Source organism: Lygodium microphyllum, chromosome 19, assembly GCF_053477565.2.
Source record: "Lygodium microphyllum isolate KBCC chromosome 19, Lygodium_microphyllum_v1.1.10, whole genome shotgun sequence".
Taxonomy (NCBI): domain Eukaryota; kingdom Viridiplantae; phylum Streptophyta; class Polypodiopsida; order Schizaeales; family Lygodiaceae; genus Lygodium; species Lygodium microphyllum.
Window position 1 is genome coordinate 29,675,580 of NC_141153.1, and position 144,179 is coordinate 29,819,758.

The 144,179-nt window shown below is 41.9% G+C and overlaps 2 protein-coding genes across 2 annotated transcripts; both read right to left on the reverse strand.

Annotated features, from left to right (window-relative positions):
* Window positions 1–2,251: 2,251 nt before the first annotated feature.
* LOC148019697 (DNA repair REX1-B protein) lies at window positions 2,252–26,268 on the reverse strand. The gene is made up of 4 exons (XM_087699835.1): window positions 26,095–26,268; window positions 7,190–7,283; window positions 2,990–3,094; window positions 2,252–2,872 (listed from the first exon to the last, which is right to left on the reverse strand). Exons 1-4 carry the CDS (start codon window positions 26,211–26,213, stop codon window positions 2,597–2,599), a joined length of 594 nt encoding a protein of 197 aa, XP_087555961.1. The 5' UTR covers window positions 26,214–26,268; the 3' UTR covers window positions 2,252–2,596.
* Window positions 26,269–68,587: 42,319 nt separating this feature from the next.
* On the reverse strand, window positions 68,588–113,862 carry LOC148019698 (uncharacterized). The gene is made up of 5 exons (XM_087699836.1): window positions 113,302–113,862; window positions 113,142–113,205; window positions 69,372–69,536; window positions 69,156–69,236; window positions 68,588–69,069 (listed from the first exon to the last, which is right to left on the reverse strand). The coding sequence occupies exons 1-5, from the start codon at window positions 113,673–113,675 to the stop codon at window positions 68,824–68,826; spliced, it is 930 nt and encodes a 309-aa protein (XP_087555962.1). The 5' UTR covers window positions 113,676–113,862; the 3' UTR covers window positions 68,588–68,823.
* Window positions 113,863–144,179: the final 30,317 nt, after the last annotated feature.

Consider the following 144,179-nt stretch of genomic DNA (forward strand, 5'->3'; position numbering starts at 1 on the left):
TTGGTGCGAAGAGGATGTAGGCGCGTATGGCTCATCACCTCCTGTGGGCGGAGGGGGGGTGGGTCTGAGGGGGATCGCCTGAACCAGGTGTGGATCATGGGGGGTGCTCAGTACGGGAAATGGTGGGGGGGGAGGATGATCAAGGGATGGTGGGATGGATGGATGTACATGGCAGGTGTGGAGGGGGGCTGGTGGTCCTGGAAGTGGGAGGCTGTGGGCCACGGTCAGTTGGGGGGGGGGGGGAGGGGAGGGGCATGGGATGTGGAGGGCGATGGGTGTGGGGCCTGTGGGGACTCAGGAGAGGTAGTCTGTGGCGCGGGTGGTGGATGTGGGGGGCTGTGGTCTTGCCGGGTGGGGCGGGCGGGGGGGCTGTGGAGTGCTCTGCCGAGGGGGCGTCACACGCCCTCCTACTCACTACCAAGGCTGGGTCTGAGATGCTGGCTGCGCCCCCCCTACCGTCTCCCTCTTTGTCGTCTCTGGAGCCGTGTAAAGCCATCAGTGTCCACCTGCGGACCTGTCGGCGGAGCCACCTTGGCTCCGAAACGCGTGCAACCTGCTGCCTAATGCCCAAAGTCGTGGTAGCGCAAGCACTGCCCTGGCTGCCCCATCACAATGACTTGCTACCTAAAGAAGTGCCCACCCGCCTCAATCTCTAGAAACTGTGGGATATTCTTGACCTCTTTTGCTGCCACCCGTACCTTTGGGACTCCTGTCGCTGTCACTGCATCCGCAAAGGACACGCGAAGGATAGTGCCGAAGAGCCAACCAAAGTCTTCCACCAACTGGCAATACTCTATCGCTAGGCCGGGGAAAAGAAGGGTGACGGTGTGCCGGAGAAACCTGTTGTGGAGTGCAAACGCCTCCACAGTAAAGCCGTTGTACCAAGGGACCATGTATATGACCCCCTTCGTGGACGCATATGGTGAACTGGCGAGTAACTCACTAGCTGCGTCCGCTGAACTGAACCGGACCATGAAGATCCCTTGGCCCATTAGGACCGCCTCCACGATCTACGCTATGCTGATGCGCAGCGTGGAGTGAAGCGAGTCCCGAAGCTGGGCCCTAGCTGGGGAATGTCCTACTACTTGACCATAAATCGTTGTTTCCTTTAGCTCCAACTCCTTAGCTCAGACGGCTGAGAGCTGCTCCTCAGAGAGGACGACACGCAAGGTGTTTGACTGGAGGGCACTCGCTGAGTGCGCCTGCGTCTAACCAGAGGTTTCCATTGCGCGTACCTTCTGCGAGGACTACCAATCACGTCGCGGTGCTACCTGAGGGGGGGGGAAGTTGCTGCAGATCGAGGGAGCAACTTGGAGGGTGGGGGATCAATGGCGAGGGGGGGAGACCGCTTCTGTTTTGACGCACCGCGAACAGATTCAGGGTTGCAGACGGAGGCAGCGCGCCGAGGGGGGGGGGGGGGGGGGCCGGCCCAGTGGTGAACAGGCTGCCAGGCAGTGGAAGGACAGTACGTCGGTAGGGGCCTAGTGACGGACAGACGGAAGGGGGGGGGGGGAGGCGCAGAGGTGGCCAAGCGGTGGGAGGGTGGCATAGTGGCAGCCAGGGAGGGGCACGCGATGGCGGTCAGAGAAGGGGGGAGGCGCTATGGCGGCAGGAGAGATGGGGGAGGCGCGATGGTGGCACGCAGCGACCTGACGGGTACCTACTCCATTAGATACCTTCCATACACATTGAATTGGATGGATCATAGCTTTCAAACCTTTCAAATCAGCCTTTTCCTTAATCCTGAGTAAGTAGGCTATTGACCATTGACGATAAGCCTCACTGCACATATACAGACACACACAAAGTTTCCCTCTAATACTTTCTAGTATTGCATGGAAAAACCCACAAGGGGTGCAAACCAACCACGAATGACCAAGGTGGAAAAGCTATCATGAAAGAGTACAAAGCTATATTCTAAAGGGAATTCCTAACAGCTGAAACATTAGAGCGGGTACTAACAAACTATCCTCAAACACAGTTAAAATTTTAACCCATGCTCTCAGCATATACACAGTCATAACTTCACCCATGATATACAAAGAAATTTCCACTGTTGAGCCTCTTGAAGTGCATTGAGAATGAGCCTTCTCTGCAACTCTCAATGGCAGATGACTGCAGAAGTTGAGATTTGCTGCACTACCTGCTTGAAGAGAATCCACAAAACATCAAACTAAAAACATGAGGGCGCATACGAGAAGCCCATTAGTTTCCACTTCATTCTCACATTGCCTTTACAGCTTTAGAAGTCTGAGATACATCTGGTACCATGTGGTCTATTACATTTTTTAAAGAAAACATTTGAGATCATCTATTTCAGTATTCAAACAGCTGCTCTGACTAATTATCAGCTATAATACAGAAGTTCTAATGAAACAGTATGCATAGATGAAAGTTAAGTCTTATAAATACAATGCGAAAGCGCCACCAAAGCATTCTTGTTGATGTGGAGACACTAATATAAGATTGGGCCAACTTGCCCAGCCCTGAATACACATCATAGGAAAAACAAGGACTGATGCATCACTTGGATCTGATCTATACATAAGAATACAGTTCTTATAGCAGAATATCATGCAAAAATTGCTCGCTGATTTTAATCACCTCCTTCAAGCACCGCAATCTCACATTTCACCTCATCTACATAATCATTGATGGCTGTAACAGCATCCTGCACACCTTTTATGGCCTCGTTTAACGCAGCATTATATGCAGACTCAGCTTCCGCATCCTCTAAACCATCAGCAACTGAGATTTCATGAACATGAATGCAGCGGTGCTCTGACGGTTTATCCTGGAAGAGGCATCGGTCATGAGTGACCACCCGCTCAGAAGGCCTCCCTGCTTTCTTCAAGACCTGAAGCTGTGCTGTCTAACAAAATAGAGCGCACAAAGAAAGAGCCTACTTATCAGTACCTAATGCACAAAACAGGGTGATATATAAACTCAAGAATTTCAATCAAGCTTATGTCAAATCTCCATTAGTTACCATGTGCAACTTTTGTTTCTCTCGAAGCTGAACACAGTGCAAAACTTCCGCCATATCTTCTCTGTCATGTCTGGGGCTCTTAAGGGTTTCTTCTATCATGATAACCTGGGGAGGGAAACAGAACTTAATCAAGTACACATGAAGGAGATGTTAATCAGTGGACCTCACCTCAATGAATGTTGTAGGGAAGGAGTGGTCTAGCAGGAATATTGAAGTGAGAAAGCAGTAGAGTGAATCCAAGACTCTATTTTGCATGTAACAGCCATTTCCAGCAGCAAATAACTACACTTAAAATTTGGGGTAAAGTTTCAAACTTGTTCCAAAACAAAGTCTAGTTAGAATAAGCACTTCCAATATATAGTAGCCAGCATTAAATATTAATGTAGACAATAACTTGGAAATGATTAAGGCCCTTTAAACTTGCAAATGGAGAATCACTCCATGAGTCATTTGAATGTGTGTGCATGCATGTGCAAGTGGGCTACCTTTGTAAGTATAGATATGTGCCATAGAGCTATTCTTTTTCTTTATTTTATGTTTGTACAATAGAAATATAGTTATGTATATAAATGCTTACAAAAACGGACACATGCATTTGTCCATGTCAATACAGGACAAATAGCAATCTTTCTTCTAAAATGAAAACTAGACACAGACATCAAACCAACCAAGTTGTGATAATACCATAGACTTGATTGGGGAGATCCATGTGTCAGTACAGCAGCAGAGAAAAACATGAACAAGAGACAAGAACAGTGAAGAGCAAGAAGAAGCCAATGAAGAACTTAATTGAAGAAGGTAGATCCAAGTAATTAATGCTGGCCACAGCTCCTAATGTCCCTCACTGCCTCAGTGTAGGGCTCACAACCAAGAGATGACCATGATTGCCAACACCCCCTCTCAGATCCCAGGTGTGCATGAACTCTCAAGGAGCCACAAAGGAAGAAGCATGAAGATGTCTGCCATTTGTCCTCCATAGGACAGTACACCAACTCTGGCTCTTCATCTTGGACCCACTACCAAACACAGTGATTTTGAATCTGAATGAGCTTGGGACAAGCATGAAATACAGGATACTTGGCTGTGGCAAAGAAGCCAGAGTTATCACAACTGATAATTGTTGGCTGTCGCTGTGAAAAACTGACCTCGGCCAACATCCACATCAACCATACAGGATCCTAAGCAGCTGCACAAGTGACTCAATACTTTGCATCTGTAGAAGAAAGAGCAGAATTGACAGTCTCTTGCTGCTCCAATCAATAGCACCAGATCCTAGGGTAAAACAAGAAAACCTATAGCACCCATGATAGTAGACAAATAGACAATCAAAAGAGGCAAATTCAAACCTTCTAGATCTTCTGAAGTCTTGAAGGTGGTGAGAAGGTTCCACCTATTTTGGCTACAAAGGATAAAACCTTGGAGGCACATAAGTAGATTGAAGTAAGGACTAAGTGTACAAAAAAGTAAAGCAAGCTCTTTAAAGGTCATAGGAAAAGCATAAAGGGGCAGCAGACTGTCACAGAAAACATGTAGAGTTTGCCGAGGGTGATTGGTTTCTCTTGCACTTCGGAAAAACGAGCCTTAACAAGTTAAATGGACCTTAATAAAAGTTACATTTTAATCTATGTAATTTGGGTGTGGGCCAAAGTTTCAATCCGAGACACTTAAATTTGATATATATGTGGCTGAACATTAACTTTTAACTGAATTAAATCTTGCAAGTCAAAAGCTGACAGAACGCAAGAAAAGCTTGAAAGCGCGATGAAAGGCATGAAATGCTGATTGCTCATGCAGTTTCTATTGTTGATCATGTTGTTTCCTCAGCTATCCAAGACAGGGCAAAGATGTTCCAAGGCAAGGCAAAGCTGTTCCAAGGTAGGGAAGAGGTTTCCAAAGCCTACTGAAGCTGTTCCAAGGTAGGGCGGAGGTTTCCTGAGCCTACCGCAGCTGTTCCAAGGCAAGCACAGCTGCTAGGGTCTGCTTTCTAGATAGAACTGTCCAAAGCTGGGTGTCAACTGTTCAAAGCAAGGCAAGGACCAACTTCATGGCGATGCTGTTCCAAGGCAAGCAATGCTGTTTTGGGACCATATAAGTGGTTTCGAAGCTGTTTTGTGCTTATCTACACTGATTTGAGACTCTCTAGAGAGATCTATTGTGACATTTGTCTAGTAGGGTTTTTCTGGCCAGATCCGGTGTCAAGCTGATTGGTCTTCTTATAGTCATGGAATTGTTGTTGTTTTACTTAGATTTGGTGTTCTTGGTCTTGGCTAGTGAGAGTAGCTGGAGATAAGTACTTCAGCACTACAAATCCATTTTTAGTTGCACTAGATTGGCCTACTAAGGGTTGAGTTTGAAAAGCCGTTGACCAAGGCTTTAAGCAATAATAGTTATGCGGGCAATTTAGTAATGATAAAGAAACACTGCAAGACCACCAGGATTTGGGGCCGATCTTTATTAGTGTCCAGGCACATGAGCATTCCAGCTCCACTGTTTGATTTGTTTTCTATTGCTGAATTTCTGTTTTCCAGATTGAGTACTTGCAAGTTGAAGTTCACTACTCTTAAGTTCACCAAAGGCCAGTTTCATATTCAGCTGCACCAAGGGGAAATGCAATAAAATTGGATACCAAGGATGGCATGAGTTCAAGCATAGGGCTAGTGCAAGAACCTCCATAGCTGGCAAGGTGATCTGTGCTCTCTATCACAAGGTTATGGCAATGATATTACAAGCCAGGATAGCAACAGAAGAGAAAAGCATGAACAGGAGTTGAGAACACTGAAGAGCAAGGTGAAGGCAATGAGAACTGATGCATAAGAAGGCTGGTATAAGAACATCCCCTACATGTGCTACAATGCATAGCTGCAATGGGGATGTTGGGAGAATGAAGGCAGGAGCAGAAGAGGTCTAATGCCTGATGAATGTCGACCAACTATCAGGGAAGCCTATAAATAGGCAGCATTCAGCAAGAGCTGCTAAAAAATCTGAAACCCATCAGGTGGCCAAAAATAGGGACACTAACCAAAAATACACCAACAATGACCAAAGTGACCAACACTGGACAAAGCTCCTAATTTCCCTCATTGACTTACTGTAGGTCTCACAATCAAGAGATGACCATGAGTGCTAACAACTAACCACAACTAACTAAAATGACCAAACAGCCAATAAATGGTGAACTCAAGTGTCAGAGCTCTATAATATCCCCCATTGTCTTAATAAAGCTTATAACCAAGAGACAACAGCCCCTCTCAAATCCAAGATGGGGCACTGAACATGCAGATCCTCTTGAGCACAAGCTGGGAACACCATCTCTATTGTAAGGAAGATGGTTGATGATAATTTGTAACTTGGGTTCTTCATTGTATTTCTCCTTGCAAAAGTGAAAATTCTGTTCACATCACATTTTATCTTCTAACTTTCCTTAGTCCAGAAGCTGTTGTAACCATAGGGGCTGCTCCTCTGCTGATTGGAGCTATCGTCGTATCAAACCAACTTCTCTCTGAGAGATTAATAAAAGCAGGAAAGTGACACTCTTTGCTTTGTGCACACAAGAGTATCCTTATTCATATCGTTTCAATTTCTTCCACTTACTGTGTGAATCTGGGTCAGGGAGTTCTTTTAAGGCCATGCGAGTGCTTGTAAAGCCATTCAGCTAGAGTGCAGTGTGAACAGTAATTTCTTTTGAATGATCACAAAACACAATGAGACCAAGTCAAACTATATTTTTCAAAGAGTCACAAGTTCTATTCAAAAACTGCACCCTGAAAATGAAAGAGCTTCAGACCGTAAAAGCTTATTTGATTTAACATCATCTGTCCTAAAATATGATAATATTCTTGCAATGCCTTCTTCTGGGATAATGCAGATATATTTGCTTTATAATATGCTTTATGGATGTCTTGACAAAAGCAGGCATACCTATGGGGTCAGCCGGCAGCTTTAACCAGCACTTTCAATTCCTGCTTCAGTTGTCAATTAATCTTGGTTAAGAAAGAAACTTCTTCTGAGCCATATCATCTCTTCAGCATCGTATATACTTACACTTAACACATACTTAGACTTGGCACATGCGTGCACTTTTAAAAAAATTTAAAAGTGAATACTTAAGCAAACATTAATGTTTTTAGAACTCAACTCACGGTGCAGCAAGCTCAATCAAGCTACCTAAGCCACATGAAAAGGCCACACCAATCAATATACCTGCTTTGAGCAGTCAGTGAACTCAGATGTAATCTCGTTGCAAGCTTGTTGAAATGCAAACTCTGTCCTCGTCTCTAAATAATCAGAAAATGCTCTAGCAAGAAACAGAGAATCAGCCTTATTCCTCCCTTCAGATATACACACATTTGAAATTCTGATATTAGTTTATATTTTGTGTGGGAAACCCAGAGAGGGGTGTACAAAATCTAAGTGCACCGACCCTCCCAATGGTCAGAAGTGAAAAGGAGAAACAAAATCTGATTACTGAAGAGAGTTAGAAACGGTCTGAAAACACATCTACGTCCTGAAGAGAGAGATTTCTTAGATGATATGCATCTGCAGGTTGACCTGATGACTTCATCAAGCAGTTATCAACACACACAAACAAGCTCTTTTTTTCATGACACCATCATTCATTGGTTCATTAATGTACAATGGCAACAGACTTCATAACAGTCCTTTTTTCTCAAATAATCAGTCATGAGTCTAGCAATCAAAACACACAAAGTTACTGAACTTAATGCTCTCAAGAAAGAGACATGAAATATCCAACATCATTTTAAGTGGATTGTTCTCATCTCCATAGTGGATTTTTATAGAATATGTATTTGAACAATCATTTGTTGTTCCTTTGTTGTGCCTATTTTGAACAAGCACAAATGCCAGGTCATCTAGCATGTTCAATTTGATGATGGGGAATGTTCAGAACTTGTCTCTTACATATCTGGAAGCTCTCCAAAAGCAGGAAAAGCTGAAGGGCTTTCATATTATTAAGTTGTGCAAACATATAGTATTAATTATCAATGTACACAGTGCTGAGCTTTCCTACATGAGTGCAGCCAAGGAAGCTTTTGCAAAAACACTCTTCAAAAGATCATGCTAAGATCTATCCGATCTTCGAGTGACAAGGCATTCAGGAGAGATTAACACAAAGATATTCGGAACCATACCCATTAAAAACACCCATTAAAAACAATGGCCTCAAAGGTAGCCAAGTTGGAATTCATATTATTTTAGATGCACATCAACGTAAAGGAAGTAGCATACAACTTCAATCTGACCAAGAAAAACCAAAAGGTCAAGCAACTTCCCAAAAGCCCAAAAATAGAAAATGAATTTTGAGAGAAGACACCCAATGAGTAAGCTCTAAGTCCTCTCAATTGACACTTTTTTTTTTGTAAAACCAGTTAATTTACGAAGGGTGATGCTACCAAGGAGGTCAGATTCTTAGGTCACCTCAAAATATGGATTTGAGAGGCCTAACTCTCAAAGAATTAGTGAAGGACTTAAAGGACACAGTAAAACCAAACGAAATTGTAGAGACCTGTGATATTGTGGTCATCAGTCGAAAAGGTTATCCGGCTATCTCAAGATTATGGTTTAAAAATCTAAAATGTAATAGAATAAATGCATTTGGGTTACCTCGAGCCCTAAGAGTATCGGTTCCAATTAATTGGGGAAATACATCTATGAAGCTATCAACACCACCAATGAAGTGCAATCATAGAGTGGTGGTTGTAAGCAGAACAAGAAAAAGGGAGAGAGGGGCTGAAAAGATGAAGACCTGAAAGAGGCATAGTTGCATATGGTCCAAAAGCCCAAAATATGGTCCATGCAAAGAAGTGAGAAAACTTAGAGTGAAAGCAGGAAATCTACCATGGTATTAAGCAAACAAAAGCATTTGCCAAAATTTATGTTAGAAAATCACATTTTCGTTGTACAGTCCAATGACTAAGTGATGGCCATGGATTATAAAGCTTCAAATGAGATGAGAGATGCTTTCATAAGCTATCCACATGTGACATTAAGGTAAATCAAGGGGAACATGCACGAGGATGACCGTCCGGGCTCTTGGGCGCCCGAACGGGGTTTAGGGGAGCCTAGAACCAAAGAGAGTGTCCAAGAATAGTAGGACTCACCAAGGTTTTACGGCTAGCAATCGGATCACGATGGGTCTGGCCAACAATAAACTAGGCAAGGCTGGGAGGTGAAAGGATCGCTCGTGCTCATTTCTTCTGACTGCTTTTCCTCTGGCTTTTATGGTCTTCTCACAGCCGTCTGACATTGGTATCAGAGCCTATGGTTCAACGGACATGACCCGTCATTCGCCAGGTTGTCTGTCATTCGCCAGGTCGCCAGTCGATTAAGGTTGCGCGTCACCTGTTAGTACTGGCCGAAAAGGGACGCCGTGAAAGCGTGACGGGCTGTGAACCATGAAAGCGTGACGGGCCGTGAAGGAAGGTGAAAGGCGTGAGACATGCCACGTCACGTAAGTGTGACACGTTGCGGGCAGAACGTTGCGGGCAAAGGAAAAGCGTGAGGCGAAACGTGATCTGACGGTGGTCAACTGAGGCGAAACGTTTAAAAAAAAAGGCGCCAAAAATGTGAGGCGATTGCTGTGAGATGATTTCTGTGCGCGAGGTGACTGCTGTGGGACGGACAGAAAAACGTCATGGGACGGACGGAAAAACGTCAGATGATATACGACTGAAGTCAGGAAACTTCATTTTCAGCATGACTGCTTCACTGTTCTAGTCCGGGAAGGCAAAATTTGTTCCTTACTCTTCGGGTTTATTTACGAAACCAGCAACAGTTACCTGCCATTATAATCAGGGAAGTACTTTACTTTGTATGCAAATTTCTTATCTTTGCTTTCCAATTCCAGTGTATTAATGGCAGAAAAAGGGAAAGAGAGAGTAATGGAAGGTTCTAGTTCTGGGGACCACCCTATGGTAGATCCCCATGAATCAGAGATGTAAGAAGAACAGTGGGAAGAATTTTTTGCTACACGAGAACAATTTGATGATCTTACTGCTTGTGTACAGGCTCAGGGGGTTCAAATGGAATTTTTAACTCAAACACTCACTGAAATAAAATCTCAATTAACTTTATTATTAGAAAGAGATAAAAATAAGATAGAAACCTCGGATGTTCCATCTTCATCGAAAGATTTAGATGTGACTATGCGAGATCCTAAGGAACCCCACCATAAGTTGAGGGATAATCCAGTTTTAAAGGACATGAAACCCCCTCAGTTTCACGGGGAGGAAAAAGATAAAAATAAAGATAGAATCTTTAATTTCCTCCAAAAATGGGAAGATTTACATAAACTTAAAAATACTCCACCACATCTCCAAGCACTGGAGGCTAGTTTAACTTTGGGGCCCAAAGCATATAAGTGGTGGCGAACTTTAAAGAAGGCAAATAAAATACCTGAAACTCGGGCTCAATTTGAATCCGTCTTTTTGAAAGAATTCCTTCCTGAAAATGAAATGGAAAGAAATTGGGAAGATTGGGATTATGTCAGACAAAAGGGAAGACCCCTGCTGACATATCTGGAGGAATATCATGAGATAATCCTCAAATTGGAAGGAATAGATGAATTTCAAAAAACAAGAGGATTCATTAGGGGACTAGATAAAGCCTGTAAAAAGGAAGTAAAAAGGAGTTCACCTAAGACGCTGGAAGAGGCAATTAAATTTGCATTGATCAATGAAGATAGTATGCGTCCAGGTACACTCACTAGTCTCACTGATACGGAGCCCAAGTCTAAGGAATTGGAAACCTCAAAATTTGTGGGCAAATTTAAAAGGAAAATGCCATTTTTTAAGGGTAAAAAACAACCTTTTGAAAAGAAACAATACATGAGGCCAAAGTTAAGTCCTGATGACTTTGATAAAGTCAAAAAAGAAAAGTTGTGTTTCAACTGCCTATCCCCTAACCATGCTGCTTGGAATTGCCCTCAAAAGAAAAAGGGGGAAGACAAAGGAAAGGATAAGGACAAGGGCAAGGGAAAAGAAAAACAAATCCATGTAGTGCAGACCTTAGAATTAAACGGGTATGAAAGGTATAAATCTTTAGAGGTCTTGCACATGGATGTACAACACAAGTGTTGTATGTCAACTTCTATGTGGCAGCCTACTTTTGGGCCACATGATTTAGTTAGAGTACATGGATTGATAGCTGGAAAGAGAGTTAGAGTCATGATTGATGACTCTGCTACACATAATTTTATAAACTATGCACTTGTCAAAAAATTGAAACTTCCCCAACAAAAGAGTGAGCATCAATATGTTGTTCGTATGATACAAGGCCAAGACGATAAAATATGGGATACAATGGTATCCAATTTGGAAATTGAGATTCAAGGATATAAAGATAAACTTGATTTCCAAATTATGAACATGAAAAGAGCTGATATTGCTCTAGGGAGGGAGTGGCTATGGGGATTGGAACCATCCTTAAAACGTAGTTACCATCATAATACACTGGAATTTGAAAGGGATGGTAAGACTTTTGTCATTCAAGGTGAACATGAAGTATCTGATAATCCTTTGCTGTGTTCTACTGAAGTTCAGAAGCTAATAAAGAAGGAAGTTTGTGAGGTATATATGTTATGGTCTCTTCCTGTACAGAACACTTTCACTTTCTGTAATATAAAGCAACAATTTTCTTATGTTTGTGAGTTGAATATAAATAATGAATTAAGTAATTTGTTAGATGATTTTAAAGATGTGTTTCCTTCTGATTTACCAAGTGGCCTTCCACCAGATAGGGGTGATATAAATCACCCAATTGACACAAATAAGGATACACACCCTATTTCTAAACCACCGTATAGGTTAAGTGAAACACAACATCAAGAAGTTGAAAGACAAATTAAGGATTATCTTGATAAAGGATTTATACAACCCAGTAATTCACCTTGGGCTTCACCAATTTTATTAGTAAAGAAAAAAGATGATTCTATGCAACTTTGTGTTGACTATAGAACACTTAATAAAATAATGGTGAAGAATAAATTTTCTATGCCCAGAATGGAAGATCTTTTTGATCAATTACAAGGGGCAAAATTCTTCACAAAGATAGATTTAAGATCACGTTATCACCAAGTAAGAATTAAGGCACAAGATGTTCCCAAGACAACATTTCGTACTAGATACGGGCATTATGATTTTTTGGTGATGCCTTTTGGCCTCACTAATGCACCAGCTACCTTTATGAAGCTGATGAATAGTGTTTTACGGCCCTATCTAGGACATTTTGTAGTAGTCTTCTTGGATGATATCTTGATCTTTAGTAAATCAAGAGAAGAACATTTGAAACACTTACAATTAGTATTCCAACTGTTAAGAACACATTTCCTTTATGCGAAGAAAACTAAATGTGAATTCTTTGCACAAGAGGTCAAATATTTGGGGTATATTATCTCGAAAGAGGGAATCAACATGGATCCAGAAAAAGTAAGGACAATTATTGAATGGCCATCTTCAAGGAACCTGGAAAAGCTGCAGATCTTTCTAGGTTTATCTGGATTTTATCGTAGATTCATTCGAGATTATGCCAAAATAGCTGTTCCAATGACAGACCAACTTAAAGGGAAAGGAAAGAGCTTCAATTGGGGAACAGACCAAAATGAAAGTTTTCAAAAACTTAAGGTAGCTATTGCTACAGCTCCAGTATTATTAATAGTGGATCCCAATAAACCATTCATGGTTGAAGCTGATGCCAGTGATAAGGCGATAGGCGTGGTCTTATTACAAGAAGGTCGACCAGTTGCTTTTGAAAGCAAGAAATTAGACCGTGCAAAACAGAATTATTCTGTTTATGAAAGGGAGCTATATGCAATAGTACATGCAATGAAGAAATGAAGGCACTATCTGTACGGTGCCAAACTTTTGATTTTATTGGATCATGAAAGCATTAAGTGACTTAATGATCAACCGGATTTACACGGGCGTAAAGCCAGATGGGCCAAACTCCTCCAAGAGTTCGACTATAAGATAAGATATAGAAAAGAAAAGTATAATATAGTAGCTGATGCACTCAGTAGAATGCCCATCATTAATGAATTGAGTTTTACTCAGTTCACTTCCAACTTGCTTGAATCTTTAAAAGGAAAATGCCAAGTTGATCCGGCATATTCCAACATATGGGAAGCAATAAAAAATGGGGATCCAAATGAAAATGCTTCTACTGAGGAAGAAATATCTGAGGATGTTCAACAAGGAAATGGAGCATCAGGGGTTGCTCAAACTGGATTCAAGTGGAAAAATTTTACCATTGATAATGGTTATTTACTCTACAAGGGTAGGGTATGTGTCCCGAAAGATATAGAAATAAGGCGCCAGATACTCTTTGAGTGTCATGATACCCCTAGCGTGGGACATCCAGGAGTTAATAAGACTTATAGTCTTATTAAAAGGCAGTTCTATTGGCCTGGAATGAATAAGGACGTCCTTGACTATGTGGTCAAATGTAATAAATGCCAGGTTAATAAAGCTGAAAGATTGAAAATGGAAGGACTTCTCCATCCACTAGAGATTCCTTCGGGAAAATGGGAGAGTATCTCCATGGATTTTATTGTTGCTCTACCAAGAACACAGAGGGGGCACGACTCTGTGTGAGTGATTGTGGATAGGTTAACCAAAATGGCTAGATTCATTCCAACTTCAATTGATGTTAAAACACCAAAATTGGCTAGATTGCTCGTAGAGAACATATACCGATTGTATGGCCTTCCGGCAAATATAGTTTCTGATCGGGATAGAAAATTTAATAGCCAATTTTGGCGTGCGGTATTTAGGAAATTGGATACTAAACTTAGCATGAGTACGGCGGATCACCTGCAAACAGATGGGCAAACTGAAAGGGTTAACCAAATTCTTGAAGATATGCTTAGGGCATATGTAAATAAAAGGCAAACTAATTGGGAAGAGGATCTACCGATAGCAGAGTTTGCATATAATAGTGCCAAGCACTCTTCCACTGGATATAGTCCATTTATGTTAATGTATGGGTTTCAACCCAGAGCTCCTTTTGCAGTAGGACTGCATAAGGAAAAGGTTCAGGCAGCCAAAGACTTTTTGGAGGATATGAATAGTATGTTAAAATTTGCTCAAGAAAATATTAAAAAGGCTCAAAATCGAGCTAGAGCATATGCAGATCCTCACCGAAGAGACATCTCCTTTGAAGAAGGAGAATTGGTCTATCTTAAGGTGCCTGAACAAACTAAAACTATGAAAAAGAGACAATGTCCAAAGCTTTCACCAAGGTATTGTGGTCCTTTCATAATACTTAAAAAGGTGGGAGAATTGGCTTATAAGCTCCAACTACCTGCTGGTAGTAAAATACATCCAGTTTTTCATGTAAGTAAATTAAGGAAGAAGCTGGGTGATTTGGATAATCTAATCTTAAATGATGATATTGAGGAGCTATTAAATGACCAATCTAATCCACATGAACCAGAAAGAATATTAAATGTTCGTAATAGACGAACAAGGAATACTATTTATTAAGAATGTTTGGTTAAGTGGAAAGATTGTTCAGAAGAAAGCTCAACATGGGAGCGAGTAAGTACTTTAAAGAAAAGGTTTCCCAATTTACAGTTAGACCTTCCAAGTATCGTTTTCAAGGACGAAACCGATTCTTAAGGGGAAGGAAATGTGACATTAAAGTGACATTTAATGTGACATTAAGGTCACAAACATTAATGTGACATTAAAGTGACATTTAATGTGACATTAAGGTAAATCAAGGGGAACATGCATGAGGATGACCGTCCGGGCTCTTGGGCGCCCGAACGGGGTTTAGGGGAGCCTAGAACCAAAGAGAGTCCAAGAATAGTAGGACTCACCAAGGTTTGACGGCTGGCAATCGGATCACGATGGGTCTGGCCAGCAATAAACTAGGCAAGGCTGGGAGGTGAAAGGATCGCTCGTGCTCATTTCTTCTGACTGCTTTTCCTCTGGCTTTTATGGTCTTCTCAGAGCCAGCTGACACCACATATCCAAGTTGTTTTCTTATTCAGATACCATAATTTGTTGACATATCATGAACCCAAGGTGGCACAAGCAGGTCTTTAACATCCTTTTGCTGAAATATAATGCAAAGGATCATAGGTATTAAGTGGGACTATTGTTGAATCTTGTAATTTGTGGCATGAATTAAGCAAAGGCCACTAGCTCCAAAGACATTATTAGTTCCCTCACCTTCCTCCAAATATGCCTCTAATGCATCCTACACAAGTTTCCACATGTCTGAGAAGTAATGGCATATGCCTATCAATGTCATTCTCATAATTGCCTTTATGCATGCCATGCCAAGTGATAAAGGCCTACAAGGCTTAGTTTCAACCAGAGGTTGCTGAAACAACCTGCTCCATTCTCATAGAGTTGCCTTGTGCATCTACGCTTCCAGACCAAGTAACATCAGCATATATTATTGGCCAATCTTGAATAAGTCTAGTATCATATAGACATCCTATTAATCATGGCAAAATTTGGTCAAAATTATCCTAAAGTATTGGCCAATTGATTCATCTCTCGTATAGCTTCGAAAAAGAAATTCAATTAAATTCAGATTAAAGTGAAAACAAAGACTCAAGACTGTTTTGTAGAACAATTTTCTTGAAAAGTTCTATAAAAAGGGGACCAATGGAATAAGCCACTTTTGCTACTCTTTTCTATCCCAGCCATCATTCCTGCTGCCAAATGTCTCCACCTGCCCATACTGATGCCCTGCACCCAACTGTATGTATTGGCTGCTGTTGAAGTGCTCCAGATTGCCATGTTGCTGCCAGGTCATCAAAATACTGCTGTTGAACCTGTCCTGCTGCAAAACAAAGCTGATGTAAAGAAATGATATGGCAAACACAGAGAAAAGACAAAGTGTATGACAACAAATAGAACACTAGTGGTAGATTGCTGAATGAAAATGAACGAATGAGAATACGGATGATAAAGTCAGGGCCCTCCAACCTCCATACCTCAAAAAGACCAGGGCAGATGTGTTTGAGACTGGTGTCAGAGTGTTTTGTAATCAAGATGGATCCCAAAATGCAGTAGCAGCATTCCACCAGGCTGAGATGAAGATGTCAATATAGTAGAGGGAGTAGTGTGCAATCCTCCACAATCTCTAACAAACTCAGATGATGGTGGCAGCAGAAACACAGGTCTCCAGAGGTGAAATGCAGCTAGGACGTGTAAGAGTGCGCAACAAAAGTGTTAAATACACCTTGTATTTTCCTCTATGCCATTTCGGGGTGAACACACCCTATCCACAGGCACTTCTTACCCTCTTGTGTGTGTGTGTGTGTGTGGTGGGGGGGGTTGTTTCCCGTGTGAACACACTTCAGTGTGTAGGTCTATATAACCTTAGGGTTGTACCTTCTACTCTCATTCTTGTGATTCATTTTAGTGAAGGTACTCTTGCACGCTTCTTTGTGTGTCTACTCTCTACTCCACTTCTTGTCTATCCAGCTGTCCATTCAATCCAATAGTAGTATTAGAGCCATTGTGCCGCCAGCATTGCTGCATCGGTTCTATCACCAGCTTCGACATGTGGAGTCTCTCACGGCATTGATGCCTGCAGCCGCTGTCACCTCAGCCACAACATTTTCTGCTGTGTTTTCTCTCTACCCAGACTGCATGCAATTTCACACAGTTTTGCATGCAGTTCTGCACACAGTCCTTGCGTGCAACCTCTCTCAGCCCAGCCTGCCATCTTCTACAGATCTGGAAAAAAAAAACTCAAAAACCCTAATTTTCAAATTTGGGGATTTTCTGCTTATGGTGCATTGTCGCACACCATGGTTCACTCTCACACAAGGATTTCCATCTTCTACCCCACATCTCTATCCCTCCTCCATGGGCTACTCATGCAGTCACCATGCCCATGTCTAGTCAATCCATTCCCAATTTTGGATCCATTGTGCACACTTCACGCATGCACGGTGAGCGCTCTAGGATTAATTCCCAAGTGTACTCCACTCCCCCACTCTACCCACCTTACTCATCTTATAGCACTACCACTCCTATTGCTATGGACAAGAATGCTTTTACGGATAAGACTCATTTTAACAATAGAATTTCACCACACGGTCAAACTTCATTGTAATGTCCCCCCAAGATCCAATTTGCACACAAGAAGACACAATGAAAGCCAAACTCGCCATAAAAGGGACTAGATGTCGAACTCGTCTCCCAACCATAGAGCCAAACGGGCTCACCCCTGAGCCTAGGAGTTAGCAACACTCTGGGCACAACCACATCCCAAGGGTTGGCTTCCCATGCCACCAACCCACACTATCTCAGTATTCAAATGCATTGGTCAACAAGCTAAGAGTCTAAGAGTAGTGATCACACAATCAATATGCACAATAGGGCCTTGAGTCCTATAAATAGGACTCGAGTGTGGTGCCCTAACCCCGAAGTGTCCTTAGTGCATTCACACTAAGTCACTTCATGACCACAGAACAATGCTACTAGCGCCCATCCAAATGTCCAAGGACATAACACTCTCCCCCTTATGAATGATCGTTGTCCTTAGCAATATCCTCAGGGATGAAGTGAGGAAAACGACTCTTCAATGAACGTACTGATTCCCAAGTAGCCTCCGCCTCTAGGTGGTTTTTCCACTTGACCAAATACTCAAGATAAACAGTCCAATGAAAATATTTAGTCCTAAGGTCAAGAATCGATTCGGGTTCAAGTGGAATCTAACAAGTAGTATCCTCAAGTTGTGAGACTTCCTCAATTGGGACAATTTGCTCGCCTTGTCCCAGTCGTTTTTCCAAACGACTCATGTGAAACATAGGGTAAACTCCGATTTCCAAAGGTAAGTCTAACTCATAAGATACGTTGCTTATCTTCTTGGTAATCTAGAAAGGACCATGATACCTCGAAGACAATTTATAGCACTTGCTCGTAGTCATTGAATTGAAGTCCTTTGGGACTTTTGAGGTAAACCCACATGCCTTCCTAGAGCTCCCTAGGAGTATGATGTTGGTTAGCATAAAATGTGACATGATCTTGGGCCATTTCACAATCATCAATATCTCTTGCATATCATGCAAAAAGTCAACTATGGACTGCATTTTCACGCCCCTGAGCTCTATGGCAATTGCTGGTTTTGGCTTATAATCGTACATAAGCATAAATGGGCTATAACTAGTAGCTGAATGCTTAGCACAGTTATAAGCAAACTCAATCTGAGGAAGATAATGCTCCCAATCAAATTACCTACCGGGGACATATACAAGAAGCATATCCTCCATGGTTTGATTCATCTATTCAATCTGCCCATTGGTTTTTGGATGTTCATAGACAATCGAGTTTCTAGCTTTTGGAAAACCGTTTGCCAAAAATGGCTAGGAAACTTAGGATCCCGATCACTGACTATTTCATCAAACAAACCATAAAGTCCATAAAGGTGCTCGACAAAGAGACCATTCAACTCATGGCTTTTCACGATCATCTTTGTAGGAATGAATCAAGCCATTTTCATCAATTGGTCAACCACAACCCACATTGTGTTATGACCTCGATTTTGTACGGGAAAATCCTATTACAAAATCCATAGAAATGCTAGTCCATTTCCTATAAGGGGTTTGTAAAGAATGGAACATCCCTACTTATCTATGCCATTCAACTTTGTTAAGCTGACACTACAAGCACTCACACACATAAGACTCAACCATAGTCTTAATATACTGCCAATAAAAATAACAAGTGCCCAAGGCCAAAGTCCAGTATATGTCGTGGTGTCCATTGCTCCGCGCATCATGATACTCATACAAAATTTTCTTGCAAACATCCTGATCATCGAGCACACACACTTTGCCTTGTTTAAAAAGTAATACATTATGAATGGAATACTTTTCTACCACCTCTCTCTCAATAGCTAGCTTTCGGGCATTTGAACTACCAAAGCTTTCTCGGCTACTAAGTCTCTCTTCAGCTAGTTGCCAAATCTTACCAAAGTGAAGATTGTTTTGGCAATGCGCTTTGAGAGAAAGATAGAAATCAGTCAACATTTTGAAGAAGGATAAGGCATTGACTTCAATATTCAAGAGCATTGACAACCATATTAGTTGCGCCTTTCTTGTAGCAAATTTCAAAGTCAAACTCTTGGAAAAGCTCCATCCATCTCACTTTGCGGCCACAAAGATCAGACTGATCATATAGGTATTTCAATGAGTGGTGATTCTTCCAAATAATAAACCGAGTGCCATACAAATAATGACATCATACTTAAGCACGTGGATGACCACCAATAATTCCTTCTCTTGGGTAGTATAGCATGTTTCGGCATCAACAAGCTTATGACTCTTGAAGGCAATAAATAGGCCATTCTCATAAAGGACAAAACCTAAAGCATAATCACTCACATTCATATTGTAAACGCCCCGAACAACATAGTATGCTTAACAATTATGATATTCGCTTGTTTTCTAGATTCAATATAAAAGAGAATGAACACTTAAAGCTGAAAATGAAAATTACTCACAAAATTACAGCCATGAAAATGTAAAAGTAATGGAGACAAGATTGAGGGTTGAAGATGGGCAAGCCCCCCCCCCCTCCCAAAGGAATGTATTTCTGCTCAACCCAAGTCCCTTAGGGAAGAGCTCAGTTACAATCAACCTGAGAGTGAGGAGAAGTAATTCTCACTCTCACAAGATCATGCAAAGATGTACAAACACACATGCATTATCTATTATGCAATGATAAGAACTGATTTCTTTACAATATGAGAGAACAAAGAGGGGAAATCAGCCTTTCTCCATCGTTGATCAGCAGTACATGGATAGGGCTTGCTTCTTGTTGCTAAAATGGAAGAAAGAGCTCAAGAAGGAGGTGCTGTAATGAATTTACAGGCTTGATGTCCTGTAAAACAGCAGTGATAGAAGAGGGAATATGGAGAAATTTGATAATGGAGAAGTGGGGGATGATGATGGGGATGGATGGGGCCAGTTTCTGGCTATCTGTGGGTGTTGTACATGAGTTTACAGCGAAGAAAAATGATGCTGAATGAAGAAAAACGAGCTCTTATTTATAGGAGAGGGAAGAGCTAGTACAAAAGGGGAAAGTGGAGTAGCACAAGACAAGTGTCCAGCCACATGTCATGAGATGTGACAAGTGGTGGGACACTTGGAAACTTGTATGGCAAGTGTCTTGACACTTGTCTCTTCTCTATGGCCTTCCTTTTTGGACTAAATACTGTCAAGAATAGAAACAACCAAATTTAGTAAGCACAGTCAGAGTACAAAATTTACTATTTTTAGAATGACATCCCGATTTTTTAGGACTAGCATTTTTAGGCTAATTCGAGGCTCCTAAAATTTAGGGACCCCCCAATATGGGTATCATATGAAAGCTTTTTCCGTGTACATCGCAAAAACGGTATCAGAATCTTCATGTGACTTTCCTATGCAAAGAAATGTGCATTTCAAGCTTTCAGCCCACACATGCACATTGTACAAGCATTTCATGATCATGCCATCTTGTTGATTGTAACTGTCTGTTCTAGCGGATCTAGCCCACGCTTCAAGGCATCAATCCTTTCTGTGTGCGAGTCTAACCCTGATATGTGTGAGTTCTGGTCACAGGCGCCCAATCGGGCCAAATAGGTGGAAGTGTGAACTATCTTTTCTCTAACCCGCCGCGTGGGTCCACCATAACCTGTGACCACTCATCAGTGGCCAGCTCCAATGCACTTTTCCTTATATCTAATTAGTGCAAAGGAAACAAATTTAATAAATCATTATATAGACAAATTAATGAAAAAGGATACAAATTCTGTTTCTATAGAGTTGTGACACATATGAACCTCAATAGGTTTATTTGGATCAATAATTTGCAATATCTTGCAATAGTAACAAGCCGTTTCAATGTTTGAAAACATTGATCGAGTTTACTAGTCAAAACAACTGGCGAACTAACATACTTTTTCTTGCTTTAAATACCCTTAAGCAAACATATCAAGGGTTCAACAATATGAGCATAGTCCTTAATGAATTTTTGAGAAAACCTAATAAAATTTGAAAAATATTTTTCTTGCCTTATGGTCCTCGAAATAGGCCAATCGAGCACTACTCGTATCTTTTCAGGATCAATTTGAATGCCATCAATTGACATGATATGACCAAGGTATAAGAGCTCCATACGAAAGAATTCGCACTTGGATAGTTTGGCAAACAATTTCTCTAATCTTAAGAGATGTAGAACGATACACGAGCGTTTGGCGTATTTCTCCAACAACTTACTATAAATAAGAATGTCATAAAGAAAAACAGCTACCTACTTTCCAAGGTATGGACAAAACAAATCGTTCGTCATTTGTTGAAAAGTTGCAAGAGCATTGGTTAATCTAAAAAGTAGGACAAAAAATTAATAATATCCATACCGCATTCGAAACGCAATCTTTGGAACATTCTTCGAAGCTACCCATATTTGATGGTATCCCGATCTTACATTGATTTTGGTAAAATACAGCACACCATAAAGTCAATCTACAAGGTTATCCATCCTCAGCAATAAATATTGATTCTTAATGGTCACCTTATTGAGACCTTTCTAATCGATGCAAAAGTGCATCATGTCATTTTTCTTTTCAGCGAGAAGGACAAGCACGTCACATGGGGACTTACTTAGCTCAATAAACCCCTTAGCTAAAAAGACTTAAAGTTACCTAGCTATCTCATTGTTCTCTTTCAGGCAAAACTTGTAAGGTTATTGAGAGATGGATTGGTTAGCAAACAATGTTTCAATCCTATGATCTAAGGTTTTGTGAGATGGTGTGAGTCCATCAAGTAGCTCGAACAGAAAGACGTCAACATACTCATGTAATATCGGATTCAAATACTCGCTTACATTTGAATTCATTCTAAAATTATTATTTTAAAAAATTGAATTACATTGACAATCAAACAATTCAACTTTTTCAACGAAACAAATGTAAATAGTGACACTTGGATTTAAAAAACATTGAGTAAACTCCATTGCTGAAATCATATGTACATTATTTTTTGTAACCCCAGAGGGTAAACAGCCCTCAATCATATGGAAATGATTTCAAGCTCAAAAGAGTGCACGATTTTAATAATCAATATACAAGGAGTATTTTTCAAAGAACCATGCATGCCAAGAATGACATCGACATGGTCAAGGCTCATAAGTTGGAAATTTAGGCATCCCAAAGTTCCACTATAGGGCCCTCACATACTAGATACAATAAATTCCATAGCAAATACCAGCTAAAAACAGTTTTACTAACGGGACTACTATTATTGTTGCTAGGGTTCAGGACATGCATCCTCCGTGTATTGAGGTCCAATGGGAACCGGCACATCAAAGGGAGATACTCCATGAGAAGATATGATATTGTTAAGAAAAGAGGTTTTGAAGAAATAGAGGGAAATTATAATTTTGAAGCTTAAGGGATACGAGAGAGAAGAGTAGGAGAAGTAGAAACAATTTGAACTTAAGTATATCCTCCATAGTTTGATTTGTTCGTTCGGTCTATCCGTCGGTTTCAGGATGTTTCGAGGCTAACATAGACAATCAAGTTTCAAGTTTTTGGAAGACTGTTTGCCAAAAATGGCCAGTGAACTTAGAATCCCAGTCATTAACAATTTGACAAAGAGACCAGCACTGCACAGCCCCTACATGCAGCCTCCCTCCACCTTGCATGCAACCTCTCTCAGCTCTCTTGTCATTTTCTATACATATGGGAAAAAAAAACTCAAAAAGCCTAATTTTCGAATTTAGAGGTTTTCTGCTTATGGTGCATCATCACACACCAAGGGTCACTCCCACACAAGGATTTCCATCTTCTACCCCATGTGTCCCTATCCCTTCTCCATGGGCTAGTCAAGTAGTCACCATACCCATGCCTAGTTAGTCAATGCCCAATTTTGCACCCATTGTGCACACTTCACGCATGCATGGTGGGTGCTCTTGGATTAATTCTCAAGTGTACTCCACTCCCCAACTCTACCCACCCTACTTACCTTTCCCATCCTACAGCAATACCATTAATGTTGCTCCGGCAAAGAATGCTTTCACGGATAAGACTTGTTTCAACGGGTCAATTTCGCCACATGGTCAAACTTCATGCAACAAGTGCTTGAATCTCAAGGTCTCTCACACCTAGTCATTGGTCTAGATATTATGCCGAGGGCCCACCTTGATCACATCCATCAATGGAGAGTCTGTAATGCCACAGCCAATGTTGAACTAATGTAGGATTTGCTTCCCACGTTCCACTCTTTGTTACAACATTTTCCCCTCATATCTGACCATTGAGGTCATCACATTGACCGTTATGTAGTGCAAGATCGCACTCGATGTACCAATCTCAACTTTGCACTTTAGGAGTTTCCTGTTAAGAAAGGGGATGACTAAAAGTCAAGTTGGTCGAATATCGTCAATTACTCTCTAAGTTTGCCACTTTTGGCTCACCGAAGTCAAATGACGATCAAGTTACAATCTTTTTGAACAAGCTTCCTAAAAAATATTTCCATTTCATCTAGCACATCATCTTGTTGCCCCAATTGCCAACCTTCTATGAGTTCGAATGTTAGTTCTTGCGTTACACAAGACTACATAATTAAGTCCACAAGAAGTCCTCCCCACGTTCTTACTCAGACAGGGGTCTAGTTGCCTCTTCTTCGCAAGGGAAAAATCAGAGGTGACAAGAAGTCACGAGATGCAAAGGCAATTCAAAACAAGGATGACAACCCTTCCTCAAATGGAACCAAAGAAACTAAACCCATGTAGCAAAAACTCCCTAAAAGAATAAGTTTTGCACATACTACTAGAGATTGAGCCACGTGGACAAGGAGTGTCATACCAAGGCCTAGGGTCTCCCACCTAAGAAAGCACAACAGACCACTACAACTACCTCCAATCCTTCTAGATAGTCTAGTTAGGTCATGCCTTCCAGTGCTACCCCATTTGCTCCTGGCACAATTGCCGCTAGACATATGGCATATGGACAGCCCCAGTAGCCTATATCTTTCACTACCCTTGAAAATTTAGCTAACTAGTTTGCTAGCCCTTCGGATAGCATTGCGAAACCTTTTCATAAACTCATACAAGAGGCCCATGGTAGCTCCTTCACTATCACACAATCGCAACACTGATACTACAGGAAGTAGTGCATATTGGAGTCCATTTGCATCTCTCTGAAACTCAATGTTATAGATGGTGTGCATAATATTTAGGGCATCTGGAATAGAGCATTCTAACCAATCCAACCATTCCTGATCCACTACCATACACCTCAATGCATCCTAACTTGAGATTAACCATGTATTTATTAAGGGAATATGGCATAAGTTATAGTTGTAAGTTATAAATCATGATTGCAATTTGTAATAAGAATAAGACACATAATCCAATTTGTAACTTACATACCTGCACAAAACTAGAAAATTGTAGCAAAATCTTGTTTTGGCCAGTCTTACAAGCTCCCATTGGCAATGATGCCTAAATAGGCTATGAACAAAGGACTTTCAAAGAACAAAGTTGATCAGCCCTAAAGCTTTCTCCACAATAGATCCAACCTATGAAATCAATCCAATGTCCTCCATCATCAAGTCAATGGAGTGGGCTATGCATGAAGTCCATCCAATATGTGGGTATTGGGCCTCCAAAAGCTTTCCCATACTTCTACAATTGCTTGCATTATCTATTACAACCTTTACAACATGGTCCAACCCAACCTCCTAGATTGCTTCATTGATATGATTAAATATTACCTCTCCTATTACATTATACATGGAGTTGTTAAGCTAAATACAAAATTAGCAAAAACTAAAAGTATATTTACAAGTTGGAACTTGAAGATACCTGTGATCTACATACCACAGCCTGATAGATCTATAGATCTTAGAAATTGTGTTCCAATACAAGAAGATACCAAGATATTCATTAAGTGGCACTTGCAAGTATCTTTCCATCCATCTGAGATAATTGTGCATCCGTATTTCTTCCATGATGCTCTATGAACCTCCAAGTTCGTGTGAATCAGATCAACCTCACGGTTCAATCTAGTGGTCCTTAGAGCCTCCAAACCAGCAAGAGTGATAGGTGCTATTGCAGCAGCCGCAGCTGAAGCAGCATTGATTAATCTCTTATAAATACATGTGCGAGCCACATGAAATGCCGTGTTACACTGATTAAAAAAATCCCTCTTTCCCTATTTCAGCTTTCTTTTTCAAGCCAGATGCCCAACTTTGTTGCAACGTATTTGCGCGCAATGATACACGTGCCCACTTACTAAAAGGGCCTTGTCCTATAGGCATTGGAGGTGCTCCAAGAATAGCACGTGTTAGTAAGTGATGGTCCTCTAGTACTATTACATGAAGTATCAGCCCCAACAACTGATGACACACCCATAATGCTAGGAGAGCCAGGCTCATGAGCCGATGTAGCTACCATCTCACCACTTTCTTGTGTTTGAGTTTGAGAAGCTTGGCCTCTCACTATTGCATTCTCTCTCTCTCTACTATCATGTTGAACATGTCATGATCAATTGAACCTTTTAGCTCTCCCAAAATACTCAACCACCTTGATTGAACTCTACCATAGGCCAAAAATATGGATTTAGAGACCCCTGTGCATCCACTTATTCCCTCACCACTTACCCATGTAAAACGGGCCTTTGTTTGAGTGACACTACCTACTACAAGTACCTCTCCGCAACCAAGGTTTGCATAGAAGCATTGCAGAGCTTGAATAAACATATTTATTGAGGGTCTAAGCAACCTCTGCTGTGTTTTTGTTTAAGAGATGTGACTTCTGCTAGTGTTTTGCTAGGTTGATAATAAGGAACGCAAAGAAGCCCCGCAGCAGGCTTGGAACTAGAACTAGTAAAAAAAAAACAAAGAATAGCTCAGAATCTAAGCAACATCTGCTAGTTTTTGGTTAAATTGGTGACAATGTCTGCCAATTTTCTTGTTGAGTTGATTATAAAGAAATGCGAACAGGCTGCAGCACGTGTATGGAGTCAGTAATTCAGAATTCAAGCAGCCGCTGCCAGTTGTTTTCGGTTAAGTCTATGATAAAGGAATGCAATGTCTGCGAGTTTTTTGTTAATTTTTGTGATGAAAGCCTTACTGGTGGAGCCTGTTGTAGATGGCGACGCGGCGATGCTGGACGGACAGGAAGCGCCGCAGCAGCTGCAGCACCCCCGAATCGTCGAGCGCCTCGAGCGCCCCATCCCCCTCCGACCCCATAGCCAGGTTCAGTTGTTGGTACGATAATAATGGACTAATAATGATCGTTGTTTAAAGAAAACGCTACCGTAAATTGTAGCAATAGGGTAATAATGTACTAATTGTTTCTGTTTAAGACAACGTCTCTACTTAGTACTTGCGGAAGGGCACGCTAGGTCACTTCGCAATATCCTATATGCTTTTTTAAGACATATGTAGCAATTTCACCTCCCTCTCTCTAATTTTTTGTATTCTCTCTCTCTCTCTCTCTCTCTCTCTCTCTCTATATAGACGAGCTAGCTTGGCCAAATATAAAACAAATAGCACACTACACACATTATGGACTCTTGGCTTATGGCTCTCACACTTCTCTCCTTGAGCCGGTCGTCTACGCGTATGGCTTCCTACTCAAATACCTAGCTAGCATGTCTCTTTGCAAGTTCGATTTGGCTACCAAGGCTTTGTAGAGCTCTTCACTCCTAATTCTGCTTATGAATATGGTAAAGACCGCTGGCTCACTTTGCAGCAGCAGCTGGGATTCTCTTAAAGAGACTTCGTACGTGGGTGATATAATCTCTAATATCCTCCTTGTCCTTTTGACTGACATTCATGGGTCAAACAATAAGGTTATCCGAGTACCTCACCTCAGAGAATCTCTTGATGAAGAGACCCTTGAGGGTATTAAAGTTGTTGCATTCGGCGTCATCTAGACTAGTATACCACAATCGTCCTTTATCTTCAAGACAAAGACCGAAAGCTTGCACATGTTGAACAGTGTCTATTAGATCGTTCGCCTCACACACCTCCTCGAACTGCTCTATGAAGCTATATGGCTTGTTGTTGGTATTTGGTCGAGTTGCTTGGCAACCATGGGTATCTTTGATTGGCTCTTCAAATTTGGGGTGATTCCCAATCCTGCAAGCAACGACGTTGCTAGGGTTGCTCTGCTCTGCTCTGCAGTCGTATTGTCTATGAGTCACTTAGTAAGAAGCTCGCTTAATGTGAGATCGGCTTCTAGCGCTCTTTCCCTCTTCGCATTGGGTCCTGTCCTATTCCAGTTGGAAAGTGTTGAGACTTATTGGACCTCTCACACTTCTATTTCCTACCTCAGCCTTTGAGCTCACTGCTACTGGTTGTAAGTAGTTCTACCCTGCAACACCTTCTTGGCTAATCTTCACTCTTTCTCAAGGTCAACTATGATATCCTCAGCCGCAGCCTACCATGATACTCCATCTTGGTTTGTAAATCGTATCGATTGATCATTTATTGGATATTAGTTGGGAATTCTCAAAAGTCGAGCTGGTCATTCTAACAGGTTTTGTTGGGTTCTTTAAGGTGTTTTGGATGAGCGGTCAGAGGGGCTTTGTTCAAGGTTGCTTCTTAAGCGACTAAGCCGCAATCTTGAAGTTTGGAGACTCTATGAGCCGTCCAACATGCCTGGATGCCTACAGGGGTGTTGACTTGCTTCAAGTTGAGCTCTACCTGGCTTGGGATGTGATAGATTGGTCAATTTTCAAGTTTTTGTTAGTGTGTCAAATTATCAAATGCTCAATTTTCAGAATCAAACTGTTTGATTTTGGGCCTCTTTGAGTGAGAAAATCAGATGATCCGAGTTCGAGTCTCGTGTTCAAGGTGATTGTGCAAATCAGACAACTCGATTCGCGAACGCCTATCCTTGATCGGGTGGAGTCTGAGTCTGGTTGTCCGATTTCGAGCGTGTCTGACTCAAACTAGTTGGCACTGTTCGATCAGACGAAATACTGCAAGTGTCGGGGTGGACCGAATCGGACTATCCGAGTTCGAGTGTCTAATTTTGGGAATCAGACCTCGCGACAAGTGTTTGATTTCAGCGCAGCGCAAATGGCCCACGAGACCAAGTTTCGATTCGTCTGATCCTCATAGTTAATGCTGAGTCTTAGGCACTTCCAAAATCAACGATCAAGAGCTAAGGAAGGTTTGTATGTACCTAGAGTAGTTGAAAACCTCTGATTTGGTGCACTCGATCTTGTCTTTGCCCTGGAGCTCACACACACACACACACACACACACACACTCTCTCTCTCTCTCTCTCTCTCTCTCTCTCTCTCTCTCTCTCTCTCTCTCTCTCTCTCTCTCTCTCTCTCTCTCTCTCTCAAAGCCCTGAAACTGAAAATGAGCTCTCTTCTCCCTTTCTCGGGATTTTAGACCCCCTCTCCAACACTCCTTGGATGCCTTTTCCTCTTCTTTCCCAGATTTCCACCCCGTCTCCCTTTGATTTAGGCCTACTGTTGCGCAAAAACCTATTGTGGTTTTCTTCCCTTTCCCTTATTTTTTTCTACCTAAATGCCTACAAATCCCTACAAATCACAAGCAAATGCTAATCCTAATCAAGCCAACTTATCCAAACTTCAGAAATCCAAGACACTTACTTGCAATGAAGATCAAACATCCTTTCTTCCTATCTATCTACCTCAAGCACCGGTTTTGGGAAAACCCTCCAATACTCGATTCAAAGTGTGCAAGCACTCAAGGCTCGAATCTATTGGTCCTACGTCAATGGAACCAAAATATGAGAGCTTTCACTCAACCGCCAAGAACCACAGACCGCTTATTGCTCAAGCATTTCAAGCCGAATGCTAATGGCTACCTCTCACATAGTCGTACGTGCTCTAAAGCCTAAAAGTGTAGTGAGCTTACCTTAATGTTAGATCGAGTACCCTCCTCTTTCAATCAAGCACACTAGTAACTCCACGATCTGAGATATGAGCTCAAGCAAACTCAATCCTTCACCTTCACGCTCCATGCTCCATAGCCGCGCGTGTAAGACAAGAGAAGAGAAGAGAGGAGAAAAGGAGAGGAGAGGAGAAGATGAAGAGCTTCTCCACTACGGTTCTCCACCCTCACACTCTCACACTCTCTCTCTCAAGCACAAGCACAAGCAAGTAGAAAAAGAAGGGAATAAGGAGAGAAGAAGAAGAAGAAGAAGAAGAGACCCACTTATGCCACACACCAAGAATAAGCTTCTCTATTCACTTTTTGGCTTTTATACATGCCCTCATCCCTTTGGACACCCATCCCCTTTTTTATATGAGTGATCATCTTGCCAATGTCCTCTTTTTCCATTCCCCTCTATTTACATTATGCCTTCACCTATGCATGTCTACTCTTTACAACTTGCACAGGAGAGAGCCTGGAGCTCTATAAAAATTTGGGGGCACCTTTATATTTTAAAATGCGCCTTTGCATTTGCCTCGACTTTTAAGGTTGCTCTTGCTCTTTTGGCCTTTTCCCCTCTTATCCTTTTGTCGGGCCGCATTTCTCGAATTTTCTTTGCTTCCTTTTTCTGTGTCTTACACTAGGGTTAACAATGTATGTTCTTTGAAAGAATATGCATGGGTTAAAATTGGTGGTCTCTCTAGCCTCTAGAGCCTCAGAGAGAGCTACCACTACTAGCAAGAGATCTAGTCGTAGTAACCAAGAGAAAGGAAACAGTGTTGACTCAATTGGCGGACGTAAAGCTAGAGTTGGCCAAGCTCCAAGAAATGATTAGAAGACCCTTGTGACCTCACATGCAATGTGTCCATTGTGGAGGGAACCACCTCTCAACTAAGTGCACGGATCCTAGATCCAGACCTTGTGCTAACTGCGGTAGGCTTGTTCATGATGCTATGTGTTGCCGATTGCCAAGGTGATTGCCATATCCGTAACTTTACAACCAGCCATACTATTTGGGGAATAGACCACCACAATTCAGAAAGGGGGGTTCCACTAGCTCTCTCAACACCTAATAATGCCAAGCCAGTGGTCCCCAGAATGGACATCAACCCTAGAGGCATACCTAGACCACCTAGATCCTTTGTGACCCATCCACCAAGTAACGTTCCAATACATTACGTGGAGGAGCCGAATGTGGACGAGACATATGTAAACCCTTATGTCTCATATGACGATGAGGAAAATCCCATCTTAATGGACTTCAGACTAATATTGATGATGGCGTTAGGTCGGGGAAGGGGTATAGGCCTAGGAGGGCAAAGCCAAGACCCAATCTCATGCTTGGACTTGCAGCCACCCAGGGCATATCTCATCTTGTTGCCCCAAATGAGAACAAGCTAATTGAGAAAAGCCCGATTTGAGATGCCCCAAGTGTGGAATCACTCACTTATATGCTAAATGTCCCAGGCAAAAACCGTCTACTAGCTCAACCATCGTACATTCTATACCTTTGGGGCTATTTGGAGTCAAAACATTTGATGGTGAGGCCACTCCCATCTCGTTGAACATCATGACTAGAGCACAAATGAAGCAGACCGACATTTCATTGCCAAGACCTAGCAACCTAGATGCAACCTCGATACAAAAGAAGACTCGTCGAAGAAAGTAAAGGAGGGTTGATGCAAAGGTGACGCTAAAAACACAAGCTGCTCAAGACCAATGGCAAAATTGTGTAGGTCAAGATGAAAGGCAAGTGGCTAATGGCTTGTGGCATTGCTATCAGCTCTTATAATGTTGCCAATGGGGGATTTGCTTAGGCAAAGCCTTTCATTATGAAGAGAATTGAAGCAATGGATAGAGGGATCTAATGAGCTAGGAATAGCCAACTTACATGGAAATGATGTAGCCACATAGATACCCAGTCTCACATTAAACTCAGTGCCTAAGTCCTTGTATGTAAATGCTTTCTAGGAAGGCACGAAGATGCATGCGGTCCTACCAGTGGCAGCACTAGGAGATGTCACGAGAAAGGGAATTGTAGACATGGGAGTGGGAGTTAGTGTGCTTAGCCATGTATTTTTGTAGGCTTGGGGTAACCCGCCAGTGGAGACCACAATGTTTAATGTCATGCTAGCTAATGGCATGAAAGTTAAGCCATTTGAAGTGTTGAAAGACTAGCCCTTGAAGATAGTAGGTTTTTAGTTCTTGGTGAACTTCATTGTTATGAAGGGAGTTGACTACGACATCTTGCTAGGCCGACCATGGATGAGGAATGCGCAAGTAATCGAGGATTGGGGCAATGGCCTCATATTCCTAGGTAACAGATTGGAGGCAGTAAGAGTTGAGATGGACACATGGACAACCATGTAGGTCGACTTAGATACCGTCTCCTCTATCTTGAAAGGAAACACCTAAGCCAGGAATTCGTGTGGACCATTGACAAAGTACATTCCCTCCCCCAAAGATGAGCAGGATTGGATGCACATGCTAGCCACTATCGACCTGCCATTTTTGGATGAGGAGGAAGATTATAAGCAAGGTGCAAGGTTAGTCAGTGAGTCCCACAAAGCCATCACATCTCAGTTTTCAAGGGGTAAGACCCTACCATCAGTGCCACTCTGTATGATGGCCCAAAACCCTAGTAGGCAACAAATACCCACCCCTTTCAATGTCTTGTCTGACAAACTTGAGCTCTAAGGGATTCTTGAGTATCTAACAAGGGAGCTATTTGGTCACCCAGCCGCTAATCTCAAGCCACTCCAAGATCTCATGGATGAACTAAAATGGTGATGGACCAAAGTGCACGACCTAAATCTTAGGTACAATTGGGCATTGATCATAGATGAAAAGAGAGTCAAGAATAGAGACCTAGATGATGACGAGTCACAGAAGGTAGCAATTCATACAATGAGTACGAGAATTGCTATCCCTCAAATGGAAGCAATGAAGAAGAGGCCGAGATGATAGAGTATGACACTGATGACGACCGAGTGATCGAACAAATAAAAGTAGACTCCAAGCCACAAAAGAGCCAATGCCTTTAGAATCAAAAGTGGAGTCTTCAAAACTGAATGTGATAGCACTTGGCTAGATCACTTAGGTATGATGGACTATGAGCAAGCAGGGCTAGTCTAGCCAAGTTCGACGCACCTCTCTTTAAGCACAGAGTCAACCTCAGAGTTGCGACCACTAAGGGAAACTTCCTTCTCTAGTGAGGGTTGTGAGTTTAACTCAGAGTCGGACGTGAGCTTTGAGAGCGACCTAGAAGAGATACCCCAACCACCTAAAACCAGATGCACCAAAGGGGAGTTACCGATCCACTTAAGGCACAGACGGTTGAAGGAGGCAAATGGAGGGTTAGAAGTCGAACAACAAAAGAAACCCTAAGACCTACCAAAGTGCTTCACTAAATTCAAGAAAGGGGCTAGGATAGGGATCTTGTTGGGCACAAAGAGACAAGGACATGCAAATGAACCAATAGAAGGACCTACCAAATTCAAGGAAGTCGACTTAGCAAGGGAAGGGGAGAAGCCTCGACTCGTGTCTATAGCTAGCGACCTGACCAAGCAAGAGGAGGCTGATCTTATTACTAAATTGGAAGTTAAAAGAGAAGCATTGGTAGCCTTCCAGTTGGAAAGGACTTGCCAAGTAGTAGGATACCAACAAGAAATTTACGAGCTGAAGGAAGAGCTCAAGGCTAAGGATAAGGAAGAAGATAATTGGCAAGAAAGGCTCGAAGAAGAATGACAATAACTGATAGGCTTACAAAGGGAGCACAAGCTCATCCTTGTGTAACATGAAGAATTGAGAGAGTAGTTGAAGAAGATAGAAGAGACAACATATAAACTTGAGGCAACGGATGCAGAAAAAGCTCAGAAAGAGGAAGAGCATCGAAGAGACATGGAGGTAATGGAGAATAGGCTACTAATGGAGCTGGAAGACCAAGGAAGGCTAGAAAGGGAAATTGAGCACTTGGAGAAGGGGAAAGAAGAAGAAATCCAAAGGTGGAAAGAGTAGAGCCGAGAATGGTGGCCCTAGCACAAAGGCAAAATGAAATCCTAGAGGAAATGAAGTGAAAGGCAGAGGAATGGGTGACCAAAAGCGAGGGAAGAGTGAAAGAACTAGCAAGGCATCTAGTCCATGATGCTGAAGGCAACAGAGTGTTAGCAAAGAGCAGAGTAGAGACCATAAAGACGAGCATGGAAGCTTAGCAATGTGCCTTCCTCACCACTATTTTAGATGTCATGCATTCAGAAGAGGAGGAGGCCACTGAAACCTTAAAGAAGAATCTAGAGATTACCCACAGGGCCATAAGTCACGACCTGTATGTCCAAGCGCACGAAGCAGAAACAAACCTAAGCCAATGAGAGCAAAGGGAGTACGTGCTAAGGGTAGGGCTAACAGTTCGAGAGATGGAATGGCTGGGGTATACGGATGAGCAGGGACCACAAGAGCCAGTGAGAGAAGAAGAGCAACAGATACCACTCCCTGAAGTGGGGCAGGATTTCAAGGTGAGGCAACAAGACCAGGAACAAGTCCCTCAATCACCCTCTCTAAGACCAGAAGTTGAGCAGGAAAAACCACCGAAGGATGCAACTGCAGGAAATAAAAGTGGAGGTCACGAAAAGAAGGAGGAATATGTTGGAACAAGCATGAAGAAGACTAAGGGCTTGACCCCTAGCAATTCTGAAAGCTCCCATCCCACAAAAAAAAGAATGCTTTCCTATCAACCAGAACATGGAACTCGCAGTGTGCGAACACTGGGAAAACAAGTGCAGGCCTTTCGAATTTACCTTTTGATACCCACCCACATTGAGTTGAGTATTAACCCCCAAAGTGGTAGAGGAGGTGATAAGCATGGGCAGAAGTCTTGGAGATCAATGGAATGCAAAAAGAGAGAAGAATCCAACACTATGGGGGATGAAGGCACATGACTATTGGGAAGACAAAGTTATGGAGGTGCCCAAGATCATGAAGGGGTACGAGTCACAGCCAAAGTGGAGGAGATGAATCTGGGACGAGAACATGGATGCATGGATGTCATTTTGTAGCACCCTACCCTATGAGAGAAATGGCCCAGTATACATGTCGTATCCAAGAAGGGTAGGGGTGGACTTTAACTCTGACATCCATGGTCATTATACAATTTCCCTAAAATCTATAATGTAAATGCTACTAAGCCGGAGGAAGCCCTTATATTCTCCGAATATGACCTAGGATCCTCCATCTCTTTTTTCCTTAGAAAATTATTTTCTTGCCCTAATCCTACTTTCATCACAACCTGTAACTACCATAGGCTACTTAGAGTTTTTCTTAAGCAAGAGCATACCTCTCACGAATATCACCTATCGCCCTTGTTTTTTGATTGGAATGCCAGCATAGATAGCTCCGCGATGTGCCAGGCTCATGATGAGAGCCACCCTCCTTCCATCCTTTTGCACAGCCCTACTAGAGGACATGAATGACAACTGATTTACTAGGTATAGTCATGCATTTTTCTCAACAACCCCTATGAATGTATGTATGAATCTAAAGGAGTATATACAAAGTAGGAACTTCCTTAGTAAGTCCCTTAAGCCCTTAGCCTCTTCCTCTCACAACCATGAACACGAGGTCTAGTTCCTTGTGTACATTAAAAAAGAAGAAGAGAAAAGTCGAAAAAAGAAAGAAAAAGGAAACAAGAAAAAGAAAAAAAGAAAGAGAATAGAAAAAAGGAAAGACAAGAGCAAGGAAAGAAAAGAAAAGCAAGTAGAAAGTGGGAAAGCACGCCTCATTGGGGTCATCAAGTTAGGCATGTCCAGTGGCCTTCATCGATCGGCTCCATCCCTAACCCCCTAACCCTTTTGCCCCCACTTCCCTCTTAGGGTGCATCAAAGGGTAGGACACACCTAGGGAGGTCACACTTGCCTATGGTTGCCTATGGTTAGACCTACCTCCCTAAGCTACACCCACTGCACTTTCCCTATACATAAATTGGGTCCTCAAGTGTGGGACAACACCCCATGCTTTCTTGTGGTTCGTCGACCTAGCTCCTAGTTCCACTGGCAAGGACACATTGCATTGTACGGTGAGGTAGGCACACCCCCAGGTAGTGCGCTTTCTTTTCTTTTTCAAGTGAATCTGACACCCCGTGTCTAACCATCGATTCGGAGGTCTCCATCACCCACTCAATACACCCTCGATCTCCACAACCTCAACCATTTTGACATGCTTCTCTCCCATGTCTAATCCCCACAAAAGCCCGATCATCAACTTACATGACCACCCTTCAATCATCCTAGCCCTCATCAACAAAGTCCTGCAAGGAGTACCTTGGGACTGGTACTCGAGTAGGAGGGGGGTAATGTTAATCCCAATGCAAGATAGAGAAAAAGAAAGCAATGAAAATTTGAGAAAGGCGGCCCAATAGAAGGATAAGAGGAGAAAATGCCAAAAGAGCAAGAGCAACCTTAAAAGTCAAGGCAAAGGCAAAGGCACATTTTAAAATGTAAAGGCGCCCCCAAATTTTTGTAAAAGAGTGCTAGGCTCCCTCTTGTGCAAGTTGTAAAGAGTAGACAGAGGCATAGGTAAAGGCATAATATAAATAGAGGGGAATGGGAAAAGAGGACCTTGGCAAGATGGCCGATCATGTAAAGCCCAAAGGGATGAGGGCATGTATAAAAGCCAAAAAGTGAATAGAGAAGCTCATTCTTGGTGTGTGGCAAAAGTGACTCTCTTCTTCTTCTCTCCTTCTTCCCTTCTTCTTCTTACTTGCTTATGCTTGTGCTTGAGAGAGGGAGTGTGAGAGTGTGAGGGAGTAAGTGTGTGAGGGTTGGGGACCATGGTGGAGAAGCTCTTCATCTTCTCCTCTCTTCTCTTCTCTTATCTTGTGTGCACGGCTATGGAGCATAGAGCTTGAAGGTAAAGGATTGAGTTTGCTTGAGCTCGTATCTTGGATCGTGAAGTTACCGATGTGCTTGAAAGAGGAGGGTACTCAATCAGGCATTAAGGTAAGCTCACTACACTCATAGGCTTTAGAGCACGTACGGCTATTTGAGAGGTAGCCATTACCATTCGGCTTGAAATGCTTGAGCAATAAGTAGTCCATGGGTCTTGGTGGTTGAGTGAAAGATCCCACATACATTAACTGAGTACTATATGAAACCTAGCCGAGGATATAATCTACATTGTGTAGGAAGCCACATAGAGTTGAGAACAAACACTTTCACCATCTTCTTGTTGGACCAAAAAACCTCCTTTAGATCTAACATAAGCGCGCGCGCGCGCACACACACACACACACACACACACACACACACACACACACACACACACACACACACACACACACACACACACACACACACACACACACACACACACACACACACAAGCGCACACGATCCCCATGCTATCATTTCCTTAATAAAAGGATGGTGAAATTATTGCCATATGCTATTCTTAGAATACCAACCTTTACCATACCCCTTCCTTTTGCACACATATTTTTTTCTCTGTATATATGCACCTTTTGAAAATGAGTTTTATACATCTCAACAACTTGCATGTCATGATCATATAGTAGTTAGATAAACTCATGGGGAGTCACACCCAACACACTAATGTAATGTGTCTATTGAGGAGTTTATGTGCATAGTAGAAAAAAATAGAAATGTTAGTAAAGAGATGGATGGTGATTGCCTCTATGTGTGTGTATGATCAAGGGATAAGGCAACCTTTGGGTTGGAGGAGGGGAAGATGTTGATGTGAGACATGATCTCTGAGGTGCCTAGTAGCTTCTAATATGATATGACCCTTTGCAACTCTTTGAACATGCTCAACCTTTAGGTTAATGACTCCTTTCAATGCCCTAGATGGCACACCAACCTAGCTCTATCACACTTGACCATTGTTGATCCTCCACTCCCTCATATATTTTTGTTTGTTTGTTTTTTTTTTTTTGAGAGAGAGAGAGAGGGAGAGATTCTCTCTCTCTCTCTCTCTCTCTCTCTCTAGATGTTTATGTATGTAGCTACTATAGTAGCATATGTTCTTGGAAACACCATAACCAAACTACTTCAATAATAGCTATACCAACATAACGATAGTGTAATCATGTCCAAACATCACTGCCACACGGTAGAGTGCGGTCGTAGAGCTGACACATGTGGACATCGACATCGTACTCTACAATCAGTGTTCAGAGTATTAAGACTAACATCATCAAAACAAATGTAGACAAAGATGAAGTATGCAAACAAAACTACTAAGTGTATATTGATATATGGAACCAATACAATAGTCTCGACAGAGATGGAAATGATAGTAATTAGATACACAAGGACAATCACTGGAGGAAAAACATCATCTCATAGACTCAAAGGCAAACAATAATATAAAAGAAGATGGTAGTACTACTCCCAATACTCTCATCACAGGACATACAAAAGGGAAACAACATTGTTACTGTTGTAGCAGTCATGATGCTAGTTAAAGAATTGGTCAAGAGACCCAATAGACACATGATAAATACACATATTAACCCAAAAAGACAAATGAATAGTTGAACCCCTTGCTTGGGTCGACTTCTCCCTTATATAGCATATTGTCAGCTATGATGTTCTCTCCATCCATGTGCCATACCGATGGTCATAACTCATGCTACACCTATCTACTCATTAATATGCCACTCGCCACATTGCTTTAAATGCCACTAACTGCCACCACCCTTAACACTGGTATGCACAGTGGACTTTGACCCATAGAGTTATTCGTTGATGTTGTCTTCATTCTCAGTGGCAGATGCATCATCTTGCTAGATTTGGTCTTGGTGCAAATGTGGAGCAATGAGTGTCGGATCCAAAGGAGGGATGGGAGGAAGTAAGGGATGGGGTGGGTTGGGGTTTGGTGGAGGCTAGAGGTGGGGTGTTGTTGGATCGGGTGGGTGGGGTCACAACAAAGGGAGCAAGTTGTACTACATGTGGTGTTGTTGTAGCCAAATATCCATGCACATCCTATAGGGGAGGTTGCGACACATGGTGGAAAATGAGCTCTGCGGTGAGCTTTTCCAAAGAGATTGCTCCCAACTAGATTTGATGTTGGAGTCGGTTATGCTCGAATATAATTCTAGTGAGATGGGGCTACAAGCAATCCAATTCATGTTTATGCATGCACTCGGCACCTAAGAGTGCATGGATGCATTGCCAACACTTCAGGGATAGGGCTTCAGACTTAGCTAGGTAGGCCTGAAGCTAGTTAATATTGGCAAGCTTCATGATATCTTGAGTGGGAGCAGAGGGGTCTTTAGAGAGTGAGTCATTAGGGCTAGGATCTTCTCCTCCTTGATCCTTGCTTGTATCATTAGGAATTGGGGATCTTTGCCCTGATTTGGGTGCTTCTTTCTTAACTTTGGCTCCGGAGTGCTTTGGTGGATTTTTCGTGGAGGGGATGGGTCTAATGAATCTTGATCTGGATGTGGAATGCCAACCTTCTTCATTTCCCAGACCACTTTGGCCACTGTTCCTCTGGAATGTGCTACCAAAGAAGGCTAAACTCTACCTTCCAGTCCCAGTTCAGGTCTGGTAGTACCTATTGTAGGACTTGAATCTACTTCTTGACCTCATCATTTCAATGCTTCTCATATTGGCAGTGCTCTACCATCATCTACTACTTTAGATCTGCAGACTCGTGCTAGTGGTGGATAAGTCAAATAAGTTAATGAAAGGGAGCGACGGATCAAAGGTTGGACACGAGAGCTATGGCGGGAGAGCAAGAGCAAGAAAGGGAGAGACTAGAAATGGGAACTCCAACAGTCACAATGTGTGATCGAGCCTTCCTTTATTCAAACTGTCACTAAAAGAATAAAGAGTAAAGTGACGGTGACGGGTGCTCGCCACCTGCAGTGGGCAGTGGCGGTGATTGTCAGTGTAGTAATAAACGGGCGGCTAGGCAGAGGCGCCTTTACCCCCAATAGTTAAAAGGCCATTGAGTTACTACAAATGTTGAAAGGTGAGAAGGATCAAAGCTTGCACTCGAGAGCTATGGCGGGAGAGCAAGAGTAAGAAAGAGAGAGATAAGAAATGGGAACTCCAACAGTCACAATGTGTGACCGGGCCTTCCTTTATTCAAACTGCCACTAAAAGAATAAAGAATAAAGTGACGGTGCTGACGGGCGTCCGCCACCTGCAGTGTGCAGTGGCGGTGAATATCAATGTAGTAATACATGGGTGGCTAGGCAGAGGCACCTTTACCCCCAACAACCTCCCACTTAAAGGCGAATCTGCCCTAGTTAGGAGTGAAAAGAAAAAGAAAAAAAAGACAGTACAACATGTACACATGTACAACAGGATGAGGAAAGATGTCATCTCATCCCACGCCTATCAACCTCTTGAGGAAGGCAAAGCGCTCTGTAGAGAGGCTTTTCGAGAGCAAATCTGCAGGATTCTGGTCAGTCAATATCTTGACAAGATCAATAGACTTGTCCTCAACGACCCTACGTATGAAGTGATACCTCACCTCAATGTGTCTCGTCTTCGCATGGAAGACCGGATTCTTGGCTAACTGAATAGCACTCATAGAATCCGAATGCAGTGTAGGGATAGCATCAATACCAAGGTCAGCAACTAAATGATCCAACCAAATGGCCTCCTTGCAAGCCTCAGTGGCTGCAACATACTCGGCCTTTGTGGTAGAAAGGGCCATGCATTTCTGCAACTTGGACATCCAAGAAACAGCACCTCTAGCATAGGTGAATACATAACCGGAAGTGGACTTCCTACTATCTGCATGTCTTGCATAATCAGAGTGAGTGTACCCCACGACTCCTGTATCCTGGCTACCATAGCATATGCACATATCTGCAGTGCCCTTTAGGTACCTCATGATACCCTTCACGGCATCCCAATGCTTCTTGCTAGGTGTAGCCATATAGCTTGCCACAACACCAACTGCAAAGGCAATATCTGGACGAGTGGCTACCATGGCATACATAAGACTGCCCACTGCGGATGCATAGGGAATCTTGGCCATCTCGGCCTTCTGCTCTTCTGTCTGCGGACAATCAGCCTGTGATACCTTCACATAAGAAGGCAATGGACTTTATGAATGTACTCCCTCTGTGACAAGTAGAGGAGTCCTTGATGCCTGTTGCGTGTAATGTGCATACCAAGTATGTGAGCGGCCTGTCCCAGATCTTTCATCTCAAAGCTCTTCTTGAGCTAAGCCTTAAGAGCATCTAACTCATCATGAGCTTTCCCTGCTATCAGCATATCATCTACATAGAGTACCAAAATCAATAAAGAACCATCACGAGCTTTCTTCGTGTAAAGACACGAATCCATAGCACTCCGATTGTAGCCTTGTGACTGCATAAAGGCATTAAACTTATGATACCACTCCCTAGGTGCCTGTTTCAAGCCATAAAGACTTTTCTTCAATTTGCACACTAGGTGCTTCCTGCCAGGTTCTGCAAAGCCCTTAGGCTACTCCATATAAATCTCATCATGCAAGTCCCCATGTAAGAAAGCTGTCTTGAGATCCATCTGGTATAAATCCAAGTCAAGCTGAGCAACCAAAGCCAAGACTAAGCGCAGGGTGGTCATCTTAACCACAGGAGAAAAGACCTCATCAAAGTCCACACCATGCTCCTACTTAAAACCCTTTGCTACCAATCTAGCCTTGTATGCTGGCTTGGGGTGTCCAAGGGTACTTTTTAGCTTGTATACCCACTTGCATGGCAAAGCCTTCTTACCCGTAGGCAAGGAAACCAAATCCCAAGTGTCATTCTTATGCAGGGAGTCTATCTCAGACTACATAGCCCTCTCCCAAGAGTGACTGTCACCCCTACGCATAGCCTCATCATAAGTGAAAGGCTCTTCTGCATTTGTAACCAAGACATAATGCATCGAGGGCTGAAATCTATCTGGTGGACGTCTGTCTCTAGTAGATCGTCTCATGGTAGGCTCTGCTGCCTACCCAGCTGCCCGTCCAATGCCTTGACCATGAGCATCTACTACAACTGTAGGCTGTCCAACTGGCTGTGCGGCAGCTCTCGGCTCCTCCTGAAATATGACCCTGCGGATCTCAACAACTCTCTTAGGCTGTCAATGCATCTTATCTTCATGGAAGATTACATCATGACTACGGATGACTTTCCGCGCCTGTGGATCCCAAAGACGGTAACCCATCTCTCCTGCATCCCCATAACCAAGGAAAATGCATTTGATACTCTTAGGATCCAACTTACTTCTCTTGTCCCTAGGCACATGGCAAAATGCCTCACATCCAAAGACACGGAGATGCGCATAAGAGGGAGGTTTTCCAGTCCATACCTCCTCTGCAACCTAGAAATCCAAACCACTAGAAGGTGATATGTTTATGACATGCACAGCTGTACTAACTGCCTCAGCCCAAAAGCTCTGTGGTAGGCCTGCATGACTAAGCATAATGTGTACATGATCCTGGATGGTTCTATTCATCCACTTAGCCAAACCATTCTGGAGGGGTGTAGGGGGCGGCCAACTGACGCTTAATACCCCTCTCATCACATAATTGCTCAAAAGCACGTGAGACATACTCACCCCCATTATCTATCCTTAGGCATTTTAGTCGATACCCAGACTGGTTCTCAACCAATGGAAGTCATCTCTGAAATACAACCAAGACATCGGATTTCATCTTAATGGGATAAGCCCAAAATTTTCGTGAAAAATCATCTATGAACGTAACAAAATACTTTGCACCACCCATAGACTGACAAGGCATGGGCCCACAGACATCCAAATGTACCAATGCCAAGGGCTCACTCATGCGTGACCTACCAGACTTTTTATGTGTAGACATAGTCTACTTGCCATAAAGACAATGCTCACATGAATCAAAACATGCATAATCAAGGGGCGGTAAGTACTGCAAACCAAAAAGCATTTTCATTCCCTTCAAAGACATATGGCCCAAACGGGCATGCCAAAGAGATACATGTGGGATAGGACCCACAGACAAAACATGATCAAGGGAAGAAGTTGATACAATCAAGGGGTAGAGACTGCCAGCCTTGGCACCTCTCATAATCACAAGTCTGCCATGAGTGATCTTCCATGCAGAGTCTCCAAAAGATACATGATAACCTGCATCATCAAGCTGTCCAACTGACATGAGACTTCATATCTCGGCAAGGTGTCACATGAAAGGATGCACCTGAGTCCAAGAGCCAACACTATGCATACATAGAGTGTATCTCTGTCATCTGCGAAGCGCTAGAAGAAGCTGCAAGGATATAATAATCATCATCAATATCCTTAGGTTGCATAACATTGATCTCTTCAATTTTAACACTGGACTTTGCAGGCACTATGCTGCAATCAGAAGACTTATCCTACACTTTGTCTTTCCCCTTATCTTTGTGCCTTTCATTACACAATTCATGGCATTGTGGCCTAATATGGCCCTTTTTCCCACGATGGTGACAAGTAACATCTGCATTCTTGCCACGGGATTTGCTACGTGACTTCCCAAACGAGACTTGGACGGAGATTTTTGAGAATCCCATCCACGGCTACTGCCACTGCCATACTTTCCATATCCATCATTCTTGCCTCTAACTGTCATAGCATGCGACACACGAGAGGCATCCAAATTCTTACGGTTAACCTCTTCTTGTAGAAGAGCACTCTCAACATCAGATAATTTCAAGGTAGCAGTAGAGGCACATAATGCAGTGCGGAATACATCCCATGACTCATTAAGAGTCCCAAGCAAGAAAAGAGGAGTGCCATCCTTTGCAAAAGTGATGTCCTGCGAAGTCAAGTTCTTGAGTATAGCATCGAACTGGCTCAAGTGAGCAGACATAGTCACATTCTCCTTCATGCGCAAATCCATAAGCTGCTTCAGCCAATACATTTGACTCACTGGACTTTTCTTGTCATAGAGATTCTTGATTTTATCCCACAACTGCCATGCACTCTGTTCTTCCTCAAATACATTGTAGTGAACCTATTCTGTGAGAGACAGTACAATGGTGGACTTGCATAACTCATCAAGCTCAAGCCATTTCTCATATGGCATAGTTGCAGGCGGATGCCCGCTTAACCTCAAAGGTTTGATCTGCGATTTCTGCACCAACACCTACCAAATCTGGCTCTTCCAATAAGAGTAATTCGTACCATCAAGCTTAGTGAATGTTGAAAATAGCATGATCAGTGGACGAACTCGCCATAATGCAGACTGAAAGACTGTAGACAGTTCAAAATTGCTTGCTGTTTACTACAGAAAATGACAAAAAATTTACCAAAATCGAGGAAAAATGGCGAAGAAAGTGGAACCAAAGCTGCTGCCCACCAAGTACTAGTAAAAGTACATCATTTCAGAGTGTTTCAGCATGAAAAATCCATGTCAGTCCATACATATATGCTTGCTGTAATAAATTTTAGATTTCAGTAAAAGAGCTCTAACAATGCCAAAATCGGATCCCAAGACAATTAGATATTGCCAAGACCAAAGCCAGCATCATGTGGGCATAGCATAAGCATATGATGGTCAATAAGCATGAATCCAACACCCAAGTATGTCATACAAACATCTGCCAGTGAGTAGGCACACCCCCTAGTCAACGGGGCAAAGTGTTCCTGCCACTACCAAAACTTGACACAAGTAGGTGTCAGTTCACAAAGATACGGATCCAAAACTGAGACTTAGCTCATAAGCATATAGTGAACCAAGACATATGATGTATCATCCCAAAAGGTAAGAAGTCCCAAAGTCTCAAGTGTCTGTAACAGCTCAATGCATAAAAGTACCGCCTGCTCAATGCATGTAACAGCTCAATGCATAAAAGTACCGCCTGCTCAATGTAATGGCATGTAACGGCTCAATGCATAAAAGTACCGCCTGCTCAATGTCTGATAAGCATTCAAGAATGCTCCCACTGGAACAAAAGTCGTATGTACGAGCTCAAGAGCTCAAGCCAAGGCAAGACACGGTGCCAATGACATAAGTCCAAGACAATACATCAATAGTACATCCCGAATATGTAGGCAGTAGAGCAGCCGTATGTAGCATCCATATGCATGTAAGACATCAAATACATACCAATCCAAACTTTGACAAGCCAAGTAACATCCAAGACTACTCCAGATAATCCAAAATGCATCCAAGGTGGAGCTTCAATGAGCACTCAAGCTCAACGTATGCATAGGGTAATCAATCGTGACATGAGCTTCAAGCCGTAGGCACAACGTGTATGCATAAATCCAAGAAGCATCACATTCAAAGCATATACCAATGTCAATAAGTGCGGGCTGAAATAAGCTCAAGCTTCCAAAAGCACCCGGATTCAATGACAAGCTCAAAGTCGTCCCTCGATGATCAATACATCATAGCATAACCCAAGACATACATCCAGAACCAATAGGCATATGTCAAAGCATGAAAGATAGCTTCAGCCCAAGAGAATTCAACATGCATTTACTGTTATAAACTGTGTATTTCCAGCCCCAAAATCAGGCCAAAATCATAGCATTATATGTAGCTTCAATCCCCCAATCAATCAGGATGCAGTAGGCATCAAATCGGTTATGTAGTCATGCCCAAACAAGCATAGGCATACAAATACATGCTGTCTCAGACCTGAAATCTATTGCAAAAGACTCTATCATCAAAATTTGGCAAATCCAACATCACCATCACGTCTGAAGCATGCCAAAACCCCTACTTAGACTCTTACCTTGCCTGAATTGGGTTCCGAATGCTCGAGATATAACAAAAAGAGTGATTTTTGGGCCAGATTTTGAAACAGGTGCAAAAAAACGTGAGCTAGCTGGGGGGGTCTACTGTCCCACGTGTCAACAATGGGGCCCAAAGGGGGCACAAATGAGGGCCAAAGAAGGCCTACACCAAGTCTCAACAAGCCTTGATAGGCTGGAAGCAAGATCTAGGTGAAGGAAGCTCCAAGAGGTGTGAGCTATGGCTGCCCACAACTTATTTACAGCCTATGAGACCTGATAACTGAAGTAAACCCTGAAGAAAATGATCAAATACCTCTGATGTAATGCTCTGAAAGTGCCCAAAAATACCGGGAAGGTGCTCGGGAAGTCGGGGAGTGACAGGAGCTCGAAGGAGTCGGATATGGTTGCCGGGAAGGAGACCCAATGCAAGTAGGGAGTCGATGGGATATTAAGAATACCACGAACCAAGCTCAAGAGTCGGAGAGCAAAGCTCTGATACCAGTTGAAAGGGAGCGGTGGATCGAAGGTTGGACTCAAGAGCTATGGCGGGAGAGCAAGAGCAAGAAAAAGAGAGACTAGAAATGGGAACTCCAACAGTCACAATGTGTGACCGGGCCTTCCTTTATTCAAACTGTCACTAAAAGAATAAAGAATAAAGTGATGGTGACGGACGCCCGCCACTTGCAGTGTGCAGTGGCGGTGACTTTCAGTGTAGTAATACACGGGGGGCTAGGCAGAGGCGCCTTTACTCCCAACAGTTAAAAGGCCATTGAGTTACTACAAATGTTGAAAGGTGAGAAGGATCGAAGCTTGCACTCGAGAGCTATGGCGGGAGAGCAAGAGCAAGAAAGAGAGAGACAAAAAATGGGAACTCCAACAATCACAATGTGTGACCGGGCCTTCCTTTATTCAAACTGTCACTAAAAGAATAAAGAATAAAGTGACGGTGACGGAAGCCCGCCACCTGCAGTGTGTAGTGGCGGTGACTGTCAATGTAGTAATATACGGGCGGCTAGGCAGAGGCGCCTTTACCCCCAACAACCTCCTACTTAAAGGCGAATCTGCCCTAGTGAGGAGTGAAAAGAAAAAGAAAAAAAAGATAGTACAACATGTACACATGTACAATAGGATGAGAAAAGACGCCATCTCATCCCATGCCCATCAACCTCCTGAGGGAGGCAAAACGCTCTGTAGAGAGGCTTTTCGTGAGCAGATCTGCAGGATTCTGGTCAGTCGATATCTTGACAAGATCAACAGACTTGTCCTCAACGACCCCACGTATAAAGTGATACCTCACCTCAATGTGTTTCATCTTCGCATGGAAGACCGGATTCTTGGCTATTCTTGGCTGACTAAATACCACTTATAGAATCCGAATGCAGTGTAGGGGTAGCATCAATACCAAGGTCAGCAACCAAATGACCCAACCAAATGGCCTCCTTGCAAGTCTCAGTGGCTGCAACATACTCGGTCTCTGTAGTAGAAAGGGCCGTGCATTTCTGCACCCTGGACATCCAAGAAACAACACCTCCAGCATAGGTGAATACATAGCCGGAAGTGGACTTCCTACTATCTGCATGTCCTGCATAATCAGAGTCAGTGTACCCCATGAATCCTGTATCCTGACTGCCACAGCATATGCATATATCTACAGTGCCCTTCAGGTACCTCATGATACCCTTCACAGCATCCCAATGCTTCTTGCCAGGTGTAGCCATATAGCATGCCACAACACCAACTGCAAAGATAATATCTCGACGAGTGGCTATCATGGCATACATAAGACTGTCCATTGCGGATGCATAGGGAATCTTGGCCATCTCGGCCCTCTGCTCATCTGTTTGTGGGACAATCAACCTGTGATACCTTTACATAAGAAGGCAATGGACAACCAATAGGCTTTACGCCCTGCATGCGGAAGCGCTCAAGGACTTTATGAATGTACTCTCTTTGTGAAAAGTAGAAGAGTCCCTGATGCCTGTCGCGTCTAATGTGCATACCAAGTATGTGAGTGGCCTGTCCCAGATCTTTCATCTCAAAGCTCTTCTTGAGTTGAGCCTTAAGAGCATCTAGCTCATCATGAGCTTTCCCTGCTATCAGCATATCATCCACATAGAGTACCAAAATCAATAAAGAACCATCACGGGCTTTCTTTGTGTAAAGACAGATCCATAGCACTCCTACTGTAGCCCTGTGACTGCATAAAGGCATCAAACTTATGATATCACTCCCTAGGTGCCTGTTTCAAGCCATAAAGACTTTTCTTCAATTTGTACACTAGGTGCTCCTTGCCAAGTTCTGCAAAGCCCTTAGGTTGCTCCATATAAATCTCATCATGCAAGTCCCCGTGTAAGAAAGTTGTCTTGACATCCATCTGGTATAAATCCAAGTCAAGCTGAGCAACCAAAGCCAAGACTAAGCACAGGGTGGTCATCTGAACCACAGGAGAAAATACTCATCAAAGTCCACACCATGCTCCTGCTTAAAACCCTTTGCTACCAATCTAGCCTTGTATGCCACCTTGGGGTGTCCAGGGGTACTTTTCAGCTTATACACCCATTTGCATGGCAAAGCCTTCTTGCCCTTAGACAGGAAACCAAATCCCAAGTCTCATTCTTATGCAAGGAGTCTATCTCAGGCTCCATAGTCCTCTCCTAGGAGTTACTGTCACCCCTGTGCATAGCCTCATCATAAGTGAAAGACTCTCCTGCATCTGTAACAAAGACATAATGCATTGAGGGCTGAAATCTATCAGGTGGATGTCTGTCTCTAGTAGACCGTCTCATGGCAGGCTATGCTGCCTGCCCAACTGCTTATCCAACACCCTGACCATGAGCATTTGCTGTAGCTCTAGGTTGTCCAATTGGCTGTGCGGGAGCTCTCGGCTCCTCCTGAAATATGACCCTGTGGATCTCAACTCTCTCAGGCTGCCTATGCATCTTGTCTTCATGGAAGACTACATCATGACTGTGGATGACTTTCCGTGCCTGCGGATCCCAGAGATGGTAATCCATCTCACCTGCATCCCCATAACCAAGGAAAATGCATTTGACACTCTTAGGATCCAGCTTACTTCTCTTGTCCCTAGGCACATGGCAAAATGCCTCACATCCAAAGACACGGAGATGCGCATAAGAGGGAGGTTTTCCAGTCCATACCTTCTCTGCAACCTAGAAATCCAAACCACTAGAAGGTGATGTGTTTATGACATGCACAACTGACTAACTGCCTCAGCCCAAAAGCTCTGTGGTAGGCCTGCATGGCTAAGCATACTACGTACACGCTCTTGGATGGTTCTATTCATCCGCTCAGCCAAACCATTCAGGGGGGGTGTAGGGGGCGGTCAAGTGACGCTTAATACCCCTCTCATCACATAACTACTCAAAAGCACGTGAGACATACTTACCCCCATTATCTGTCCTTAGGCATTTTAGCCGATACCCAGACTGGTTCTCAACCAATGCAAGCCATCTCTGAAACATAGCCAAGCCATCGGATTTTAGCTTAATGGGATAAGCTCAAACTTTTTGTGAAAAATCATCTATAAAAGTAACAAAATACTTTGCACCACCCATAGATTGACAAGGCATGGGCTCACAGACATCCGAATGTACCAATGCCAAGGGCTCACTCATGCGTGGCCTACCAGACTTCTTATGCGTAGACCTAGTCTGCTTGCCATAAAGACAATGCTCACATGAATCGAAACATGCATAATCAAGGGGCGGTAAGTACTGTAAACCAGAAAGCATTTTCATTTCCTTCAAAGACATATGGCCCAAACGGGCATGCCAAAGAGATACATGTGGGATAGAACCCACAAACAAAACATGACCAAGGGAAGAAGCGGATATAATCAAGGGATAGAGGCTGCCAACCTTGGAACCTCTCGCAATCATAAGTCTGCCACGAGTCATCTTCCATGCAAAGTCTCCAAAAGATACATGATAACTTGCATCATCAAGCTATCCAGCTGACAGGAGACTGCATGTCAAAGAAGGTACATGACGTACATCCTGCATAACAAAATTGCTACCAGAAGGAAACTACAGCCTAACATCACCAATGCCCACAATATCAAGAGAGCTGTCATCACCCAAGCGCACAAAACCCGAAGCAGTTTGATATGAATGAAACCACTCTCAGTAAGGTGTTACATGAAAAGACGCACCTGAGTCTAAGAGCCAACACTGTACATACATAAAGTGTATCTCTGTCATCTGCGAAGCACTAGAAGAAGTTGTAAGGATATAATTATCATCATCATCAACATGCATTCTCAACATCAGATAATTTCAAGGTAGCAGTAGATGTACATAATGCAGTGTGGAATACATCCCATGACTCATTAAGAGTACCAAGCAAGAAAAGAGGAGTGACATTCTTTGCAAAAGTGATGTCCTGCGAAGTCAAGTTCTTGAGTATAGTATGGAACTCGCTCAAGTGAGCAGACATAGTCACATTCTCCTTCATGCGCAGATCCATAAGCTGCTTCAGCTAATACATCTGACTCGCTGGACTTTTCTTGTCATAGAGATTCTTGATTTAATCCCATAACTGCCATGTACTCTATTCTTCCTCAAATACATTGTAATGAACCTGTTTGTGAGAGATAATACAATAGTGGACTTGCATAACTTATCAAGCTCAAGCCATTCCTCATCTGGCATAGTTGCAGGAGGATGCTCGCTCAACCTCAATGGTTTGATATGTGATTTATGTACCAACACGTGCCAAATCTGGCTCTTTCAATAAGAGTAATTCATACATCAAGCTTAGTGTTGTTGAAAATAGCATGATCAGTGGACGAACTTGCCATAATGCAGGCTGGAAGACTGTAGACAGTTCAAAACTGCTTGTTGTTTTCTGCAGAAAATGAGAAAAAAAATCACCAAAATCAAGAGAAAATGGCAAGAAAACTGTAACCAAAGCTGCTGCCCACTAAGTACTAGTGAAAGTACATCATTTCAAAATATTTCAGCATGAAAAATCCATGTCAATCCGGAGTTATATGCTTGCTGTAATAAATGATATCAGGGTACTGTGAGAGGCAATTGCTGACCAAATCACTGCACCAAGTCCAGAAATGACAGCCAAGACATGACCAGCCATAAACGGGTATAAATCAGCACCAAACCGTCATCAAGACCCTGAGCAAGCACCCAAACATGTCACCAAAGCATCCATTAGTGAGTAGGCATACCCCCTGGACAGTAGGGCAAAGTATACATAACATTGGCAAGACCTGACACCAGTAGGTGTATGCTCACTAGAGTGCAAAGCCTAAGCTCAGGTCAAAAGCAATTCCAAGATATCAGTGCATGAACCATGCAATATGTAAGTGTAAAATATCCCAAAGTCTCAAGTATCTGCAAAATTCTCAAATAGCATAAACCTCCTACTCAATGTCAGTCAAGCATACAAGATGCTCCCACTGGCTCAAAAGGTGGATAAACGAGCTCAACAGCTCAAGCAAACCAAGTCAAAGTACCACATATAGGTAACCAAGACAATGCCTCAATAGCATCCAAGGTCGTACTAGAAAAAGCTAAGTCGTAACGGAAAAATCCAAGTCAATGTCCAACTGCTCAAGGGAATACTTAAATGAATGTCGAGATGAGCTCAAACAACTGCCATCCACAGCGAAAGCATAAAGCATTCCCCAAGACATCATAACCCATACTGGGTAGCCTAGGCATAAACCATATCATAGATGAAATGCCAGCTGCAAAGAAGTGACAGTCAAACCCAAATCGAGCTCTAATCTCAGTTCAAAAGCATTCCGAAGCATAAACAAGACATGTGGCATAGTCCAAATACATTATGACATCATACCGAGTAGTCGGGAGCACCCCGTGACCAATAGGCACAACCCAACTGTAGCATAAATAGCTTCAGACTTGAAGTTTCCATCAACATATAACCTCTGTAAACTGAGGAAATTAGTGCTCAATCCAAGCTCAAATCCATAGGCAAACCATAGGCATACATTTCCGTATGTATAGGCACCAACCGGGCATCAAATGCCAAGACCTGTAAGCATAAAATTGAAGTAACAGGTAACTGCCCTGTTTTGGACAGATCTGAGATTGTTCAAAACAGTCAATGACTGAGCTAAACCAGCTCCAAATGCATCTCACATAAGAGGCATAACATCCGGTATCAATAGACATCAGTAGAAGCATCACATAAGCCATAGGCATACAAATATATGCTGTCTCAGACCTGAAATCTGTTGCAAAATATTATGTCATCAGAATTTGGCAAATCCAACATCACCATCGTGTCCGGAGCGTGGCAAAACCCCAACTTAGACTCTTACCTTGCCTGAATCGGGTTCCGAATGCCCGAGATATGATAAAAAGAGTGATTTTTGGGCCAGATTTTGAAACAGGCGCAAAAAAAACGTGAGTTGGCTGGGGGGTCTGCTGTCCCACGTGTCAACAATGGGGCCCAAAGGGGGCACAAATGGGGGCCAAAGAAGGCCTACACCAAACCTCAGCAAGCCTTGATAGGCTGGAAGCAAGATCCAGGTGAAGGAAGCTCCAAGAGGTGTGAGCTATGGCTGCCCACAACCTGTGAAAACCCTGTTTACCTAGACCTATGGACTGAGATAAATCTCTGAAATAATGAAGCAATACCTCAATGTCAATGCCCTGATGGTGACTCAATAGGCCGAGAAGAAGCTCGGGAAGTCAAGGATTGACGGGAGCTCAAGAGAATGAGCTATGGCTGCCGGGAAGAAGACCCAATGCGAGTGGGGAGTCGATGAGAAGCTGAGAATGCCACAAGCCAAGCTCAAGAGTCGGAAGCTCTGCTCTGATACCAGTTGAAAGGTAAGAAGGATCGAAGCTTGCACTCGAGAGCTATGGCGGGAGAGCAAGAGCAAGAAAGAGAGAGACAAGAAATGGGAACTCCAACAGTCACAATGTGTGACCGTGCCTTCCTTTATTCAAACTGTCACTAAAAGAATAAAGAATAAAGTGACGGTGATGGGCGCCCGCCACCTGCAATGTGCAGTGGCGGTGACTGTCAGTGTAGCAATACATGGGCGGCTAGGCGGAGGTGCCTTTACCCCCAACAAATGTGCTATAGCCAATGAATGCTCACCACATTAGCAAAGTAGGCTATAAAAGGGCATGATGAAGATGCGCTTTTTGAGATATCATGCAACCATCAATATTATCATCAAATGGGTGGGCTCATAAATGAATGCCATATCACTATGACTGGCGACTACTAGATCCAAGCTAGATCTGAAGGCAAGCAACCAATGGGGTGAAATGCCTAGAATGTGATAGTGAAGGTGGAGGGGATTCAGGGTCAATGGAGAATGGACATTGAAAGCTATCGGTATGATAATGGTGCAGCCAGAATCCATATACAAGTTTTGGTAGAAGCTTTCCAAGTTAGTTAGGTAGAAGGAGTTAGTACCAAAATCATGGAACATCCATAAGGGACCACTCCATCAGAATTTTAGAAAGTTGTCCATCTGGGTCTTGAAGACCAAGACAAGTTGGCCATTCTAGAAGAGATGTTTCTTAAAAACCATGTCAACTTGATGCTTTTGTTAGGCTTGGATGTCGGATAATATGTAAGCACTATGGATTCAGACTTCTTCCATATCGGCGAGGAAGCATGTCGACTTGATGCTTTTGTTAGGCTTGGAGATCTGATGATATGTAAGCACTATGGATTCAATCTTCTTGCAGATCTCGGCGAGGATTTTCATCTGGAAGGGAAGACATTCCCCCGAGATGAGCCATCCTTGTGCCCCGATTCGTAAACTGGGTACTACATACTCCAAAGGTGTGATAGATTCTAGGCTAAATGCTAATTTGTAAGGTGTCGTTCCAGTAGTGGCCTTGAAGGAAATGCCGTAGACCCGTAATGTGGCCAAAAGCTTGGTATCCTTGTCTTTGCGATTTTGACATGCCAATTTAGTTAAAATTTTACAAAGCATCTTGTTTGTGGATTTTGCTAAGCCATTATCTTGCAGATAATAGGGTGATGACTTCTTGTGTATGACAAGGAAAAAGAAAATCAATTACTTGATGATCTTATTAACAAAATGTGTACCTCGATCATTGACCAATTCAATGGGAGTACCATACTGGGTGAAGATGTCTTTGAATAAGCATTTGGGAAACGATTTGGCAGTGTTGTTTGGGAGAGCCCATGCCTTTACCCATTTGGTACAATAGTCCATTATCAAGATGCATTTGCTTTTAGTGTATGCAATTGTTGGGGAGATGGGACCAACAAAATTGAGACCCCATTTTTGAAAGGGCTCCAAGGGGAGGATTGGCTAAAATGGTAAGTGATCTTTGGTACTAGGTTGACCCAACCTCCGACAACAGTTGCATTTTGCTAGACCCACTTGCATGCATCGCCATGCATGATCGGCCACCACAACCTAGTTTGTTGGATTTTTTAAATGATCACCTCGGTAACACAATGGCAATTGAAAATCCTTTAGTGAGCTTCCTCCAGAATTGTACTACTGCTCCATTGGGAGGACTATACTTTGTAGCACTCTGGATAGGGTGCATTGATATAGCTAGCCCTTAATGGCCTCAAAATGTTGGTTTTGAAGAGCCATTCATTTCAGTTGAACCTTCTAGAGATGGGGCAAAGGCACTCTGGTCTCAAAGAAGAACAACATTTCCTCATACCATATCCATGGTGGGTTAGGAGGTTTAGGCTCTAGTTCATTTGCTTCAGTTGCAAATAAGTGGGCATTTGAGAATTCATCATCAACATTGGTTCGTGCTTCTCTAGAATCCAATCGAGATAGAAAGTCGACAATCACATGTTGAGCTCCCAGTCGATGTATCACTTGGTACTCAAATTCCTGCAACAACAAAATCCACCTTGCTAATCTTCCTGTCACATTTTGTTGCTTAACTAGATAAACTAAGGCTGAGTGATCCACATAGAAAATGAAAGCATGCCTTAGCAAATAATGTCAAAATTTCTAGATGGAATAGATCATGCCCATGCATCCTCTTTTAGTATAACGGAGTAATTCTTCTCTGCATAGGATAATCTCCATAAAGGGAGTGAGCCCTAAAGTGGAAGTATGGAGCAGGATCAAGAGCTATGATGGAAGGAGCAAGAGTGAGAGAGAGAGAGAGACAAGATGTGGGAACTTCAATAGTTACAATATGTGATTGGCCTTCCCTTTTTTCAAATATCATTGAAAGAATAAAGAATGAAGTGATAGTGATCGGCACTTGCCACTTGCAGTGTACAGGTGTGTAGGTAACTAATATGCAGTGCAGGTACTATTAGTGTAACTAATATAGGGGCGGCTAGGCATAGGTACCTTTAACCCCAACAACCTCACTTAATGGCGAATGTGTCCCTAGTGAGGAGAGAACAATAAAAAAGTGACAAAGTAAAAATGTACATAAGTACAATAGGATGAGGAAAGACGTCATCTTATCCAACGTCCATCAACTTCATAAGAAAGGAAAAATGCTCCACTGAGAGGCTTTTAGTGAGTAGATCTACAAGATTTTGGTCAATTGAGATCTTAACAAGCTCAATGGACTTGTCCTCAATGTGCTTCTTCTTCACATGGAAGACCATATTCTTGGTCAACTGAATAGCACTCATAGAATCCGAATGCAGTGTAAGGACCACATTAGCAATGCCAAGGCTTGCCACTAAACGGCCTAACAAGAGAGCTTCCTTGCAAACCTCAGTGGTTGTAACATACTCTGCCTCTAGTAGATAGAGCCTTGCATTTTTGCACCCTAGAGATCCAAGAAATAGCACCTCTAGCAAAGGTGAAGACATAGCTAGAGGTGGACTTCCTAATATTTGCATGTCTTACATAATTAGAGTCAATGTAGCCTATGACTCTTGTATCCTGACCACCATAATAGAATGCACATAGTTGATGTGCCCTTGAGATACCTCATGATACCCTTAACGGCATCCCAATGTCGTCCACTAGGTGTAGCCACATAGAGTGCCACAACTTCCACTGCAAATGCTATGTCAAGACAAGTGGCTATCATGGCATATATCAAATTGCCCACTATGGATGCATTGGGAATCTTAGCCATCCTGGCCTTCTGGTCATCAGACTGCGGACAATCGGCTTGAGTAACCTTCACATGAGAAGGTAAAGGACATCCAATAAGCTTAATATCTTGCAAATATATCAAACTTCCCACTATGGATGCATAGGGAATCTTAACCATCTTGGTCCTGTAGTCATCAGACTGCGGACAATTGGCTTGAGTAACCTTCACATGAGAAGGTAAAGGACATCCAATAAGCTTAACATCTTGCAAATGAAACTGCTCAAGGACCTTCTGGATGTACTCCTTCTATGATAAGTAAAGAAGCCCCTTAGAGCAATAACACGTAATGCGCATCCCAAGAATATGTGAGGCATATCCTATGTCCTTCATCTCAAAGCTCTTCTTGAGCTGACCTTTCAAGGGATCCAGCTCATCACAATCACTTCCAACAACAAAAGCAACATATCATCCATGTAGAGAATCAAAATCATAAGGCTACCATCATGAGCCTTCTTTGTGTATAAACATAGATCCATATCACTACGGAAATGTTCCTATGAATGCATAAAAGCATCAAACTTGTAGTACCATTCATGAGGTGCTTAGTTAAGACCATAAAGGCTCTTTCTCAATTTGCACACTAGGTGTTCTCTGCCAGGGTTTGCAAAGCCCTTAGACTCCTCCATGTAAATCTCACCATGCAAGTCCCCATGAAGAAAAAGCCATCTTGACATCCATCTGATAAAGATCCAAGTCAAGTTGAGCAACCAAAGCTAGTATTAAGCATAGGGTAGTCAACTCCACAACAAGAGAAAAGACTTCATCAAAGTCTACACAATGCTCCTACTTGAAACCCTTAGCAACCAATTTGGCCTTGTATGCCAATTTGGGGCATCTAGGGATACTTTTCAACTTGTACACCCACTTGCATGGCAAAGCATGCTTGCAACTAGCCAAAGAAACCAAACCCCACATATGATTTTTTTGTAGTGAGTCATACTTTGACTGCATGGCCCTCTCCCAATAGTGACTATCACCTTGTCATATGGCCTCATCATAAGCAAGAGGCTCACCAATATATTCGTCACCACAACTTAATCCATAGAGGGTGCAACACGCTATCTCTAGTAGACCACACCTCAAAATAGACTAGGGGACCTGTACATCCTTTGGATCATCAAGGACCTGGGTCACAAGAGCATTAGCCACCTTTGTGTGGGATGTCAAGCTAGCTATACAGTAGTATGAGGCTCCTCCTAAAATATCACCCTACGTACCTCAATGACATGCTCAAGCTGCTCATGCATTTTCTCCTCATGGAAAACAACATTATGGCTATGGACAACCTTCCAAGCTTGTGGATCCCATAGGTGATAGCCCATCTCACTTACATCCCCATAACCAAGAAAGATGCATTTCACAAACTTAGGATCCAGCTTATTACACTTGTCCTTGGAAACATGGTAGAAAGCCTCACAACCAAAGACATACAAATGAGCATATGAGGGAGGTTTGCTAGACCATACCTCCTTTGCAATCTAATAGTCAAGAGTAGTACATGGTAATCGATTAATCAAGTGTATGATAGTAATAATTGCCTTAGCCCAAAAGTTCTATGATAAGCATGCATGGCTAAGCATATTACGAACTTGCTCTTGAATTATCCTATTCATGTGCTTAGCCATACCATTCTAGGATGGGGTGTACGGGGCAGTCAACTGATGCTTAATACCCCTCTCGTCTCAAAACTACTAAAAGGATTTAGAGATATATTCACTTCCATTATCCGACCTTAGGCATTTCAACCTATACCCATATTGGTTCTCAACTAAAGCAAGCCAACACTAAAATATAGCCAAGACTTCTGATTTATGCTTAATAGGACATGCCCATACCTTATATGTATAGTCATCAATGAAGGCAATGAAATACTTCGCACAACCTAATGACTTGCAGGGCATGGGACCACATACATCCGGATGAACAAGATCCAATGGCTCACCCATGTATATCATACAATACTTTTTATGCATATTACGTGTCTACCTACCATATAAACAATGATCACAATAATCAAAACACTTATAGTCAAGGGGCAAAAGATACTGCAAACAAGTAAGTATTTTCATTTCTTTCAAGGATATGTGCCTAAGGTGTTGATGCCAAAGAGATACATGTGGAATTGTATCTACTGCCAAAACATGGTCAACAAACCCAGATACAACCAAGGGGTAGGGAGTATTGGACTTAGCATCATATGTAATGACAAGATTCCTATGGGTAATCTTCCATAGGAATCACCAAAGGAGATAACATAGCTTGTATCATCCAAGTTGCAACAGAAATAAGGCTCTTCATGAGAGTCGATACATGACGTACATCATGAAGAGTGAAGGTACTACCTAAACCAAAATGCAACTAGACATCACCAATACCAACTATCTCTAATGCCAGGTTATTACCTAAATGGACAGATCTAGCCATACTACGATAGGAGTGAAACCGCTCTCTATGAGGGGTCACATGAAAGGAGGCCCCTGTAGCTATCAACCAACACTCATTATATCCCCACAAGGTATTACTCAGCTGTGAAGTATCAAGTGAAAAAGCTGCAAGTATGAAATCATCATCAGAATCAATCTACATGACATAAATCTCTTCAATATTAACGATGGACTTGCTAGGGACAATGCTACGATCATCATTTTTGTCATGTACTTTACCCTCGCCCTTTTCCTTGCACTTGTCCTCTTGCATTTTATCACACTATGGCCGAATATGTCCTACTTTTCCATATTAATAACAAGTCAATGAGGACTTATGGCCATGTGACTTACTGCAAGACTATACACGTGACTGAGAATGAAATTGCTAAAGGTCTCTCCCACGGTGGTCATTGCTGCTCCTACCATTATTACCTCTAAATATCAAAGCATGAGAGGTGCGAGAAGCATCAACATTCTTTATGTTAACCTCTTTATTCAAGAGTGTACCCTCTACATCCTATAACTTTAGCCCTTCAGTAGGCATGTTTACACACTTAATAATATGAAATGTACCCCATAATTCAGGTAGTGTAAGCAAGAGAAACAAGGGAGGGATATTACCCTTGAATTCAATCCCTTGTGAAGACAAATGACTGAGAATAGAATGAAACTCATTTAAGTGACTAACACAGAAGTTCCCTCCTTTATACAAAGATCCATGAATTGCTTCAGCCAATACATCTGAGAAGCAGGGCTCTGCTTGTCATAGACATCGTGAAACTTATCCCATATGTCCCATGCTGACTGCCCATCAAAGACAACATTATAGAAAACTTGCTTAGAGAGGGACAATATGATCGTGGACTTACATAACTCATCTAGTTTAGCTCAACCATTTGCATCAATATGTTTGGGATTGACACCCTCATGTTTCAAAGGCTTAATCTACATTTTTTGCACTAAAACTTGCCATCTTTGAGCCTTCTAATAGCTCTAGTTGGTGCCATTCAACTTGTCAATATTAAATATAGCACTATCATTAGAACCACAAACCATAGTGAGGCCAAGCAAGTGTATAGAAGGGCAAAAAAACTATTATAATTACTTGCAAATGAGCCCCAAAACCATTGTGAATCAAGCTGAAAACAAGGGGTACTCACCAAGTAATGAGCTATCCACAAACTTAGTGCAAAAGACTATTAGATGTAGTTGATGGCTTGCATAAACAATGCAATAAACTCCAATTACAACATGCTGAAAATGAAGTACAGTGGTAAGAAATCAATGCCAAAGAAGGGCTATCACTGATATAAGACAAATTGCAACTGCCAGGGAATAGTTGCAACTAGCAGTGAGTGAATATGCAACTAGCACCAAGAACTGTCAAAGGATCAATGTGTTAGATTGAGATACATCCCATAGGCATAACCATCATGCATAGAGTAGGTCTCACAAGCAACAAAAGAGACCAACCAAAGGTAATGCAAGTTCATTTAGTAATGTAATGTTGCTCCCTAGCAATTGAAGAAAATTGCAAATAATTTTGTGTTGTTCAGAATAAGTGATAGGTGCAACCAAGATTATTTCGGTTTCCCTATGTTGGGACAGCCCTTGACTACTTGAGCTCCGTGGATGCTATGGATAGCCCTTGACTGCTTGAGCTCCGTGGATGCTATGGATAGCCCTATTCATGATGACTTGGATTCCTTGTCATCTTCTACAGGTTCTTCTACTTCAGATGTTGTTTGCTTCCATTGTGGGAAGCTTGGGCATGTTCAAAGAAAATGCTTTAGACGGATTAGAGAGCAGTAGAGACAGAGATGGACTCGACATGAGCAGAGAGTCAACGATGTAGCACGTATTACTTCTCTTTCTAGTGGTGAGGTACATGCAGTTACCCATGATGATGCAATTGAGCATGTCCTCCTGTCATCTAGTTTCCCTACAGCTTCCTTGCTCAATGATCAGGTCCATGCCTTTGATTGGATTTTCGACTCTATGGCATCTTGTCATGTTAGCCCTCATAGCGCATGGTTCTCTTCTTATAGGGAGGTTGATGGATGTATTGATCTGGGCCTTGAGCAGACTTATGCTATTGTTGGTACAGGGAATATACACCTAGCTTTGCCTAATGGGACTTCTCTTATGCTCATTATGCAACCCTGTCTTCTTCTTAACCAAAGCTTTAAAGCTTTTAAAGCAAGTAAATACCTCCATTTTCTCATGCATAAAATCAATCCTTACTTTTCAAGTATGATCATCAATGAAGGAGACATAATACTTGCAACCACTCATCGTTGTAGTCTTTGTAAGGTCCCACATATCAATATGTGCCAACTCAAGTGGCTTGTTGCATACGTGCTATGAAATTGCATGTCTTTCTTGCTGTCCAAATTAGCATGCTTCATGTACTTTATGCATCCCATCAACTTTGAACTTTTGTAGGCCATCCACAATATGTTTTGACTGCATATTTTTCAAATGTTGCACATTTACATTACCCTTATGCCAAATTTCAACGTTAGCCACAATACATGAATCTTGTGCAAACATAGTAGCATCTATTCCAGGTAGACCTACATTAAGAGTAAACAATCTACTAGATGCTTACCCTTTGCCATCAACCTCCAACCATTTTTAGGATCCTCTACATAACAATCATTAGACATAAGCCAAACTTCAATCCCTAGTTCACAATGGAATACATCAACCAAGTACTTAGTTATGTTTGGTATATGTGATGCATTAACCAAGTACTTTGTTTTACCATCTTGCATACTCAAGGAAACATTTTCAACGTGAGCTATGGGGTGGGTTGTATCATCCTCAATCTCAACATAACCTGAAGACTCTCGACTATGTATCTCTCTAAGGAACTCTCCATGAGCAGTTATGCGGTTAGAGAGGCACCCAAGTCTACATGCCATACATCATTCTTAGATGCAGCATCAACGGTCGTAGTATTCATAAAATGTTGCATGACAAAGAGCTACTCACTTTGTCCTCATTGTTTTTGCTAGTGGAAGCATAATTATAGGTTGCTTTTTTCCCATTCTAATTTTAACATTTTTTTGAAACATTATTAGAGATGTGGCCTTTCTCAGCACAATGCCAACATTTCCTATTACCAAAATTATGTTGTTGTTCATTAAAATCTACAATTTGTCATTTTTGGCTCTCCCTTTCTCAAGATTGTCTTTTCATATTTTGTTGTGCACCATAACTTTGAGCACCTTAGCCTCGACTACGAACTCTACCTTTGCTAGTAGAGTAAAACACCAGTTTAAACTTTGAGAAGAAGAGGAATCCAAGCTAAGGTTTTTATACTCAAGGATCAACATAGAAATCAAATTTGCAAAGTCAAGGATATCATCCCTAGTATTCATAGATGACCTAAAGTTCTTGTACTCATCTCCAAGTCCATTTGAACATGCTTATATAATATCATCATCATCAATTGCTACACTGATAGATCCAAAAGCTTCCATGATAATCTAGATTTTTTAGATTTTTAACGTATAGTCATTGATAGAAAAATTTTCTCTTTTAATTTGATTTAGCTCTAGCTTAAGCTACAACTTTTTGGCCTTTATGTTTACCTCAAACAACTTTGATAGTTTCTTTCAAGCAACAATGGGGATTTCATGTTCCTACAAGTGGCCCACCATATTGTGTGTGATTCTCATCATAAATAGCCAATGCGTTACTTTATCTGCTCCCAATCCTTTTTAGTCTTTATACTTCATATAGTAGTATTTTACCAAGAGATTTTGGGTGCCACTACCATCTCCTTCATTGTAATTCCAAATGCCTTTACTCTTCAAGAAATTTGTTATCCTAAACTTCCATGCATTATAATTATTTTACCAAGCTTCTCATTAACAATCAAGTTAAAATTATCAGACATTTTGACAAGACAAGTAACCTTGCAAAACTTACAATTTGCAAACAAACCAATACAAGGTGTACTACAACCAAAACATGTAGTCTTTTTTATTCATTCACTATACAATAATAACTGTAATCTATAATCTATATGTAGATTCTCTCTATGTCTGCACCCTAACAAACACCTAAAACCTTACAGATTCAAAATCTATAATTTGTGCACCTATAAATGGCAAGTACTGTCGATTTGCTACATTCAAAAACTATTTTCAACCAACTTTTAGGACCAAAACGAGTCCAAGAGCCTTAAGTGGTGAAAATAACTATAGTATATACATTGCTCTTTGTTTCATTGCAATTGGAGCCTTAAGAGCATCCTACGACTATATTCCAAGGCAAATCGAGAAAGATGGAAGAGCTTTTTACCCATTGCTACTTTCTTACTTTTGTGCTCTATTGCCTTCACCTTAGCCTTTGATTGAGCTTTGTGCAACTATGGGATGGCTCTAATACCATGAAAACAAACAAGAGGAGAGAGATGAGAAACGACCAAGAGCACATACACATAATGGAGATTTAAGAGCACGAAGAAGTAGCACTAAAAGCTTCTTCTTTAAAGAGACCTAAAGGCATTAATGGAATGATTACCTTGCTAGTGAAAACTTTTTGTCTTGGGCAATGACATATAAGTGTGTGACATTGCATTCAAAGCATCTTAGTTTGGCCTTGTCTCTATTTGCTTGCTCTTTTTTTAGGCATCAAGATGAGATGTGTCTAGGGTAGCCCTAATTCTAGGATGTTACTAGGTCTTAAGATTGTATGCTTCAAACCCTAGGCCCCTTTCTCTACCTAATTTCATCATTGGAACTAGTCTATCATCCATAAGGATAACATTTCTCTCTTCATTGTATGAGATATAAGGTTTCATGTATAATTCCTCCTCTAATGGCTCCTCCACATAGTGGACTAGAGCCTCGCTTTGTGAAAGCATTAAGATTGGTATAGGGGGTCTGGGTATTCCTACTGAACAACCACCCTTGATGCAACTTATATCTAATCATTACGTGCGGGTCTAGATAATGCAACTTCTCTACCATAATGAAAATTTCACTTCATAAGATAGGGATGTTGATAGTAGGGTTGAGAATATGGCACTCTCCTTGGCAATCAGCACGTCGCTATACTATGCCCGAATCTCCCACAAATTGTGCATGATCTTGATCAAGTCTTGGGGCATTCCATTCGATGATGGCTATCTTTATAAGGTGTATATTGAACATTAGGTCTTGTTAGCCATTCTTTCAAGGCCTCTTGGAGCTTGGCAAGCTCCAACTTGAGATTCAATATTTCTTGGAAGAGATCTATTCCCTTGCCCTTTTCTTAGTCTTCAAAGATAGTTCATTCACTACGAATAGTTGCTCTTTCTTTGGGGATTATGATGATTCAGGCTAGTTGAATGGCTTCACTATTCCTTTCCTTTAGTAGTGAAGGGGATGCAATGGCAGTGGAGAAGGAGAAGAGGAAGATGCGGGAGAGAAGAGAACACACAATGTAGGTGTTGTCCAACTAAATTGACAGCCTTATTGCACTATCATATTATATATGAATAAAGAATGGGCGGTCACAGTATACACGAGTAAGCCCAGAGGCCTTTTACCCCAACAACCTCCCACTAAAAGGCCAATGTGGCTAGGGAGTGAAAACAAAGAAAAGAAAAAAAAAGACAAGGTGAGGAATCATAACATCTCACCCAACGCCCAATCGGAAAGCGAGCTGTGCAAGAACTGTCAGGAACCTCTATAGAAGAAGAGTCAAGCATCCCCGAGTCCATGACATCCAGGAGATAAGCAACCCCGCAACTCCGTACAACAGAGCAATCCAAGAATGCTTATCATAAAGCAAGCACAACTCATTAGTGCACGACTGTAAACCATTAAAGTCGCGCATAGCATCAACGTGGCGCATATAAGACAGCAGAGAGCAGTCAAACTCTCCAAAGTCAATCACTGAAAGAGGGCCAACATCTCGGACACTCGTCCAATGGGGTCTCAAGACTACATGTGGCCTCAGCGAAGCAGAAGATTGACATATGGCTGGCTGTCTAGCTTGCAAAACTACAAGAAAACGGCTCTCATGAGCCTGCAAGGGGTCTAGCAACTGACCACCAACATCCTGACCGTGACTGCTATGCATAGCTACGTCATCTGGGCCAATAAGTGCCTCATTTTCAGCATAAATAGCTTGTTGTAATGGCATTGTAGCTGCTGTAAAATCAACCATAAAGCATACTGAACGCTCATCAAGAGGTCTAAGAGGTGTCCGCGTCTCATAGAAGACAGCATGACGGCTGCATATGACCTGCTAGGCATCCAAATCCCATAATCTGCAGGCCTTAAAGTCACCATCTCCATAACCAAGGAGGATACATCTACGTGACATAGGCTCATGTGACATATGTACAGATGCTTGGTAGTCAAACATCCTCAAGTAATCATAGGAGGGCTGCATGCCACTCCATGCCTCATGGGGTGTAATACTATCCAAGATCAAGCAATGCGTCCTGTTAACCAAATAGATTGCTGTCATAAGGGCCTCAGCCCAAAAGCCATAAGACAACCCAGCTGTGGTAAGCATAGAAGCAACCTTTTCCCGTAAGGTCAAACACATGCCATGAGCAATCCCATAATACCGTGGGCACAAGAAATCAATGCCATACTACTGACAAGAGGTCCAAAAGCTGGGAGAGAGAGCATGACTCTCATAATCCATCTGCAAGCACCTAGACCTGCTACCAACAGAATCCATAAACTTTTGAAGCATAACTGCAGCATCCTCAATCTGCACCAAGGGAAAAGCCCAAACACGATGGGTAGCATAATCAACAAAGGTCACAAAGTACGATGCTCTACCAAGTGACTAGGAAGGCATAGGTCCATATACTACACAATCGACAAGATCTAGAGGAGCATGCCTCACACGATCACCATAAGCCAAGGGGGCTCTGCAAGGACCAAGAGTACAATCAGGGCAAGCATCAAGATCTGTAAGTGACATAGGAGGCAGCAATGAGTCTGAACGAGACAAGATCTCCATCTCTCTGTGGTGCATATGGCCTAGGCGATAATGCCATAACAATGCATGTGGTATCCGGATAACTGCAACCATAGAATCTCCCACATGAGAGACATGCACTGGGTAATGAGAACCAACTCGAGAACCTCTGGCCAAAACCAAGCAACCATGACAGATCTTCCATGACCTATCCTGAAGAGAAATAGAGTAACCTGCATCATGCAACTGACTGACAGAAATCAAGCTCTTACTGAGCATGGGAACATGTAGAACATCCCTGAGCATAAGAGAAGTCCCATTAGACAAAGCTAGGTGTATGTTCCATGTAGAACATGGATTGGAGGACATAAAGGCATCAATCAAGGATGCAAAAACTCCCACATGAAGAAGAGTTGTAGCCAACTGCATGACATAACCAACCACAGTACAGTAAAGCATAAGACATCTGTCTCATAAGAGCATATGATATTCATCCATGAAATCAGCCCATAACGATATGCATGCACATAGCTCTGCAGTACATCATGCCACCAAGGAACATCCAAGTCAAGTAAAGACCGACAAGTAGCAAAGCATCCTGCAAGAGTCAAGCTCCAGGTGAAGCCCAAACATCTATACAACAACATCCAAATAAGTGGCTCTATAAGGTATACAATAGTAGACCATGTGCATAGACGGCTAAGCATACATAGCATATGCTCTCTAACATGGACGGGCAACAGGAGCCCAACTAGCATAGAAGCTAGACAACAGAGGAGCAAGAAAGCCATAACTGTAAATCCCAAGCACTATCCAAGGGCACTGATCAGTAAGTATCCCGCATATCAATTGCAAACGAGCAATCACAGCTCAATAGGCAACTGCCAAAACAAGGGAGCAGTTCACTGCTCAATACCTATAAGTGCATCCAAGTAATAGCCAAGATCCATAATCGGAGCATTAAATCCCATATAGCATCCAAGGTCGTAACGAAAAATTCCAAGTCAATGTCCAACTGCTCAAGGGAATACTCAAATGAATGTCGAGACGAGCTCAAACAACTGCCATCCACAGCCAAAGCATAAAGCATTCACTAAGACATCATAACCCGTACTGGATAGCCTAGGCATAAACCATGTCATAGATGAAATGCCAGCTGTAAAAAAGTGACAGTCAAACCCAAATCAAGCTCTAATCTCAGCTCAAAAGCATTCCGGAGCATAAACAAGACATGTGGCATAGTCCAAATACATCATGACATCATACCGAGTAGCCGGGAGCACCCCGTGACCAATAGGCATAACCCAGCTGTAGCATAAATAGCTTCAGCCATGAAGTTTCCAGCAACATATAACCTCTGTAAACTGAGCAAGTCAGTGCTCAATCCAAGCTCAAATCCATAGGCAAACCATAGGCATACATTTTCGTATGTATTGACACCAACCAGGCATCAAATGCCAAGACCTGTAAGCATAAAATTGAAGTAACAGGTGCCTGCCCTGTTTTGGACAGATCTGGGATTGTTCAAAACAGTCAATGGCTGAGCTAAATTAGCTCCAAATGCATCTCACATAAGAGGCATAACATCCACAAGTGATCCGGTATCAATAGACATCAGTAGAAGCATCACATAAGCCATAGGCATACAAATACATGCTGTCTCAAACCTGAAATCTATTGCAAAATATTCTGTCATCAGAATTTGGCAAATCCGACATCACCATCACGTCCGGAGCGTGCCAAAACCCCAACTTAGACTCTTACCTTGCCTGAATCGGGTTCTGAATGCCCGAGATATGACAAAAAGTGGGCCAGCTTTTGAAACAGGCGCAAAAAAAACATGAGCTAGCTGGGGGGGTCTGCTGTCTCACGTGTCAACAATGGGGCCCAAAGGGGGCACAAACGGGGGCCAAAGAAGGCCTACACCAAGCCTCAGCAAGTCTTGATAGGGTGGAAGCAAGATCCAGGTGAAGGAAGCTCCAAGAGGTGTGAGCTATGGCTGCCCACAACCTGTGAAAACCCCGTTGAGCTGAAAACCTTGTAGGATATCAAATGAGGGAGATATGCTTTCCTTGGGGTTAAATCAAATAAAACTACTTTAGATATCGTGGACCCTATGTAATGACCTAAAAGTCACTAATCAAACACATCAAGGCACTTTTACCACCACAAGTCCACATTAACAATGTGTTCCATGTTGGCTTGCTAAAAAGCTATCTACTCGATCCACCCCATGTCGCAGATGGCCTCTTACTACAGTCCCTCTTCAAGTGATCGTACCTTCAATTTGGAATGAGAAGAGACCCCTAATACTAACAAACAAGTTAGGAATAGTTAGCAAATATTTAGTTAGCTACATATTTTATCCTCTAGGAGATGCCATTGGGAACTTTAAAAACATATGGAAACCAAATTTCTTACTTTCTTTTTAAGATGGCATCTTGATCCTTGTAGTTGGGAGGATTTAAAGGTCTCTGAATTTTAATTGATGTTGGCCTTTAATTTTATTACCATGTTCACATTAATGGCTCATTATCACCTTGTATAGTTTGCTTTTATGTATTAATCCCTTAAATATAGCTAGAAATAAATAGACTTTGAAAAGATAGCCCATTCATGAAAATATAACTTGATAGTTGAAAACCTTGCCCAATATTGAAAAAGAATGGGTCCTTACAAGTTGCAAGTGTAAATTGTGGAGCATGTGGCCTAAATTGGCTAACTTTTGAATCAACTTCTAGACTTCTTTATCTTACTTTACGATCTCCATTTCTCCTTTGGTGAGGGAATCGAGAGAGGAGGCTCTAAACAACTTTGGAAAGGCCAAGGTTTGAAGATGAGAAACATATCATGTTTGTTTTGCATGTCTAAAAGGGCATTGGGACTATTTATCAACATGGTGTGTTCCATAATCTCAAACCAACCTTGAGACTATCCATGATTGTCAATGTTGGTTTCTTACAAGCTTGCCATTTGAGCCAAGCAAGAAACTTAGATGCTAGAGAACAAGAGAAGTACAACTTGGAGGGGAAGTGTTGATTGTGGAGCTACAAGTGTTCAATGGTTTGGCACTTATACTACAATTTGACAAGTTTTCTTAGGGTTCCCATGATCATGAAAACACAACAAAAATACTTGCAATAAGGTGCTAGAAGGGTTTATGACGAAGAAATAAGCAATCCACGTTATCATTTGTTTTGCTTGCATTTTGCTATGATTACAAGTTATCCAATGCCACTTCAATATCGTTAGGCCTTTGTTCCTTCACTTTCAACATTTTGGTTGCATGGTTTGACACATCTGTAAGAAATTCACCTTGGTGTGTAGTATGTTTGAACACTATGTTGTATTCTTTGCTCTATGTTTATATGAAAGGTTGTGTTTTCGCTGAAAAACAAATGGAAGAAGTCTAGGTTCTATTAAAGATGCACAAGGATGTTTAAACCGCCCAAGTTGATATACAAATTCAAGCACATGAACTTGCACTTACACTATTGGTTTATCAAGTCAACTTGTGATATGTAGCTTCTCTTCTATGAAAAACTTGTCATGGATGGTTGGTAGCTCCTCTATGATTTGTTCATTGTGTGCCTTGGCTACTAATTAGACTATGGAAGGGGGTACATACACAAGATTGTATTCCAATTTCTTTTTGTCAACCCTCACCGTTTTACTTTGGTTGTGTTCTGGCTCCCCTCGAGCACTCTCGTCTCTCTACTACTATACAGTTTATTTAAGACCTTATCAAAGAGGATTTTAGTTTTGTTGTGTGTTTTGCTGTTCCAATAGTTTGGTCCAAGCTCTTTTTATGTGTAGGGATGTAGCATAAGGGTGTGCAATGTCTCTTGAGGCTGTTGTTATAAAACTACTATCTTGAGATCATCTCAACTATTACTTTTTTAAGTTATCATTTGCCACAACCATGTCACTCAGTTTAAATGCTCTTACCAATAAATTGTGCAACTATTGAACTCTTGAAAGTGGGTGGCTACTAGCAGTGCTCCCCCTAGCTTAATCTTCAGCCATTTTTCCAATCATGCATGCTTTATAGTCGGGCTTTAGAACAACCTTAATTACCTGATATATAGCATCATTATTATGTGCCTCTTTTCGCTGCACCTATATTGTGAGCTTGGTGGAACCCTCGGATATCAAAGCCTCAATCTCCTTTTCATTCAGTGTAATTCTGGTTGCTGGTTGGAGTTGCTTGTGTTGGTTTCAAGGATAACCGTTTCTCCTTGCACACATCCGCTTGCTTCTAGGAACCCTTAGCAGATTTATCCCACCTGACCTATGGTTGGTGGTGTGACCTACTGTTGCTCACTGCAAAAGCTCTCATGAGCTCCAGAAGTACACACACATGCATGTGCATCGCTACTTGACTGCATCCTCCCCCTACGGGACTTCCAAAAGAGAACAATCTGATGGGATATAGATCTGTACATCAAAGTAAACATATGTTCAAATTTGCTCAGCACCAATTTGTGTGTAATGCCTGTCGACAACTACTAAACACGCTTTTAACAATTGCACAACAGTCATTATGATTCAGACTTCAGGGACTTTAATTTATGGCTCGAGTTACAACCACTTATTACAGACCAGTCTTAAGAGAGCTCACATCACAAAACCTCGCAATGAGGTACACATCTTTCCAAAGTGAATTATGAACGAGTACAAACACGCATGAATAAACAATCAATGAATGCAGAAACTCAACAATAAAAAGAACTGCCAATTGTGGCTTGAAGGACAAACACTCCTGCAAATCAGCAGGTCAAGCACTGCTTTCACTTTCTAGTCCTCTCCTGTCCATCAAGAGCTGACAGGAATCCTGAAAGGAATGGACATCTGCCTCCTGACTCTTGGAGTCTGCAGAAACAGTGATCACCACAGGTTCTTTCATCTCAGTACAATGTGCAACTTGCGTTTGAGGCGTGGCATAACTACCAACCCATATAGTGTCCCCTCTACCATGCCAGTTACCATCACGAACATTATTCATCTCCAAGGTCCTCGCTTCCTGCAAACACAGATTTTGATTGTTACTCTTAACCAAAATGTGAGAGGAAATTGTTGCAGGTTGCCATTGTCAGAATGATATGTTACCTGACACAATGTGCAGCAGCCACAAATAAAATGATTTAGTGTGTCATCCAAAGCACTCATAGTTCCATCACTATGACTCCCCTAAAGTTACCACAACAAATTAGTCAGAAAATGACTTCATATCTACAGAAAATTGCAAGGCCACTCAGACTCAAAATGCATTTCTCTAATATAGAATATGCACATTTGGCAGATACATTGATCAAATTTTAGTACCTTTATGTTGAACCTCCTCCGTATTTGTACCCGATAGTAGCTGGCATATGCTGCCATGCAAATCAGAAGCAAAAGAGCAAGATACAGAAAGAAATGACCAAGCGCACATAAAAAGAAAATGTAGCTGATCATTGCTCCAGCAAGAAGAACAAAGTAGATGCCACTCTGCAAAATTGTAGCAAATAATTTAAAATCAAGTACCGAAGTGACAAAAAAATCTAGTGAAAATAGCTCCACGTGTTCTCAATCTGCAAAGGAAATGCAAAGGGCAGCCAAAGAATGAAATAAACAAGAGTTCACTTACACTTTAAGCAAATACACAAGGTATGTGGGTCCACTAATATGACTGACAAACAGCCATTGCACACATAAGATTTACTCCAGACAATCTCTCTTCACACAAGGCCCTCTCTCTTTAGGTCCAAAAATCTAAAAACAGTGTATGAACAAACTGGTCATGTCCCTCTCCTTTTGTATAAGTATAGTTAGCCTGCCTATGGAAAGTAGGTTGGTAGATTTAAGTATTGGCCAGATCTAATCAGGCATGACTAAAGAGCAAAAGCATAGGAGCAATAGAAAAAGCATATTACAAACAACCCCTCTAGATGATCAGCTTTGTCACTACCTATGCTTTCCTACTAGACCCTAACCCTAAGCTTAGAGATGTTGCAGTGATAGAGTTTGTCACAGAGTTGTCAACTAAACCCTAACACTAGGGAGTGCCTGGGATATTTATGTAAAGAGAGCTATGAAAATTTAACCCATGTCTCTTGTTATATTTTAATCCTAACCCCTCGTGGTGGAGGACAATTGCCTTAGCCAAGATGGTGCAGGTCTTGAGTCTTAATATGGATTTAAGCTTAGACCCTAAGTGTTGGTAGACTTTCTACTGGGTCAATGCTCAACTGCGCGCACACACACTCACAGTGAACAGTAAACAGCAAGAGAGAAGAGAAGGTTGTTGCAAGGTCACATCCACTAATGTGAGCATGATAGAATGAAAGTACACTCCCTGAGGTATTATAATATCACACCCAAAGTTGTTCTTCACAAGGGGAAAAAGCCCTTCTCCAACTAGAGGGTGAAAAGTGCCCATGGAAAAAGGAGCATTCACACAAAAACAAAGAGGAATGCCTGAAGTGTAACAAACCCCTTGGAGTGAATGATGTGAACATATACAAGAAATGGCAAATCAATCCAAAAATTATAGTCTCAAGCTTCTAACTTTTGTCTCAAAAGAGCCTTAGTTTATCTTGTGTAGGGACATAAACCAAGTCAATCTCCCCTGCATGGAGCCTTTCTCCGATATAATGATAATGCAACTCAATGTGCTTAGTGAGAGCATGAAATAACGGGCTCCATGCAACATCGTGGCAGTTTAACTATCAGTACAAGTAGCAATTGATGACTGCTATTCCACACTAAATCAACATATATGCATTTGAGCCATACACATTCCAATGTAGCTACAAATGCTGCCCTATATTCTGCCTTGTAGCTAGATGCGGCCATTGTAGACTATTTCTTGCTCAGCCTAGAGATGCAATCAAGGTTTCCACAAAAAGCCCTAAATTTTGGAATGAAATTGGCGCAAGATCCAATGTTAATGTCAAAAAGACCTAAATTCAGAATATTGGTCTAACTATCGAGATGTGTCCACAAGTGGATTGATAGGGAGCTCAAGAACAAACAAGAAGCGAAAAATTGAGATTAGTGTGAACTGAGTGTAACACAATTGGCAAGGAGACGGCAAAGTGGCGTGTTTGCAAATGGCGCAGCTAATAGGGTGGTGGCGTAGGTTGCAGAAGCAACATGGCTAAGGTAAATGGCAAACAGAGTTTGTTGGTGATGAGGAGGCAGTTGACCAATGAATAGGGCAAGTACAGCACACAAGCATAGGAGCAAGTGGTATAGCTACCGCAACAGTAGCAGTAGTTGGGCCTATATAGTTGGTGATGGGCAAGGCAAGTGGCAACGCCAATGCTACTAGTAGTCGTTGATCAAGGAGAAGTGTTAAACGGCAGCAAAGCCAATGGGCAACTTAGGTGGTGAACAGGGTAGAACTAATAGGACAGCTGCTTGTTCAATAGCACCGGCAGTTTCAGAGCTATTGTTACAACATTGCTGCAAGACTTAGTTGGTTGAGCAGCTACTGAGCTGGCTGAGTTGAGACGGCTAGCAGATGAAGCACAACCCAAGCCCAAAGGGCTGAACCATACGTGGCCCTAATTTTATTACACATTTTTAATCTTCAAAACTTGTAACTTCAAAGTAGCATAGAAGATCAAACTTCAATGCATCAGAATCACAAATTGCAATGTCACAATTACACACTCATTGTTCACATGTTTCATGAAAACATGAAGCCTCAACATTCAAAAAGTAATAACGAATTTTATGGGGGGGAAAAAGTCAAGTATGATATCCCTAGAATTTCCCGCTCCTATTTTCTCAATACCCCACATCTGTTAATTTCCCACTACACCTTTTTTTCAAAAAGTTCAAGTATGATATTTTTTCCATACAACTTTTCCCACATGGGAAATTTGCATACCTATGTGTGGGAATCCAACTATGGCTGGGCTTGAAGCTCAATGGTGTAAGTGGTAGCAACAGCTATGAGCTGAATGGAAGCTCTGATACCATTGTTGGGTCAACGCTCAATTGCACCCACACAAACACATACACATGCTCTCATGGTGAACAATGAACAACAAGAGAGGAGAAAATCATTGGAAGGTCACATCCACTAATGTGAGAATGATAGATCATAGAATGAAAAGACAATCTTTATGGTACTATGGTACCACACACAAAACAAGTATTTACACGAGGAAAATATCTTCTCCAACTACCAAGTTAAAAAGTGTTCATGGATGAGAGAGTGTTCACATCCAAACAATGGAGGAACATGATAAATGTAAGAATGTCTAATACCTTTGCTTGAAAATGTGGAAGGTCATGTTAGCCTAGAAACACAGAAGGCATGAAAGGCACAAAGATTGATGACCAGACAATACGGTAGCCACATGTTGTTAAATTGCTTGATATTTGAGATTGAGTGTTGCTTCTGGATTTGGTTTGGTCACTCGGGCATTCACAATTAAGCATTAGGTGAAATGAATTTATTGTTTGCTGGTTTAGTTGGCTTTTATTTTGACAGCCACCAAAGTTGTAAATGCTCTAGTATCTCTCATCTCCCATGCACTGAGTTCCTTCTGAAGTCATCCTTCTCGCACCAACTACAAAGGCTACCTAGTTTGCTTCATCTTGGACTCATCTCCAACAATGACGTGTGAAAGGTCAATCTGTGCAAACCAAATTGTCCTATGTAATAAATTGTTCATATAATTAGGCCCTTAAGGGCACCAAGATGATGTGAATAAATGACTTGCATGATTACTTTGGTTGAAACAAGTAGTAGATGGAGTGTAGATTGCCAAACCACAATTAACTAAAAGCAAGAGTAGACATGCACACCAAAACAAATGCCTCTCAATTGTAGATAGCATAAAATAACATGCAAAACTACGAGAGGGTGTAAGGGCAGCATACAGATAAGAAATGGTGCAAAATGCAGCTCAAAGAGAGAGTTTAGGAGCAGCACTTATCACAGGAAACACAAACACAGCTCAAGAGAGGATCACCTAGGCTCTAGCACCATACACAGCAAGCCAACAAAATGGCCTTTCAGGAAGGTCATTCATGCAACCTCTGGTTTCTACAAAACAATCAGAGAGTAATTTGGTGAACCGTATGTATGCAATATGATTTTTTATGTATGGACTAGGATTTGCCATACATGTTGTACATTGATCAGAAAAAATTCTAACTCTACAGTGCATAAAAAATCCTAACCCTAGCTATGACAGAGTTCAGTGATGTTAAATTGCCATTCCTGTGATAACATAATGTGCCAAAGTGACTCAAACCAGCAATGTGGACAAGGATGTGACAAGAGAGAGCCAAAAGGAAGGGACAAGGACAACAAGCTGGGACAGGATACAAATAATAGATATTACACTTCATTGCAGATCTTCAAGAACCACCTTAAAATTGAGAGGGTGGATGCTGGGATAATTTTATGTTGTGCCAGCCTGTTTACCAGGGCTTTGGAGCCTGTTGATCACAGTTTTCTCATCACTTGGCCTACTTGTCACTCTTTAAGCCTTCAGCATGACATCCATGATATTTTCTGCCTTGTGTGCCCAGATTTCTGGTCCTCTGTGAACCTCTTCTTCCTCCCTATTTTGCGCATGCGTGCACTCTGTGTGTGTGTGTGTGTGTTATAAGCTAAAAAAGGAGCATTTCTCATTAAACCCTAATTGGCTCATTAAACCAGCCCCAAAACTCAAACTTTAATGCTAAGAAGAGTTTCTGCCGCATAAGCAAACTTTCACAGTTTGGTTGGTTCCTCATCTACAAATAGATAGTGTGCTCAGCCATTCCGCATCCTGTTCATTTCAGCCATCAGTCTACTCCACCCAGCGTCTGTCCAACCCTCAATCAACTGCTCCACGCCCTCTTCAACCCCTGGTGATATGCTACCAGCTTCTCCATAGGAGGTGCATCAGCTGCTGAATTTGCTGTTCTACTGCCTGGCAACAGCATCCAGCCCATCTCCAGTCCCTGGAGACTGCTTCCAGCACATCAAATGAGCAAATGAGACCTACATTTTGTGTTTCTGCAGGCTGCCCAGCATCAAACATCACTCTCCCAACTCTCACCCAACTGCATACTGCTGTGTGTGACCAGCTGGGCAATACACTGCTGTGTTTACCAGTTCCAACCTCCAAGACTGCTGTGTTTTGGTTTCCAGCCTGCTGCCCTTCTATTTTCAGCATCATCTCAGCACAACTAGCAGTTACAGCTTTTAGGATCCATCTGTTAGCAATCATGTGTGTCTTGTGTGGTCAACTCCTCCCTGTGAGCCTCACACCAAGTCAAACACTGTATTTGTCTGTCATTTTATGTGCTTCAAACATTTTAGATGGAGGGCACATTACTGCACTTCTTTTTGGGGACCTTTGGCTGTCATGGGCACCCACATTTTGGGCGTGCCCAGTTTATTATCAATTGTGGCCCCAATTCGCCTATATATAGGCACCTTGCCTTCCCACTCTCATTATCCATCATTGATCCTTCGTGATCAGCCAGCCCTCCTCATTCTCTCACCCCCCTGCTACTGTATGGCACCCACACTAATGCATAGAGCTGCATGTTGAGTTTGATTGTTGCAGCCTTGTACCTTCAATCATTGCAATCACATTTTCTTTCTCTCCCCTGTATTCTCTCTTTGCCTCCTTCACCCTGTCATGAGGACATATATTTTTGAAACCTCACTTAACATGTGGATTAATTTTAATCACATGATTAAGTAAATGTTGCGCATGTGAGGTGCAACTAGGGTTAAAGTAAATTTACAACCCCGGGACCTGAAGAAATCACATGTCAAAGGCAAAAGTTGCTATAAGTTATGCCGCACACGTACTTGGTGGTATCTGGTGCCAGTTGTTGGCCTAGATCATCCATTTGGCCATAAGTGTCAGTTGGTGACACTAAAGAAGTGGCGTTTAATGGTACCTAACGCCAATCTGATGGTCAAAGATGGTCAAAGATGGCACAAAGACACTCGGGAATGGAAGTTGCCTAGCCAATTTAATTATTGGCTAGTCAAATTATTTTTCAGGGCATAGAAATAATGATTAGATCAATTTTCAGTATTTAAAGACTAAAAATTAATATTTAATTATAAAAAATGCTGAAAAAACCATTTGGGAAGGCTGCCACTTGTCAAAAATGCCCATGCAAGACTGAAAAACGTCTTTAGAGGTTGGGGAGAAGCATTTCTATAAAGCAGCCTGCAAGGGAGAGGGAGGGGAGACTATTGATCTGATTTGCAGCCATTGGAGGACCTTCTGAGGTTGCCAAGGGTAGGAGAAGACCAATCAACAGCAAGAGACAGCATCTACAGGCTCTTGAGACACGGCAGCAGCTGTAAATGATTGATTTTCTTCAGTTCTTTGCATCTACAAGCTATTGTGGCAGGGCAGCAACTACATTTGACTGATTTTCAATCATTCTTCACGACAAAATTCTGAATTTTCTCTCTCTATAGCTTCCCCTCTCATCTCCCAGCCATTTCACAGCTTTGCTTTGAAGATCTCAGCATTTGGACCTTTGGAGGCTAAGAAATTTCAGATTTCTCTGCTGTAAACCCTAATCTGCAATAGAAATTAGGGTTTAGCAACAGCCTCAGGAAGTGTGCCAGAAATTGGAAGCTCCAAGACTTGGATTCAATAGGACTGAAGCTGTTTTTAGCCTATTCAAGTGGAGGGACCAACAAATAATTGAATTTGGGGCATTTTCCATTTCCATCAAAGCGGGTGAAGGCCAATTGATTGCCCGAATCAAGGGGCAAATCGGATTAAAGACTTGCTAGTGATTCATCACAGCAAGGGGAGTTGGAATATGGAAAGGGATTGGGAGAATCCCATTGTAAATCAACTTATTCTTCAATAAAGCTAAAGAAATACCGAAAGGGGCGCCAATTTTAGGGCCAATCGGATGTGCATTGTCCAAGATTAGTATAACGATCACTCTTTGCATGAGGCACCCCTCTTATCAGCTGGGCAACATGTTTTTTGTCTTGCTTGCCTGCATTTATTGCAACAACACTATCACCAAAATGAGAAATGAACTTAATGATTTAATTAAATTTCACAAAGATTTTTTAATTAAAATTAACTTTAATTTTGGTACCCCTAACTCTTGGCATGGTTACCATTGCAATGGTAGTGAAGAATTTGACACTGGGGCATGTGATGGACAAGTGTGGGCCATGTGGTACATGGCCAAGGCTAAAGGAACAATGCAAGAAACCCCCCTGTTTATGAGAAGAACAATGTGGAACCACATGGAGACTATGCAAGAGAGTTATCTCAGCAAATCTTCTTTGTTTTCTTGCATGTACTTTATTGAAGGACACCTACGGCTGACGTGTATGCTTTGCGGGGATCGCATGGTCCAGAACAGTTCAACCGACCACCATCCTATCTCTTTCCCACTACATTCTTCCAGGGCTTTCAATCCCTAATTGGCACTCGTGGCATCTCCTAAGCAAGTGCTAGTGCTACCCTCTCTACCCACATCCGACAAGCTCGATGGGACAAACTACCCTCTATAGTCGTGCAGAATGGAGTGCCTCCTTGATACCTATGACCTTTGGGGTTCTATTATTCTCCCTATAGCCCGACCTACCATGGCTCCCCGTGATGAAGCAACCTCGGATTCGGCAACTTTATCGGATCAGTTGACTACCTGAGCTCGCTCTTCTCTCTTTTTGAATTGTACAAACTCTGTGCTTGTGCATGTTAGACGTATCTGCACTATTGCACAAATTTGGAAGAGACTGGCATCTCTCTACCGGATCCATACATTTGGGCATCAATTATCTCTTGAGTTGGAGCTACGACAACTTTCTATCGCAAATTTCCTTATGATGAGGGATCACATCCATAGGATGGAGGAAATTCAAGATAAGCTTATATTCCTTGGTACGGCGGACATTTCTTCCGAGAACCTAGCTATGACACTTGTCTCACATCTATCGTCACCGACATTTGATTTGTTCTACATCAGTCTTCTCCCTTCTCGTAGCCAAGAGACTCACTTGGAAGGAGCTAGTCCCATTGGTGCTTGAGCAAGATGCAAGTCACAATGAGAGAGATTCTTGCGAAGCCCATACACATGGCCATGTTTATGCGACTTTATCTCTGGGTATAGGACCAACCAAGCAGAAGAAAGAGAAGAGAAAGAAGTTGGAGTCATCTTCCAACTTTGATACAGCTTTTGTGGGAAAGCATAGAGAATATCCCACGTATTTTCATTGTGGGAAGACCTCGCACCCCAATGAGAAGTGCTAGAGGAAATACCCTCACCTTTGTCCGGAAGCGAAGGATGAAACTACATCGGAGCTTTCATCTACCTCTTCTTCGTCACCCGCTATTACTACCCAAGTCAATGTTTCTCCACATTTATCAGGTGGCAACATAGTTGAGGGAAACTTTCGAACGCGAACACAGACAAGGACGAGAACAGGAACAGGAATTTTCAAAGGGACCGAAACAGGAACAAGAACGCCATATCATCAAGGGAAAACAAGAGTTACACGATATCCTAGATAATAAGGTTTAAAGATTTTTACTTAAAAAACTTAAATTTATCTCAATATGCAAAAACTTATAGTTATAAGTTAGAAGATGTTAATGAAGCTATAAGATGGAAGTTCCTTGTTAGAGAGAGAGAGAGAGAGAGAGAGAGAGAGAGAGAGAGAGAGATCAAAGTCTCTGTTGGTCATAATCGATTGTCATAAGTATTGGACTTGATTGACAAACTATAGTTGGAACCAAACTGTGGCCACTATCTTTGTTTTAGTTGTTTACTTTTAATGTTCACATGTGGAAGAATCACAATTTTGCTTTCATGAAAGGTCATGATTGATAGGGTGGATCCTTTTTTGCTTATAAAGTTGTGATTGAAATGGTTGCTCTGATTTCACTTGATCTACAGTCAAAATAGCACATTTCTGGCCTAAAATAAATTATGTTTTCTTAAAAGGGCACAAACTTTCAATTTTTTACCATAAATATTGCATCCTATTCCATGGAGACTTTTTAAGTCCTGAAACGTTTTTCAAAAAGTTTCGGGTTTGGCCTCAAATGCCACATGGTGTTGTTTTGGGACTACGAAACATTTCGGTCCAACAAACGCATTTCAAGAGATTTTGACCCCGTTTTTGTGTTTTGTTCCTTCTAAGTGCCGTTTCAGGCCGTTTCGCATAACTATGGTTGGAGGAGCATTCTCCGACTATCTCATCTTCTAAGCAATCTTGGCTCATTGACCCACTGACAGTGGTGCATGACGTCATATGACTCTCTGAGGTGATTTGTTGCAAGCTCTCCATCCGTTAGAGGGTATTATCACCACTACTGACATCTCTTTGAAGCCTATTAGTGTCAAAAATAATGGATAAGCTCTGATACCATATCAAAATAGGCAACAGTGCAAAGAGACAATACGATTTATGGGGAGTAACACAGAGTGTGTACGGCAAACACTGAGAGACAAGAGAAACTCAAAAACACAAGAAAAACACAGTGATGATGCACTGAATCATGCTATGAGAAGAAACTTGATACAACGGAGCCGAAGCTCAAAAGATAATTGCATTGTCATGTCAGAATCAAGCAACAACACCTATGGGAAATTTGCGCAATGAAGGGAGCGAAATGCAGTCCTCCAGACAGTGGACTATCGAAGTATTCACTGGAAGGTGAAGGACAATTGTTGAGGGAGCAAACCACAATCCTCTAATGCCATCGGAGATGTGGAAGATGATCACCAGCTGTCAAGGGAGTGAACCACAATCCTCTAATGTCGAGGAGTGACCTGGGCAGTAAAATGCGAATCCCAAAGTGTCGAAGTTGTCAAATGCAAGGAGAGCAGCCCGGATGTTACGCCAAGTGGATAATGATGATGCCAGATGATGGAGGATGAGCCATGCTGCAAAAACGCAAGTCCCAACAGCCTCTATGACAAACGAGTGACGCCAAGTGATGGAGGAGAAGCCAAGCTGCAAAAACACAAGTCCTAGCAGCCCCTATGATAGACGAGTGACATTAGGTGATGGAGGAGAAACGAGGCTGCAAAAACGCAAATCCCAACAGCCCCTGTGATAGACGAGTGATGAAATCACTGATGCTCGGTGATATAGATTGTTGCGAGAGGCTAGAATGCTGACACCAAGCTGAAGATGATGACGCCAGGGAAGGAGAAAATCTCCACACTTAACAACACAGGTGAAGGTGGAGCCTAATGGAAAAGGGACTGATACCAAGTGGAAGATGCTCCAAACGCAAGGCTTGATACTGGAACAGGGTGCGTGAAGCAAAAGAGAAAGGGTAAAGGCAACCACGAGCCACAAACCGCAATGTCCTCTTGAAGGGGTGTGAGGATAGTGGAGGGGTTTGGTGAGAGAAGAGAAGGGTGTCTGATGATGGAGGAAGAGGGATGAAGAATGACTAAAGAGTAGTGGTGTGGTGAAGAATGAATGAAGTGACTGTCTATTTATAGACTAAGTTGTCTAGGGCGGTGCACCACTGTGTGGCCGCCCACTAAAAAAGTGGCCAAAATGTGGACACCGGCCCTTTTTGGGGCTATCACTGACCATCTATCGAGCTCCATTTCTGAGGCCCTACATGTTTCGAACTTAGGCTTCCCTCTCGTCTCAGTTCATGGCCTTCCTAACCTCAAGACCCACGTTGTCTTCACCGAGCTAGCCCATCTTTGTTGAGGATTCTTTTACAAGAGCCACTTTTGTGACAGGTCAGCAAGAGGGGGCTATCCATGCTTCATTCCCCTTCCATTGTGCGGGGCCTTCCGAGGCAACTTTCTCTTACCACACCTATTCTTGATTGTGCACCATTTATCCCATCGACTCCATTCCATCCCCTAACATCTCCTCTGGAGGTACACTTGTACCTCTGATCCCTTTCAGAGGGGGACGATATTGATCATGTGGCTATGGATTTCCTAGCCCTTGTGTTTCCAGGGGGGTTTTCCAAAATCGTGAGGAGTTTCTTCAAGGCTTCCAATCTACTTTGAGCCTTTCCTTCATGTGGCAACCTCTTTTCTTCCTCATCGAGCCACCATCCCTTGCTACTTGGCCCTTGGTCCCTATTTTTCTATGCAACTTATGGCACCTTCGATAGTTCCTTGATATCATCTTACAGTTGGGTTCAAGGCTTGGCTCACCCATCCCTGACTAGTTTTTTCAAGAGTGATCTGTTGGAGTCCTCTCTATTTCCATTGGCCTTTGGTAGCCTGCAAGTTGATCTGATTTTTATCTAGAGAAGGGGTCTTGCTCCTTGGCTAGCATTCTTCATCGACTGACTTCATCACCATTGGCACTCTTCCTACTGCCCTCGGATCCACATCTCCTTTGGCCTTTCTCCCCATCCAGTATCTGAGAGGGGATGTTAGCAGCCATATGTTTATTGTGTGGTCATCTCCTGCCTGTGAACCTCAATTTGAGTTAAACAATGACATTAGGAGCTCTAACATTGTATTTGTTTGTCATTTTATGTGCTTCAGGCATTTTAGATAGGGGCACGTTAGTGCATTTCTTTTTGGGGACTTTTGGCTGTCTTGAGTGCCCATATTTTGGGCTTGGCCACTTTATTACTAGTTGTCGCCCCAATTTGCCTATACATAGGCGGCCTGCCCTCTCACTCTCATTATACATCATTGATCTTCCATGATCAGTCAGCCCTCCTCATTCTCTCATCCCCCTGCAACCATCTGGAATCCACACCGATGCATAAAGCTGCAGAGTTATTGTGTTTCAGTCACGTTTGTACATTCTATGCACAAACCCTAGCATATCTTCACACCCTCTTTAATTTATTTCTACTACTATTTACTCCCTTTTATGGAGTTTATTGAACTTGTCTACAATCAAAATATTTCTTCTACAAAATGATTGCATGAGAAGGCTTCATTGGTGCCTTCATCCGTACACTAGTCTTTCCCTCGATAACAATGTAAATAATGCCATATGGGATGATTGTTAGCAGAGTCACTATGGTAGAGTGGATCCTTGACCAACTCATAAGTTCATGTTTACTCTTTTCGAGTCTTGGTGACATTGAAGGTATTTTCTAGCATCATTGTAATTATATTTTTCCCTTGCAAATTACTTAATATTTCCAAAGTGGAATAGCGGGTTCATAACATTTTGGGGGTCCACATATGCAAAAAGTTCATCCTTCTCATCCTATTTTTTTATATTCTCCTTCCAAATGTATCTTGGAGACAGATTAAGCTTGAAAATTTATCTCTAGTGTTTGTACATCAGTCAATTTATATGCTTCTAGGCTCTTCTACAAAAGATTATATTAAACTTATGTCATTTGTGACCTATTTGGGTAGAAATTGAAAATTTTACCGATTATTTTAAGAGCATTTACCTACCATAACTTTCTCTTGTTAAAGTGGTATGCCCTCAAATGTTGCAAGGACACAAAAACTGTCAGAGTGCAGCAGTGCGGAAGCGTAGGACTGAGAGAGAGAGAACGCAAAGAGAGAAGAGAGAGAAAGAGACAGTGGAAGATGAAGATCTGCTGTATAAAGTGTGCTGTATACAAAGATATGCAGATATGTACACGGGCGCAGTGCGCTGGACTGCGTGTCTCCACCTCGACGATGCAACCTGCTGTTCACCTCGAAGTCCGCTGCAGTCTGCACTGTCTCCTGTCTGAAATCTGCGAACAGAGACGGAATCTGCGCGTGCCACCAGTCTGTAATCTGCAAGCAGAGAAGTGCAGGAGACTGCTGAAAAACTCGGCTATAAATAGCCAGAATCTGGGCGAAAAATCAGGCAGGTTGGCTGCATTTAACTGCAGTCAGTCGGACTGCCACGTGGCAGTCCGACTGGACTGTGCAGTCCTGGACAGGCTCCAATCTCTAACACCCCCTCTCAGAGCCTGGGCGGGGCAGAAGCCTGAGGGAGCTGGAATGTCTCCGAAGTAGAGCCTGGGGAAGTGCCTTCGTAAACAAATCTGCAAGATTGTCCTCCGTCTTGCAGTACTCCACAGTGATGGTCTCATCCAGAAGCTTCTTTTTGATGAAGTGATACTGGATCTCTATGTGCTTCGTCCGGGCATGAAAAACAGGATTCCGTGCCAAGGCAATGCAACTCTCATTGTCACATTGCAGCAAAGTAGGACGAGTCTGGGAGCAGCCAAGCTCCTCCAACAATCTCCAAAGCCACACAGTCTCACATGTGGTGGAAGACGCGGCCCGATACTCTGCCTTAGTAGACGAAAGGGCTACCGTGGGCTGCTTCTTGCTACTCCATGAGATAACACCTGCACCCAAGGTAAAACAGTAACCTGTAGTAGACCGCCTGTGGTCCACATCACCGGCCCAATCCAAGTCGCTCCAACCTGCAAGTACAAGATCTGAACCATCTCTCCCTGCGGGATAATGAATCCCTAAATCAGACGTCCCCCTCAAATACCGAAGTATCCTCTGAGCAACCTGCCAATGCACCGTCTGAGGTTCACTCATAAACCCTGCCAAGAGCCCAACAGCAAAACAAAGATCAACACGAGTGTTGAGGAGCCAAATCAATGATCCAATCAACTGACGATAGCGGGAAGCATCCGCCATAGGAGAAGCTGAATGGGAAGTGGCCTTCCAGTTTGGATCCATAGGAGTAGAAAGGGGCCGACAATCCTCCATCGCAAAAGAAACCAAGAGCTCCTGTACATCTCTGCTGAGAGATGAAGATCCCCCTCTGAGACTGATAAATCTCATGGCCCAAAAAGAAATGGAGTAGACCCAAGTCCGTCATCTCGAACGTCCGATGTAAAGCTGACTTCGTCTCTTGGACCTGCTGTGCATGATCACCTGTGACAATCAAAGCATCAACATACAACACAAAAAGCACACAATCATCCTCGGAAGTGTAAACATAAAGCTGCGGATCGGCCTTAGAACGCCGATATCCCAACTGAGATTGAAGAAACGAATCAATCTTCTCGTTCCATGCACGCGGAGCCTGCTTAAGGCCATACAAGGCCTTCTTCAACCTGTAGACTTTCCCATCTGAAGATCCAAAGCCAGGAGGCTACTCAACATAGATCTCCTCCTTCAAATCACCATTGAGGAAGGCGGAGTTCACATCCAACTGGTAAACAGGAAATCTCCTATGGCCAGCCAAGGCAAGAACAGCTCTAATGGTCGCCATACGAGCAGTGGGGGCAAAAGTATCATGACAATCAATCCCTAGGCGCTGTACAAAACCTTTAGCAACAAGGCGAGCCTTGTGCTTATCCAAAGAACCATCGCTAAGGTAATTGGTCCTGAAAACCCATTTGACGCCAATCACCTTCTTATTCGGGGGGCGGGGCACGAGTGACCAAGTGCCATTCCTCTCAATAGCCTCCAACTCGGCTTCCATAGCTTTCTTCCATGGTGCAGACTGTAAAGCCTCCTTCACGGAGGTGGGCTCTTGATCCTGCATAACACGGGTCATCAAACAATAGTTAGAGCAAACAAGCTCCGTAGAATGTGCCTGGTGCCTCCGTAACCGCCGCGGACCAACCTGCGGTCCCCACTCCTCATGAACCCCCTCGATCCCTGAATCACGGAGTGTGTCACGGGCCCATCGAGGAGGAGGCCGAACCTCCCCTCGTCTCTCTCCATCAGCTGAAGACTCTGGAAGATCCACCGGTGATAACTCCTCAGGGGTGACCGGTGGAACAGTAGACTCTGTGTCAGAAACAGAATCATAATCAAAAGGCACGGGCTCCAATGGAACTGTAGCAGGAGCCCAACTCTCCCTTGGATCTCCAAGAACGGGATGCTCCTCACCCGTTCATATGGCCGGAACCTCCAGAAACCGCACATCTCGACTAGTGTACACATCCCGCTTGACGGGATCATACAATCAATAACCTTGGGACTGGGAGTTGTAGCCAACAAATACCTGTCTTTGGGAAGCTACTTCAAATTTATCACAGTGAGCCTTGGGAATGTGAACATAGGCATCACACCCAAAGACCCTAAAGTAAGAAACATCGGGCTTAGTGCCAAAGTAAGCCTCAAAAGGTGTCATCCCATCAACGGCCGAAGTGGGTGAGCGATTAAGGATGTGGACTGCAGTAGCCACAGCCTCGGCCCACAGAACCTGAGGGGTCTGTCGGTGCTCCATCATGGTGCACGCCATCTCAATCACACTGCGGTTTTTCCGTTCAAGAATGTCATTTTCTTGAGGAGTGTTGGTGTTAGCACACTCCTGGTGAATACCTTTATCTGCACAAAAACGAGCAAACTCATTAGAAACAAATTCACCACCCTTGTCGGATCGCAAGGTCTTCAATTTCCGGCCTGATCGGTTCTCCTCAAAGAGAAGCCAATCCTTGAAGTGGGAGAAAGCTTCTGACTTCAATGCCAAGAAATAGGCCCATGTCATCCTGCTATTGTCATCTACGATCAACATGAAGTACGAGCTCCCACGCAAGGACTCGTTCCTCATAGGGCCACATAGATCCGTAGATACAAGCTCCATCGGTGAAGTAGACCGCCGCGAAGCTGTGTGGGGAATGGCATCCCTATGCTGCTTCACACGAATGCAGGAGACACATGGCTACTGGCTCACCACTATATCCAGCAGCCCTCGAACAAGCTGTCCACGAGACACCCTCCGAAGATAATCATAGTTGAGGTGACCAAACCGAGCATGCCATAACTCTGACTGTGTCTGAGAGGTAAGAAGAAGAGTAGAGAGGGCGGTGGAAGACTTCAATTTATAGATACCATTCTCCTCATATCCAGATGATAGAACCTTCCTTGACCCACGATCAAGGACTCGCACCGAATTACTGTCAAACTCCACCAAAAGTCCAAGGAAGCAAATCTTATGAACTGACAGGAGATGATACCCTAAACCTGGTACATGCAAGACCTCTGAGGTATGGGTACCACCACGTCCAAAAAGCTGCATCTTACCCCGTCCTGCAATAGACACGGAAGAGCTATCTCCAATGAGAATCTGCCCACACGAGGGTCGCAACTGAGCAACACCATCTGATGAAGAAGTCATGTGCCGGGAGGCACCACTGTCAACGATCCACTCTCGAGCCCGGGGAGCCGTCATCGCAGCATCAGAAGCATTCGGTGAAGAGTCCTCAATGACAGCTAGATGAAGAAATGCAACTGATGAGGGTGCAGCCACCGCTCCAGAATCCTTCGTGTCCTTCTTGTTGGTGTCCTTCTTGTCTTTGTCAGGGCAATCCTTCTTCCAATGGCCAGTCTTTCCACAAATATGGCATGTGGATTCTTTGTCCTTGTCCTTGTCCTTCTTTGACTTGTTATCCCCCTTCTTCTTCTTTTGGTCCTTCCCCTTCTTCTGAGAGGCTTGACCTGTCAGTGCCTCCGACTTGGAAGCATTCTGTCACTTTAGTTGTTCCTCTTGGTCCAAGACCATAGGAACCAACTCTTCCCACCGAAGAGTAGACTCCCGCCCCGAAGCAATAAGGGCGGAGTAGAATGTACCGAATCGTGGCGGCAACTGGGACAAGAGTGTGATCGCCATGTCTTCGGAGGAAATCGGCTTCCCCGCATTCTGAACCTGCATCTGAAGCTGTCTTAGCTTGTTGATGTGCTCCCGCAACGAAGAAGACTTGTTTACGGACAAGGTCCGCATCTGAACCTCCAAAGAAACCCGCTTCATAAGGGTCATCCGGTGGAACATCTGATCAAGCTCCAGCCAAATCTCCCGAGCCACCGTCAAGTGCTCGATGTGAGCTATCACCGCTGTAGTACAAGATAGAAAAAGAAAGGAACGAATCCTGGCATTCAGTTTGTCCCAGTGAGACTGAGCCTTGGCCAACTCCGCACGAGCATCGGAAGAGAGTTTGGACTCATCTCTTACCGAGGGCCGGTCGATCTCCTCCTGTACAAGCTCCGCCAAATCATAGGACTCAAGGATGGCCAACATCATGACGCCAAACGCACAACAACGAAACAACAGCGGAAGTAACAGATGAAAGCTCAGATGAAACGATTACTGAGAGACCAGTAAGCAATGATGCAGTTATGAAGGGAAAGAGTCAAGACAAGAAGATATGAAGACTTGGTATTGCTTGAGACTTGCTCTGAAGGAATGCTTAGATTGCTTCTTTTCTTTACAAATGAGAGCCTTTTATAGGCAAATGGAGGTGAGCATATGGTTTCCCGCTCAGAGGTTGAGTGGAGAGGCAATCAATAAAGTTACATTGGAGCCTTTAGGCGGGAACAAATAAATGGCTTTTGAAAAAGTAAAAGGAATATTGTACAACATGTCTGTTGGTTGTGTCAAGGTGGTTTTCGGGAAAGTAGGTCTGCTATAGTGTTATGGATTCCCAGTACGTGCTCAAAGGTGACGTCAAGAGCATAAAAAAAGAGTGACCACCTAAGAAGTCTTTTCTTCCCTATTTCATTTGGTGCTTTTTTGGTTAAGTAGCCAGGTACATGCTTTAAGTCTGTTCTGATGGTGAAAGGAACAAATTCTACAAAGAACCGAAAAGCCTTTATGGCTTTAATCATGGCGAGGATTTCTCTTTGACATGAAGGATAATTTTTCTGAGTGGGAGAGAAAATCCCTAAAGCATATCTGCATGGGTGAAGTGTGATTGGTTCTTTTTCTTTTTCACAAAGACATGCGCCCCACCCGGCATCAAATGCATCCGTATACAGAACTAATGGATGTCCAGAGGGCAATCTTAGGGGTGGAAGATTGCTGATTAGCTGCTTGATATGTTGTACAGCTATAGTGTGAATGGGATCCCAATGGAATTTATCTTTCTGTAATAAGGGATATAAGTCCTTTGTGTATTTTGCAATATTGGGTGCCAAGGAATTAACCCAATTTAAGCAACCTAAAAATTGTTGTAATTGTTTTACTGAGGTGAGAGTATCTGGCATATCTACAAGTTTTTTCAAGACATGGTCTTGAAGTCTGATCTGTCCCTGTGAAATTTCTATGCCAAGAAAATCAATAGTAGATTGAAACATGAGGGACTTGGTGATAATACCATGCCGGCGGCTTCGACTGCAGTGGCAATCTGGGATAGATGATCCAGATGATCTTCAATAGTTTCAGAAAATATTAGAATATCATCTATGTATGTGAGACAAAAAGGAAAATTCCCAAAAATTGCATCAGACCACTCCTGGAATTTAGTGGGTGCTACTTTAATGCTGAAAGGAAGGACTGTCCATTGGTAGTGTCCATGGGGGACACAGAAGGCTGTCTTATCTCTGTTTTCCTTTTTGAGGGGTAATTGCCAAAATCCAGATTTAAGATCAAACTTGCTAAATACATTAGCCTTTTTTATCATTTTTAGCAATAGATCTTTTAGAGGGATAGGATGCCCATGGCCAATGAGATATTTGTTCAATGGTTTATAATTTATAACCATTCTCTTCTTGCCACGTTTCTGCTCGGAGTGCTTGTTGACATAGAAAGCTTGACACGCCCAAGGGGAATTTGTAGGCTCAATCAATCCTTTTTCTAGGAGAGATTGTATCTCTTCTTTACAGAGCATTAAATCCTCTTCCTTCATGCCTGGATGTACTGCCTTGGTAGGAATTGCATTTGGCTGTATAGGTAGAGAAATTGCATATGTCTGTCGTTTCTCCTTGTACATCATTGGACCTTCATGCATAAACTGTTCTAGCCTGTGTTTCATGTACGTGATCTGTTCTCCATACTTTTTCATTTCTTTCTGTAGCCAAGATTCTCTGGCAATTGCTTTGTCCGGACCAGTTGTCTCTGTGATTGAGTAGATTGTTCTACCAATCCGAGGGAGGAGAGGTAATTCTGCTGTCTGATGTTTGTAGATGATGCCAAATTTGTTGGACCAAAAGATGTATGGGACAAGATATTGTAGGATATCCGTGCCAATGAGGAGATCATACTTCATTTGTCGCATAAGCTGAATTTCTATAGGTACTTTGATCTTATCAAAGTGGAGATAAGCCTGGGTTACATGGATGAGTGTAATCTTTTTATTGTTAGAGAGTTCTACTATAATAGGTATGGAAATCTTTATACATTTTCTAGAAAAGAGCTCAAATGGAGCAATAGTAAGACTCGATCCTGTGTCTAGTAGAGCATCAACATGTAAAGAGAATTGTGGCATATTTTTGAGTTATACACATACCATTGGAATAGGTCCACCAGTGTCTAAGGCATTGACCTTGAATGTTCGTTCCTTTTGTATTCGGATCTGGTTGACTGGGACTGTAGAAGTAGGCCCTCCTTGAGAAGTTAAAGGCATTTCTTGTAATTCCCTTAGGATTCCACTTATACTTTCTGCTAGCTCTTTCTGGTTAGAGAGTTCTTCTGTACACTTTGCATAAGGACTTGATTTCTTGTTGCATTTGGAAAAATGCATTAATCATTTCTTCTCCTGTATTTCGAGTGGCATTTGTTGTAGATTGTAGCAGCTGAGATGCAGTCCTTGGCTGATGTAGACTTTCCAATTTATGTGGTATGAACATATTTGCCTGAGTTTTTGTCTCTGCACCCAAAGTTCCTGGTTTGGGCAAATCATAAGGGTTAGAGAAAAATTCTTTTCTTATTTTTTCCTTTGTTTTTTTGGTTTTGGAAGACGTTGTCTCAGGATCAGAGGTCTCTGATGATTCAGAGGAATCATCTTTCTTTTGTTTGCCTTTGAGATCTTTTGGATAGGAAGTAAAAGCTGAAGCCATTAGTTTTGGTTTTCTTCCTCCGGAGAAATAAGACTTATGTGCATTGACTAGATGAAAATTGTGCGCAATGATTGTGTCTTCATCCGTGACTTCTATTGCGTCAGAACCAGTGTCTCCATCTTCTTCGTCTTCTTCTGTTCCTTCTTTTTCAGTAGTATTTTCTTCTTCTTCTTCTTCTTCTTCGGCAGTGTGCCATGAGGTGGAAGAGTCTGTTGTATCAGAAACTTCTGAGCTAGAAGATTCTGTCTCATAAGATTCGATCTCTTCTTCATTGTCATCTTCTTTATCAGAACCAGTATCATACTCACTATCATATGAGTATTCTGTTTCAGAATAGCTGTCCTATGAGTAACAGCTATTATAGTCAATGTGATGTTGTATCATATTGACTTTGGCTGCATTTGCTTTTGCCTGTTCTTTCTTTTTTGGACATTTGTTCGCCAGATGAGACGAACTTCCGCAGATAAAACATTTCAATTCTTTTTCTTTGTTTCATCTATATCTTCTTGTTTATACTGTGATTTTCCTTTTGCAGGTTTCTAAGATTTTCTTGAATTTCTTGAGTATCTTGAATACTTTGAATTTCTACCATCTTGTTTGTTGAAAAAAGACTTACTATGAGAATAGTTTCTGTGATACCTGGGGAGATGGTGATGTCTATGGTGACGATGTTTGTATCTTGGAGTATTGTCACATGTACATTTGTCACATCCTAAATCCATGTCAAATTTGTATACTTGCTTGCAGATGGATTGAGGAAACCTCTGGTTGAGCTGTGTCATCTTCTGATGCTGGCAAACTTCTTTGACTGTTTGTTCTATAGTCTGTATAATCTGGCCAACACTATCTGTGAAATCTCTGTTTTCATTTTTCATTTTTTGTTTACAGTAGAATGGAACCGGTTCTGGAAAAGAACACACAAGATGTTCTTTCATCGTGTTATCATGGGCTCCTAAGCCTTCATACAATAAATCCCGCATATATATCAAGTATTCTTTATACAAGCGAGGGTCGCAAAGCTTAGCCTTGAAGAATGCTTCAGGAGCTTCTAGTACATCATCTAGTTTGTTGCCTACTAGTTCTCCTAGTAGTAACTCAAAGAATATTTGTACAGGGTCTGGACTTTGTGCTATAGCAGCTTTTACCTGTGGATGTATTGATGTCCACCAATGCTTAATGCCTCCGACAAATCCATGTGTGATGGCATTTAGGATGTCAATCCTGCTAGTTTGGGGTTTGTCCACTATTTTCTGTCCTGCATAGGCATACATCATGTAGATTAGTAGTTTTATCTCTTCTGGAGTTTTTCCATCAATGGACCAGATAGGGAAGTTTCCAACTTTCTTTGGAACACCAATCTTAGTATAGAATTTAGTATGAGATGGTTTGGACAGTAGCATACTTTCTCACAAATTTCAGAAAAGGATGTTACTGTGCTTATAACTTCACTGAAACCAGAACTTGCAGGTGTAATAATCGTAATTTCTCCTTGTTCTGAGCCAAAGCTTGAATAGCTTCTATCTAGCAAAGTTAAACCCTTCATTTTCATCGTCTGAAGCATCTGAATTGAGGTCTGCCAGACCTGCAAGAACCTCCAGATTGATGCGGCGTAGCCCCCTCTCTTGCTCTGGACATAGCTTACACTCCAGCTGTAGTTGCATTCAAGGAAGCCGTTTGCATAGTTGAATGATGTGCATTCATCTGTGCTCTGAGAATACTAGTGGGAGATTTAGACATGTGTGGATTGATGGATGTGAATTCTTTTTCAATCACACTGTCACCATCTTCCTCTGAAAATGTGAGGGTAAAGGCTATTCTTTCTTCAAAATAAGCCTGATCCCTAGCATACCATGCTGGTGTTTCAACAGTGGGTAGATCCGGTGGTGTCTGTTGAATACTTTCTCCCATATATCTAGAGTTCAATGTGTTATGAACATTTCTTGTAAGGTCTTCATCATCTTGTTGTTCAACAATGGCATGTTTTCAAGAACAAGATTTTCTTCCCGAACTCCTCTGATCTTTTCTAGGTCAAGATCAATATCATCAAAGGCTAATTTGTAATCTGAATCTGACCAGTCAGGAAACATCAATTCCAAGTATTCAAATAGTTCTACTGCAGTAGAGCCTGGTTGTACTGTCTTTTGAAACAGTGAAGGTTCTGTGGGGGTCTGAGACCATGAACCAGTGGGTTGACAATATGTGTCTTGGATTTGTTGTAAGAGATCTTCAGAATCATCTTCATCTTGGAGATTTTCATAGCAGAACAAATCATTTTCATCAAATGTAGTGGCTTTAGGACTTTCAGTAGAAGAAGTATGAGTAGAAGTACCTTCACCTGTAGGTATGATCTCTTTTTCTTTCCCTTTGCTAGAGATGTGCATGTTCAATGAACCAGTTGCTGGTAAAGAAAAGTGTGAAGTCCATCCTTTGTGAAGCCTTTTGTTGGAGAAGATAGACCAATCTGTAGCCATGCTTGGCGTATGTACTACTGCTGAAGATACATTAGTAGCTTGCTTCACAATAATATTTTTATGTGTCTGCTGACATAAAACAAGTAATTGGTCTGCGGTTTACTGAAGAGAATCCATTTTATCCATAAGTCCTGAAAGGGCCAAATGTGTCCAATTGGCTGCCTGGAGTTCTGGAGTCCAAGAATGACCATTTTGAGGACGTAGATAAGGAGCAGCTTTATAGTTGTTCTCTTCATACTCAAAAGTCTGGATGACATTGAGAACAGAGGAGGAAACTGTTTCTATAAGCTTTTTACAATGCTGGCAGACGCCATGAATGACTTGATCATGAGAGCAAGGCTGTGTATGGAATTTTAGAAGATTGGTTCTCTGAGAAGGAGAAACCTTTAGCTATGGTTAGACCACTGCCTTCGGATGTTCTGAAGTGTTTTGTGGAAGTAGCAATGTTTTTCCTTTTTTATTTTGGACTTTGATAATTTTTGGAGGAAGTAATTTCTTTTTCCTAATAGAACTAATATCAAGGTTCCATTCTGTAGGTAATTCTATTTCGCACCAGTTAACACAGTCAGGTAAGAACCTTTGAGTAACTTCATCAGATTTCATGATAATAGTCTGTCCTTTATTTGTTGAAGAATTAACTCCTTCAATCACCCTAGGGATGACTAAAGACATACAGTGAAATACCATTCTATATTGGATGACTAAATATGCAGAAGATGCTTTCATTTGTAATCTTAGAGTTCTAATATGTAACATTAGAAGATCTGAAAGATAAGGATCATCAACTGCTATGACATAATTAGGTCTAAGTTCAAAGAATATTGGACCATTAGACAGAGGTGATACTGCAGCTCCTACTATCATGTCTTGCAATTCTAAATGACGAGTGTCTAATACAGCTGCCATACAAGATGCATTTAAGCCTTTGCGAAACAGAGGAATAATACCTATGGCAATATAGCCAAGATGTAGATATAGGTATTCTTTTTTGTTTTGTTGTTTTTGGATTTTGGGATAAACTAGTGATAGCAAATTCACATGCTGATCTTCGGAAAGAGAGTCCCCAACCGTTAAAATACCTTGGTCTTCCATGAACATGGTAGATGCCTTGAATTTGAAAATTCCATTTTCCCCATAGATTTGAGATGCACCAATTTCTGGAAGAATCCACTTCGAACTGGGTTGAGCTTCATCAACGATGATTGTTGAGTTACCAAGAGACTTGTAACATTCTGAGAGATGCTTGAACGCAGAAGAAAACACATTCCTGACTTGCTTGGAAGCCATTTAAAGGGTTTACTGGACGTGAGAGGACGGACGTATAAAAGGCTCACATTTGTAAAGAAAAGGCTCTCATTTATAAAGAAAAGAAGCAATCTAAGCATTCCTTCAGAGCAAGTCTCAAGCAATACCAAGTCTTCATATCTTCTTGTCTTGACTCTTTCCCTTCATAACTGCATCATTGCTTACTAGTCTCTCAGTAATCGTTTCATCTGAGCTTTCATCTGTTACTTTCACTGTTGTTGAAGACTTGGTATTGTCAACCCACTGGTTCATGGTCTCAGACCCCCACAGAACCTTCACTGTTTCAAAAGACAGTACAACCAGGCTCTACTGCAGTAGAACTATCTGAATACTTGGAATTGATGTTTCCTGACTGGTCAGATTCAGATTACAAATTAGCCTTTGATGATATTGATCTTGACCTAAAAAAGATCAGAAGAGTTCGGGAAGAAAATCTTGTTCTTGAAAACATGCCACTGTGCATAGACCATGAACAACAAGATGATGAAGACCTTACAAGAAATGTTCATAACAGATTGAACTCTAGATATATGGGAGAAAGTATTCAACAGACACCACCGGATCTACCCACTGTTGAAACACCAGCATGGTATGCTAGGGATCAGGCTTATTTTGAAGAAAGAATAGCCTTTACCCTCACATCTTCAGACGAAGATGGTAACAGTGTGATTGAAGAAGAATTCACACCCATCAATCCACACAGGTCTAAATCTCCCACTAGTATTCTCAGAGCACAGATGAATGCACATCATTCAACGATGCAAACGGCTTCCTTGAATGCAACTACAGCTGGATCTACATCCAAACCATCTCATACTAAATTCTATACTAAGATTGGTGTTCCAAAGAAAGTTGGAAACTTCCCTATCTGGTCCATTGATGGAAAAACTCCAGAAGAGATAAAACTACTAATCTACATGATGTATGCCTATGCAGGACAGAAAATAGTGGACAAACCCCAAACTAGCAGGATTGACATCCTAAATGCCATCACACATGGATTTGTCGGAGGCATTAAGCATTGGTGGACATCAATACATCCACAAGTAAAAGCTGCTATAGCACAAAGTCCAGACCCTGTACAAATATTCTTTGAGTTACTACTAGGAGAACTAGTAGGCAACAAACTAGATGATGTACTAGAAGCTCCTGAAGCATTCTTCAAGGCTAAGCTTTGCGACCCTCGCTTGTATAAAGAATACTTGATATATATGCGAGATTTATTGTATGAAGGCTTAGGAGCCCATGATAACACCATGAAAGAACATCTTGTGTGTTTTTTTCCAGAACCGATTCCATTCTACTGTAAACAAAAAATGAAAAATGAAAACAGAGATTTCACAGATAGTGTTGGCCAGATTACACAGACTATAGAACAAACAGTCAAAGAAGTTTGCCAGCATCAGAAGATGACACAGCTCAACCAGAGGTTTCCTCAATCCATCTGCAAGCAAGTATACAAATTTGACATGGATTTAGGATGTGACAAATGTACATGTGACAATACTCCAAGATACAAACATCGTCACCATAGACATCACCATCTCCCCAGGTATCACAGAAACTATTCTCATAGTAAGTCTTTTTTCAACAAACAAGATGGTAGAAATTCAAAGTATTCAAGATACTCAAGAAATTCAAGAAAATCTTAGAAACCTGCAAAAGGAAAATCACAGTATAAACAAGAAGATATAGATAAAACAAAGAAAAAAGAATTGAAATGTTTTATCTGCGGAAGTTCGTCTCATCTGGCGAACAAATGTCCAAAAAAGAAAGAACAGGCAAAAGCAAATGCAGCCAAAGTCAATATGATGCAACATCACATTGACTATAATAGCTGTTACTCATACGACAGCTATTCTAAAACAGAATACTCATATGACAGTGAGTATGATACTGGTTCTGATAAAGAAAATGACAATGAAGAAGAGATCGAATCTTATGAGACAGAATCTTCTAGCTCAGAAGTTTCTGATACAACAGACTCTTCCACCTCATGGCACACTGCCGAAGAAGAAGAAGAAGAAGAAAATACTACTGAAAAAGCAGGAACAGAAGAAGATGAAGAAGATGAAGGAGACACTGGTTCTGACGCAACAGAAGTCACGGATGAAGACACAATCATTGCGCACAATTTTCATCCAGTCAATGCACATAAGTCTTATTTCTCCGGAGGAAGAAAACCAAAACTAATGGCTTCAGCTTTTACTTCCTATTCAAAAGATCTCAAAGGCAAACAAAAGAAAGATGATTCCTCTGAATCATCAAAGACCTCTGATACTGAGACAACGTCTTCCAAAACCAAAAAAACAAAGGAAAACATAAGAAAAGAATTTTTCTCTAACCCTTATGATTTGCCCAAACCAGAAACTTTGGGTGCAAAGACAAAAACTCAGGCAAATATATTCATACCACGTAAATTGGAAAGTCTACATCAGCCAAGGACTGCATCTCAGCTGCTACAATCTACAACAAATGCCACTTGAAATACAAGAGAAGAAATGATTAATGCATTTTTCCAAATGCAACAAGAAATCAAGTCCTTATGCAAAGTGTACAGAAGAATTCTCTCTAACCAGAAAGATCTAGCAGAAAGTACAACTGGAATCCTAAGGGAATTACAAGAAATGCCTTCAACTTCTCAAGGAAGGCCTACTTCTACAGTCCCAGTCACCCAGATCCGAATACAAAAGGAACGAACATTCAAGATCAATGCCTTAGACACTGGTGGACCTATTCCAATGGTATGTGTATAACTCAAAAATATGCCACAATTCTCTTTACATGTTGATGCTCTACTAGACACAGGATCGAGTCTCACTATTGCTCCATTTGAGCTCTTTCCTAGAAAATGTATAAAGGTTTCCACACTTATTATAGTAGAACTCTCTAACAATAAAAAGATTACACTCATCCATGTAACCCAAGCTTATCTCCACTTTGATAAGATCAAAGTACCTATAGAAATTCAGCTTATGCGACAAATGAAGTATGATCTCCTCATTGGCACGGATATCCTACAACATCTTGTCCCATACACCTTTTGGTCCAACAAATTTGGCATCACCTAGAAACATCGGACAGCAGAATTACCTCTCCTCCCTCGGATTGGTAGAACAATCTACTCAATCACAGAGACAACTGGTCCGGACAAAGCAATTGCCAGAGAATCTTGGCTACAGAAAGAAATGAAAAAGTATGGAGAACAGATCACGCACATGAAACACAGGCTAGAACAGTTCATGCATGAAGATCCAATGATGTACAAGGAGAAACGACAGACATATGCAATTTCTCTACCCATACAGCCAAATGCAATTCCTACCAAGGCAATACATCCAGGCATGAAGGAAGAGGATTTAATGCTCTGTAAAGAAGAGATACAATCTCTCCTAGAAAAAGGATTGATTGAGCCTACAAATTCCCCTTGGGCGTGTCAAGCTTTCTATGTCAACAAGCACTCCGAGCAGAAACGTGGCAAGAAGAGAATGGTTATAAATTATAAACCATTGAACAAATATCTCATTGGCCATGGGCATCCTATCCCTCTAAAAGATCTATTGCTAAAAATGATAAAAAAGGCTAATGTATTTAGCAAGTTTGATCTTAAATCTGGATTTTGGCAATTACCCCTCAAAAAGGAAAACAAAGATAAGACAACCTTCTGTGTCCCCTATGGACACTACCAATGGACAGTCCTTCCTTTCGGCATTAAAGTAGCACCCACTAAATTCCAGGAGTGGTCTGATGCAATTTTTGGGAATTTTCCTTTTTGTCTCACATACATAGATGATATTCTAATATTTTCTGAAACTATTGAAGATCATCTGGATCATCTATCCCAGATTGCCACTGCAGTCGAAGCCGTCGGCATGGTATTATCACCAACCAAGTCCCTCATGTTTCAATCTACTATTGATTTTCTTGGCATAGAAATTTCACAGGGACAGATCAGACTTCAAGACCATGTCTTGAAAAAACTTGTAGATATGCCAGATACTCTCACCTCAGTAAAACAATTACAACAATTTTTAGGTTGCTTAAATTGGGTTAATTCCTCGGCACCCAATATTGCAAAATACACAAAGGACTTATATCCCTTATTACAGAAAGATAAATTCCATTGGGATCCCATTCACACTATAGCTGTACAACATATCAAGCAGCTAATCAGCAATCTTCCACCCCTAAGATTGCCCTCTGGACATCCATTAGTTCTGTATACGGATGCATCTGATGTCGGGTGGGGCGCATGTCTTTGTGAAGAAGAAAAAGAACCAATCACACTTCACCCATGCAGATATGCTTCAGGGATTTTCTCTCCCACTCAAAAAAATTATCCTTCATATCAAAGAGAAATCCTCGCCATGATTAAAGCCATAAAGGCTTTTCGGTTCTTTGTAAAATTTGTTCCTTTCACCATCAGAACAGACTTAAAGCATGTACCTGGCTACTTAACCAAAAAAGCACCAAATGAAATAGGGAAGAAAAGACTTCTTAGGTGGTCACTCTTTTTTTATGCTCTTGACGTCACCTTTGAGCACGTACCGGGAATCCATAACACTGTAGGAGACCTACTTTCCCGAAAACCACCTTGACACAACCAACAGACATGTTGTACAATATTCCCTTTACTTTTTCAAAAGCCATTTATTTGTTCCTGCCTAAAGGCTCCAATGTAACTTTATTGATTCCCTCTCCACTCAACCTCTGAGCGGGAAACCATATGCTCACCTCCATTAGCCTATAAAAGGCTCTCATTTGTAAAGAAAAGAAGCAATCTAAGCATTCCTTCAGAGCAAGTCTCAAGCAATATCAAGTCTTCATATCTTATTGTCTTGACTCTTTCCCTTCATAACTGCATCATTGCTTACTGGTCTCTCAGTAATCGTTTCATCTGAGCTTTCATTTGTTACTTCCACTGTTGTTTCGCTGTTATGCATTTGTTTCCGTTGTGCACTCTGGTGAGTTGGTATCAGAGCAGAGTATTTTCATTCCTATACTTGAGTGAAGTGAGGTAGTCAGTGACATAACGAGGCATAGTTGTCGCCATCGAGCTTCTGATCTGCGGGAAGAGCCGGTAAGACAGGCACCTTCCGGTCCATAATCGTCTAGAACTCCAAGTCAATCTCTGTAGACATCTTCACCTGTAATGCCTTCAAAAACGCAAAAACAGTCCCCTCTAACTGTGAAAACTCAGTTTGCTAGGGCTCTTACGCGTCCTGAAACTTCTTCACCCGCCGGAGGCGATGAAAAAGCAAAACCTGCACTTGAAAGCTGAAAACTCAAACTTCCTCCTCATCAAACAGTAGTAAACAGCAGCAAATCCACCTCCTGGACTCCTTTCCTGCACACCCACGCTCGCTTCAGCCTTGTTCCAAGGCACAACCCTCCTGCCTGCCCTCAAACGCTGAAAAACGCAACCTTGTGTCGCGATAGAAACTCCTCTTCAAGTTGGTTCTACGCACAGTCAGCCCTTCAACACTGCTCTGATACCATGTCAGAGTACAGCGGTGCGGAAGCGTAGGGCAGAGAGAGAGAGAACGCAGAGAGAGAAGAGAGAGAAAGAGACAGTGGAAGATGAAGATCTGTTGTATAAAGTGTGCTGTATACAAAGATATGCAGATATGTACACGGGTGCAGTGCGCTGGACTGCGTGTCTCCACCTCGACGATGCAACCTGCTGTTCACCTTGAAGTCCGCTGCAGTCTGCACCATCTCCTGTCTGAAATCTGCGAACAGAGACGGAATCTGCGCGTGCCACCAGTTTGTAATCTGCGAGCAGAGAAGTGCAGGAGACTGCTGAAGAACTCGGCTATAAATAGCCAGAATCTGGGCAAAAAATCAGGCAGGTCGACTGCAGCCGACTGGACTGCACTCAGTCGGACTGCCACGTGGCAGTCCGACTGTACAGTCTGACTGGACTGTGCAGTCCTGGACAGGCTCTGATCTCTAACAAAAACAAGTTTTGTGCACTTTGAGATAAAATAAGAAGATTGTTCCCTCCATTGCCATGGTAATTCAAGAAGATATTCAAGGTATTGGTGGTGAAAGATAATATGAACTTAGTAACTTTTGCAAGCATATGTGTTATATCCTTGGACATCTAGATGGATGCAGTAGCATTGGTCACTGTGATCATGGATTGACTTAGTGTGCATGCAATAGAGACACTTTGGGGTTAGGGCAACGAAGTCCTATTTATAGAACTCGAGGCCCTATTGTACACATCATTGTGTGATCACCACACTTGGACGCAATGCGTCCATACACTAGGATGATGTGCTTTGGTGGTATGGGATGCCACCTCATGGGACATGGCCATGACCCAGTTCACTGCTAGTTCTCAAGCTCAAGAGTGAGCCTATTAAGCTCTATGGCTAGGAGATGAGTCTAATGTCCAATACTCATATATTCATGGATATAGTGTGTGTTCTGTCTACAAGTTGGATCCTAAATGGACATTTCATTGGTATCAAAGCGTTTAACTTGCTATCTAGTATGAGATTTGACAAACATGCACAAAGCCACTGTTCGCTCACGAATTTGTGATACTTTATGCCTGACAAGTATACTTTCATCTCATATGTATCATTTACTCACAGAACCATGATGATTCACACATGACAGGTGCACTTTCATCTCGTTTAGGGTGATATGGGCAACTACTAATAAGAGGGGCATGCGATGGAGGCACATGGTGCACATGGTGGATACTAGAAGGTATGCTTCTTGCCCAGTAATCATCTTTGGGATGGTATTGAGGTGATGCTTATACGCAAGGATCTTCAATGGTATTGAAGTTTGGAGTCCAAGGAGCTATCACTCCAAGCCTTTGGCAAACCATCATCAATGGTCAAACTCTTGTGGCCCAAATACACATCAATGATTTGTTTGAGAGAGAGAAAAGGCTACCATTGCTACTGCAACAATTGGGGGAAAGGTTGGTTTCAAAGGTATTCGATGATAGAGGAGTAGAGAAGGATGATGAAAATAGATGGAGTCAACTTTAGGTCATTTTGCTAAAGCTAAGAAAACTAATATAGAATGAGAAGAAAAAGCAAGCTCTCTTCATGGAAGAAAGAGGAGAGTCGGTGCAAAAAGGAACAGTGGAGTAGCACAAGACATGTGTCTAGCTGCATGTCATGAGGTGTAACAAGTGATAGGAGACTTGAAAGACACTTGTCTCTTCTCTATGGCCTTGCTTTTTGGGCTAAGTACTGTAAAGAATAAAAACAATCAAATTTAGTAAGCACTGGCAAAATACAAAACTTCTATATTTGGAATGTCATCCCAAGGGACCTATTTGCTTGATTAAGATATTCCAAAAGCTTAAACATAAAAGCTTTAAGCTGTTGGAATTTCAAGAAAAGATATTTGGTGTAAAATAAGCCCACATGTCTATTCAAAACTATTGAGCACCAACAATTTTGGAGGGCAAGGTGGTTTTTGCAAGCCGTGAGAGCGCGAAGCATTGGAAGGCATTGATGACAATGCCGCCACACTACATCCAACATCCCCCTCGTTTCTCCATCCTGCCACCATTCACACCGTCCTCTCTCAATGGACAATTGTCATTCTTTCTACCATCATATTCATCTTGCATGTTCCTAAAGAGTGTATGTGTCCCATAAGGATCCACACATCTATAAATAGATAGGCTTCCCACCACTCAGCCTCGTCTTGTTGTTGCAAATTTTCCGTCCCAGAACACTGCTGTCCACACCCGTACGGAGGATATCTCAGTTCGAGTAACAGTCCACTCTTGTTTGCTATTTGCGCCCGCTGTGCAACTCCCTACATCAACTGGCAATCTGATTCAGCCTGCATTTACTACCAAATCATTATCTACTGCTGCTGTTTCGATCTTGCCAGCTGTCACCAGCCCATTGCATGACCTGTCAGCGTTTGACTCCAGCTGTTGTACAACTTGCCAAGTGCCGAATCATGTAGAATACCAAGAAAGGGTAGGAACACCCTCTCAACCCTAGATATCAATGCTAAAGGAGGAAGAGCCCAATGTCAATCTTCGTGTGGTGCTAAGAATCATGATGATAGACGAAGATGAGGATGAAGCACCCGATTAGAAAAGCAAGAGCAAGGTAGAAGTCACTGACACAATAGCATCAAGAGAGATGTTGCACGATCTGCCTCACACGAAGGGAAGCCTCCATGCTGGTAGAAGATTCAATGAAATGAACAGTGCGCATCCAATGTCTCCAGCCTAGGAAGAACCAATGTAAACATGCATGTTAGCCCTACACTGAAATACGAAACACTGCAAAAGAGATCAGAATCTGCAAAATAGAGGTCAATCGTGAGATGCTCCAAAGCAAAACCAAACAGAAAATGAGAGCTAAATGAAAAAACTATACAATGAGTATGTATGGATGAGTGAATGCAATAGAAGACTGAAAAAGGAAAGACTAGGGATGTGGCTACCATCGTGTACGTCCAAGGAGAAGTGTGCCTAGGATGGGGTCCAAGAGGAGACCTCGGAATGGATACAAAGAGTGCAATGAGTGAGGAGCTAGCAAACCAATCATCTAATCCTTCATGAGTACTGAAAGATATAGGCTGCAGGGACTGTCTCTGTACCACATGTCCAACGGCCACTAGGACAGAAGAAGCACATGGGGCAGCAATAGGAGGCGTAGCCCCACTAGACTATCTAGCAAGAGTGGAGGCAGTCGCAAGAGTCAGCTAAGGCTTCTTAGGACATACTCCTCGTCCAAATGGCCTAATCTCTAATAGTGTGTGCAAAACCTATTTTTCTTAGGAAGTTGTTGCCATATGGGTTTTGTTCCTTTATTTTTGTCGAAGGAAGGGATGACACCCTTATTTTGGCTTGCCTTCACGTCTTGTGAATTCTTGCTCTTAAGAAACCAAGTCATTCAGTTAATTTCCCCTCGCCATTACTATTTTTGGTTTCCATTTACAGCCCCAAAAAGGCTTTCTAGGTGCCACCCAGAGAGCCGAGATGCCTCGCGCACGAGTCGGGGCGCCAATCAAGGACTTCAGTGGGTGCCACTCGAGATAATCTATGCCTATGAATACGGCACTAACTCCACCCATTCCATCCCACACTCTCACACATCATCAGTGTTGAGAAACCCTTCACCTGCAGTTTGCGTTTTTGTGTTTCTGTGTTTTGCATTTAGGGTTTGAAGCCCCAAATAGGGGCACCACCCTAGACTAACTGTGCCTATTTATAGGCCACTCTCTCATTCATTCCTCACGCCTGATCCTTCAATCCGTCACTCCCACTCTCTTCATCAATCTTCTGCACTCTCTCTCTTCCATCATCTCTCTCTCTCCTCTCCTACCACCATCTCCACACTCTTGGTGTCAGCCTTCATCTCGAGTTGGCTGCGTTTATGGTGGCAATGTGCTCCTCTTCAGCTGTATCCATCCTCCATTGTTGGTGACAGCATCATCTCTGCTCCTACTCCTTGCGTTTGGAGTCCACACTCTCTTGGCATCAGCATCCACCTTATCTGGTGTCATCCTCCACCCTTCTGGCGGCTCCACCTTCTTGCATTTGGCTGCCAAGGAGATTCCTCACCATCAGGTGTCTCTGTCCAGCAGGTGTCACCTTCATCCGAGGCAGTTACACCTTGCATTTGGTTCCTACCTGCTTCCCACCCTTCTGACATCACTCCACAGCTGGTGTTTCACTCCCAGAGGCTGTCTTCATCTGTGGTTTTAGCATCTGGCTCATCCTCACCACTTGGCATCACTCCCAGCAGCTGGCATCACCTCATCAGGCTTGTGTTTGCAGACGGAGGCTTCATCAGCTGTCTCTCTGCTCGTAGGTACCACTCTTCATCCCTGCGTTTGTAGATTCAGAGGCTCCTCACCCTTCGATAACAGTCTCCCAGCTCCAAGTGTCACCTCCTCATCTTGCATTTGCAAACTCAGAGGCTTCTTCGGCACTCTTCCTGCACTCCAGGGTTTCCTTTGTGCTATGGCACCCTTCTATCAAATTCACTTCATCAGCATGATTCATCTTTCATCATCTTCTCTGTTTCTTTTCTCTCTTAGTGTTTGCCGTACACACACTGTGTTTTCCCCCGCAAACCCTACTGTCTCTTTGGTCACTTAGTCATTTTGACATGGTATCAAAGCCGGAGGTGCTCAAAGAGCCACAAAGATCCTCCTCATCAAAGAAGACAAAGACCGGTGGCGAGTTCAACATCAACATTTGATTTCTCTATCATTTCCGCTACACATTGGGAGATATCCTTTTTCTCCCTCCCACCCTCCCTTCTCGAGTTTGCCACACCCGTACCATGGCGTCTCCACCCACAAATTGCCCTTTTACTAGGTGCTACTACTGCGGCATGAACGGTCATCCCCCCGAAGACTGACTTTGGCCTTTGCTCCCCAACCCTCCAGAGTATATGCATCTTCCACCAGGCACTCCTTGTGCCACCTCTCCTTTCTGGGCCACAGAGATCGTTCTACATCGGCTATCAGTGTATTATCCTCAAGGCAATAAGCCGCAACCAACACGCACTAAGTCCTTTCGAGCACAAGGAGGCTCTAAGACCTTACCAGGCAATAAGCCCTCTTGGAGACCACCCTACTGCGCGGAGGTTTCCCCCACCTATTTCCAGGTCCAGTGGCTTCCACAGCCCACATCTCCTCCACAATCTACTCCACTAAGAGTCCGCGACTGTTTCCCCCCCCCTTGGCTCATCCTAAGCCTCCTGCCCCACCCTCTTCCACTCAAGTTCAAGAGGCTACTTCTGGGTGCTTTCCGACTACTTCTTCCGAGCCCCAGATACCTTCTTCGGCACAACCAATAGCACTTTCTTTGTCATCTGATGCTTCGCAATCCGTGAGCCATGGGTGGTTGGATTCCCTTTCTCTCTCAGCCTAGGATTCAAAGGGGGATTTTCTTACTTCGCCCTCAAAGGGGGCTTCTAGTTCTTCTTCGGCTTCAATGGGGGCTCCTACTTCTACTCCTTTCAATTTAGAGAGAGACCCTATGTGCCATGAAGTTCTCCACACACCACAGTGGCTCTTCTTTGAGCAATCATTTCCTCTCCTCATAACCAAGATCTAGAGGATCTACCTAGATCAAGGCCCTTGGATCTTCAGCAGTGACTTTGTGACTAAACCTTCGTATTCCTTTCAGCATGGAATCACGGAACTAGTGACTTCTCTCTCGCGGTTGAGTTTCGGGTTCTACAGCTCATCCAGTCTCCTAACTATCTTCAAAGGTCTCCTTTCAAGTGGTATTCTCAGCTTCCAGGGCAGATCTTCTTTGTCCCTTGGTCAGCATGGAGCCTATTCCTGAGATCGAGTATAGGCATATCCTTATGGTTCTCGGCACTACACAAAGTCCGACATTCCTCCTATGCATTGCATGATTTCATCATCTTTGTACTAGGGCACTTGGGCAAGTGAACAATTTTCCCACGAGGGACACTGTCCAAGTGGCACCTGTTGCATGAGCATTCTTCAACACATAGCATTCCATCTCCACCTCGCTCTTCTCTTGTTCCCCTTTTTGGGCCTAAGGGGGGGTGTTAAGAAACCCTTCACCCGCAGTTTGCGTTTTTGCGTTTCTACATTTTGCGTTTAGGGTTTGCAGCCCCAAAAAGGGACACCACCCTAGACTAACTGTGCCTATTTATAGGCCACTCTCTCATTCATTCCTCATGCCTGATCCTTTGGTCCGTCACTCCCATTCTCTCTTCGTCAGTCTTCTAACACCCTCTCTCTTCCATCATCTCTCTCCTCTCCTCTCCTACCACCATCTCCACACTCTCCTGGTGCCAGTCTTCATCTCTAGTTGGCTGCGTTTATGGTGGCCGTGTGCTCCTCTTCAACTCGCGTCCATCCTCCATTGTTGGTGACAGCATCTTTTGTGCTCCTACAGCTTGCGTTTGAAACCCACACTCTCTTGACGTCAACATCCACCCTATTTGGCGTCATCATCCACCTTTTTGGTGGCTCCACTTTCTTATGTTTGGCTGCCCAGGAGGTTCCTCACCATCTGGCGTCTGTCTCCAGCAGAAGTCACCTTCATTAGAGACAATTGCACTTTGCATTTGGTTCTAGCTGCTTCCCATCCTTCTAACATCACTCCACAACTGGCATTTTACTCCCAGAGGTTGTCTTCATTTGCGTTTTTAACATCTAGCTCATCCTCACCACCTGGCATCACTCCTAGTAGCTAGTGTCACCTCATCAAGCTTGCGTTTGCAGACGGAGGCTTCATCGGCTGTCTCCCTGCTCGTAGGTACCACTCTTCATCCCTGTGTTTGCAGATTCAGAGGCTCCTCACCCTTCGATGGTGGCAGTCTCCCTGCTCCAAGCGACACCTCCTCATTCTGCGTTTGCAGCCTCAAAAGCTTCTTCGGCACTTCCTGCACTCTAGGGCTTCCTTTGTGCTACGGCACCCTTGTATCAAATTCACTTCATCAACATGATTCGTCTTTCATCATCTTCTGTGTTTCTTTTCTCTCTCAATGTTTGCCGTACACATTGTGTTTTCCCCCGCAAACCCTACTGTCTCTCTAGTCACTTAGTCACTTTGACAATCAGTCACTCTTTTGGCATTTTGTCGCTCTCTTCACATTCCTCTCTTCTCTCTCCAACCTCTCCATTGCTATTAACACCCCTAACGAGGACATTATAGTTCGTGGCCAGCTCCCACCATCCCCATCTCTCCTGCTGCCAAGCACCCTATCTTCATCACCCTCAGGCTTGCGTTTATGGTGGTAGACCTTCTCTCTCCTACTCGCAACCTCACTCCACAGTTGGCATAAGCTTTGGTAGCTCCAAGCATTTGCATTTGGGGTTTTTTGGCCTACACAAGCTGTGTTTATCCCTCTAGTGACTGCTCCTCCATCGAACATCAACTCTGCTCCACCTAGCATCATCTTTCTGTCTGTGTTTGGCAGTTCCTCCATCTGCCGTCAACACTCCTTTAGTGTCATCTTCAAATTTGCATTTTGCAAACTAGAGGCTCTTGCTTCATCTAGCAACCTTCATCATCATCGGCCCATTAGCTGTCTAGTGGCATTTTGCTATCCAAGCCCCTTTCCGATATCGACAACAACTCCAATAGGTACCTACCATCCCAAGAGTCTGCATTTGCAATTCTTGCTCCACCAGAGGTTGGGCTTCGTCATCAAACAAGCCGTCCTGTTGATCCTCATCTTTCGAACTACACATTCATAGCATGTGATCATTGTCTTTCACTCCAATGGCCTGAGAATACTGTGTTCTGCTCCCTTGACAATTATCCTTCACCTTCACCATTTGTCTTCAATATCCTACCGCCAAAGAATTGTGTTTCTCTCCCTTCATTGTGTAGATTGCCTATAGAAGCTAGCACATGATTCAAACAACACTATGCAGTTATCTTCAGAGTTTTGGCTCCGCTATATGAACTTGATTCACTCGGCATGATTCAAAGATTCATCATTCATCTTCTTCTCTTCTATGTTTTCTGAGTTTCTCCTCTCTCAGTATTTGTCTTATGCAAAATACATTTCCCCCTATAAACCCTACTATCACTCTAGTTTGCTTTCATAGCAATCATATTCTAACACTTACCACCTCCCTTACAAAGAAGAGGCAACCAAACCCCTCTCTAAGTAAGAGTACATAGAAAACTTCTTGTGGATTTGATCATGGAACCTTGTGTAACGCAAGAACTAACACTCAAAACTTATTGAAGGTCGGCAATCGGGGCAACAAGATAATGTGTTGAATGAAATAAAAGTATTTTTCAGGAAGTTGTTCAAAAAGAATGTAACTTGATTGTCATTGGACTTTGATGAGCCAATAGTGGCAAACTCAATGAGTAACCACCAATATTCAACCAACTTGAATTTCAAATCATCCTCTTCCTTAATGGAAAGCTCCTAAAGCTCAAAATCAAGATTGACAAGTCAGGTGCGATCTTGCGCTGCATAACAGTCAGTGAGATGACTCCAACGCTTAAATGCAAGGGAAAAATACTTAACTCAAAGTGGAACTCAGGAAGCAACCCCTCTATTAACTCAAAATTGGTTGTCACATTGTCGGTTCTCCATTGACAAATGTGCTCAGGGTGAGCCAAGGATCCAACATAAGCTCAAGACCAACTACTAGGTCCCAAAGTCCCTAAGATTCAAGCACTTATTGCATGAAGTTCAACCAAGTAGTAAATGATTCAACCCATTCAAACAAGTCTCATCCTAATGCAAGGTCTTATACCTGAATTTCACTCACAACTTCAACACTTCGATTTTCATCATCTAAGCGTTGGGCACATCTAGTCGACTGTTATGCAACTCACAATCATACACAATAAATTAGCCTTAACCATGAGCTTCAACCATTCAAAATCACTAAAAAGGATGTGATTTGACTATCAAGTTCAATGAGTATCAATGATTGCTCGCTGAATTTGCCACCACTAGCTTACCCAAGTTAGCTTATAACCAAGTCAGTTTGTTCATGCACAAATTACCATCAAGATATTTCAATTTCATTCAACAAGTCATATACCGACCCTAGTTATCCACCTTCTATGAGTTTTAGTGTCAACTACTGCATTACACTTGAATGTTCAATATATTTCATAAGAAACCTAAATATTTAGAGGGGCCCTTGATTTCCCAAAAGGTGATGCAAGGTGGTGGAAAGAACAAAATCAAGACTGAGTCAAGTACTAAGGAGCAAAGTAACTCCCCTTCAAGATTGAAACCGGGTTGGCAAAATGTTCCCAAAAAGTATAGGTACTGTTAGCATTGCCAAAAGACGCCATTTTGATTACAAGTGTCACTCAATGGCCAAGGGCAATCCGCCTAAGTCTAGGCCCTCTTCCCCACCTAGGAACTTGAGCACATAAGGCTACGGCCCTTCAACTCCCCCTCCATGGCCAAGAGGGGGTCGTCCTCCACCCCACTAGGGTAGAACCACTATTCACATGGCAACAACACCATCTACCCCGGTACACCCGAGGGATTATCTCATTGGTCCACCAATGCCACTATTTTGAACTTCAATCCTTAGGTCTTTGTTGTCGCCCTTGAGGATAGACTTGATGAGTCTCCATCTATTTCTAAGTTGCCATCTACATCAAGTACATAGCCAAAAGCAGTTAAGCCCACTTTCCCTAGAGGGATTATCTCATTGGTCCACCAATGCCACTATTTTGAACTTCAATCCTTAGGTCTTTGTTGTCGCCCTTGAGGATAGACTTGATGAGTCTCCATCTATTTCTAAGTTGCCATCTACATCAAGTACATAGCCAAAAGCAGTTAAGCCCACTTTCCCTAGAGATCCTCTAATTCATCAAATCGTGGAGCCTTCTTCTAGTTTAGATATCGACAACACTGATCATGTACCCATCACACCTGCTTGTTGAGCTAAAAATGCATTAGCTTTACTTAAACAACCCCAAAACATGCTTAATTAATGAAGGAACCTTGTTTATTTAAAAGAAATGCGATCCTAGAGAGTTTCTGTGCCCCATTAGCACAAGCCCACTACGGGCCCAAACTTTCTATAAATATGTATGCTGCCTTCCATTCAGCCCACAATCTCATTTTTGCAGATTTCAGGTGTTTCAGCTTGCTGCCCATGCCCCGTTCGCGGAGGACATCTCAGCCAAAGCTGTCCATTGCTGTCTCCATCAGTTGGCGCTTGATTTCCAGCCCTCTTCACACAATTTGCAGGTGATTCCAGTCAGGCGACTGCTGTTCCTATGCAGACCTGCTGTTGTATAGCCTGCCACATCATCACAGCCCTGTGTTTGCTTCCTGCAGGCTGTTGCCTAGCTGCTGTAGGTGTCGCCTTGCAGTTTTCTCTCTCCTCCAGCAGTCGCCAGTTGCTATAGGCTGTCACCAGGCTATTCTGCCTGCGTTTGGCAGTTTCCTCTCCTACAGGCTATCCTACCTACGTTTTTAGTCTCTCTCTCTCCTACAGGCTGTTCTACCTGCGTTTTTAGTCTCTCTCCCTGCAGTCTGCGTTTTTAGTCTTTCTCTCTCCTGCATGTTGTCCTGCTTGCATTTTTAGTCTTTCTCTCACATGTTGCTTGTGTTTTTAGTCTTTCTCTCTCCTCACTGCTATATACATCAGATCCAACTTCTCACTGTTGCATTTGCTGGTGTTTGACATCCGGAGACTGCCTTGCTGCAAATCGGGATCCGTTCAGAGTACGACATACTCTCCAACTCATTACCCCTCCCTTGATCCTTGAGATACAGGAGTTCGAGGTACAGTATTCATTCATTGCATAGTGTGTTTGCTGCATGAGCATCGTATATTCAGTAGTCATATCACTTCATTCATTCACTGTGTTCATTGTCTCTGAGTTATCCTAACCCTAATTGTGTTCTTTTGTTGTTACCACGCCACCATCCTTCTTCATCACATGGATACCTCATCACCTATTTTTCCTCGTCATCGACACCCTGAGTGGATGGGTTAGCTTGTACTGTTTTGTGATGTGTTGGGTGTACCCTCCCTACTCCCGTCTTCTAGGTCACTTTTACTCAATCGACCGCATCCCATCAAATTTACTTCATTTATTCAAAAAAAAAAAAAAAAAATCCATATAGTTCCATCCGCTTTTGTAGGGCTTGGTAGGCCATTGGGCAGCCAACGTGCACCCTTTGTCCGATGCCCTATCCTCTCTGGGGTGACTACTTGGATTCCCTTAGTAAGATAGCCATCGCCTCTGTAGTCTTAGTAGGCCACTAGGCAGCCGACGTGCACCCTTTGTCCAATGCCTTGGCTGCTTTGGGGTGGGATGCCTTGGGGTACATAAACATCACAATGGCTTGCCTAACCTTTCAGCTCAGTTTTGGGCCTGAGAGAGGGTGTTGAGCTAAAATATGCATTACTTGCTGATTAGCCTCTTAAACAGCCTCAAAACACACTAAAAATGCTCTTTTAGAGTAAACCCTAAAATGGGAAGCGGTTCGAGAGAGTTCAGTGGAAACCCTAAAACGGGGAGCGGTTCGAGAGTGTTTAGTAGAAACCCTAATTTTTGGGGCGCCCTTCCACATCTATAAATAGACAAGCTGCCCCCATTCAGCCATCATCCTTGTTTGCAAGTTACGCCAGCCCACACACCCTCTGTTGCTGTTGGCGCCCAGTTTCCAGCCTGCAGTCCACCTCCATCTGCTGTCCAACCATCATCGACTGCAACCACATTATCTTCAGCCTGTCCATTGCTGTAGGCGACAACTCTCAGCTACTGGCAATTGCTTCAGACTGTCCCAGACTGTTGTTCAACCTGCTGTCCATCATCTCCAAGGTCAGCCAGCTTGCGTTTTCAACATTGCAGGCCCTGACACTTTCAGACACTGTTTCAACCTGCTGTTTACAGCAGACTGTGCACAGTTTCCAACCTCCGATCGGTGGTACACTGCTGCGTTTACCAGTTTCCAGCCTCCAGACTACTGCATTTTGGTGACCAGCCTGCTGTCATTCACTACTCAGCACTCCTACACTCCGACTGGTGGTCATAGACTTGCGATCCGTCTTCGGTGGACATCACACTCCGACTGGTAGTCACATACTTAGGATCCGTCTTCGGTGGACGTCACACTCCAACATTGCTCTACCCTTGAGCACACTGTACACTCTCAAATTCATTTACAACATTCATTCACTTCAGAATTGTGTTCTCTCTCTCCCTTCTTCTGTTTGTGTTTGAGTTTTGAGTTTTGCGTTTAGGGTTTGAGTTTTTGAGTTTTGCGATTAGGGTTTGAGTTTTGCCCTCTGTGTCTGTGTCTGTCTCTTTGTGTTTTTGTCATGGTCGTACACTCTGTGTGTCCTCAGTGCAAACCCTAGCAATTTCCTTCACAGTGTCTACCGCATTTTGCTGATTGCATGCTGCGCCTACCTACCATGTCAATAGATCATTAGCGTTTTGTTGTTTCTGCCCCAATTTGCCAGTCCGTTCGCTAATCCGGCCATCATTAGAGCTATGTTTGCTATTGCCTAACACTTCTCAAGGCTATCTCCTATGTTTCGGGATCTATACAAAGGACGACACTCTCTCCACCTCATACTCTCTAACCCATTTCTAGAGACGAGTTCACGGGTCAGTATTTCACCTTTGCATACTATGTTTACTGCATTGAGCATCATACATAATTCAAAATTCATTCATTCATTCATTATCTTCTTCAATGTTGATTGTCTTTGTGTTACCCTAATCCTACTTGTGTTCTTTATCAATCTATGCTTTGTCGTACAATTGTATGTCTTATTTATAGACAAGTATTTCCTTTACAGCATTCGTGGGCTGTGCACCACCAGTCATGGTGTGGGTTACATTGTTAGTGTCTATTTTTACGTCATCGGCTAACATCTTTACTAGCTGGCCTGATATTTAATATACCATTATTACTTATCTAATCTAGAGCCTATTTATAGTCTATCGCTCCCTCCTCCAATTATCTATGCATACATCATTGTTGTGGGTTCGATTGGAGAGAGGGAGCTCATGCCCACAACCATCAACTCACAATCGGTTTGGTACTATCTCTTGTCTTGGTATATGGATTCTGTTTCCTGAGCATCTCTATTCCCAGTTCTTTTGTAGTGTTCTTCTTTCTTCACAATGTTTTACTTCCCTCTTACATTTGTGCAATCTATTACAGCAGATTCTCACGCTTCCATTGTTGCACCCTATTCTAACAAATTGTACCCATTTTCTTACCATGCACTCATCTCTATTTCTCTTGTTCTATTTGTCCTCATTCAATTTTTTGGTTACTTGTTATTTTATAGTGAAGCCTATAGCGAGAGCAGAAGATTGTAGCATCAAGACTCCACAATTTGACGAACAGCCACCACCAATTGGCGAGCAACAACAAGCACGCAGCTTTACAACCATCGAATAGTAGTATGGCAAGAGGGATTCTAGCCACAAGCAAAATAGCAACAAAACATGAGATGCAAGAACGTTCAACAATATGCAATTCAATTAACGTAGTCTAAACATATTTAAGGAGATGGAGGACCGCAAAAAACAAAATAATCCCAGCAATTACAAAAGTGCTCCAAGAATTGAGAAAGTACTGACACATGGCATGCATGCTACACTCTCCTCCATTGAGAGACTGCCAACATTAATCACGATTGTAAGACACTCGCACAATCACACAAGAATCTACTATTGGATTGTCTACTATGAGATGAAAAAACTTTTAACTTCTAGATTTATCAACTCAAACTTCCGACTCAACACTTGAAAATTCTCGTGTGATCTTGTGCCTTGGTTGTGCTCCCTATGATGATGAGATCATCCACATACGAGGATGATCGAAGTGATTCATCCCATCCTCACCATGTAGTACAAGTTGGATTCTACAATCTCTTTAACCCATATTCTAGAAAGAAACTATCTATATATCGATCCCAAGCTTAGGATGTTTGGACCCATCATAGTATCCTCTAATCCCAACACACTATCTTATATCTCTTGAAGAAACCGATTCCAAAAGATTGACTTCAATCCATGTAGTAAACGAGTCATTGACAATGGGCAGCCAAGGTAGTCCTATGGTGTTAGTACAAATGTCTCTAGCTTCCAAGCTAATCCCTTAGTAAGAAACCTAAGTTTCTTCTTGTTCAAGGTCCCATAAATCTTGTCAAGCAACCTTGTTAGTTGCGTCCAACCTCAATGTCTCCCACACGTATATAGGTTCAATCTAGCCAAGCCCAAGCCAAGACATTCCCTCAGTGTCACAAATGCATCAGCCACAAATTGCTTGCACAGCATTTCAAACTCTAGATAGCTGCATTTCATCGGTTTTGCCTAACTCAAGCACTACTTTCCACCAAAAATGGCCCAAGAAATTACTCAAACAAGCTTGCCCTCGAGTACCTAGATATGACTCAATCTCATGCTTTGTGAACTCTCTATCATCCTCTTGGCATCACAAACAAAACAATTTTCAAAAAGAATTACCTTCTTCATCCAAAAATCTCACAAGTATACCATGCAACTTATCTTCAAAGAAGACTTTGAACACGTATGCCGTCCCTAAGATTTTTCTTCTTCATCAACAAGATGAACCCACAAATGCTTCAATTATCTACTTCATGCTGCGCATTCTTTCTACTGTGCATGTAATCGAAGCTTCAAACTAGTGCAATGACTTGCATGTCGTCCTTCAAGGTGCAGCTCCATCCTTTCTTCACGATCTTCTTTGACCGCTTTAATTCTTTCTAGTATCACTTTGCTTCGAATAACTCAAAAGAATAAACACTAAATCCCCAACCAAAGTTTGGTCTTTGTAATCCCTTTGCACAACAAGCCTTATAACAAGGCTTGCTCTCAAAGACAGTCAATACCAGTTCTGTAGATCCTAACAATTGCATTAATTAAACAATCCATTTGAGCTTCTCAAGCTAAGATACAAAACTTGTGTCAACAAGGCATGCTTCACACAATCGGTGGTCTGCACTTACTCACAAATTTGTGATTGTGTGCCAACCAACTTTGTGATCTCTCACTCTGATCTAAACCTTCTACCAGACTTTTGAACAAAAAATCCATATCTAGCCTAAAATCCTGATATCAAAATACAACTTGGCAAAAAGTAAGATTTTCTTGCTGATATCGCATTCCCAAAACACATGGATTCTACAGCAATCAGGAACTCAGAGGCTCCAATTATCTACATGAAGAAAGACTTGCCTTACTTAAGCAGCCGCCAAAACCTGCCCTAGCAAGGTTTTTACCATGAGTAACACATGGACAGCTGCAATAGACAACAATTACTGTAAATATATGCGCATCTGTTGGCAGGTATATTCATTCTTCTGATGATAAAAGAATGTCCAACCAACAGACTAACCAGAAAGTCTGCAAGGCGATTTCTGTGTCATCAAAGCAATCTAAGACGCCACCCTCCCACATTCTCTGAACTCCAGCATCGTTTTGTATCTCTATAGACAAAGGCTCTCTCTGCATGGCCACAGTTGCACAAAGCAGGTCGAAATCCAAAACAGGCAGGCTGTCATCGGAGGATTTACTGTTTCCCTTATCCCACTGATGCAATGTGGATATACGGCTTTGATGCCAGTTACTGCCTTTGCTGTCGATGACAATGCGAGCCGGATTAGGGCTTGATGCTACGCCAGTTGGGTGAATCGACGGCTGCACACTGCGGTCACGATCGGGCGAAAGAGCGCACGAATTGTCTGCCACCAAGGGCTCCTGTTCTTCCATGGAAGCGCGCTATCAGGGAAGAGCAGTTTGCTCCGAGCAGAACATATGGCTTTTTGGCTGAGGAGGCCAGGCTGGCACGAAGATCACTGCGCCAGAGCATGTGCCAAAGCTCAACTTCACCTCTTTTGAAACAGAGACTGGGCTGACAGAAAGCTCTCCTGCTCTCTTCTCTATCTGCAGATAGAAAAGCCTGCTGTCACTGTGATTGATAGATTCGCCGTCAATTTTACCGGCGTTTCTGACGGCACCGTCAAGATCACCCTTCCAATATAGGCTAGCATTGATGGAGCTTTTCTAAGTTCTTAGATAATTCCTTGGTATTTCTTTATCTCATCTATATCTATAGTTATATTTATCTATTTAACTTATAATCCATGGATGGAATGAATGTAATGAACCTCACTCCCAAGCCTACATGGCCACCACAGAAAATTCCTAAGCCTACTACTAACAGAAGAAAATGAACCCAAAAGGTCGCACAATAAATAAAAACTTGATTTTGGAAAAGAACTTGATTTTGAATGAAATCTCTTTTCTCTTTTTTCATTAATTAAGAGAGTTTACAAAAGCGGAAGTGGCGCACAAAGTGGCCGCCACCACCTCAACAAAGGACCCGAGTAGGTAAAGGGATGGCTTCATTGCTAGGGAATAAAATTTACAAATAAAGATAAGAAGAAGTTAATGGATACACATGAGCATGAAGAAGTTAATGACACTACACATGACCATGAACTTGGCCAGCTTGATCCGACCTAACAAACCTATAAAATGGAGGAACCGTGCATACTCTTGGTTTTGCAACCATTCCTCACCAACATGCAAGTACTTTCTTCAATGCTTTCATATTTTGAATATACATTGTATACTTTGAATGATTGATGATTCATTCAATACTTTGATTTCATAATTGTTTCCCAAGTTGGCTTGATCAATCTTCATCACTTGGTTCATTAGCAGCCAGCTAAATAACTGTTTCCCAAGTTAGCTCTTCTTTATTTCACGCAAAAAAAAAAAAAAAAAAAAAACAGTAGTCTACATTAGCCACTTTAAATGTGAAGCTTAGAATAAATCGATAGATTTTCATAGATATTAGTATGTATTACCTAGGTATGAGGATGGAGGAGCAAGCTCGTCTATAAATAGGATTCATACCAACCTCCACACCAATACTCTTCCTCGCAGGTTGAAACGGAGCTTGCTGCACACCAAAGTTCTACTCAGAAAACATAACTCATGCGTAAAACTAGAGCACTCTTGACTTCTTATTGACCCTGCTTAAGAAACCTAAAAGTAGTAATATTTTAAATGTGAAGCCCTAATGATCACGTAGACAACCTTCATATTTACATGCATATAGGTATGTCTGTAGGCATGTTAGAGAGAGAGACCTCGTGTCAGTGAGCAACATGCAGCAGTCCACGTTGATCGTGCTGCAATGCCTAAAAAGCACGAGATTACCATGTAAAAGGAATAGGATAGGCAACATAAGATCAAAAAATCATTGTAGCTTTCAACATGGACCCTTGGAAGCATACGCATGTAGCGGACAAAGGAAGGAGATAATAATGAGTATTGTAACTCATAAATTATGAAGATAAACAATGCAAGAGAACCTCAATATCATGCTAGAGCATCTGAAAGACAAAGGAAGGGATAATGATGTTGGACACCCCAATAAACAGTAGATGTTAGTAATAGTATGCACATTGGTAACTAACTCTATGTCTTTAATTAAAATTTGGGACCTAAATAACAATAGAGAAGGCAGTCGTTATTGGTTGAGATAGGCCCTTGCCTGGAAAAGACAATAAGGATGTTGTCTTCAAGAAATAAGATGATTTGTAGGAGCTACCACAGAAAACCAAAGCAGCTAATCTCTTGTGCCTCCAACGCAACTCCATAATAGATGGTTTTTCCTATTGAAAGCAAGCATAGGCAATGATACCCTTCCACCCAGTGCTCGATGCCTCAATCGATTGATCACATGGAATGCAACAGAGAGAAAGAGAGAGGAGAGAGCAAGACCTGAGATGTAACCAAAGCTTCTACCCAGTGCCAGATGCTTTAACTGATTAATCGCATCAAAGACAACAAAGAGAAAGAGAGAGGAGAGAGCAAGACCCGAGATGTAACTGAGGCAAGAAACTTCTCCAAGAAGAGTGAGACTTGAAATGCAACTAACTCTATTTTTCTAGCACTTATGTGATGACCTATTTTTTCATCAGGAAATTAGACACACAAGATGAGATGCCAATGTTACTATCAAATTTGATAGATTCATCCTACTGCAATTAGGAAATTAGACATGCAAGATGAGATGTCAATGTTACTACCGGATTTGATAGAGAGCATGGCCAATGTTAATTTACATGTGCCATCGATACTCCTATTGCTATGGATTCAAAATAAAATGATGATATCTGACCAACAACCATGTCCGCCACCTAAAGTCCTGTCCAAGCAAATGCAGTTATGTGGAGATTGAGAGAGGGAGAAGAGAGCTAGATGATAAAGAGGGAGGGGTAAATATTCACAAAGCAATACTGGAGTAGCAAACATAGTTATGTGGAGGAGCCATAGTATGTAGAGGCTGAGAGAGCGAGAAGAGAGCCAGACGATAAAGGAGGGGTAAATATTCAGAGAGAGGGAAGGCGAGAGAGAGTGTGTGTTTGACCTCACATCATGTGAGAGTTACTATTTTTGCAATAGTAACTCTCACATCATGTGAGAGTCACTCTCTCCCTCTCTCTCCTCTATCCAAATAATGGTTTATTAACTCATTAGATAATGCATATATATGTGGCCATTCCATGCAACGTAAATTGCCTTTAGCTTGCGGTTTTTTAATTATGTGGTCTCATAAGGTCAACTTCTCATCCAATTTTCTAGAAGAGGGCATCCAATGTTTTGGTTTTCCATATGCATGGGATATTGAGTTTGTCTTCACAACTTAATAGTAGAGGCTCTTGGTTTGCCTTCAACTCTTCATCCCCAAGGTTCTTGATCTTAAAATTTTTTAGAAAATTAGTATAAGTTGATTATTATGTGTGCATGGGAATCACCCCTAATGGTTTATCTATCGCTTACATTAGTTTCAAATACAGCAGTTATCACATGTGAATTAGAACTTCAACAATAGACTTACTCCAACAAATTAAATGCGATTAAAAAGCCTCCCTCCCCCCAAAAAAGGGGGAGAGACCTAAGCTAACCCTAACCCATTGACTTACCTGACCAAAACCAATATAGCATCTAAGTCATGACAATGTGACACATGCATTGCATGTTGGCCACATCCATTATAGTCCTTTTGATATCATGCTAACTCCACCTAGCTCAATACATTTTTTAAAAAGCAAAATCACTTGCAAGTTTGTCAAAAGATCCCTTATCAAGGTGTTAGGAAATGGAATGTAATATAATATTTTAGCTCATTGTCAATTTATTCTCTTTCTGGTGTTGCTAATAGCTTTTCCTTTGAGTAGGTTTTAAAGGCCACTCTAGCTCCCCCCTACTCTCAAACTTCGGCTGGTTTGTATTTAACTCTATAGGCCCTAATGCTTCATAGTATCATGCCATGTACAACAGTTCCGAAATCCAGCATGCTATGCACACCAATTCATGAGCTGCATTTCACATCAATAGAAAATCTCAATGAATAACTAGCTCTATATGTCTTTGCATTTTGTATTATTAGATTGCATTTTCTATTGTTAGATATTGGATCATAAGATATTGAAAGTGTAATTTGAAAAATAGCTCTCTCTCTCTCTCTCTCTCTCTCTCTCTCTCTCTCTCTCTCTCTCTCTCTCTCTCTCTCTCTCTCTCTCTCTCTCTCTCTCTCTCTCTCTCTCTCTCTCTCTCTCTCTCTCTCTCTCTCACACACACACACACACACACATAAATGTTGTGTGTGTGTGTATGTTGCATGCACACATATCCCACGAATGCATGCATGTACATATATTTTTCTCTTTCTCATTTCAACTTTGCATATATTTGTTTGTTCTTAGCACTCGGTAGTATTCTTCTTAGAGGATGGCACTAGCTTTGCATCCTTTGTCAAGGGAACAAATTCCACTATTGTGTAGACTATGCTTAAAATCAACAAGAGTTAGTCGAAGACACAATGCTAGCCTTCGTACTCAACAATGAACCTTTCACTTTGGTCTTCCTTCTTTTTGTTTTATAATACGTATTTATTTGCTATGTGATCCCTTGAAAGAATTCAAATCATAAAAGTTCTGATTGGTAAACTATGCATGGCATAGTAAAGACTAGGGGCACTATAAACCAACTACTTTGGTATATCTATCTTCCACAATGTAGGAGTGTCCTTGCATGCTTAATGAACATCCATTTTCTTTCAAAATTGGTGGTTTCACTACATTTCCTACATGATTTGTCTTCCTATATTCAAATGCTTTTGTGTATTGCATAACCCATTTACAAAAAATTTTGAGAAATCCAAATGTTTGCCTTATTGATAGATATGAAGGTTCGGAACCCTAATGTCACCATTGAGACATTTGATAGTGACGCTCTAGAGGTTGTGTTGTCCGCTCACGTGATGAGTTGGATGGCATCCTTGCACACAAGATTTGGTCTTTGTGACAGCAAGTTGAGTAATATTGTGTGAGCAATAGCAATATTATGGCACATCTCTAATGTGTGGTGGAACATGACAACTCTCAAAAGATTAGAATCGATGCTACATTGCAGGGCTTGTTGGACGTAGCCTCAAACATACAAAAGGACACTAGTGAGATGTATGGTGAGATGTGGGGTATGCTATGGGATGGACCCAAAGGGCCAATTGTGTGTGCCTTAGGTCGTAGGGTTGCTGCTCAAATCCTGGAAGCTTCAACTTGATAAGTTTGTGGTTGAGGTTACCAACCTCAGTTCTTATCTAGGGCATTTGAATGTTGTCACTACAAGGATTAAGAATGATACGATTGCCAAGGTGGCCACAAATGCTATGCCTAATACCATTTGTAATGTGCATCATGTTGTTGGCAGTAGTAACATGGTTGGTAGGTCTCCTAGATTTCAGTGCTAGGTTTTAGTTCACGAGGTTTCCTTTAGACATGATTTTACTTCGTGGTTCTTCTTGGGAACAATTTTGTTATTCTAGCAATTAGGTGTTTCAATTATCATTTTTTGTCCTTGTTGAAGTGTTTGAAATCCCTCTCTCTCTCTTACATATATGTTTGTATTATCCATTTGAGTGTTTAAGATCTCTCACTATCAAAACTGTGTGTGTGTGTGTGTGTGTGTGTGTGTGTGTGTGTGTGTGTGTGTGCGTGCGTGCGTGCGTGCGTGCGTGCGTGCGTGCGTGCGTGCGTGCGTGCGTGCGTGCGTGCGTGCGTGCGTGCGTGTGTGTGTGTGTGTGTGTGTGTGTGTGTGTGTGTTACGATATTCTTCTCTTTCTCATTCCACCTATGCATATCTTTTGCTCACAACCCTCAATAATATTGTTGTTGGATGGCAGTAACTTTATGTTCATTGTCAAGGGAGCCAATTCTACAATTGCATAGAGTATGGCTAAACTCAACAAGAGCTAGTCAAAAATATAATCCTAGGCTTCGAACGCAACTACGAATCTTCCAACTATGTCTTTTATCTATGCACAGTACAAATCAAAATGCTACATTTGATTGTTTTAATGCACCTCATATTTCATTGCGTAGACTGAACCAAGTTTCTTTGACACCCTCCATTCCTCAAAAAGCAAATCCTCATGATCCTCAATGAAGCTCATACTCTTCCAACATACATTGCACCTATGCATGCAAGTCCAAATCCTCATGAAGCTCATAATCTTCCATCCTTCATTACACCTATTATGCATGCAAGTCCAGATCCTCATGAAGCTCATAATCTTCCATCGTTCATTGCCCCTGTGTAAGCAAGTCCAGTGGGGGCAGTGCAACGTGTTGCCTTCTACATTTCCAAAATACCAATTTATATGCAACATATGAGAGAACAAAAATTTGATCCTAATAATGGAGGAGCTTATTCCCTTCTCAAATGGTAGTGCATCCTACGATACGTGTGCTATGTCTTCGTGGCCCTAGATTGCATAGACTTGCAAAAAAAAAAAAGGCTATGCTCTCATTCTAGTGCAAAGATTTTGTCTTCCGAGTTTAGAATTGTTGGTCATTTGACTGTGAGGAAGTACTATTGCAGGAATGGGAAGGTTTCATTGCTTCCCCTTCAAGAAACACTCGAGCCCTTGCATGGTTTGTTGCTTGGGAATAATCATGAGAATAGAAAGTTTAAGAAACAGATACGTGCCTACAATGTTGCCCTTGCTTTTGTGTCATTGGGTGTTGAGATAGATAAGTTATTGCTTGAGGGTGGGAATGGATATACCTTTCAAGTTCATGACTCTATATATCATCACTGTATTGGATCATGGTGCTTGATAGTCCCAATCGTGCAAGACTAAGATTTGCACAACTATATGTTTATGATACTAAGCACAAGCTTTAATACAAAATGTCCGTAATGCCTATCCTTGATTTGGGCATTCTTTCCTTGTTGTAAACAATGATGCATAATTGCAACATTTATTCTCAAGCCGTTCGAACTGTTGGAGAGGTGATTCAAGAAAATCCCACAATAGAGATAAGGATGACCATTGCAGAAGGACATGCAACATCGAGATAGTATTGTGTGCCACGTGGCAATGAGGTTGTTGCCATTATGCCAGGTCAAGGTAATGATGACTACTTGCATCATTGCAACGTAAACATTTATATGAGAAGTGACCTACATTGAAGCTACATGACATTGTTGTATGTTCTTCTATTTTCCAGTGGAGAAGATGAGTGCACTCGAAAATGCTCTACTCCACAGTGGGTGATAGTTTGTTTCTAGAAAACGTGTCGAGGAAAGAGTATGCTGCACAAATGGAGTACTATGTAGTGGAAGATTGTTGCAATAATTTATTGTGCATGCATATTGCAACATTGAGCAGCGTAGGTTAACATGGTGTCATCTTAATCAATCCACTTTGCATACTGAGGTTTACTCAGGGCTTGCTAATATTATTTCTGCTACTAATAGGCAAGATGCTATTTCGGGGAGATCAATAGGTAGATGTATTGTTCTTACATCATCCTTTACAGGAGGTCCTCGACATATGTACTAGCTATATCAAGATGCCATGGCAATAGTTCATAGTACATGCAAACCAGATCTCTTTATCACCTTCACATGTAATCCAAGGTGGGTGGAAATTAGGGATACTTTGTTGCCTGGTCAAATAGTGCATGATAGGCTAGACTTGACTGCCAAATGTTGAGAGTTCCTTATAGCATAATTGATTCTCTTTGTGATATTGCAACATAATTGATTATTTAGTACAATAGTCTAGGGTTCTTTATAGATAATTGATTCTCAAAGTGATTTTCAATATCATTGTTCATATTAGTTCTTAATAACATAGTTAACTCTCAAAGTGACTATAGCATATTTTATTCTCGATTGATTTCCAATATAATTGTTCATAGAGTTCTTTACAACAAAGTTGATTCTTATATTGATTTCTATATCATTTTTTAATGGCTCTTTATGACATGATTGATTCTCATTGATATCTATTATAATCATTTATAGTGTCAATGATCCTTAGAGTGATTTCCAACATCCATACTATATTATATTCTATATCATAATTTTAGAATTGATCGCACTTTTGTAACAAAAGAGAATGCAGCAAAGTATAAGAAATTTATAAGCATGTGAAGATTAAGAATAGGGAGAATCAAAAACTTATTACAAATAATTACAATAGATAGTTGATGCTTCCTCACAATGTGCTTTTGCTATGAAGCTTTAGTAGCACTTGGGAAACAAACTGAGAGAAAGGTTGTGTGTATACAAAATAAAAGATACAACTTATAACTTGGAAATATAATCTATTTATTCCAAAAAAAGGGATACAACCACCGTATGGCATATGGCATCACAATGCAAAATGGAATTTTAAAACACCAAGGTGAAATGTATCTAAGAGGATGAAATGACATTCATTTGATGTTGCTATGCTATGAATCATCAAGAGCTATAATAGCAATATAAGTAGAAAAGGGTTTCCACACAATATAATTAATCGTTCCAAGCTTCCACCAACAAGTAAAAGAGAACTAATTTTCATGAAGGTTTGAACCTTGTACTTGCAAAACCATCCATAATATTGGCCTAGTAAGAATGAACACATCACCATGGGATGTAGGCATCAAAAGTTCAACATTGGTTGATATCCCATCACATCAGACTAAGTTTTGAAACATGAGTAGAAGCTGAAGAAGACATGTTGATCTTTCAAGATATGTAGGTAGCCACAATAGTTAGGTAGTAGGTATGAGATAGTGAATAGGATGGAAAATAGAGAAAGATGTCCATTATACAGAAGCATGAATAGTTACAACAATCCATGAGAGTTTCTTTACATCATTGTAATGTTTGTCACATCAAAAGAGAGTGATGGCCACGCCAAGTAAGGGGAGGCCATCCTAAGATAGCTCATTTAATAAAGAAAATGATTCCTATCTTTACGGTAATTCTTGCATAAATGCAAGTAGGATACAAAATCTTGAATGTGGATGACTTATTGTATGCCATCATGCTCCATAAACCATCATAGGGGGTGGGGGGTATTCACCTCCATAAGAGCAAAGTTCATGCATGTTAGAGAGGAGGAATAAGCCATTACTCTAAGCATACATTTGTTTTTGGTCTACCATAAAATATGATTTTATGGATGAGGAGATGTATTGAATGTTCATGAAATATTCATGGGTTTATCAATCTAATTACATGAACCATGAACACAATGATTTAAGAAAGTTTGAGAGCATTTTATAGGGGGTTACTTGGTATTGTTGGCATGCTGATTAGATTAGAGTAAGTGGACAATATCAAGCTGAGAACTTTCAAAAGGGTAATCTAAATAGACATGTATTCATCATGGGTATGCATGGCATCTGTTATGTTTGTTGTAGCAATGAATACATAGATGTGAGTATATGAGAAAAGGTGTGTGAAACGGGCTAATGCTGGATGAATCAAGGGGTGTGAAACCAAGATGCCATCGATAGAATGTTTGTGGGCATCAATATCATGAACATGCACTATTGTTGAAGAAAAACCTATTATGGGAGATCAATTAGTTAGCTCATGAGGAGTTTTACAAGTGTGATTTTGTGTGTAACCTACCAAAGTAATTGTTTTTTAATCTCCTCATGTTCTCATATGTCGGGAGCTAGAACATTGATCCGTTAGAAGGAGTGGTGGGTTTAGCATCATGCGAAGAAATGGCAAGCTCCATGGCATCCACAAGTTAAGTTGAGAGGAGGAAAGGGAGGGAAAGGAAAGATAAGTTTTGGCTATTAGGGTAAAGGGAACCTATTTTTAAGGGGGTCTTTATACCATTCAAAGGACCTTATCTCTTTGTGCCTATCCATCAATCGGAGTTGTTTAAATTAATGACATTATTTTGAAGATCTACACCATAGTAAGCATTACTTATGTGTAGAGAATTACCCACCTACAGCTGCATAGTAAGGGATATCCATGGGTAGATGTCGCATAGAGGGACCCTTGTGTTATGGAGTCCCTCATATGCACACCCTATGGAGAAGATTGTAAAGTTTTTCAAAGTCAAATTGAATCCCAAGAAAGTTTTTTGGTAGATATATGGTTACTAGTATCCATATGCGCTTTTTGTTGAAACCATTACTACAGAATGTCTTAATGGTCTTTCGGATGATTAGTATTGCTTACTAATAGGAGGGTCTATTGCTATTATGATTGATGAATTTTATGCAAGGGAAAGAAAGGAGATCTCTTTTGTCAAAGGATTTTATGAGATACTTAATTTTCCCAATTAATATTTCCATATTGAGTTTTTTTTTTTTTTTTTGTGGAAATGAAGTGACCAGTTGGAAAGACGTGAAATTGGTTATCAGTAAAATCAAGATGAATGAATTCTTTTGGATAAATTTGAAAGTCTTAATTTTCACCATTGATGACAATGTTAAGGAAAATCCGATCTTTGGGTTTTAATGAGTTTTTGAAATATTGACAACTCAAGGTAGAATAGACAAAGGTTACACCATAGTGGGGAGCATGAGAAACCCATGGGGATGCCACAGATTTGCCTAAATACATTTTGTCCAAGTTAGATAAACATGTGATCAATGAGCCAATGGTTGATCTTGATAATTTCTTCGATGTTAAAGGAGAGTGATCTTTTACTGGTCCAAGATCCATTACACCAATAGGTAGGGAATCAATTAAAGTATATATAGTTTTGGTTTGATCTAATTAAAGGACCATTTTACGATGGTGGTAATGATAATTCTAAGGCTGAAGACGCATTTATACAAGATACATTCATAGCATTTCTTGATGTCAGTCGAGCATGCACTAAAGATCCTTTTTGCTAAGTTGAGGATGAATTCTAAGGAGGATTCAATAATCCAAAAAGTTTGGATTTTCAACCCAGATGCTAGGAATATGTGGCAATTGAAAACTTTTCATTTTTCTTGAATGGCCTCTTTGCATAGGAGTAATAAAGAAGCACAAAGGATATATATTTGTGATATATACATTTGGAGGCATTGGTAAGCCATCTAAAATCCTTTTTATGTGCTTTATATGAAGCCATAAGGAAGGGGAGTGATAGATGGGCAGGAGTTGACACTATCCTTAATTCATTTGGTAAGAGAAAGAAGTAAGTTGCCCACATCCTCATTATTAAGGGTGGTATATCCCACATTAGTAAGTCCGTTGATTCTATCAAATGCTTTTTGTAAAATAATTTTTTTTGCAAATCAAGGCTGCATTATTAGGGGCTTTATCTAACCTTGATATAAAGAATTGATTAGTCAAGTCCTTAAACATGTAACCAAATCCTTTATGATTATCAACTCATGATATAAGCTGTAATCAAGTTTGTTATGAACAAAGGCCTTAAATAGTAGGATCAAGTGGGTCATATTTTTATTACATAGTTGAAAAAAGCTAATTAATGCTTTAGTTAATGTTTTTTTCATAAGAAAAGGGTAGTGGGATTGTGAGGGGATGTGTTTTAGACCAAATATGTCATTTATAAGAGTACCAATATGATGTCATTCTTACATACCTTGTAGTAGAGTGTACTATCTACATTATTGAAACGATCAACTATAAAGTGCTAATTAACCTTGCATGCCATGATCTAGGGGTACATTTCAGCCTATACAGGTTTTTCTTTAATTTGCAAACCGTGTTTAATTTCCTTGCTTTTGTATAACTAGGTGGTTGAGCCATGTATATGTCTTCTTCTAGCATCCCATTCAAGAAGGTTTTGTGTACATTCATTTTGGCAATTGGATTATATGTTTTGTCATCATTTAGGCCATCTTTTTGAGAGAACCCTTATGCAACTAGTTTAGCTTTATACCTTCCAATATTTCCCTCTTTATTACTTGATTCTATAAAACCATTAATAGCCAATTTCTCTATTTACTTTTGGGAGTTCACACAAATCCCAAGTCTCATTTTTATGCAAAGCATGCATTTCCTCATTCACAACCTTCTTTCAATCATGTTTTCTACATGCTATCTTCATTAGCAAGTAGGTTTCTTATGATAGATAATATTTGTGAGCAATGCAAAGTTAGATTCTTTGACCTGAGAGATTGATTCACCTATTCTTTGGTATTTTAGCCTTTGAGGTTTGTTTCTTTGTCTTGTAGACATCATGAGAGTAGCCATTGAACTTTTTTCAATGGTATCCTCATCTTCATTACTATCTAGATTAACTCCTTCTTGTATTTCTTTTATATGGACAATTCACATAAGTATGAAGTTTGTATTCTTCTCTATTGTATTACATGCAAGATCTTTCCAATCTACATACTCATCCAAAATGATAGTGCTAGGATCATAGAATTGGTATGCTTTGCTAACATTACTATTACTAGGTCCATAAATTACATTTAGATATATTTGTATAATGGGTAGGAATTTTGTAGATCTTTCACCATTGCTTGTTCACACAATTAGCTCTATCAAGAGACCATACTTATTGCATTTTGGTGATTTCTAAGTGCCCTTTAAGGGACTGTGGCCCTTACCCTTCTTTATAAACTTTTGAGGCTTCCTTGTTGCTTTCTCTTTGAGTTCTCATCATCACTTCTACTATCATCTTCGACCTCATTGTTTGACTATCATGGGATTCTAACTTCCTACTTCTACCAATCTTGTGTTTGTGAGATTTGAGTCTCTTTTACCCATCTAACCCTTTAGGAAGCAACCTGTGTGAATAGCTCGATGAATAAAGCTTAAAGTGTCATGGGAGTCAAATCTAAAGTTTTTGATGCCATACATAGATTTTGATTAATTCCTCACACAAAAAAAGAATTCTTTACATCTTATGTGGATTGACTATTTACTAAAATGCAATGTGATAGAGTATGGAATCAAATAACATAATTTCCATGTCCTAAATCAACTTGCTTGATTACCTTGAAACTTTCCATGGTGTGAGCAATTATTTTATTTTGGTAAAACTAGGTCAGAAAAGCTTGCTTGAGAGCATCATAAGTTGCAAAATGGTTATACCAACATACTTTGCTAACCAAGATAAGCCCTTTTGATGGAGATTATACCAAAGAATTACCTCCTACTACATTGGATCAACTCGACCAAGATGGTTGATGTTGTACACGAGTTAAGATTGTTGGACATAGGTGTTTGGATATTTTGCTTGCCATCAAATCTTGGAAACTTTAGCCATAATAGGAATTCCAATGCTACCTTCCCCCTGCTACCACTATATCATACCCACCATAAAGGTGAATCTCAATGAGAATGAGAGGAACAAAAGTTGGAACAGTTAGTAGAACTACTTGACTCAAATCTTAAAATAATTGATGGGGTAAAAGTAATGGACCAATAGGGACTACTAATGGGTCACTCGACTAAGTAATGGGTCAATTGAGAACTAAATAGATGTGATGATCAACATCTGGGGACTATATATCTTCCATCTCTTTTGATATATGTCTAGAACCAACATCATGCAAATATCTTCATTGACAACCATTTGTACTTAGAGAATGTGTCCTCGATGGATAGATAAAATCCATATTTGTTGGATGGTTTTTGCAAGATTCATAAATCCAAGTATTTATTCATTTCCTCTAATGTTCCTTGCGACAAAGTGGAACTTAGTGTGATTATATTTTATGTGTAGTTTGTGATTGGCAAGATGGAACAAGAGATTATTAGAGGTGCTCATCTTCTTAATGGTGAGTCTTTTATTTCTCATATGTTTGCATATGATTACTCAAATTTGATTGAAGTTAATAAGGAGTCCATTGGTGAATCATTTGAAATTTATGCTAATTCTTATGTGGCCCTTGGTTCAAAGGTAAGTCCAAGATAAGCAAAGTTTTTCTTTCTTTCTTAGAATCCCTCTCCCAAATGGTTGACTAAGTTGGGTTCTTAAATAGTACAACCTAGTCCAATGTTGAGATACCTTGGTTTCCTTGCAAGCTTGGGGATTACTCTATCTAAAAAGGTTTAGCTAGCCTTTTCATAGAATTAAACTAAAGCTTTGGTCATGGCATGGGCTTGGATGGTAGGATTTGTCATGATGAAGAATCTCCTTTCATCCTACACTTTGTTTGTGGGTGCTGTATTTCCTTTCTCAATCATGTTAGAAGAGGACTGAAGCACTATTCAAAGCTTATCTATAGAGTTTCAAAGACTCCAAAAATTGGCTTTGGGATCAAATGATAACTAGAAAGGAGGACTCAGGTTGGAAGCCTTGGTGAATAAATCCAAAAGTTTTGTCTTCTCTTTGTAGTGGGTTTGCAATGTACAATGGACTCTAAGTAGCTATGGAGTCTTACTGTGAGTAGCTGCATTAGACTAAGGTTACACATGCTGATCTAAATTGTATGAGCAAGCTCTTTAAGACATAATAAAGCTTTTTATTCAAGGATTTGGCATAATTAAATCATTTTCAATAGTGGAGAAATGTAATGGGTGGGACCAATTGGTATTGAGGGATAATCAACAAGATTATTCACTTTCGTAATCAATATGGGTGTAGTAGAGCCAAGCTATCTACTTAGAGGTTTGTTCCTAGAATTTCTAGTGAATGAATTTTATCAATAAGTGAATATATGGGACACATGTAGGCTTGATTGGAAGTCTTAGGAGCCTACTAGAGAGGAATTTTACCTTATCTATAAGGAAACAGAGTGGCTAAAGGTGGTCTTCATGAAGAAAAAGGAGAATCAACCTACTTTCTACACAATGATAAGGGAGAATCCCTTGTCTTATTGGTTGCTTATAAGAAGATTAAGTTGCTAAGATGAAGAAAAGGATATCCTTTCAACCCCCAAATTTAAAGTATATTTGTAAGTGCAAAGGATGTTGCATGAAGTACTTTTCAAATCATTCATTGAGATTCATTTTTGAAAAAAATAGATAAAACTTATACATTGTGCCCATAACATAATACCCACCTCAAGCAGAAAAAAACACAAATATCTAGTTGTGCAAGCACTAGTGCACTTATATATCAATTGAAACCATTCCATCCATATAAGTAATCAACATTGTCAAGCTACAGACATGATGTTTCAGATTTGGACATAACTCCTATTGTTTTAGAAGCTACAATGCTCATGGACTCAACCATCTCTCAAACAATGGCTCACACTCTCTTCTCATCTCACCTCTCCTCTCACTCTCCCAAGCAAGAAACAAAGCAAACAATGGGAGCTTCTAGTGGGTTCATCTTCTTACCTCGGTATGCTAATGAAGGCTTGATGATAGCCACATGATATGAGCCATGCTCCCTTGATCCACTCCCTTCACTCTTTTCTTTAGATTTATTTCTTGAGTGCTTTGTGAGAGAGAAGAAGATAGAGAAGAAGAAGGAGAAGAAGAAGGAGAAGAAGAAGATGGAGAAGAGCTTCTCCACTCATGGTCTCTCACTCTCTCCCTCTCTCCCTCTCACTTCCTCTCACATAACCTCACTCTCAACCCTCTCATCATTGAACAAGAAGAAGAGAAGAAAGGCAAGTGAATAGGCAAGCTTCACTCTTTGAAGTTCCTCACTCACATTCTTACCCTCCCTTACTCTCACATGTTGCCCAAGAAGATGGATGGAAGCAAGAAGGACAAGGAAGTTGTCAAGTTTGCACACATCCTAATGAGCTCTTCCATTCACTTTTTAACTTTTATCCATGGACATTAGGATTTGGGATTCCACCCCCATAAGTTGGGCACCCATCCCACTTTTGGGACTTGATCGGTCTTTCCACTTTATGTATGCATTTTAAGTTGATTGGACTGATCCATCAAGTGAATAGAAGATAGCACCTACAACCTCTTGTGACAATGGGTCTCCCAATTCACCTCGATACACTTAACAAATTTTCCAAGAGCGAGTTTGCATGATCTTGTAAAGTGTTACAAAATAAGTGTGCAATTGTAAGAAATAATGTAAATATATCATGATTGCACATAGTGAATTATAGTGCCTAAAATGACACAATGCAATCCAAAAAATTATAATAATTATTTGCAACGTGATTGTGGCACATTGTGCTTTTGATTGACTCAAATCCTTTTTCACCATTGTGGTTTTTAACCCCTCCTAGATGAATGCCAATCCCAGGCACTCATTATCATAGGTAGCATACTTTAATGTGCATTGGAGACGTGGAATGCTTGAAACATCAAGAGTTTGACCTTGGAGAAGTAGTGCTATTTGTTGACGAGGGATGCCATTTGGTACATGGTGGTTGCAGGTTGTAAGTATTGGTGGTGGTGACAAAGTTGTTGAAGAGCTTATGGTCAATGGTAGTGCTCTTGATTGTAGGTTCCTTTTGGCTAGATAAAACTTGCATGAGCATGGGGTTGTGGATTGTGTAGGTGGATGAGCAACAGTTGATGGATAGATGATGGCACAAAAGTCATCACGATCTTCTATACTTGCACTAGAAAACCTCTCATGTGCTCCCTTCTTAGGGAAAGTGTTAGTCTTCTTTTTCATACACATGACATGCTTTATTGGTTTGGAACATAGGTCAAACTCCAAGCGATCCTAGAGTGTCATCCCACGCTTAAAGGCCATGGCCAAGGTCCCATACTCATCATGTGTGGATAGTCTCATGTATGATATGCTTGCCACTAGCTTGGACATTGCATTTGTGGTGGGAGTAGTGAGAAGGTATATGTCAAATCCTAGCAAGAAGCATTGAGAAGCAATGAAAGGTATCTTGAGGTACTTGAGTGGTACAAGAGATATGTGTATATGTTTTGGGAGAAGTAGTAGTGGTGTACTTGGATACATAGATGCAAACTAAGTAGGAAATGTTGACAAGAAAAAGTCAACCATAGGATATGTTTTACCTTATATAGTGGTGTAATCTCATGGATATCTCACTTGTAGAAATGTGTGGCATTATCTACCATTGAAGCTAAGTATATTGCAGTCATAAAGGAATGAAAAGAAGCCATATGGCTTACTCATCTAGTGGGAGAGTTGGGCCTTGGTGAAGAAGTACCATTGTTGCACAATGATAGTTAGAGTGCCATCACGTTGGCAAAGAATCTTGTGTTTTATGTAAAAACCAAGCACATAGGAGCGAGGTATCACTTCATTTGTCAAGTGCTTGAGAATAAGAAAGTTGGGCCTATAAAAGTGCATATTGATAACCCTACAAAATTTCTCACCAAGAATCTACCCTCCAAAGAGTTTGCACATTGCAGGGAGTTGATGGACATTGGGTGAGGATAACTCATATGTATTATACATCACATATTCCCTCATTCATTTGTCTCACTTAAAGGAACATTGGCCTTTAAGTGAAAGGTTGTTAGGGTAAATGCCAATGTGATAGCTACCCATCTTACATACTTACCCTAACTATATAGGTATGCACTCATTTTTTATTTTGGAAGCGATAAGACCAAACAATGATTCAATAAATTTATACAGGTCTTTTCATTACAAATTTAGAAAGCTAGGTAGCGGGGCCAGTTGAAGAAAAGAAACCCCCCCTTTAATCGTATGAAGAAGAAATATATTTTAAACAAAAAGGATAGTGAGTAGTGAAGCAAGCATATTCTTTACTAACTCGTAAGCACAAAGGAATATACACGAAGAATTATACCATCATGAATGTACAAATACAAGTAAGCAAAACTCATAATGATCTAAAAAATCTACATAAATCATGTAGACAAACATTGTGAATGGTGCAACAAACACATTTTTCATAGCCGAATTAGATGTTTTTGTAGTTTTGAAAAATTCATTAATGCAAACATAAAAGTGGTTTATGAATAGACACATAATATATGACATCATACATATCAGTTATGCAATAGACACATTATTCATAGTCAAATCAAGGGCTTTCCATTTTTAGAAAAAATTATTATAAAGTAAACATAAACATTAATTGGATAACCTAAACAATATGCATAGCGTCTGATGTGTTAAAAGTAGAGATGTCATTTATTGTTACTAAACCAGGATGGGCTAACACAACAATTCAAAGGCATGAAGCACAAAGTACATGTTTATGAGATAATGACTATATGATGGGCTGACATAGTAGTTCAAATGCATGAATCATAGAGTGCATGTCTAAGAGGTAATGGCAATTTGATGTCACTTGCAAAAAAAGAATGCATTAAACAAACAGAGAGAAAAGTGATGTGTTGGGGTTAATAAGAATGTGGAGCTATAGATATGAAATCAATCTGGATCTTATAGATGCCCTTCAAACAAAGAGAGTAGGGGGTATAAACCTATGGTAGTAGCTCTAACCTTAATTACAACCAAGATTTTTGATGGGAATGGATTACAACTATCACTGAGAAGAGGAGGCCTTCCTCAACAAGGAGGAAGGAGAGCATGAACATGATGGTTTCTAGCCATAACATGCATGAATCCTCACTAAGTGAACTACATTTGAGGAGCAAAACCAAATGTTTGTCAAATCTCCTTATCCTCACAGTCTCTTTGGACCTTGAAGCATGGTGTAGGCACACCCTTAAATTGGATTGAAATTTGCTATTGCTCACAAGTACCATTCCTTCACATCCACATAAGTCTCTTTAGGAATACTTCTAGCTTAGTTATTTATTCAATGTTGTTCCTCTTGCATTATTGATGTTAGATCCACCAAATGCTTTCTAGCTAGTACTCCCTCATCCTTAGCCATAAACCTATCATATATATTTCTAAGACTTGGTCCAAAGCCCTCATGTCTTCCCATCAAATATGCTTTACAATGAGTACAAGTTAACTTGCTAAGCATATCCAAGAGATGCCCTCATAGATGCATGCTTACACTTAAAAAGGTTGGTTGTGGGGAGAAAGTGATATCCATCTCCTTTAGTAAGCATCCACTTTGGATTGTGGAAAAAGAAAGCTAGGTGTCAAACGAGTACAATTTGTCCTCATGTGCATGACCTAATCTCTAAAAGTTAATGGGATTGTCATTTGCTACATGAGTGGAGACTTCACTTGGTGGATCCCTTCATTGATGGTATAGATCCTCATGCTCCTCTTAAAATTGTGGTTTCATTCGTTGTTTTATGTGCTCCAACATACTCTTCTCCCAATTGAAGAAACATAACCTCTTCTCCTTGTAGTGCATTATTATTATTTGTCCCTTGTTGAAAACATCGTATACTGCCAATCAATTTGCCTAAGCCTTATAAACCATGAACCCAGTAAACTAACCTCCTAAAAACTCACACTAAGCCATCTATTCATTCACCAAAGTCCAAAAAAGGACTTGATCATTAGTATTTTTAACCTTGAACTCACTTATGGCGGTAGTAAGCAACAATCTAGCACATGCATGATACACATGAGCACTCATGGTGGTCTACCTATAAGTATGGTGAACATGATCAAAGTATACAAACTACCACTCTAATGGGCCTCTAAGTCTCATCTAAATAACTACATTCAATCAACTTTTGGAACCAATACTAGACAATTTGGAAACATGTGGCTCTTGTACATGGGCTAATGAAATCAAAATTAAGATGCTATTAAACTAAGGGTAACACTTTTTTGTTTTATCATTTAACTTTGGTAATGCTTCAAGGAGTCTAGAGATTGAATCTTTCATGTTTTTCTTGGCTATATCCATGGTCCATTGAGTCCTCTGAGAATGCAAAAGATTAGAAAAACATACAATTTCATCACAAATGACAACCTTAGCCGCAACAACACAAAAATGATTGCCTGTTTCATTGGAGAAGAGGAGTGACTTTCTTATATAAGTTCTCAACACCACACTCAACTTTGGTATCATTGGCATCCCATCAATCATTTCTAAGACTAATTCTCTTTTAATAGCCGTTTCAAGGAAAGCATGATGGAGTAGTGTAGGTATTTTTCTTATAATTTTTTCTTGCATTTAGGAAGGATAGGAGCAAAAATTGGAGCAAACAGTAGGGTTTTCTGTTGCTGTATAACAGGTTGAAACAGGGAAAAGAAGGGAAAGAAATGAAATTTTGGGTTAAATATTAGTAAGGGAGGCAATGTTGAGATGAGTGCAAGCTTGGACAGGGTGATAAGGGGCCAAGAGTGGCAAGAAAGGCCACATTGTGCATTGTAGGGTTTCAGGAGAGCAGGAGAGAAGAAGAAAGCTTCATTGAGTGGATCCACTTTGATCTTGTCATTCGGGAGATATTTTCCCAGCCTAGGTAATTCTACACCTTCCCCTACATGAGTAGGGTGGATCTGGAGCTACTTGACCAGGGGGAAGGCCTCCAACGCTCGACGCAGTGAATTTCGTGAAGTCCGGCGAAAAAATGCGCCGCGCTTGGCATGTTCAAGTGACGGCGATTCTGGGCCGAGTCCTAGAACTGGTCCTCGGACCACTCGACTCGGCCCTCGGCCACTCGGCCCTTGGACCACTTGACTTGGCCCTCGGCCCACTCGGCCCTCAGACCATTCGGCCCACTACCACTCGAACACCCACCGCTCGACCCTTCCGAGTTGACCATTCGAACCAACTTTGAAATTCGGCCCTCGGCCCTGCCGACTTGGCCCACTTGACTCGGCCCCTGACTCAGCCCTCAGACAACCAGACTCGGACTGGCCGAATTTGACATTCGGATCAGTTACATTTGTCCCTTCAACTCGGCCCTCGGACAGGCCGAATCGGGCACTCGGCCCCTACAATTTGGACTTGTTGGGTCGAATTTAGATTTTTTCGAATTTTAACCTGAAGATAGTGAAACTGACCAAGAGACCATATAGAGTCGAAACCATATCATAGACCGATCACTGGGCTAAAACTTAGAGCAGGTAGTTCAAAATTTGGCTATAAACGGTCCTCTAAATTGCGCATGGTGTTTACCGTAATGGCCTTGTGGGCCGGGGGGGACTGCCCCCCCCCCCCCCCCCCCCCTCAGACCCCCGCAGAGGGGGCTCTACCCCCTCCGCACTTCCCCCGAGTAGGTCAAAGAGGAAACACGTGCCGTGATAGGTCCTCCAAAATAGACCCTAATGTAGTAATGGCTCTACACGAGCATGGATCCTCACTTGCAAAAGAGTAACCAAAAGCCCATACCCGAACAAAGACAAACAGAGACCCTAGAACCTCAATGGGCCAATCTAGCCAACAACGGCAAAAAGGCCACACTGCAAAAACACATACGTGTTGCATTCGGACTTCATCTGGTCAAAGTGGAAAGCAACAACATCAAGCTACAACAACGAGAATGACTAGATATGACAGTCCTGATGATAGATGCTCCTTGAATAGCACTACACTGATGTTCCAAGACATCAGTGGAGAATCCACATCTGGTCGTGCAGTTGGTTACTCAAGGGCATTTGTTAGAAGGTTTAAATTTACAAGCCAAGACCCGGAAGACGAAGACATAGTACCTCTGGCTTATCTTAGGGTCAAACTCACTGCGAAAAGAGAGCATACTATCGATGCTCTGATTGATGAAGGAGCAGATTTTAATATCTTGACCTATGAATCATGGACCCACTAGGCCAACCAGAGCTCACACCGACTAATGCAACTGTTAGCCCTTACGAGGGACACCCACACGCACTCATAGGGAAGTGTAAAATCCTTGCAACAATTGAAACTGAAAGCTTGCCTACCCTATTTCATGTTCCTCCAAATAGTGCTAAGTACGGGAAGGAAACCCTCCTAGGAAGACCCTTCAAAAGGGTGACCAAGTGTGAGGCCAACTATGTAGCACAGAGGATACACCTGACACTACCGATTGTGAGGATAGTCACAACCTTTAGCAAGGGTGACCTCATCGAACCTCGAGGGAAAGGCAAGGAGGGTACTGACATAACAGTCAGGCTTGCTAACGAGAGCAAGGACTTGTTGGAAGAGTTGATGCAAGCACAGGTCGAACAACGAGAACCAGTGAGTGAGTCCATGCCTGAAACAAGGTCAAGAGACAATGCCAAGGACGGGCTTTGGACTTACAAATATTGTAGAAGACCCCAAAAGAATCCCAAGCCTTATAGACGAAGGCATCGATGGAGAGCCAATACAATGCCGAGATGGATATCCAAAGCGTTGCTACGTGCTCAAGGGTATTATGCAGAAAACTGATGGATTTGGGTACCAAAACCCCTGCTAAACCACCTCTATCAGCTGACGGCTAGATTGCATCAAAAGCAACAAAGCATAGGAGAAACTCTAAGAGAAACTCCAGGTCTTGAGGCAAGAAACCAAACATGAGTGTTCGAAAGAAAGAGCCTCAGCCTAGCATGCTTAATAAGCAGATGTCATATGTAACCATTGAGCGTGCACAAAGACCACTAGTGCTCAAGGAGCTTTTGACTTCCCAAGAGGATAAGGAGCACCAGAGGCACAACGCTGCTCGTGAGAAGGTTGATTGCTCAACAAAGAAAATGGCACAATCGTCTAATAGCCTCGAGCAAATCATTCAGCCAGTGCCACATCCACCTAAGAGTCCTAGATCTCCTACACCCTCTTTTCCCAAACAGACACAGGAAGCACAACAGCAGTCGTCAAGGGTGGCTGCTCAATCCCAATATCTATCTCCATTTAAGCTTCCAAATGTCCAAGAGGTGGGACACGACACCATCCGTAGCTCTCGACCCAAGGATGTGCCTGAGCAACCTAATGTGACTAGATCAACTCATGCTCGATCTACACAGATGAATGCTCAAAGGGCAACAAAAGACACGGCCACTTTCGATCACCGTAGGGACTTGACACCGCAATCCACCAAGGGTAGCCAGCCCACTAGACTAGCCGCTACTACTTCCAATCAGGGATCACAACAGTCACAGCCTTTGGCCATGACAACACCCCTTGCGGAGCGTGTCCTTAGTAGTTCACCTGGGGAGGAGGTGCTGCAACCAGCATTCTTGAAAATTCCAGCACTTCCAAAGCGCATAAAGCCTACGCTGGAGGAGTTAAACAGAAGGGAATTGACTGAAGAGCTAGACTCTCCAAAAAGAGAGGTAGTTGTATCCTCTCAACCTAGCAAGGCTATCCAACGGGGTGCAACTATGAAGGGCAAAGCTGAGGCCCAACCAAGCACATCAACGGCGGCTGACCTAGTTCAGGGTCCTGAGTCATTAAGTTATGCACCTTCACTGACCAAGAAAAATAGGAGAAAACAGCGAAAACAACAGCAGTTATAGGTGGTTGTGGACCCCAAGAATATTGAGACCAAGAGCGCTGGAGAGCTGAGGGATAAAGCATTGAGTCCATCCACCAATGAACCCATTGATGTCTCTCCTAATAGAAGTGAAACCTCAGACACATCTGTGTGCTCTGAAAAATCAAAGGAGTCGTTACCATCAACGGTTGCTTGTAACATTCAATCCACTGACAACATAACTCGCATTGACCAATCAAGAGTGGATACAACGCTGTCACAATAGGGTGACAAATTTATACTAGTCACATCTGAGGAGAACCATGACAAAATAGCAGTAAAACCTCAGGAAAAATGCACAAACCCCAAGAGCGTAAGTGATCCTAGTGTTGACCAATCTTACTCATCTAGATCTGAGCCCCCAGCTATGCTAAAGCCTAGGGAAAATCCTAGAACCTTGCATGAGATAGCAACCGAGCAAGCCCTCATTGAACATAGAAGTGTTGCTGAATGCTTAACTAAGTTGGATGCTAAGCTCAAAGTGTTCACACATGTCTACGTCCTTGCGGATATGGGTGCATTCCCTAAGGAGTAGCTTGGAGAATACTTGTCATTTTCCCTATCTTGGGAAGAGCAAGAACATCTTAACGAGCACTATGACAGGCTCTTGCATGAATGCATGCGACTCATCTCTGATGAGGAAGTCGATGAACTACGCTTAACTGTAACATTCAATGATGTGCTCTACCAACCAAATCTATTAGAGATAGAGCAACTAAAGCGACAATCAGAGGGTCGAAGTCAATTTGAAAAATGTTGGTTTGAAAATTGTGTTGCAATGGCCGAACTAGGAGCCCAGATTATGACAGTCTCAGAGGAGCGATCGGCCAAATAGTGGTCTCAAAGAGACCCAACCTATGTGGTGCCAACTATCTTTCGAGTGCTAACTGCCATTCGAGGTACAGACTTAGCTGAAACTAGCCAAGAAAACTCTTTGGCTGATAAGGTTCTCACTGAGGAGGAGCTACATGTTGCAAGTAGACTCGGACAAGGTACCATGATACTTGACATTGCAAAATACCTGATGTTATTAAGAAGGCTGCCACGAGTACTGGATGAATGTGCCACACTCCAGTACAATCCTGAGTTCTAAAATTGGTTTTTATCCTCGTGAAGTGACATGGATTCGTAAATATGTATATAAATAAACAATGATTTTTGTGACCCTGTATAGACAATATCAACACACACGAGCAATGATAGTCAAGCGCAGGGAGAAGAGTTGGGTTTGATATTCTAAGCTCCTCAGGTCCTCAAATCATCACACATTTAGAAGTTGTGTGACCATTCCCACCCCCAACGGGAGGGCATGCAACCCTCATTACCGCCATAGGAAGCCTTGACCAATAACTGTGATGGTGTAGACGGGGTACCGTCCCTTTCTATATACCCTTTCCCCTTTCCGTCTATCCTTCCAAGGATAAGCCTTGCCCCACTTCATGAAAACCAGTCCACGTAACTTAGTATGAGCCAAGATCTGCTAATGGCTGGAGGCAAAACGAACATCATCATGGGGGCCATCCCTCTACAACAAACATTGCATGCCTCACCTCTCCCCTCCTCATCATATGCGCTTGATAGCCCACTGTATAATCCCTTCCATGCGAATAATTTTATCCTGCCTCAAGGCCTAATCCTTGGTTCGCATTTTGCGGGTCCCCCTACGGTAGCCGACATGCAGTACCCGGTGCAGTTGGATTGCAAATATGCTCTTTGCCGTCGAAGGGAGCATGCCGCACAAGCTCCTCCGCCGGAACCCTATGTGCCTAGCCTCAAAAGGTATGCAAAGAAACGAGGTCCCAAGCGACACCGCCCCGAACGTAGGCCGAAAAATCCCCAGGCCAGGGGAATAGCAGCTCAAGGGAGCACACAAGGCATGGCAACACCGGTTGTGCGGGCCCCCAACATACACTTGGGCACCAGGTGCTCGAAAGCGGAGAAGGCAGCTCGAGACAAGGAAGAATTTGATGCATTGTTCAAAAGCATTTTGAAAATGGTTGCGGCCAAGGACTACACCATTCAGGTCCCGACCGACATCTTCCCTGCCCAACCTCACAAGAGCCCCTCACGAGCAGAGCCTCAGTCGCCTGACCACCCGGACTCACCCCACCTTGTGCAAATCGAGTAGCCCCTATGATATATAAGCAACTTAACAAAGGCCATCCTGCCATAACTTTTTGTCTTTAAATGGTTAAAGGGGCAAGCTCCCCACCTGTACACACTTTCCTTACATATTGCTAATATATGCCACGTCTTTAACAAGCACCAGAATATGCATTGCAATCAGCATCATAGGATTTTGATAAAATAATATCTTAACATGATGGCATCTATTTGTTGTACTTGATATATGCGACTGGCATATACTCTCATGAAGTGACAAGTGGACGTAGGATGACGCAAGCCGTCGTGCCAAAATGTTCAATGCCCAAGCACCGCAAGACCACCAACCCCACAAAGAGCTGCAACAAAGCCATGCTGCCGAAAGCAAAATCACCCGTGCGAGTGCCCACATCGCATGGCCCAAAGCATAGTCATGGGCTATGCTCTCTTTCTGGGTCAAGCTCTGAATTTGGCTCACGGCAGTCGTTACTTCAATTGTACCAACATTGCGTGTCACAAAGAGGTTTGCAAAATCTCAAGTGTATCTCCCCATCTCAACAACTGGTGCTCTAACAACGAGGCTAGGGCACAATCATCGATGCAATATCCATTTCCTGAGCCTTCGAAGCTCGACATTTTCCAACCCATGGAAAGGCTGATAGCCTCAACATATTGCAATGGTGGTACTCAGGCAAGTCCCAAAAAAGAAAAAGAAAAAGAAAACAAAACAAAAGAAAAGAAATGTAATGAAAAGATACGAAGCACCCACAATACCTAGGGGTCCTCAAATTAGGTACGTCCAGTGACCTTGGTCGGCTGGCTTCGTCCCTAGTCCCCTAGCCCTTTAGCATCACCCACAATTGTTCAGGGCGCATCAAGGGTAGGACATACCTAGGGAGCTTGCCTCATCTATGGTTAGACCTGTCACCCTAACCTATTCACCTGATTCCCTCTTGCACTCTACCTTAATACCATTGCAATCAATCGTGGTAAGCACCACACGAATGGCCATGAAATGTACACCGCCCTCATCAAGCAAGTCCAATAGCTCCCAGCTATACCAAAAGTGCAGTGTCCCTGTGTGTAATTATGCTACATCGTGCAGTCACAACGCAAAGGCTGTCTCATACACCTTTACGCGTACTTCTTCTCCACATAGACAACTTTACTTCACCACACATTGTTACAAGAAACCCGCCCGCGGTCTTCTAACTACGTAATATCTAAGTATGCATGAGCACTCATATAATATCTGCATCGAAATATATACACAGTTTGGGTCCTCAAGTGCAGGACAATACTCTCAGCTTGCTTAGAGTTTGACCTGTCTCCCAAACTAATTGAACTATGTCTTGTGCACGATAGAGAAAACTAGCACTATCCCTAGGGAGAGACCACTTATGAGAGGTTTTCGAATTGCAGGTATTGAAGACTCCAACGACAATGTCGTTTTCTCTTTATCGACACCCAACTCTAAATGCTTATCCCTTATCATCCTGCAAGCCCGCAAAGAATCGTCATGTGCAGAATCCCCAACAAACCAGCACTTGTGTTGGCCATCAATTCAATCCCCAACAAAGAACATCCCTACCACCAACTCCAACAACCCTTCCACCAGCCACCTTGGCCACCAACGTGCCCCCAAGGACCTTCCACACCACCACCAACACTCCTTCAGGGAAACCACAGGCGTCCTTGCCATCCACGTCTTCGGTGCATGCTAAAGCCTGCTACCTACGACAGTGAGTGCCATGGGACTGGCACTCATCTAGGAGGGGGTAATGTTAACCGTTAGATGAACAAGGTGGAAAATCTGGAAAAGCTAAAGCAGAAGACAAAGGCCAAGGCAAAAGTGAAACGGAAGACGAAGGCGTGCCAAGAAAAATATGGAAGCACAAGAAATGCAGAAAAGTCCTAAATAAAGGAAAAAGGCGCACAAGAAAAAGCGTGAGTCAATACTTTTGTAAAAGAGTCCAAGCGCATCATGGTTTAATTTAAAGAGCACCGGACTCTTACTCGTGCAATTTGTAAAGGTAGATGGGCGGTAGGAAGGAAGCTAGGAAGATAGAAGGGCAATGGGAAAAAGGGCCTAGGCCACGACCGGCCATGTAAAAAAGGGGATAAGGGGATGACCGCCCAAAAGGGATTTAGGGTTTTGTTTATAAAGTTGAAAAGTGAATGAGAAGCTCATTCTTGTGTGTGGCCAAAAGTGGGTCTCCTCTTCTTCTTCTTCTTCTTCTTCTTGCTTGCTTGAGCTTGTGCTTGAGAGAGGGAGTGTGAGAGTGTGAGGGAGTGAGTGTGTGAGGGTGAGGGACCGGGGAGAAGAAGCTCTCCATCTTCTCCTCTCTTCTACTCTTCTCTCCTCTTCTCTTGTCTTGCTCGCGGCGATGGAGCTTGGAGCGTGGAGCTTGAGGATGGAGCTTGGAGGGTGGAGCGCGGGAGAGGAGGTAACTCGATCAGCATGGAGGTAAGCTCATTACACCCGTAGATATGGATGGCGCGTTGGCGATGTGAGAGGTAGCCATTAGTGCTTGGCTTGGAATGCTTGAACAATAAGCGGTCCGTGGGTCTTGGCGGTTGAGCGAAAGCTCCCACAACTAGTTACTTGAGTGTTTTGGGAGGTTAAGGAAGGTGATGTGAATGGAAACATGTCATTGGATTATAAACCTATGCTCAATGCATGCGGATTACATTTTATTTTTAGCTACTCCTTAGCAAATGGAAAGGCTCCAAGGTATAGGAAACTTTCATGCTTTTGTAATGCTTACATGCAAGGCCTTTGAAGGAAGTGTTTTAAAAAGAAAATATTTCACCATCATGGACGTATGTTATCTTGAAACCTTCAGATGATGTGGATGATGATAAGATAGAAGATCCAATGTATGAAGGACATCATGATGCTTTGACTAATGCACTTTGTGTTGGTGTTAATTTTGCAAGTATAGTTCCACATGTAATGAAGAGCTTGTGGATTTTTACACCTTGAAATGCACAAAGGAAAACACAAGGATCGAGACTTTTCTTAAAGATGCATGGGAGAGTATTTGTACTATAGGCATATGAGTTGTCAAGAGAGTTTGGTACCAGTAAGCACAAGGAAATGCCTATGAATTCAAGCTCTTACAATCAAAGCTTAAAGTTACCTTGCAATCCCACCTTGTTAGAGCTATCAAGTTTCCAATGAAGAAAGTAGGATGTGAGGTAGAAAGTTCCTACTATCCCTAGAAGTATATGAGGCTTTTTATAACAACACTCCTTTTTTTTAATGTATACCATTGCTCTATCTAGTCAACATTGATTTCTACATGGCTCCTAAGTATCCATGCTATCATCGTGAATGAAGTTCATAAAAGTTTATTTGCTTAAGGCTTTTATTATCCTGCCTCTATATTGAACATAAGATCACATTTTTAATTTTACTTTATTATGAATTTATGTTTTAAAAGAGAATTTAAAATGTTAGTTTAATAACATTATTGGGAAAAAAAGTAGGATATTGGTAGCTTTAAGATACCTCCCATTATGAAGACAAAGTTTATACTGATAGTTATCAAAGAAAATCAAACTTCAAGAAAACTCCACTTTTGTTAACTAGAAGAGAGCATCTACTAGTAGAACAAAGGTAGCTACTAGTACACACAAACCGAATTATGTGGCAAGTTCTTATAATACTATCTCTAGTCGGCTCAACAATTGGCTTAACAAAAAAAATTTGTAAGATTTTTTCAATAACCTCACTCTTGGAGCAAAATATAGATATTGAGATTAGTATTATCAAGAATGTGTGGTTGTTAGAGCACTTTGGCTAAAAATCCTAAATCTTGATATATTCAAAACAATGATCTAAACTATTGTATAGTCAATATTATACATCTTCAAAATTTTGATGTCTCTAAACAATACTGTATGTGAGGACTTTGATGTTTTCAAGTACCTGTTTTAATATCATGAAGCTTCAAAGTTGTGAGGACTCTAAACCATGATGTAATGATGAAGTTCTTAAGCTTTGACACCTATTGATTGTAACGCATGAGGTAATGTAAGAGCTTAAGGCTTCTAGCTTCAAATTGGTGATATCGACCATGAACCATAGTGTAAAGGTCTTGAAAATTACACTAAAAAATCTTCAATATTTTGATGACTCTAACACATCATGGACTATAAGTAGTTAAACCTTCTAGAGGTTTACTGGTGGCTACCACTATCACACCAATAGCTACCACTATCCTACTAGTATCTACCACTATCATGTTGCTAATATCTCACATAATGTGGTCATCATTTATCCTAGAGAGTAATGATGCACAAACAATACCATCTTCCACGCTCTTCAAGGATTGTGATGTTGAAAAAGGCATCAAGTCAAGTGTGCTTTCTAAGTTATAAGTATCTTTTATCCATGATAATGAGAGATCTTGAAGTGGTAGTTACCGTTCTAGGACTAGCAACTACTAGTCTAGGGGTCTCATAGTTGCCATTTTCTAGGAAGTCTACCATTACTAGACTTGTAGCTAGTTGGTAGCTACCAATCCTAGCCTAGTAGCTACTAGTCAGTGGGGCTCCTTATCTTGGTATCTAGTTGGTACCCTTGCTAGACTTGTAGCTAGTTGGTAGCTACATGCTTGTAGTAGTAGCTATCACTAGAACTAATGGCTCTTAGTCTAGATTGATAGCTATCATAGCCATAACTAGTTTTACCAGTTTGGAACTAGTAGTTATCTGCTAGCTACCATATTTGATGCCAACCCTATATTGATAGACTAGTAGCTACCAATCCCAAACCATCCTGATCTAGTAGGCTGGTAGTTACCAATATCAAACTAGAAGCTACAAGTCCCAAACTGGTAGACTTGTAGCTACTAGTAGGTATGAGTCCCAGGCTGGTAGATGATAGTATCAAACTAGCTACTTTGGGGGGACTAGTAGCTACTATTGATAGCTACTTATTATTATATTATTTCCACTCCTCTAGTGATTGGTGATTTGTGTCTTACTAATCATGTCTACATAAACCTAAGCCTGCACAAAAGAAGAAGATAGAGGAAGAAAATGCCCAAGAGCATTCAAAAGATAGTATGACAAAGGAGCTTGATGCATGTATACATGGAGGTAAGGAATACATTATTGTCATGAAGGTGATGCAGGGGAGAAACTAGCTATTATCAACACATCTTATAATAAAGCAGACAACATTTCTACCTTCTTCTCATGACTATTGTGTCCAAGTGGCCCCTTTAGATGCTTATATAAAAATCTTTGGCAAATGTTCTTGTGACCTCCATACCAAAGTTTCCTAGTGGCTCTTGATAAATACATATGAGTAATGTGTAGAATTTAGGCCAAAACTTTCCCTTTATATCCTTGCATTTCACCTCGCTTCCCCTCTTTGGCACCTCGTTGAAGGAGGCCAATCAATTAAAGGGTGTCAAATATGCCTTGATAAAGCATTGAAGCATCCTTCCTTGAGTTAAGAAGGTCATACACCTCAAGTGCATGGGATTTTGTTAGTAGACAAAAGACCAACTTCCTCTCAAATGACACATGTAGTAGACACCAACGCAAGTTCCCCTACAAAATTTGGGGAGAACAATCCATGAGCACAATGTAATAATAAAGTAATGATAAAAACACGATAAAAAATGCATGGAACATATCAATTTACAAGTAGACATGCTA

Excerpts from the sequence above, each read along its gene's own strand:
- LOC148019697 (XM_087699835.1), bottom strand. The coding sequence starts at position 26,213 with ATGGGGTCGGAGGGGGATGGGGCGCTCGAGGCGCTCGACGATTCGGGG. Across the intron at positions 7,284-26,094 it reads ATCTACAACAGGCTCCACCA|AGCATTTTCTGATTATTTAG; the intron begins GTAAGGCTTTCA and ends GTTTCTTGCTAG. Across the intron at positions 2,873-2,989 it reads AGAAACAAAAGTTGCACATG|ACAGCACAGCTTCAGGTCTT; the intron begins GTAACTAATGGA and ends CTATTTTGTTAG.
- LOC148019698 (XM_087699836.1), bottom strand. The coding sequence starts at position 113,675 with ATGGAAGAACAGGAGCCCTTGGTGGCAGACAATTCGTGCGCTCTTTCG. Across the intron at positions 69,237-69,371 it reads GGAGGAGGTTCAACATAAAG|GGGAGTCATAGTGATGGAAC; the intron begins GTACTAAAATTT and ends TGGTAACTTTAG. Across the intron at positions 69,070-69,155 it reads GCTGCTGCACATTGTGTCAG|GAAGCGAGGACCTTGGAGAT; the intron begins GTAACATATCAT and ends CTGTGTTTGCAG.